We start from the raw sequence: 140,911 nt of genomic DNA, 5'->3' as shown, positions 1-140,911 counted from the left end.
AGTAACCCTTAAAGTATAAGGTGTTTCATGATAAACCTTGAATATGATGGAAATTGTTATGACAATTCTTTCTTTCAATTAGTTATGTATATTTAATATTTTTGTTGTTAATTATGTATACAATTGTCATATTTATTTTTATTTGAAAATTTATAAATAATAATATAGTTATTTTGTTTTTTTTAATTATCAATTTTTAATTATAAAATTTTAATTATAATTTTTAATTATAAATAATAATATAATTATTTTTGGCAACTAACCTAAGGAAGATAATCACAATTTAACTGAAATAAGTTTTCCCTTAAAGATAAGCAAACATGTCTATCAAGATAATCCACAAAAAACAAACACACACAAATGACAATAGTTGTACCGAGGGAAAAATAAGTTTTACTAAGTTCTCCAAATAAGAAACTAAGTCCGAGAACCCTCACTATCAAACCAGCTCCTACTCGAATTTTTCTTCTTCTTCCTGCGTCCTTGTTCTCCGGCTGATGGAATCCTTTTTGTTGGTTTTCTTCCTCTTTTTGTGACATAAAAATTAGGAAGAACAATCTTAGCACGTACATCGTCACGGACCATCCACATAGACATGATAGGAACTGGATATATCGTCCTCGAATACCCCAATGCCCACTGCTTCATCCAATGGGGTGCCTCTCCTTTTTCTCCTCATTGTACTTGTATCTGACCTCAAGCACGTATGCGTCTTGACATTAAGTGAACAACCTACAGTTCCTCGACTTTGCTCATCCCCCTGATTTATTTCAATATCATTCACGACTTCCACATGCAAAACCAAAACTTGGAATTGATCTGGATTCATTTCCAAATAACACATCAGATCATCATCATCACGTATGTGTATCGGTCTCTTAGGATGCACTAATTCGGGAACGTAACTCAATTTTAGCTCAGTCATAGTTTCATCAACCTTTGCCTTTCTGCATATTTTCTGAACCAATGCAGAATAACTGACATCTTCAATAGATGTCTCCATTCTAAGAGATTGATGAACTTTTTCTCTTGAAATCCATCTTAGTTCATTTTCCCTTGTTGCATAATATCCCCCGTAATCAGAAACGATGATTATCCGACGATTATTATTCATTGTGCCTGAAATAAAATAAAAAACTCACATTGGAACCTCTGTCGTGTAAATAGTATTACCAAGTTGTACCAAACTTGTGCTAGTTGTACCCGTCTAAGTTGTACCAAACTATTACGAGTTGTACCAAATACTAGCTAGCGATTGTACCCGTATCAGTTATACCTAGTCTACCAGTTGTACTACATCGACTCCACAAAATCACTATTTATTTCGGAATATTTTTACGATTCAGTTCGAATGAAGTGTTAGAATCCACTTAGTATGCGACCCATTTCGACACTAATACAAATGAGAATAAATTGAATGAGCATTCAAGGTATATACCCTAATTGCTTTAGGATGAACCTCAACAACACAAGAACCCTAATTGCATTGGTAAATAAATGTAAGAATATCACATGAATCTTTTGCTTTGCTTTGTTGTTTGCTTCAATCCCAATCTTTTGCTTTCGTTTGGAATCAAATCGATTTCTATGGACTGGATTTGTATCGATTGGAAGGGGGAGAGGAGCAACAGTGGGGGGAGCAAGGACGAAATCGGGAGAGAGAGAGGAGAGAGAGGGGAGAGAGAAGGAACTTGATTGGTGGAGAAAAATTGATGGGGTCCACATGTTTTTCTTTTTAAAATTTTTTGATTTATTAAATAAAAATGGATTAGGGTTAAGGGTAAAAATGAGATATATTGGTCAACCCTTTGTCAAAAGGTATTTAGACCACAAAAAGGTATTGATGAATAAACTTTTGATTGCAAGGGTATTCTAGAGTTTGGTCCAAAAAATATTCAAATGATTTTTGTCCACAACCAAAGAAGAAGATGTCTGAAAGGGTACAAAAGAGAGCTAAAAAAAAGCTACTGGAAGAAGGCTGGAGGAGTCTCATCAAACATATCAGAACATTTCGTATGGATTTGGAGCGACAAAACCGAGCTCATTTCCCCAACCGGTGTTTTCCAGATTCCGGAATCTCTGAGGTCTTCATTGGAGCTGTTGTTGTTAACAAGAGGAGGAGAAGATGATGATGATGCATTGCAAGATAGTTGTCGTGAGAGAGACATTAACTGAGACTGAGATCTTGAGCTTCCCTTGCTTCTCTGGATACAACCTCGGTTTGATGATGCCTTTGTCATCTTCAGTCCGGGTTTGTTTCTTGGCAATGGAGGGAAATGGATTGAAGCTGATGTGTTTTCTGCACCTTTGATGATTCCTGGTTTCACTTTTGATGGTTCTGCTCGATGTTGCTTCCATGCTAGAAATGATCTTTCTAGTCCCGATTGTACCTGCCAAGTTTGTATATATTAATACTTACTTCTTCTAATCGAGACAAACCGAATTTATTATGCTAAAAAATAAGAGAAGGAGTATTACCGCGGGAAAGAGGGTACATGAAGCAAAAGACAATGAGGATGAAGAAAAAGGAGAATTCCTTCTTCCCTTGTCTGCAGATCCAAAACTTGATGGCCCAAGATCATTATCATCATCATCATCATCGTCGTCTTCATCATCATCTTCTCCGCCTTCACCATCATCCTCATCATCTTTGTATTTCTCTTCCGGTTTCTTCTCTTGTCTCTTCTCTTTGGCAGTGACAACTTTCTCTTCTTTTTGAACCGGGACAAAATCATCATCTTCATCCTCTTCAGTCAAACCCATTTCAGTTTTTTTCTCCTCTTCTTGTTCTTTCTGCTTCAATTCTTCATCCATATCCTCTATAGCTTCCTCTAAGCAAATCTCAGCCTCTACTAACTCAAGCTCCTTCTGTATCATCTCCTTTCTCTCTTCATTTGCTTTCTTTTTCTCTTCTGTCCATTTCTCTAACCCGTCAAGCATCGGCTTCACCGATTTCTCGATTCCAAGTATGAATCTTTTTATCGGGTGCTCCTTTTTCACTGCCACTTCTTTCCCATAGAACTCGTCGAAACCAAGTGGCAAAAACTCAACTTTTGAAGGATCCACTTCTTCCCCTTCCTCCACAGTAGGTTGCCAAAATAGTCGAATGCCATGCTCTTCATCCTCGACATAGTTGATTATCCGACCTGTTGGCGTATGCAAAATAATAGGGTCCTCCTTTTGAACAAGTTTCGAAGGATCTTCAGGATCAGGTTCAGGTTCTTTGTTCAGTAAGACAAACTCCGGTGTCACCTCCACTGATCAAGAAAAATAAAACACACAGATATATTCAGTAGAACATCTAAATAGTCAATCATGTAAGACCAAAATCTGTATGAGTCATTACCATTTTTCCACCAATGTTCGAGCTCAGCGGGCATTGGTAGCCTCAAAGGAGCTTTGTAAAAAGAGTTCAACCACATTTCCCTTTCTTGATCCACCTCATCTACGTAGGTTTCCCAATACTCAGGGACCTACCAAAAAAACGACAGATTCTTATGTCAACTTTGTGGTCAGAGAACTAACTCAAAAGCTTGATAAGAAAATGACTCACTTCATAAAATTGGTTAATGAAACCTGGCGCCATCCAAACATCCTCTTCTTCATAAAAATATGGATGTTGAGGATCACCATATGGGCCCCTCTCTTCCCTAATCACTGCATACATAAAAACAAAAACACTTTGAGCTCCCAACTAAATTAACAAAGTACTGTAGAATGAACAGTTTTCTTCCACTTTTCTCATAAGCTGGACATTGCTTGAAATAAAGGCCAAACACATATATTTGAAACAGAATATGATTACTAAAGAGGGTCCTGCACTGATCTAAAGGAATCAAACATGCCCTTAAATATGCCTTGGCTTATATAAAATACACAGAACAAACAGAAGTAGCAATAAGGAAGAGGGGCAATACTTCCGTCAGGTTTGTTTACGAACATTCGAGCCTTAGCTGCGGCCACCTCCGCCAAACCAGAATGCAGCTGAAAATGATTTCACATCAGTATATTTATCATTCCTTCCTCTTTCGTTGCTGAAAGTTATATGTGTATCACAGAGAACAGAAAAATGGGTAACTACCGCACAAATATCTACGGTACAGCCATGCTCCTCCTCCAAAAGCTCCCCAAAGTAGAATCTACCCTGCAATACCATTAAGATGTGAACTAGTTTCAGAACTATGAATATCCATTAGAGAAAATGCTTCATGGAGGAACAATTTTTAGCCAAACCACTAAAGAAAATGCTATTTTTGGATTACAAAAAATTATGATGTAAACGACCAATTTTTCTTACTACTCACATATAGGATGCGTTCATTAACTTCATAGACACCACACCCATGCATTCGACTGTGCTTCCATTGACCAGCATAGCGATATCGACCTTTCTCCCTGGTATGAAAACCATATAATACACAATGTATTAATAAGGAAAGAGAGGGAAACAACAATAATGACATTTTTCAGCTCGTTATTTTAGTTCAAGTTATTGCCTAGTCCACCAATATATCTAATGAGGTCAATAAACCAAATTCTTAAACCAAACCACTCAAATCAGTGTTGGGAAGTAAGCCATCTAGTAATGAACTTATTATTGCGGACTTACGGTTTCTCGCCAAACTGCGTGACCCACTCTTCGTTTTCATAGAAAGGAACTTGGAAATTCCCATCAGTAAGTGCAACACTGTCCTCAACATCCATTTCCAACCACTTTCTGTCTTCTGGACTCATATAATCTCTCTTGATAATCCTTCCTTCTGCACGCATCTTAGCTTCAAGCCTACATAAACAGAAAGAACAGTATCTTATTCAAACGACCAAGTCCATAGAATCCTTTGGGAAGATTAATAGGAACAGTAATCGTACTTGGAACCTGGCATGGGCTCAATATCAGGAATATCAACTTCGACAACCCCATGACCATCCATGTCATTCTGAAGCCATTCACCCTCATACCTAAAGATTCAATTACAGAGCCAAAACCAAAAAAAAAACATATGTTCGGTCATTGAAAACTAATGTAAAACATTTACAAGGGAAACAAAACAAAAAACAAGGAAATCTACAAAACAAAAGTAGCACCTCACAAGCCCATCTTCAGCAATATAAACACCTTTGCCTTGAGCCAAGTCATCCCAGACTGTACCTTCGTACCTTTTAGCCAAAAAAAAAAAAAAAAAACACAGAGAGAAGATAGTGAGATACGAAGCTTCTCAATCAAGATAAAGGTACATACATCACAAAAGCTACCCCAAACAGATGAAGATGATGTTTAAACTTAGTAGCAAGAAAGCTTCTAATGCCTTATCATTCAACCTGCATTGCCATTTCCTTCAATTTCCAGAATTCAAACTCTACTTTCGAGTAAAAAAAAAGATTCAAACCAAACATCATGAACATTCAATCCGCAGCTTATACAACACAACAAACTAAGAAAGTCACTAACTTTAGAGATTGCTTACAGCTGAATTGAAGAAATAAACACCAAATGAATCAAAACATATAAACCCTAAACCCCAAAAAAAATCAAAGCTTTAAACACCAAGTTCACATAAACAAGGAACAGTCAAAGAGAGAGAGAGAGAGAGAGAGAGAGAGAGAACAAAAAGGGGTATTACGAGCTTCCATCAGGGAAAATATAGCTGACCCATTGAAGAAACTCTTCAATCCTATCAAGCTCCTCAACAACACCTTTAGCATTCTCAATATCAAAATGGTTATCCGGAATCGCTGGATAAGGTTTCCTATAAGGAACATAAAAAGGTTGAATCCCAGGATCTCGACCTTCTTCAATCTCATCGTTAACAACATCCCAATCATCTTCATCAGCCCAAACAGGATCCCAACCAGGTTTAGTCATATCCAAAGGACCATCAGCCCAAATCTCCCTAAGATCTTCTTCCTTCCACCGTTCTGGGTCTCTAGGGAAATCGAATAGATCTTCGTAGAATGTGTACTTGTCTTCTTCCTCTTCCTGCATACGCTTCACTCGCTTCCCGTCGAGCACGCGATTGAACCGGCGGATGTTGGTTTCCGGGTCTGCGTTTGGGTCGGGTGGTATGTCGCTTGGTCTAACGTAGTTGAGGATGCTGTTGTCTTCTTCTTCTTCTTCTTCTCCTTTTGCTTCGTTCTCGGACTCGGAGATGTAGAAGTCGTCGCCGGAGGATTGGGATGATGAGTCTGAGTCGGAGTCTGAGCCATTTGCTTCATTCGCATTGGGTGATTGTTGACTCGGGTCTTCTTGTTGTTGTTGCTTTGTCTCGGTGAGTTCTTCTTTAGCCATGAGGGGAGAGAGGAGAGGAAGTGGATAGGTGAAGTGTGTTGTTGAGCAGATAAGTGTGTGAGAAAGGGTGAGGCTTTGGGGTTTTTTGTGTAAACGAGCACTCAGACAAAAACATTCGCAGATTATTTATATTTCTCCCCTAAGCTTTTGTTTTTTTTTCAATTTCGGCACTGTAGTTTTGCTTTATTTTCTACTAAATGTACATTGATCTTTCAAGTTTTTTTTTCCTTGTTGGAATGTGTAAAACAAAAAAAAGGAAAAAAAAAAGGGTAATGAATTACAATGGTAGTAGAGTTTGAGTGCTTAATTTTAAAATTGAGAGCCAAAATTAGAGAGAAATTCAAAAAATGAGTGAAAATAACTTGCACATTGTATAATTTATCCACTACGTTTTGGTTCCCTAAATTTTAAATGATAAAGATGCATCTAGTAATTTATGTATGGATGCGGATAAATCCATTGTTTTTTTAAGTTACCTTGTCAATAGCATGCGCAAAACATTTTGGAATTGTATGTAAAGAAAAGCATCAAGAGGACAGATTTTGAAGAATGTTGAATCTATTTGAAGTATCACTTATCGTATATGTGAGACTAGAGATTGAAATTTGAACTTTATCATTGGTCCATATTTTGAGTTTTTTTTTTTTTTGTCAAACATACACTCCATTAACTTAAGTGACAAGGTTCTTGGTACTCCTCTCTAAGAGGAGGATAATACAACCAACTAACTTATACAGGAGGAAAAAAAGTCATAGTGTGTTACTTAAATAGAAGCACAATACCCGAAACAAGCTACAACAAATGGTAAAACAAACTTGCGAGCAACTACAATAGAGAAAAAAAAACGTACAATAAATATTGAAACTAGGATAAAGAGGTCTTAAGACCCTATAGATAATGAGAACCACCAAAAAGATAGGCCACATGAAGTGACAGTAAACTGCCCAAGATCAATTCATTGACCGCGAAACGACGATATGCCATAGTGGAATGCTGAGATTCCGACAGATTTTTATAAACCTAGCTCGCACTAAAGATGATAAGTCTTTGAGTTATATGGGCCGAACATTACTTCAGAGAACATTGGACTGTTTCAAGTCGATAAACTTAACTTCTGTTAAAATGCATTTTACACTGATACACATTACGTCCAGTATTTACGTTAAAAGTCGCCAACTACATTGAGAGCTCAATATCTAAAAAACACACAGACACATACACAATTAATTCAATATCAGTGTGTTTTAGAATGTGTAAATCTTTTCTTTAATTATATTTACCTTGAGCTGATTGGGTTAATTAATTGGCCAATCCCCATATTATATATATGCCACAGATGACCTATCATGAATACGTTCGAGAATTCTCAAGTGGAGTGGAAAATGCTGTTTGAAAACAACAACACAAAGACCATAAGGAGAACATATTTTTATCATTTTATTTTTGGAACGAGCTATTTCACGTTAAATCATAGCTCATCACATGATTTACGTGTATATAATTTTATGCAGTAGTTAGATAAGCTAGATCTTAAGAGAAATACAGACTTAAGCCAAATATATCTTCAACGATCCCTTTGATTTCAAGTTGCCAACTGAAACTAGTTTCACAGTGAGAAAATTCTACTCCTTAAAAATTGATTGAGGTAGGTTTCTATGATGTCGTCTTCACATAATGTTGATTGCCCTTAAAACACACATAAAAACAAATCGAGACTTCGTTACAACTTATGTCATTTTCTTGGACCACAAATATAATTTATATAACATAAAGTTATTGTTCAATCACTAATCAAGAACATATGTAACTTAAACCGGACCCAAAACCAACAAAAAGCTTAACCGGAGTCTAACGAAGTCGGCAAATCCTAAGTACTGTACAAGGCTCCCCCACACTCACCAACTACCACAGTGTGCTCGATCTCTCTTTCTTCCACCTACCACCCCACTCCTGATTTCGCCATTTCTCTTAATCAACCCTATTTTAATTATTAATATCAGTAATATGATAATGGAAGTGTTTTAATCATCTTTGTCTGCTGTGATCATGACCAAGGATTAAACATTAATGAAGTTGGTTTCAAATATTATGACGATGGAACTTTTTCATTTACTTTTCGAGTAAGTAATAACTGAAAAAGACGACAAAAAAATGCTGTTTATTATATAGTACTAAGAAACTAATTCCTCCATTTTGTTTATATAAGTTCGAGTTGTGAATAAGAAATGATAATTCAAGTTTTGTTTTTCCTATAAGTTCGAGTTGTGTTTGAGAAATGATAATTCAAGCTTAACATATATATATATATATATACACAATGTATCAACCCTAAATACTATACTTAGAACAAAAGACAAAAACAAAATTCTAATCAAACCCCAAAAATAAATACAAGACGAGAGGTTCGACTGATATGTTTCCCGACCACTTCTCTCTCCCACCAAACCCCTTACGGTCAATTGACATAATTGTACCGTCATAATATTTGTCCCACATGAAATATAAATTTAATTGCATTACAAATAAATATATCATTAGTGTTTATGAGTATAATAAAATGGGCCATGACATGATTCAGATCATCTCGATAACCGTCATGTTCGTGATCGTGATTTTTGTGCTTATGATCAAGGCAAGACTATACTACTCTCTTTTGAATTAATTATTGGTTACTTTTTAGTAGGCAATTTTGTCTTCGCATTAACAAGTTAAACATTTTTTTAATTAGTATATGGTGGCCGTTCTTTATAAATGTACGATATTATAGGACACAACTGTGCCAAAAACAACAAATCATTACTTGTGATTTATTCATATCGCGATTTTGAATATCAAGGGAAAATTCATGGAAGTTGGCATAGTACACGACCAGATGGATGATTATCCTTTTGTTTCAAAGCAAGAAACATCAAATCGAACCTGTGTTCACACGGTATGTTTTACTTCTGTACTTTAATTAACTTGTTTTAATTGACTTGTTATCACTTAAAAAATGTTAAAAGAATCTGAAAGTCTTTCTTGTTTCGTTGGTTAACGCGGACGGGTGTTTTATAAGAAGATAGCTTCAAATATTATTTAAAGACAAATTCCTTTAAATACCACTAAAAATGTTTTTTTTTTTTAAAATACCATATTTTAGTTTTTTTTCTAAAATACCATTTAATTTTAGGGTATAGTTTTTAGGGATAGAGTTTAGTATTTGGAATTTAGGAATTAGTTTTTAGTATTAGAAATTTAATTCAATTATGTGGTATTTTTGGAAAAAAAAAATACATTTTAGTGGTATTTTTGGAAAAAAAAAACTAAATTATGGTATTTTTGGAATAAAAACATATTTTAGTGGTATTTATGATAATTGTATTATTTTAAGTTGATTCTGCTACATTTTTATTAGCAACTACATTTATAAATGTAATGATCAAGACACTCAATGTTTTTTGGGAAGATGGTGAAATAGAATGGGAGAGATGATTTACATGTACGTATAGTATTATCAAATGATCAATGCATGATGGTATTGGACTTGGAAATGTTATATTGTACTGCGAGACTTCTTAGTATGTTATTTGTTATAATGTACTTGACTTACTCTTTTTACACATTTGGTTCTCTAATATGTATGTGCTTAATGAATAACGATGTATACTAGACACAATAAGTCAATTAAAAAAAGAAGCTGTGCTAGCTTAGCTTAAGAAAATATCTTCAATTGTAATCTTCGAAACCAAACTACAAACCGATCTTGTTCCAACAGAGTAGAGGATACATATACAACACACAAAATATTTGGTTTGTGATATTATAGGAGAGAAATAAAATTAATATTATTCTCCCACTATCACATTCAAAACGAGTTCTACAAATTCTAATTTTAATCCCCAAGTATACATATATAAATTGTGATAATTTTATCATAATGTTATTATAAAATTATACATAGGAATATTGTCATACGTCTTGGCTAGGTGGTGGTAACGTGGACCATGGCGTCATATCCATTGGGTAACTTCCCAGCACCCTGAGGAATGACGTGTACTCCTGCACCTCCGATAACGCGTTTTGCGCACGCGCCTCCGCCATACTCGCTTCAAAATCCACGTAGAACGTGTACTCGAAATGCTTCGAGGTCCCGACGTTCTCGTCGCCGACGACTCTGACCGGGCAGTTATGATGCGGCCGCGACTCGATTTTCGTGAGGCTGATGTTTCGAAACGCGAACGCGGAAAGCACTTTGAAGAGAACGCTAGTTCCTTTGTGTTCCTGAGCCGCGAAAACGATGCTCGTTTTGAACGGACGATCAGTACGGGGGATGATCGGGTCACGCGCCAGCATAAGGAAGCGCGTGACGTTCCCTGCGTCGTCTTGGATCCCGTCGGCGAGAATATTGAGTCCGTATAGCTCAGCCGCTCTTGCGCTCGCTACAGCCGCCGTGTCGTGGAGGTCGTTCGCCGCGATGTATTCCGCCGCCGCGGCTGTGTCGTGAAACGCTTCGATCGCGGCTCTTGGGGTGAGTTTGTTGAGCGATCCTTCCGTCTGAGCCAGAGCTTGAGGATGAGAAATCACTCTCGTGATGCAATCCGTGCGGACTCCGGGGAGAGCGAGGAGACAGTGGTGAACCGGGATCTGAACTTCTCCGACAATGTGGAGACGGTGACGGAGGAGGAGATCGTAATTTCTATGAATCGAACCACCGAGAGAGTTCTCAACAGGTAGAACAGCACGATCGGCGATCCAAAGCTCCACCGCCTGAAACGCGACGTCGAACTGATCACACGGGATAGCTTCAGAGTTCGGGTAAGCTTTTCCGGCGGCCGCTTCGGAATACGCGCCGGGAACTCCTTGATACGCTACACGGAGAGTAGATCCGTGAGACGGCGCCGGAGACAGATCCGTAATCGTTAACGGCTGAACCAATCCAGGCTTCCCGTTTTTCGACGGAACGATGCTTAGATCGACGGAGCCGTTAATGTGTCCGTTAACGACGGCGACTTGATCGGCGATGGAGCTTGAATTCTCAGCCGAGACTACTTTGCTGGCTAAGATGGCGCATGAGCTTTGCCAATCAGCTCGACTCGAGCCAACACCGTTAGGGAAGCTAAACGACTCAGACCTGTAACCGCAACGAACAGACACGCGCTTTCCATGTACGTGAGAGAAACGCGCGTTCTTAGCCGTTAGATTCGGTTGAATAACGGATTTGAGATCGCACGAGAACACAGGCGAAATGGTTTGCATGATTACAGTTTGTTTTATGGTAGGTAAAGAGGAAAAAATATATAAAACGGCGGCGTATTTAAAAGAGTACAGTACAAAGCTTGTAGTTCAATATCTGAGAGAGAACTTGCAAGCTGAGAGATAATGGTAGACAAGATAAGGATTATATACTAAGTATTTGAGGGTAAATCCGTCAAATCCTTCACCTACCACATTTTATTTGTTTTTATTTTTATAATTAGAAAGTTGCTTTTCTTAATTTGAATATGTTAAAAGCTTTTGCTTTGTTAGGGAAAAAAAAAATGGTGAATTGCTTGGTACGTGTTAACCAGTGGAGGCCTATAAAGATTTGTTGCTGCTAATTATGAGTAAAGATCATTGACTAAAAATAATGCGATTAGCAAATGACATGTGGCGGCTTTGGACTTTGTAGTAACAAAATCAAAATGCCAACGTTCCTTGGAGATTTTGTTATGTTTTCAAGTTTCTATTTTCAGTTCCAAAGTTTTATCCTTTAAATCAAGATTACTAAATAAAGTAAGTAAATGAATATTTTAAGAGATATCGTTTGTATGATGAATATGTGGATTCGTATCAACCAACCATGTGGTGTGTGATCTATTGCTTAAGTTTTTTTTTTCTTCTTCTGGTCGAAGGAAGATAAAGATCGAGTTTTATCGCATTTGGAATTATTGATCCCATTTTTGTTTCTATATCTCGCCATTTGTATATGAGTACATAATAAAATTCATGGCATATGAGTTTAGAATTAATATAGTAAACATTTTAATATACGTAGTAACCCAACAAACTATAAATAGATTTTTCAAATGATATTTAGTTTATGATATAAAAAATTGTGGGTGAATTTGTGTGATAACCAAAATAAAAAAAAGGTATGTACAAAATAACCAACTAAATTAGAAAATTAGGTGAGTAACAATTGGTCAATAAATAATTACTAAAATGACAGTTTTAGTGGTGACGGATTAGTGGTGGCTAGTGGCCAAAGGAGGTGGCCAGCGACTGAAGGCGGTGGCCGGAGTAGGTGATTGGAGGTGATGGCGGTGGTCCGCCTGCCAGAAATAGTGGCGATGGTGGTTCAGTTGTGGTTTTCCGGTAGAAGTAACCTGATAGTAGTAGTCTGGCGGCGGTGATGATTGATAGGAGATAGAGGGATTCGTGTTAGTGTTGAATGAAAGGATAAAATTATATATATCGTAGATTATATAGTATGTATAATAATTTTATGGTTAAAATAGTTAAATATTTAATTGTTATTTTTTCTTAGTTTTGCTAATTTCCCTAAATTTTTAAAAGTTTGAAAGAAAACAAAGTATAGGTGCATAGATCATCCATGGTCCATTTCGTTCTTTTTTTCTGTCATCAATGGCCCATTTCATTTATCTTCCTAAATTTGGGTATATTTACGTTTTTATATTTTCTTTTATCTTAGGATACAATTTGGATATATGAATCTCAATCATATAAAATAATTAGTAGAGCATATGGATTTTCTTTATGAACATCATTGAGTGGACAAGAGATAATCATACCTATTCACAGTCTTATACATACAATGCAGGATAGTACAATGTTGGCTGGAATTTAAGGTGTCAAAATGGACAGTTAACCACTTAATTAAAGATATTATATAAAATACTTAATATAAATTGATAAGTTAATTATTTTAAATAAATATTGGATTTGTTCGTTTGGTTGACGCAGGTACCTGCGGCTATGGCAGACGCAGGTATGTTTGTTCGTTTGCTTGTCGCAGGTACCTGCGTCAAGACGTTGCGGCAAACGCAGCGTCTTGAAAAGGTACCCGCAGACGCAACCGCCGGCGTCAACCAAACGAACAAGCCCATTATTGAAAAAAACATATTTTTATTTTTAAAATGTCACTGAGTAATACTTTAAACCTTGAAAGAATTTCACTCACACTTTAAACTACCAAAATAATTTTACTAACATTTTAAACTCTAAAAGTAGTTTCATGTTTGCATCCTCATAAAAATGACGGAGCATTTACGTCCGTCAATGCGAAATAGTTAAATTATGTTAGTTTGATTTATATATTCAGTTAATTAAATTTTAATTAATTTATTACGATTAATAAAAATTAAAAAAAACTTCATTTTATTCGTCTATTCACCATCCGACCATAAAACTCTCGTCAAAATCTATTCACAGCTGCATCATGGTTACTTACACCATTGTATTAGAGTTCAAATTAGTTAATTATTTATTTAAATAGTAAGTCATGGATTACCTGATGTGATCTTTCATTTTGGAGATTTAGTTTTATGCTGATGCGGATGCAAACTTTCAATATTTTTGATTTGAGTATTTTAGAACTAAAAGATTATACACATAATCAAATGGTTACAACACCACCTCTGCCACCGATCCCACCGGAGTTCAACTCTATTAAATCGTGTTACCCTGTATAGAAGGAATTGGTTATGGATCGAACTTTGTCAATTCAATGATGAACAAAAATAATTATACACATAAGACTATGAATAATATCCTTAATATCTTCATCTTTATGCACTAATCACTTTAGTTTTGGCATAGCTAATAATCGCTCTAACAACAAAATTCATAAATGTGTGGCTTAAAAACATAAAAGGGTGTTTCCTTATAAAGCTAGAATACAAGCTTCAGAAACCAACGAAGGAAACTTAGGACACCGGCCCAACCCGAACAACCATAGACACACAAAGAACTGGAGAGACATATCTGTAGGTATTTATTTATCTAATTTAGTGTTTTCTCATATGAAAACACATAGACATGCAAAAAATTTAGTGAGACATATTGGTGGATGTAGATTATCCTAGGATTATAGATTATCTTTATCCCTAACTCTAATAGAAATGTATATTGATTGCACACCCTACTTCTTTACCAATTGATTAAGCCATTTACCAATTGTACGTCCCTTATTAATGAGAGAGAGAGAAAAAAAGATATTTTCATGTGATTCTAACAAAAGTTTATGTACTAAATTATACCCAGAAATTATGATACTAACAAAAAGATCATGTACTAAATATACCAAAATAGTTTATGTATAATAAATTATTAGAATGCCAGGATATAAAAAGGACCACAACAACTTAACAAGTAACAACAGCTCCAATATGCTACGATTATGTAATACTTGTGTCATATTTGTTTCTTCTCTTAGTTAAAGTTAAAGATAGGTGTGACCTCAGGTTTCAAAAGTGATGCCCAGCTTCTAATAAATATATATAATTCTGGTTTGTTTTTCTTCGTTTTGAAGAAAGAAACACACATATTCATGGTATACAAAAACTAATATTGGTTTAATATATAACATAATATAACAATCAACAAGCGATCGTTGGCCGTAAAAATATTTATCGATGGGGTTGTTGAAACCTTTTTAAATTCATATATTTGTAAAGGTTTAATATGGCAAAGTTGGTGAAACCCCAAGTGGCACTATCTAACATTGTTTTACCTAAGCATGTTGAATTGATTCTTTCTACATTTCTTTTCATCTCTCTTCACTCTTGATTAACGTTTGAAAATTAACTTTGTTTTCAAATATGATTGGCGACTTTTTTATTACCTTTTTTAATAGGACCTAAACCTCGTTCTAAATTCTAATTCCCACCAACTAGTGTAATTATTAATCAGCAACATGGTAGGAATATGCGAAAATACATAACTAAACAGTGAAATTTTATTTTTACCTTTTCCTAAAATATAAAAAAAGAGAATAAATAGTTTTCAACCAATCAAATTTACTGGTTCTAAAACATTTACATACAATATATAGTAATCTTAATAATTCGTTGGTTTTTCGACTGTAATCATCTATAGATTAAAAACTGTCGATAATTCCGTCAATTCTTCTCTTGCTTTTTCTTTAGTAGTGTATGTTAATATAGCACGATGATCTTAGAGAGCGTAAACTAGAGTTGGTGGGAATCTAGCTAACTTGATCAATGGATATGAAGAATCCAGCTTTACAAAATAAATATTATAAAAATTAAGCATATAATTAATGTAAATGTGAATAGATCTTAGGACTTTGATTTTAATTTTACAGTAATGCGTTTCTCATACCATTAGGTTTAGGGTCACTTTGGTTTCAAACCAAACAACTTATTTTTTCTTTCAACATTTTATTTTGAAAAGAGTTTTACATCTCTCGACATTTCTTTTTCCAAAGTCATCTCTATAGTTAATATTTTTTTCGCCACATACCAAACCAAAGAGAACCAAAGTAAGAAAATAAAATTTTGAAAACCATTTTTTCTAAAAAAAGTAATTGTTAATTACTTGAATTGGTAAGAGTTTTTCCAAACCTAAACAAATCAAACCGAGACGAGACCAAACCAATTATTTGTACAATTGACTTTCTTTTTTTCTGTTGACAAAATTGACTTCATATTTACTAGAAGGTGCACGTGTTAAATGTTCACGTACGTACGCTAGTATTGAACAGGCCTGGTATTGAAGGTTCTACGACTTTGCATTATGAATAAAGTAACAAAGTCCCACTAATACGACACGTGAACCTAATTCAATTGTTTCGTTTGCTTCTCTTTTGGATACTCGAGGAGTCTTCTCTGATGGTATAAGCTTTGTTTCGTAATATGTGGACCGGTAAACTTGTCTACGTACGTATACCATTATTGCTACTGACCAGAAAATTGTTGTATTTTTTATGGTTGGTCAAGGGGAATTGTGGTTTTTATGTTTTCGTTATTCGTCCTCACCACAAGTGACAAACTCTTTGTTAGGACTAAGTTAGTGAAAAATGATAATAGACCTGTTCGTTTTCATCGACCACAGATTGACAGATAATTTATTTGGGTGTCCATCAATGCAAACAATGACCAATTTTTTTTTTCTTTGTTCACCAAACCATCTAAAATTTGGCAACACAATAATTGCGTTTGATAAATTAATCATATTCACAAAAATGTGATCTTACCTCAAATTCATGAAACTAAATTAAACTTGCAAATTTTACAATAAAAAAAAAAGAAGAATACCCTGATCTTTAAGACTTTAACAAGTCTTCATGAGTTTGATTTAAATATTTTATGCGAGATATCCCAGTTGTTCTAACATACTTTTCTTTCTTTATTAATGATTTTACTTTATTTTTAACATTTTTGGATTTATAAGTGTTAGTTATTATGGTTTTTTTGCTACATTTCCAAATTATTATAAACATTATTTAGGAATAATTCCAGTGAGAAAATTCAAATAAAAAAGAAAAAAAAAACTTACATGCCTTAAACAAAATAAATTTCGTGTTCTGCAGAATTGTGCTGTATTTATAATTAAAGAACATATCATTGGGTAATGTAGTATATAAATAGCATATTATTTGTTAAAATCCATGTATATTTCTTAAAACATTTTGACAGCGATCCTAGGTTATTTACCTAATTAAAAATTAATAATGTTTATTTATTTTTTGTAATTTATGTAAACAATAGGGGTATTTGTTCAAATTAAACTCATTAGATAGGCTTGCTTAAATAAGCATGAAAGACAAAAATCGGTGATATTGGGCCGACCCTTGAAGGCCCAAATACTACAAAAAAAAAAAAAAAAAGCATGATAAAAAATCGAACTTCCCGCTAAATAGAGAAAATCAACTGAAAAAAATCATATTCTTATTTTCTCGAAATTAAAAATAAATAAAGAAATTAAAATGATTTCTCTGCCACTCACTAGTCCGATTTCACCCAATCGGAGTCTCCTCCACCAAACCCGCCGGCCAAATTCGACTCGCCGCCGCTTCTGGATTCGATCATCATCGAGCTTACAAGACCAAGACACCGCGAAGACGCCGCCGAAGCGAGTGGTTCTCGTGAGACATGGACAGAGCACGTGGAACGAAGAAGGGAGGATTCAAGGAAGCTCCGATTTCTCCGTTTTGACGAATAAAGGCGAGTCTCAGGCCGATATCTCTCGCCAGATGCTCGCAGGAGACTCCTTCGATGTCTGCTTCACCAGGTTCTGTATTTTCCCTATTGAATCGGTTTTGAAATCTAAGTCACTTGGGATTTCGGAATCTATAGATCGAATTGATGTGTTTGGATCGATTAAATTCGTAAACTCTTAGATGATTCAGATTGATTTTGTTAGAATTAGTATCCACTGCATTGTTGTGTTCTTGTTCTTAGTATTGGAGATTTTTGTTGTTGTTAAAGCAAATTGGCTGAATTTGTTGTACATTTGTGTGTTCAGTCCATTGAAGAGATCAAAGAAAACAGCTGAAATCATATGGGGAAGTCGAGAGAGTGAGATGATTTTCAACTACGAACTCAGAGAAATTGATCTTTACTCTTTTCAAGTAAGTTTAAGCTGTGTGATGTGATGATGGGGGACATATATAGGTTTTTTCATAGATCAGTCATTGTACTTGTTCTTAACTCTTTTTCTAGGGTCTACTTAAGAAAGAAGGGAAAGAAAAGTTCGGTGAAGCTTTTAGGGAATGGCAAGAAGATCCTGCAAACTTTAGCATTGATGGCCATTATCCAGTAAGAGAGCTATGGTCACGTGCTAGAAGCTGTTGGCCTGGTATTCTTGCTCATGATAGCAAGTCTGTTCTTGTTGTTGCTCATAATGCTATTAATCAGGCTCTTGTCGCAACTGCAATTGGTACTTGTTCCTTTTTTTTCTTCTTCGTTCAGCACATAGCCGAGTTTTCATTTCTCTACTGAGTTTTTTTTTAAGTCTGCAGTCTTTGGTTGATGTGACAGGACTGGGAACAGAATATTTTAGGAGTTTGTTGCAGAGTAATTGCGGTGTAAGCGTACTGGACTTCATACCAAGAGCTGATGGTGGATCGCCTCACGTATGTCTTAATCGACTAAATCAGGTAAACTGAGGAAGGCAAGCTTAGCTTACCCTTTGTTTTTTTATGGAACATGGAAGCTCTTCTTTAATTAATAGATATGTCTGGCTTTCACTCATAAGTCTTAATCATCTTAGTTATCTGAAGTTTTTTTTTTGTTGTTGCAAGATTCTTGAGTTGGGTTTAAATTTTAAAATATTAGAGGTAGTCAAAATTCTGCTAACTGTTTTTGTAGTAATAATGCAGACACCTAATTCCCCTCTATCTGGTGGAAGTTCTGGTGGCCGGAAAGCTAGTAAGCGGATCATACTTGTCTGCCATGGTCAGGGGGATAATGAGGTATAGCTCTATGAGTTCCGTACGTAATTCTCTTAATTTATCTTTATTATCAGAATTAAAACTCCATGGATGCGTGAGGAAGGTGTTTGGCTCTTTACACTAATTCCTGAGATTAGAAAAGTTGGGAGACTTTGTCAAATTTTATCTAATTTCTTCGTTTTTCAACTTTCAGGATTCTGCAGTTATTAACCAAGAAGCCACTAATGATCAGCCAATGAACATGCTTGGTGTGATACAGGTAACATACACATGAGTTATGTGAAGGAAAATTGTAAATTAGTTTTCAAATTCTGCATCTAGTTACTCTTCAAAAATGCTTACTTGTTGTTATTGCAGTCACAGAAAATCGCAGAGCATCTTCTTGATCTGAGGGTAAGTTCAATAATTTGCAGTCCTGATACAGCCTCCATTGAGACTGCTGGAGCAATATCCCGGGTAAGTTTTATAAAATCTCTATCCACCTAGCTTCAAATTTCTTAACAAAGTAAAGACTTGAAGAAATATATTTCTTCGGAATCTTGTTTATTTTCTATTTAACAGTTTGAAGAGTTGATAGGTGCAAGAAGCTGCGGGTTGTTTGGGTGTAGATAGTGTGCCTCGCTACGTGACAACGAAACAAATCAATGAGCTCAATGTTGAGATTGTTCTTGACAAATCCAATAAGGCAAGATTACTTATCCTGATGCAGTAGTAAAGTGAACACTGATTTGATCGTTTTGACCCCTCAATTCTGCAGGATAACGATGTGATTGCATCGATCCAACCTGGTTGGCTAAGTCAATTAGACGAAGACGCAGTTTCAGCTCTATGGAACAGATCCGGGAAAGCATGGGAATCACTCTTAGACGAACTGTCGGACGCGGAGTCAAATTCAGGAGACACCATGGTGGTGGTTGGTCCTCCAATAGCTCACATATCGCTCATAGCACAATGCCTTAACCTCACTAAAGAAGGGCTCGGGTTGTTCCACCTAGACGCAGGTAGCATCAGCGTCATAGATTTTCCGGATGGTCCTAGCAGAAAAGGAGTAATCCGTTGCACAAACTACACCGCTCATCTTGGAAGGTGGTGCATCCCCATCACAAGACCCGCCTGAAGAAGCTTGTCTTTAAACCCGATAAAATCACAGTAATGTTATTTTTAGCTAAAAAAATTGCATGAAATATAGTTTGGAATCCTATAACATCATCTGACAGCTGTGTCCAGAGTATTTGCAAATACATCATTATAGAATTCAACAAAATCAAAATCCAATTCCAATCATAGATAGAGCCACCTAAAAGTCTTTATAACCGTCAACAACATATACGATTTGACAGTTAGACGGCCTTGGCAATGCAAGGAGATCTCTTAAGTAAACCAAACTTGGTTTTTGCATGGAATCGCTCAAGTGTACAACAAGTTTCTGAAGAACTACCGAGTTTTTACAAAGTACCTTGCCACATTAGTTTCAGCCGTCCTTCCCCTGAATCTGCTTTTTATCTCTACAAACTCGAGGGATGACAACAAACACTGAGGCACGGATTAATAAATTAAAAGATGAGTTTAATTTAACACATTTCTTATTAAGTTAAAACTCAAGGTTAGTGCAAGTTATCACCAAGACGATGGATGTTAGATTCGGACAGCTTTCAAGAAAGGTTGACAGAATTCTCAAACAGGACAGGTTGTGAGAAAACTCTGCTTCCAAACAGGACAGGTTGCAAAACTGGGGCATTGGTTGTACTTGCAAGTAGGCAGAGATTAACTACTTGCATAAAAAAGAAGGAAAAAGGGAAAAGAGAAGGCTATGGGGTTAGCTAAATTTCGTGAGACAGACTGGTGTAAATTAAATAAATATATTATAGACACATACCTCCATAATTCTCTTAGAGAAGATCATGATATCCCTAGCTTTGGAGATACCAGTGAAAAAATTACGGACAACTTGTTGCTTTGATAAGTCGAACCAATCAGAAGGATACGAACCTCTACTACAGGAGTCAACAAAACTGCCCTTAACTAAGGAACCCGTATTGCTTATGGTTTTACTCTTTGATATTTCATTTTCGAAATACAGATACTTGAGTCTAGGGGCATCAATCCAAAGCCCTGTTTCTTCTTTAGAATAACTATGCACTGCTACAACATTCTCACCAATAAAAAAGCCTACACTGAGACGGGTTAGTGTTTGAGAGTGAACTCGTAAAACTTTTACATTATCATGTACCCTTCTAACAATGCTCAAATCTTCAAGAACAGGGCAAGATAAGATAAACGACTCTAGAACCTCCTCATTGGCATATGTATTTTGTTCTAAACGCATAGTTCTGAGACGAGGTAATGAAATAGACTCAAACCTACCAAATGATACCCGATGAAGCCGTAGGTTAAGAAGTGTCTCACATATATAAAGGCTTAAGGGCATCACTTCAAACTTAGGCTCCATAAGAAGACATTCAACATCAAGATGCTTAAGTTTACGCCTTGACACAAAGTTTATCCAACGTGTGACGCAAGACCGATCAGGCTCACCCTTGTGAATCCTTAGCTTGAGCTTGTGCATGCATGACTTGTGTTCCCTAGAAAAATTTAGGAACTTGTCGGGAGATACAAGAGTATCTGAGTTATCAAAGCGTCGGGTAATTTGCTTATCAAATCCTCTCTTGGACAAGAGAAACCCTGGGGTTGTTTTACGGATCTTCTTTTCGCTTTTCTTTCCTCCATCAAAACTGCATCTGGATTTAGTTAGCAATGAAAAGTGAAATCAAATCACTATTATGGGTTTAAAGGTTATGAGTTACGTGCGCATCTCTCAGAAAGAAAGAAAAAAAAACAAATGAGAGAGTGCTATTATTAGGGTTTATGCCAATTTGATTGAAAATTTTCGATCTTTTTATTTGGGCCTAGCAACTCGATTGCTGTATTAATTAGGTTGGTTACTCTTGTGATCATGTTTACTTGCTGATTACTTCACTCAAACAAAACCCTAATAATATATATTTTTTTTTGTTTGGGCCAGAGGCCCTTTTGACTTCTCTGGTTTGAAGTCAACAAATTGTCCGTTAGTAAAAATTAAAAAAAAAATTGATATTTCCAATTAAACTGGACATACACAGTATTTTGTATATTTTGTGAAATAACAAAATATCTGTTCACGGTTTTTTTCCAAAATTTTTGCAGTGTAAAGTTTTGTATCTTCTATTTATTTATTCTAATAACTTATTAAAAAGCAAAAAGAAACAGATTAATACTCACATGAAAACATAACTAGCATTAATTTTTTTACTTAATACGCACTTATTGAAGAAATCATGAACTTGAAGAAACCGAAGATCTGTACGAGTTACAAGCTATCGCAGAATGTACCTAAAGGACTTCAGACGAAGCGGGAAAGTGTCAAGGTTTCTTTGCCAGCACAACACCTTGAAGACAGTGCGGTGCATCGAGCGTGGAGATGCTGAGCATGGCGAAAAAGGTGTCATCCTAAAAGGTGTCCGTTGGAAGCTACAAGCATGTGGAGTGTTGAAGTCAACATAATGATGAGGGTTCTCCTATGACTCATTGGACAAAGAGAGGTTCTTGAAGGACATGGTGCATAGGATAACTTGCTGGATAAAGAAGAGTATGTGAAGATTGTTGCTGCATATAAAAGAGAAGCAACTCACATCCTTGTTCGGTTACCACTTTTATAGAGAGAAAAGTGTGTGTGTTTAGATCTAAGCAAGAAAAACAATATTGCTTGAGGGTTTCATTGGTGAGTGAATAAAGAGAGAGCATAGCTGTTGCTGTGCAGGTAAGGTTGGGTAGATTATGATTGTGTCAGTGGCAAACCAGCTGCTGTGGTGTTGCATAAAACTGATCAAACAAGCTTGTAATATAGTTGTTTGAGAAAGTCTTAATAAAGCTCAGTTTACTGTTTTCCTGGTGTTCTTGTAGTAGTATTCACGGTTCTAGTTATTTCAATTGGTATCAGAGCGGGAAACCGATCTGAGACTGTCGTCTCTACACAGGTTAGATCCTAAGTTATGGAACCAAATACTGATGGTACAGGTACAAGTAAGAACATCATGCTGGATACTAAGAGATATGGATATTGGAAAGTTCGAATGACACAACTCATCAGAGGCCAAGGAGAAGATGCATGGACAACTGTTGAAGAAGGATGGGAACCTCCGTTTGATACGACATAAGATGGAGTTAAAATTCCAAAACCTAAGGCCAGATGGACGATTGACGAGAAGAATCTGTCAAAATTCAATGCAAGAGCCATGAATGCCATTTTCTCTGGTGTGGATGAAGATGAGTTCAAACTCATTCAAGGATGCAAGTCTGCAAAACAAGCCTAGGATATTCTCCAACAATCTCATGAAGGAACGTCAAGTGTTAAGAGAACGAGACTTGATATGTTAGCTACTCAGTTTGAGTGTCTGAAGATGGCTCTAGATGAAACAATAGTGAAGTTTAGCTCAAAGCTCAGTGCCATAGCGAATGAAGCTGAAGTGCTTGGAAAGACCTACAAGGATCAAAAACTGGTGAAGAAACTGTTGAGGTGTCTTCCAGCCAAATTTGCTGCTCACAAGGCTGTAATGAGGGTAGCTGAGAACACTGAGTCAATGAATTTTGCTGAACTGGTCGGGTTACTAAAATCTGAAGAAATGAAAGCTGATAAAGACAAAGTCAAACCATCTAAAAGCATTGTTTTTCAGGCCGATCAAAAACCTGATCAGTTTCAAGAAACCAAAGATAGCATGTCCTTGTTGGCCAGAAATTTTGGTAAAGCCTTAAAAAAGGTTGAGAGAAACAACAACAGAGACACACGGCGTTGGAGTAATACAGAAGGAGACAAACCAGGTGGTAGAGCATCAAAATCAGATGCTGACTATTCTGGTAAGAGAAAGGAGATTCAGTGCTATGAATGTGGAGGCTATGGTCATATCAAACCTGAATGTCCTATAACCAAACAGAATGAGTTGAAGTGCTTTGAGTGCAAAAGCATGGGACACACAAAGTTTAAATGTCCTAACAAAACCAAGTCAAAGGAGAAATCCTTGTTGAGCTTCAGTGACTCTGAGTCTGATGAGGAAGGGGAAGAACTGCTCAACTTTGTTGCCTTCACAGTCAGTGGAGATAATGTTCAAACAGGTGATGGGTCTGATTCAGAGAGTGACGAAGAAATCAATCCCAAGGAGGAATACAAAATTCTGTATGACAGTTGGGTACAACTAAGCAAGAATAAGCTTAAGCTTATTCAAGAAAAGCTTACTCTGGAATCTAAACTTGAATCAGCCTATGAAGATGCAACAGAAAAGGTTAATCATATTCCACTCAAGGCTGATGATCAAACAACGGAAGCACTTCTTCAGAAACTGAGCAACCTTCAAGAAGAGTATTACAAAGAAAAAGGAAGAGCCTTAGTACTTAAAAAGGATTTGAATGAGAAACACAAGCAGATCAGGATGCTGAACAGTGGAACTAAGGATCTAGACAAGATTTTGTCCATGGGAAGAATAGATGCCACACACAGAGGTCTAGGGTATCAAGGAAATACTGGAACCTCAAGTGATCTGACAGTCCAACCTGTGAACTTTGTGAGTGCCAGTCACCTAGAAAAGGAAGCAGATATATCTACTAACTTGAAGAAAGAAATGTCGGTGATAACGAGATCAGAGAAAAGTCAGAATCATTCTTTGAAGGATCATAACAAGGGGGTCATAAGGAGAAGAACTTATGGGTGTGATCACTGTGGTGGCAATCATCAAAGAGAACACTGTTACAGTTTCAAGAAGAAGATCAATATGTTGTGGAATCTCAATAAGTGCTACTTGGAACCAACGAAGTTCTGCTATGTGTGGATCTCGAAGAAAGACTTGTACAGTGATCTGTTTACAGAAAGATCAAATTTCAACCTAATGAAGATGTATGAAGAGGATAATGAGATCTACACAAGATGCAATATCAAGACTTTCATTGTTGTTTCTGGAGAAGACACAACCGAGAATATCAGCTTAAGCTGTAATCTAAGCTTGATAGAACTTGAAGAGGATGACGAAGAAGCCAATGTAGCATACACATCTACAGATTCATCTGAAGTCAACTCTTGGTATTTTGATAGTGGTTGCTCAAGACATATGACAAGAGATCAATCAGCATTGGACGAATTTACACCTATTCTAGGTGGAAAAGTCACTTTTGGTGATGGAAGAAAAGGTCAAATCAAAGGCAAAGGGATGATTGATAGAACCAACTAACCTCAACTGGCAAATGTGTATTTTGTCGATGGACTTCGTGCAAATCTAATCAGCATAAGCCAGTTATGTGATGATGGACTTAAAGTCACATTCACCAAAACGGAATGCGGTGCATATGATGAAAATGGAAACAAAGTTCTAGCTGGAGTTCGTTCTAGAAAACAACTGTTATATGTGGAAAGAGTCAGAGATGTGTCTATCCGCTACAGTCTCTAAACTTGATCTATGGTATCGAAGGCTTGGTCACGTCAACACTCAGAGTTTAGTCAAGATAGTTAAGGCTAACGTTGTCAGAGGTATACCAAAGCTCGATGGGAAATCTGATGCAGTCCGCGATGCTTGCAGTAAAGGAAAACAAATCAAGGTACAACACAAGAAAGTTGCTGATATTGGTTCAAAAAGGATTTTGGAGTTGATACACATGGATCTTATGGGGCCAGTACAAACTGAGAGCTTGAATGGAAAACGGTACACCTTTGTACTTGTTGATGATTTTTCTAGATTCACGTGGGTCAGATTTTTAAGAGAGAAATCAGAAGCTGTTGAGAGCTTCAAGATATTGGCTCTACAACTTCAGACTGAAAAGGGACCTATAGTTCAAATCAGAAGTGACCACGGTGGTGAGTTCCAAAATGAAGAATTTGAGAAATTCTGCAACTCCCAAGGGATACGACATCAATACTCTGCACCAAGGAATCCACAACAAAATGGGATTGTTGAAAGAAAGAACAGAACTCTCCAAGAAATGGCAAGAGCCATGATTCATGGCAACAATGTGTCACCAAGGTTTTGGGCTGAAGCAATAAACACTGCTTGTTACATCATAAATCGTGTCTATGTGAGACCGAACACCAACACCACTCCTTATGAAATTTGGAAAGGGAAAACTCCGAATTTGTGCTACTTCCACACGTTTGGGTGTATCTGCTACATCTTGAATGATAAAGATCACCTAGGTAAGTTTGACTCAAGGAGTGATGAAGGTATTTTTCTGGGATATGCTACAAATAGTATGGCTTACAGGGTATACAACAAACGTCTCAAGAGAGTGGAAGAATCTGTTAATGTTGTATTTGATGATAGATCACCTACTCAAGAATTCCATGTAGCTCCGGATGATGAAGATCTGCCAATCCTTGATCTAGAGAAAGTCGAAAAGGATCAAGAAGAAGAAACAAAGGGTTACTCAAGGACCAGCTGTGGATACAAGGTTAACACCTTTGCAAGTTCCTAAGAATCACTCAGAATCGGATGTGATTGGCAACCTAGAAGGTTAAAAAAAAACAAGAGGAGTTCAGATCAACTTCAGAGAAATGCTACAACATTCTTGTTTTGTCTCAACACTGGAACCATCTGACATCTTTGCAGCCTTAGAAGATGAGTTTTGGTTTGCTGCGTGTCATGAAGAGATCAATCAGTTTGTTAGGCATGATGTGTGGGAACTTGTTCCGAGACCTCTGCAAGTTAATGTTGTTGGTACTAAGTGGATTTTCAAGAACAAGATTGATGAGGATGGAAATGTTACACGAAATCGAGCAAGGTTGGTTGCTTAAGGTTACTCTTAAGTTGAAGGAGTTGACTTTGATGAAACCTTCGCTCCTGTAGCACGTCTTGAATCCATACGTTTACTTCTGGGGATGGCATGTCTTCTGAACATCAAGATGCTTCAAATGGATGTGAAAAGTGCATTTCTAAATGGGATCATTCAAGAAGAAGTTTATGTCACTCAGCCAAAGGGTTTTGAAGACCCACAATTTCCGAATCATGTGTACAAACTTAAGAAGGTTCTATATGGATTGAAGCAAGCACCACGAGCATGGTATGAACGTCTCACTCTGTTCCTTCTTGAGAATGGGTTTAAAAGAGGCAGTGTAGACAAGACTCTGTTTATCTATGAAGAAGGTTCAAACATCCTCATTGTTCAGATCTATGTGGATGATATTGTGTTTGGAAGCACTAACCCAAAACTTGTGAAGACCTTTGTCACAGAAATGACTAAGGAATTTGAGATGAGCATGGTTGGCGTGATGAACTACTTTATGGGATTACAAATCAATCAAAGTGAAAGTGGAATTCACATCTCTCAATCAACATATGCAAAGAGCTTAATTCAGAGATTTGGAATGCAAACGAGCAAGTCAGCCAGAACCCCTATGAGCTCGACAACAAAACTTTCGAAGGACTCGACTGGTCAAAAGGTTGATGAAAAACTCTACAGAGCTATGATTGGCAGTCTCCTTTACCTCACTGCCACTCGACCAGATCTGTGCTTCAGTGTGGGTGTATGTGCTCGATATCAAGCTGATCCAAGGATATCTCATCTGAATGCTGTCAAGAGGATCATCAAATATGTCAAGGGAACAACTGATCGAGGTTTGTACTATTCTAAGCAAACTAATTCAAATCTTGCAGGTTTCTGTGACTCCGATTGGGCAGGAAGTCTTGATGATCGGCGAAGTACATCTGGAGGATGTTTCTTTCTTGGTAACAACCTCATCGCCTGGCATAGCAAGAAGCAAAGTTGTGTGACTATGTCTACTGCAGAGGCTGAATATATTGCCATGGGGAGCTGCTGCACCCAACTCATGTGGATGAAACAAATGTTGTCTGACTATGGTATTGTATCTTCAACCCTCTTAGTCTATTGTGATAATGAAAGTGCTATCAATATTTCGAAGAACCCTGTTCAACACTCTCGCACTAAGCACATAGACATTAGGCATCACTTTATCCGTGAACTTGTTGGGAACAAGGTAATTGAGATCTCTCATGTGTCCTCAGATAAACAACTTGCTGATATTTTTACCAAGCTTTTGGATTTAAACACCTTTTCACATCTTCAAACTTCAATTGGGTTGTGTGATCACTAATGTGTTTCTATGACTGAGACTCATTCTGTAGGTTTCCTGTACAAGTTTGCACAGCTGCTTGTTCTTTTTACCTATGTATAATTAAAACCTCTGTTTTGGCAAGTCTTTTCAGAAAAACAGCTGCTTATCATGCTCTCCCTACAACATCTCCAAAAAAGGATGAATGAAGTAAAAAAAAAAAAAAAAAAAACTCAAAAGAGTATGAGTCGGCAGGAAAGGGGTTGATGTTCTTTCTCTCTTCTTGTTTGATTTCTATTTAAAAAAAACAGAACAATCATGTATATCAGTCTCCTAGTCTATTCTTTATTACACCTTTCCATCAACCCCCCTCGCTATGAATTTGGCTTCACATCATGAGGAGTAGTTCTGGTTGAGTATGATGAGTGTAGCCTAGTCTATTAAGATCATTGAGTATGTTATTGAAATCTCTTTGAGCTAAACAGCTGCTATTTTCCTCCACTAATTTCGAAGACAGCTGTGTGACCCTCTACTTGGGAATCTGTCTCTCTGACCTCAGACATAGTACTCAGCCGTGGTATCCTCATCCTCTTGTACATATGTGGTATTTTTTTTCTTTTTGGATTTCAGAAGTTTATCATATCTATGCATATATATAATCTCAATAAAAAAAAAACAAAAAAAAAAACTTGTTTTGTCTGAGGATACTTTGATGAGCTTTCACATTCCTTGTTATCACAATTCTTCATGTTAAACACTGATAGGAAAAAATGTGGTTCTTTTTCATTAAAGGTTGTGTATAAGCACTTGTTCTTTGTTGGGTTTCGGTGTGCTGTCTAGGCCGCACCTGTCGGTTTGTCTTGAAATTTTTTTTAGGCCCATGAATGAATCTCACCTGTATGTTAAGTGTCGCAAGTCACTATATATATTGGAGAATGCCCTAACCCTAATTCATTTCTCCTTGTGCCGCTCTTGTCTCTTTGCAATCCACATCTCACGTTTGGTCTTAAAACCTTCTTCACACCCAGATCTCGCCTTTAATTGACTATGGACCACTACAATCCTTCCACGGATCTCGGTGCTGAAGATCTCACTCCGTCTGCTGACAATTCATCTGCTGCTCCTGTTCCTCGTTCAGCAGATTCGGTCGTTCCAAAAACCGAACCTGGAGTCTCTCGTTCTAAGAAGACCAAATGTCAACCTCCTACTCTTCCTCCATCCAAACGCTCATGCTCACGTGCCTCCGGTTCCAAGGGGAAGACTAAACCTCCGTCAGCTCCCACTCGTCGTTTGCCTCATCGTGGTTCCACTCGCCCATCTCTTCGTAATGATCTTGAAGATGTCACTGATGTTTCGACGTAACCCAAGTCTAATTTTACTACAGAGGATGTTCCTGAAGTTCCTCTACCGACGTTTCTCTCTCGTTATGTTGCCAACCGTCGCCTCACTGCCACTCGTGATCGCAACTACCCTGAATTGAAACTCCCATCCTCCAACTCCTAATCATCTTAGTTCATCTCTGAAGTCTCGATGCGTCGCTTTCAGACAATCTCGGATCGCTTATTCAATGAAATGGGGTTTCTTGCTCCGGATGCTCCACACGGTGGTGACGCTTACAAAATCTTGTCTGATTTTGGTCTCCTGCCCACGGTTACTGAAGTTGACTCGTTCGTTGGTAATATTGTGAAGGAGTTCTATGCGAATCTGGCTGAAGCTGAAATAGAAGGGATTGACACTCTCAAGGTCTTTGTTCGTGGATCCATATCCAAGTTCCTGACAGCCTTGATGACATTGTCACTCTCCTCGCTGATGGTCGGATTCGTGCTTGGGATCTTCGCAGCAAAAACGAGATGGGAGATACTGTGGCCATGCTTCAGAAGATTTGCTGTCAGAACTGGATACCAACCAAGAACCCAAGCTCTATGTCCGCTGAACGGTCTACACTTCTGTTCATGATTCTCAAAGGTCATAAGTTTTACTTTGGGAAGTTGATCTTTGATGAAATCTGTGCTTGTAGCTCTGTCGTTGTGAATGCCTCTTCCAATGTTCGTCTCATCCTTCCCAATCTCATCGATCAGCTTCTGCGTTTCCAACGAATTGTTCCTGCTCTCCCTGGTGATGTTACCTCTGCTGCACCGGCTAAGTTCAAGATTGAACCAAAGGAGCTTATGTCCTCTCAGGCCCCACTCACACTTCTGTCGGACATTCGTCACCTGCATGACTTCACCAAACTCGTGATGGAGCGTCTTGCAGGTAAGTCTCTCTTCTCATCTACTCTCCTTGCTGATTTCTCCTTAGTTTTTATATGAGTCTGTGCACTCAAGCAGGGGGAGATTACCTTGATATCGCATATTCTGAGGGTGAGGGTGATCCAGAAGATGAGGAAGACTGTGATGAGACCGAGAGTGGCTGAAGAAGTTAGTGTATGCTCGTATGTAGGGGGAGTAATATAAGTAGGAGTTTGACTTAGTGATTGTTTTTAGTCTGAAACTCTATAACGGTTATGTATTGCATCTACAATTGCAGAACGTTTCTCTTTTTAGTTCTACTCGCCTATGTACTGAATCTTTGAACCTTTTGTTGCTCTGAAGTATTTCCATTATCTTAATGCTTCTTGGTTTAGTTTTTCCTTTGTCTCTTTGTTCTGCACACTAACTTATTACAGGAAGCTTGAGGCACACACTCAGATAAAAAGGGGGAGATTGAAGAAACAAAGGATCTGTACGAGTTACAAGCTATCGCAGAATGTACCTGAAGGACTTCAGACGAAGCGGGAAAGTGTCAAGGTTTCTTTGCCAGCACAACACCTTGAAGACAGTGCGGTGCATCAAGCGTGGAGATGCTGAGCATGTGCGAAAAAGGTGTCAGCCTAAAAGGTGTCCGTTGGAAGCTACAAACATGTGGAGTGTTGAAGTCAACATAATGATGAGGGTTCTCCTATGACTCATTGGACAAAGAGAGGTTCTTGAAGGACACAGTGCATAGGATGACTTGCTGGATAAAGAAGAGTATGTGAAGATTGTTGCTGCATATAAAAGAGAAGCAGCTCACATCCTTGTTCGGTTACCACTTTTATAGAGAGAAAAGTGTGTGTGTTTAGATCTAAGCAAGAAGAACAATATTGCTTGAGGGTTTCATTGGTGAGTGAATAAAGAGAGAGCATAGCTGTTGCTGTGCAGGTAAGGTTGGGTAGATTAGGATTGTGTCAGTGGCAAACCAGCTGTTGTGCTGTTGCATAAAACTGATCAAACAAACTTGTAATATAGTTGTTTGAGAAAGTCTTAATAAAGCTCAGTTTACTGTTTTCTTGATGTTCTTGTAGTAGTATTCACGGTTCTAGTTATTTCAGAATTTCCCAAGTTCTATCCAAACCAGATGCTTTAACATCGCATATCGTAAACAAAACAAATCATACTGAAACATACATAACCCAAACAACTCAAACCTCGTTTACATTAAGAAACAACGTTCGATATGATCATCACAAGATTCACGGTGCTACAACAACGGAAGATTTGACGGCGGCCACCGGGAAATCCAAAAGCACGATCTTGTCGATGACGGCAGTGAAAGCGGCTGAGAATTCAACGTGAAGAGGATGGCTCGTGAATGCAACGTAACCATCTTTGTTTTCAAAGGTCATCGAGAATGCGTGTGTGAATCCTTGTCTAAGCATCTCGTGACTCTCTTTATCTTCTCCCCTAATTAATAATCAAATCGTACGGTTCATTACTTAACACAGAGATCCAAATAAATTATTGAAAAAATAAAAATTAAAACAAATGACGAACCATTCAAAAGATTTGACAGTATCGATCTGAGAGACAAGGTTCTCCAAGCCCTTCAAGATCTCATCAACCTTTGTATCTTCCTTAAACTTCACAACCACCAAATGCTTAAACCCTGAAATTGCCATTTCCTTACTTCGTTAATTACTTTTATTACTTTAGCTTCACTTACTTATGTTGAAGCATTTCTTATATAGAGGTGGAGATTCCTATGTATGTGCTCACATGTGAAGATGTACGTGTGTGAATGCACACGTGTGTGTGTCTGTACACATGTGTGTGAACAATAATGCTTTTTTTGCTGTGCTTGATTTCAATGTACAATTTTCTGTCTGCTTCTGACATTACCTATATGACTCTTTGTCTCTGAATTTAAACATATTTTTCTTTGTATGGCTTTCGTTTGTTTTTGACAACTTGCATGTTTTGTCAGGTTATAATTTGTATTTCGAATTTCTAGTCCGAATTTTTAGGTTCTGAGTAGTTTTTGACGTTAAGTAGGTTTGGATGTGTGTGTTCTCATTCACCGAAAGATAATAACTTGTATAGCTGTGTGATGCATAGTCGCATTAGCTAGCTAGGGCGTACCACGCGAACTCAAGTACGATATATGAATTTTTTTTAATGCAAATATATATATATATGTATTGATAAAATAGTAGTGGTATATATAAGGGAGATTTTCAAAAATAACACCAAAATAAGTTTTTTTTTCCAAATTTAGCACAATATCTCTAAAATTCCAAAATAGCACCAATTAATCTTTTAAAATTAAATTTTAAATTCAAAATACTAAATCCTACCCTTCAAAACTATAACGTAAATGTGAAATTGAGAACCCATACCAAAAAAACAAAATTTTAAAAATTTATTTTAAATATTTTAATGTGTTAAATAGTGCTATTTTTGGAAATTTATGGAATATATGCTATAATTGTCCATAAAACTTGTTATAGTGTTATTTTAGGATATTTCTCTATATATATCTATATATAACTTCCACCTTTTCTTTTGGTTTTGAGACCATCTTGGTATAGTTAATTATGTTACATTCTATAAGTTCAATTGGTATTGTTAACGCCGTTAAAAGTATCATAAAAAATATCACGAACGATAATGTTCAAATATATAAATAAATCGTATCACTAGAGTCTAATTATAGTTGAAATTTAATATTTATCATAAATAAAAATAATACAAATGTTTTGTATAATTTATCCAGCTATTTCAATTACTTTATTCTTTATATATTTTCATATTAATATATTACTCTCTCCGTTTTAAAATATAGAATGTTTTAGTTTTTTCTTTTGTCAACGGATGTTTTAGTTAAAACACATATTAAGAAATAGTTTTTTTTAAGAAAATTTTAATAAGTTTAACCAAAATAAAACTGTATAATATAAATATAAAATTAATCTAAAAAAAAATTGGAAATATCTTATATTATAAAACAAAATTACTTCTCTAAATATCTTATATATCCTATCTATACCAAATTGGCATGCCAATTGGAAATGCATTAATCGTAGTCACACATGACATATTCTTGGATTTATTCGGTAGTACTTTGAGTTTCACAGTGACGTGCGACAATATATATTTTTTTTCACAGAAGCAACTTATTTTTTTTTTGGTGTGAACAAGGAGGCAAGCCTCCTAGATTTTATTGAAATAGAAACTCAAAGTTACAAACGAACAGAATGAGGAACGCAATCCCACTAACATCCTCTATACAAATCGAAACAACAGAAGATGGACAACCTCCAATAATTGCAGCCCTAACGGCTGAGAGAAAGCATAGTTCGCCAAACCTTCAGCAAGCCGATTAGCCTCCCTATACACATGAGAAACTCGGACTGTCTAGTCCTTCGAAAGTAAGCCATAGCACAAATGCACTAGGAATGACAAGGGATGTGTATCACAAATCCATGTCTTGAGAAAACCGACCACCAATTCCGAATCCACCTCCAGTTCCAACCGAGTAACTCTGCGTTCCCAAGCAATAACCAACCCGTAATATATGCCCATAACTCCGCCAATGAAGCAGAACAAACACCAATATTAAAGACGAATCCTCCAATCCAACCCCCGTCCTTATCTCTCAAGACCCCCAGCTGTAGCGAAGCCAAGATTACCCCGAGAGGCACCATCAGTATTGAGTTTGACCCAGTCACCTTGCGGACATGTCCAAGCAATGTTCTGCACCACCCGATCTCCAGGATGTCTCCCCAGCCTCGCTAAAGACTGAGCGTGAACCACTTCCTTAGCTACATCCTTAACAAAACGAACCTGATCCCGACACTTTCTGGTCTCCCCAAATACATTCTGACATCGCCATTTCCACCCCCACCTCGTTGCCATCCCAAAAACAGTAGCCCAGGGCACTGCAAAATGTACTGATATGTCGCCAAAATTTGTGTAGATCCACTCCAATAAGGTTTGGTGAAAGAACAGAGCACACCTCTCAGGTACTACAATTCGTCTCCACAAACCCAACATCGCCGGAAAATCTCTTAGCACATGAAGAATGGTCTCCTCCCCACCCTTACACACTTGAAAAATCCCAGAGTCGCTCAGATGCCGCATGAATCTTTCAGCATTAGTCATAAGGACCTGATTTGCAACCAACCAGAAGAAAACCTTAACCCTCTCTGGGATAACTGCTCTCCACAACCGACCAAAGAAGCACTCCATACTTAAGTGAGGGTCCTGACTGCGAGTTAAAAAGAAATAAGTTGAGCTTACAGTGAAACGTCCGTCCTGACTCGCACTCCAGGCCACTCTATCTTTCGCTCCAGTGACAGAATCAACCACCACTGCAGCCAGGCGTAGCACATCTATCGGGGGAACAAAAGGTGCGATCCTAGCCAAGTCCCATCGGACACCCTCCATCCAATAATCCTTCACCAGTAAATCCTCCCAATCGGCTGGTAAGTCTCGGGAAGCCACACTCAACAGTGGCTCTGTATCCAACCAGCAATCCTTCCAAAATTTTATACTACTACCGTCTCCCATCACCCATCTTAGACCCGGAAACACAACATCCCGCAGACCCGTTCCTACACTTCTCCACGTAGAAGACCATGTACTTTTCACCCAAGTCCAAGAATTATCTCTAAACTCCCCAACCTTATACTTACTCCGCAACACACGTGACCACAAACTGACTGAATCATGTAACATCCGTCATCCAATCTTAGCTATCAGCGCTTTATTCATCACTTTAAAAGACTTAATCCCCAACCCGCCTTTGTTCTTACGTAAACAAAGGCGTTGCCAAGCCACCAAATATTGTTTCTTCTTCTCAGCGGTACTCCCCCAAATAAACCGCTCGTGAGGCCTTATCCAACCTTTCGAGAAGCAACTTATTTTATTAACACTAATATTCGTTAGCGAGGTTAGTTTCTCGTTTGAGGTTACCAAGGAATCGTATTTTTCCTTTTATTAAAAAAACTTTTGATTTTCCCAACCGAATAATCTCCCATTAGTAAGAAATTAAAATGATACAGTCTGTATACCGTTAATAACCACTTAACGTCTCTCATCGATAATGACAAAAAAATTAGCGCGTGAATAGGTTGGTTCAATCGTTCTCTATGGCCATGTATTGTTATTTTTATTTGGAAACATATTAAAGATTTAATGGCGACATAAATATTGGTCACGGAGGTGTTTTGATTTATTTTATGGTGATGTCGAGAAATGATTCCGTCAAGTACCCTTAAGTCTTAATTTTTAAGTCTCATTTGAGATGTCCTACAACAAGCCGTACCCACGAAAACTAAAAATAACCACACATATATTTTTTCTTTTCTTTTGTAATATTGCATGTATTCGATCAAACTCTAGAATATATCAGTTTTTTAAAAAAGGAAGGTATTCATAATGGCAAGCCGACCGATATGGTTATAGAAAAAAACAATAATAATTAAGAACATGCGTCAATTTTGGCCCGTGGGATTCATAAGAAGAAGAAAAAGATGCGTAAATTTGATTTCAACCAAGACCGATGTTGTTGATAAAAAAAAAATTGCCGAAACCAACTTTAAAAGTGGATTCAGTTGACTTTGGTAATTTCTCTTATTCCAATTTCCATATATATAAAGGATTTGAATATGATAATCACCCAAACTTAATAAAGGTATAAATATCTTTTATTTTTTTGGAACAAGATCTGAGAAAAATCGGAAACCTAATAGAAAGAGAAACATGGTGCATGGATTTGTGTCAGCTCAGCATCTTTTAGGCATCTCTTTTACAATAAAGTTTGATTCACCCATACCATTCCATTTTTTTTTTTTTTTGCTGGGATCATTCTTGCGGACTTTCTTCTATAAGCTAAATATGTACATAAGATATCTCCTCTTCACTGTGATTTCTAATTCCCTGTGATTACGTATTTTGTATCATTAGTCTTTATTGCTATTAGGTTTAGTAGGCTTCACCTCCACTACTTTGTATATATATATAGTCTTACATGTCTTAATAAAATTATCACCTTCAACATTTATATAGTATCAGAGCTCTCGCTCCTACAAACAAAAACATTTTTTTTTTTTTTTTCTCTTTAACGTTTATCTTCTTCCTTGTTTGTTTTTCTCTCCTCTTCATCAACGGCTGCTGTCAATCCTGAAACTGTTCCTCTCAATACCGAATCAGTTCTCAACATTAACATGTCTCATGTTATTCGTCTTACCAGCTCCAACTACCTCATGTGGAGCCTTCAAGTCCATTCGTTTCTTGACGGTCATGGCCTCTCCGGTCACCTTGATGCTGCTGCTACTGTCCCTGCTGCTACCACCGCTGGACAGCCAAATCCTACCTTCGTCAAATGGAGTCGTCAGGACAATCTCATCTACAGTGCCTTGATTGGCACAATTACGGTCACCCTTCAACCCCTTGTCTCCCGCACCACCACCGCGTCCCAGATCTGGACCAAGCTTGCCTCCACCTATGCGAAGCCCAGTCGTGGGCACATCAAACAACTGAAGACTCAACTCAAAAACTTTCCCAAGGGGCCAAAATCCATTGATGAATATGTTCAGGGCATCACCAACCGCCTTGATCAACTTGCGATTCTTGGTAAGTCGTACGATCATGAAGATGCCATCGAACTCATCCTTGATGGTCTCCCGGAAGACTACAAAACGGTGGTCGATCAAATTGAAGGGAAAGACACACCTCCCTCTCTGACTGAAGTTCATGAACGCCTCCTCAATCAAGAAGCCAAGTTACTCAGTGTTGTCTCCACCACGGCCCAACACTCTGTTTCTCCGATCTCCGCCAACAACATTCAACAACGCAACAATAAGTCATCCTTTGCCAACAACTCCTATGGCAACACAAAAACAGGCTCTCGCTCATCGTTTGGTTCTCGTCGTGATGGTACCAACTGGCCTCCCCAACAGTCTCCTGGTCTCGCTCATCGTTTGGCACTCTCGATTGGGTCATCCGTCTACTGCTATCTTAAATTCCATTGTTTCTGCTTTTTCTATTCCAGTTTCAGCTTCAAATAAAGAACAAGTTTCTTGTTCTGACTGTTTTCTTAATAAAAGTCATAAGCTTCCTTTCACAAATTCCTCAATAATCTCTACCAGACCTCTTGAATATGTCTTTACTGATGTATGGACATCACCCATCTTATCCATTGATAACTACAAATATTACATTGTCTTGGTTGATCATTTTACCCGTTATACATGGCTGTTTCCTTTAAAACGAAAATCTGATGTCAAACACACTTTCATAACATTCAAATCTCTTGCAGAAAATCTATTTCAAACTCGTATTGGTACTCTATTTTCAGATAACGGTGGAGAGTTCTTAGTGCTTCGTGACTTCCTTGCAGCCAGTGGTATTTCTCATCTCACCTCACCACCACACACTCCTGAGCATAATGGTCTCTCTGAAAGGAAACATCGACACATTGTCGAAACGGGTCTCATGCTTCTGACCACAGCCTCGGTTCCGAAAAGTTACTGGCCCTATGCCATTGCAACAGCTGTATACTTGATCAATCGAATGCCAACGACAGTCCTCTCAATGTTCTCTCCGTTCCAGAAACTCTTCGGTCACCAACCCAACTATCAGAAACTTCGTGTTTTTGGATGTTTGTGTTTTCCATGGTTGCGACCATACGCGACTCACAAGTTAGATGATCGCTCCCTCTGTTGTGTCTTCCTTGGCTATTCATCGACACAAAGTGCCTATCATTGCCTTCATATACCCACTGGGCGAATCTACACATCTAGGCACATTCAATTTGACGAGACCCGATACCCCTTTCAAGCGGTTGCGCCGACGACTCCTATCGATGATATGAATCCTTCACTGCCGCCTTCTGTAACATCCATTCCACTTCAACATTCTAGTTCGGCACCTCTCTCAAGACCCCCAAGCTCGGTTCTTCACCCTCCTTCGATCTCTGCAACTACACAAGTATTGTCTTCTTCGTCTCTTAATCCATCGATTTCTTCTATTCCTCAACAATCTGAGCCCACTGCTCTTTTAGAAAATGAGTCAAGGCCCGTGACTCAGACAAGCCCAATAACATCTGAGCCCACTGCTCAAGTCCAAAATCGGTTGCAACCCACAACTGAGACAGAGTCACTATCGCACAACCCTAATCCACACCAAGCTCGTTCTTCAACCTCCGTTACAAACCACCAGACCGAAACTCAACCAGCCGAACAACCAATTTTACCACCGAACCAGAATGTCCACAAAATGCAAACCAGGGCCAAAAACAACATCCGTAAACCAAAAGAAAAACAATCATTCTCTGTTTCAGGTCCTACGTCCCCCGTTCGCGAGCCCTCGACGATTACACAGGCGATGAAGGACGAGAATTGGCGGCGAGCTTGCTCAACTGAATATAATGCTCAAATCGCCAATCACACTTGGGATTTAGTTCCACCGGAACAACATCAGAATTTAGTTGGGTGTCGCTGGATTTTCACAACAAAATATCTCTCCAATGGGGTCCTTGATCGATATAAGGCACGCTTGGTTGCAAAAGGCTACACACAGCAATATGGGCTTGATTATGCAGAAACCTTTAGTCCTGTCATCAAGACAACGACAATCCGCCTTGTTTTGGATATTGCCACAAAGAAGTCTTGGCCAATTAAGCAACTTGACGTAAATAATGCGTTTCTACAAGGAGATTTGACAGAGGTAATTTACATGGCCCAACCTCAAGGGTTTGTTGATCAAGACCGTCCACACTTTGTATGTCGCCTGCGCAAGCCTATCTATGGCTTGAAACAAGCCCCCCGCGCCTGGTATACATCTCTCAAACACTATCTCCTTCACCTTGGTTTTGTTTCCTCTCTCGCTGATACTTCGCTGTTCATTTATCACATGGGCGATACTATCACTTATGTTCTGGTGTATGTTGATGATATCATTGTTACTGGAAATAACAATGATTCTGTTGCTCAGTTCTTGCATTGTCTGGCCGAGAGATTCTCCATTAAAGATCCCACTGATTTGCATTTTTTCCTTGGCGTCGAAGTCACTCGTTCACCAATGGGTATTCATCTTATGCAAAGGAAAAATATAATGGATATGCTTCACAAGTATAACATGACAGATTGCAAACCGGTCTTGACTCCAATGCAAACCAGTCCCAAGCTTACTCGTCATGGTATTCCCTTGGCCGAACCAGCTACATACCGCTCCCTAGTTGGAAGTCTACAATACTTAGCTTTCACCCGTCCAGACTTAACCTTTGCGGTTAATCGGCTGTCTCAGTTCATGCACAAGCCTACTAAGGAACACTGGATAGCTGCGAAAAGGGTCTTACGCTATCTTGCGGGTACAACAACGCATGACATTACTCTTTATAAGAACTCTCCTCTTGTCCTCCATGCTTTCTCTGATGCTGACTGGGCTGGTGATACTGATGATTATGTTTCAACTAATGGCTATATTACTTATCTTGGAAAAAATCCAATCAGTTGGTCCTCAAAGAAGCAACATGGGGTTGCTCGCTCCTCTACAGAAGCGGAGTACCGTGCTGTTGCAAACACTGCTGCCGAAGTTCGATGGTTGTGTTCTCTCCTCACTGAACTTAAGGTTGATCTCCACTTGACTCCTGTCATTTATTGTGATATGTCTATATTTTGTCTCTCCTTAGCCTATTTTTATCATGCATTTAGCTAGGATAACTCATTGGTTCGCATCGTTTTCTAGTTTTTTCTATACACTTTGCACGTCTAGGTAGCTCTTGCATCATCCTTGCATACATTGTGCATTTTGGAGTATTTCAGGTATTTAGGAAACGCTGGAAGCTATTCTCGTCCGAGCCATGGTCACCATCTTCATTCTCGTCCGAGCCATGGTCACCATCTTCATTCTCGTCCGAGCCATGGTCACCATCTTCGTTTCGTCCGAGCCATGGTCACCATCTTCATTCTCGTCCGAGCCATGGTCACCATCTTTGTTTCGTCCGAGCCATGGTCACCATCTTCATTCTCGTCCGAGCCATGGTCACCATCTTCATTCTCGTCCGAGCCATGGTCACCATCTTCGTTTCGTCCAAGCCATGGTCACCATCTTCATTCTCGTCCGAGCCATGGTCACCATCTCCGTCTCGTCCGAGCCATTGTCACCATCTCCGTTCCGTCCGAGCTATCCGTCCAAGTCATGCTCCTCAGCCTTCCATCCGAGCTATGATGACATTGGATTCCATTCGACGCACATGGACTTGATCGCACATGTCGGGAAGAAAGACGTTTGGTTTCACATGCTTCAGGAGATTACCGAACCGACGCTTTACCTTGTCGTTTTAAGTTTTAGGGCTTTCCATGTTGGACTACTATATATACATTTTGTTAAGTCTTTGCGGAGACATCTTATCTTTTAATCTCGTTTTCGTTCCCAGAAGGTTTTTAACCTAGCATCCAAAACACGTTCTCAGACTTGTATTCCGATATCGTTGAGATTTATTGAGATTTTCCATTTGATTCCTTCTACAAAGTTGTTAATCTTATTTTTATCTATCTTATTATGCTTGATTCAATGATTTCTGTGTTTGCATCCTTGACTATGATTTTCGGATCTGAGTAGTGTGGTAGTTCCTGAGGATGGGATAGATTAGGTGGAGGATCTTAGGATGTAGAGTGTTTAAGCTTTGATTGTAAAATTCCCTTCTGGACTAGAGTTAGAATTACTTGTTTCTCTCTGATCAATTGGAACTAGGTTCGAGACATTTCCGCACCCAAAAGGTGTTTGATGAAATGTCTGACCAACTAGTGCCAGAGACTTACGTTCCTAGCCTAAGAGATTAGTTGTCTAGGATGTTTGTTGACACGAATGAACTTGTCTGTCATGCCTGCTCGACCACGTTTCTCTAGCGAGAGCTAGGTATGGAAGTGGTTGCGTCTGAGTAGCTTTTGCCAAGAGATTGGATTAGCTAAGTTGTGATGTTCATTGTTTAGGGATACTTTGCTTATGGTATGTTAAACACTCCTTAGACTAGAATACTCCACCGACATCAATTACCCCATCCTTAGGACTTCTTTCTTTCTGATTTTATTACATTCTTGGAACTGTTTCGTTTGTTCATGCTTAGAATCGTTTGCGTTTTTATTCACTTTCGCTTCTTGTCATGCATTCTTGTTTCTTGTTCTGTGACTCATTTCCATTTCGCATTTTGATCATTCTAGGACTCTTAGATAAAAACACTCTTTGAATTGGCTTAACTTGTGATTCCTTGATTGCATCTTGAGTGATAGTAAACATTCCCAACTGGATTGACACCTTAAGTACTACAACTACATAAGGTTAATTGAACCTACTAGGAGACATAAAAAATCTTAGTATCAATTTGGCGCCGTTGCCATTTGGGAATCGTTTTGCTACATTTAAGATTTCAAGTTTTGCAAGATTAAGTTCTGTTACACTTATCATTCTGAGTACTGACTTGCTTTGGTTTTTTGCTTGTTTGTCTTGCACCTCAGGTACCTGTTGATTGCAACCTTGCATGCACACCAGATCAAGAGGGCATCAGAATCTCCTTCCTGTTATCGACGAAATCAATCGGTTGCAACGCCCACGACAAGCTCGTATTTCCACCGATCATCCCGTACCAGTCCCTATGGAACAACAGCATGAACCACATCAGGGACCGCGAAACATTGGTGCTGGGAATGCACCGAACACTCACACTCAACGTGCTGGAATCGTCCCTCCCGCCGTGCCGAACAACAACTTCGAGATCAAAAGTGGTCTGATTACCATGATCCAAGGAAACAAGTTTCACGGGTTGCCTATGGAGGATCCACTCGACCACTTGGACGAGTTCGACCGTCTTTGTGGTCTCACCAAGATCAACGGCGTGAGTGAGGATGGTTACAAGTTGCGCCTCTTCCCTTTCTCCCTGGGAGACAAGGCTCATCAATGGGAGAAAAACCTTCCCAAGGGATCAATCACCACCTGGGATGGCTGCAAGAAGGCATTCTTGGCCAAGTTTTTCTCTAACTCCAGAACAGCACGTCTCAGGAATGAGATTTCCAGCTTCACTCAGAAGAGCTCAGAATCATTCTGTGAAGCCTGGGAGCGTTTCAAGGGTTACCACAGCCAGTGTCCACACCATGGTTTCAGCAACGAGTCACTGCTGAGCACTCTATACCGTGGTGTACTTCCAAAAATCCGCATGCTGCTTGACACTGCTTCTAACGGTAATTTCTTGAACAAAGACGTTGAGGAAGGATGGCAACTGGTTGAGAATCTCGCTCAGTCTGACGGCAACTACAATGAGGATTATGACCACACAGTTCGCGGCGACGCTGGGTCTGAGGAGAAGTACAAGAGGGACCTTAAGAATGTCAATGACAAGCTTGACCGCCTCTTGCTAAGTCAGCAGCAGACTGTCCATTTTGTATCTGAGGATGACCCTTTTCAAGTTCAGGATGGGAAGGGTGAGCAGTCTGAAGCAATCAACTACGTACAGAATCAAGGTGGATACAACAAGGGTTATAACCCCTACAAGATGAACCCCAATTTGTCTTACCGGAGCACCAATGTTGCAAATCCACAAGATCAGGTGTACCCTCCTCAGCAGCAACAACAAGGTATGCAAAAGCCTTTTGTTCCTTACAATCAAGGATTCATGCCTAAGCAACAGTTCCAGCAAAGTTCTCACGCTCCTCCCGGACCACCACCTGGATTTTCACCACAACAAGTTCAACCTACTCAAGCTCCAGATCAAGAAATGAAGCACATGCTGCAACAACTTCTTCAAGGTCAAGCTAGTGGTTCTCTGGATACTGCTAAGAAGTTTGCTGAACTCAGTCAGCGGATGGAATTCTCTTACAATGATCTGAATGTCAAGTTTGAAGCTCTTAACTCCAAGATGAAGTATATGGAAGGCAAGACTGTTTCTACTTCTACCCCAACAACTGGCCAACTACCTGGAAAAGCAGTTCAAAACCCCAAGGACTATGCTACTATGCATGCCATCACCACCCAAGCTGTAGATGTACGGCTCACTGAGGACACTGAGAGTTTAGATGGGGAGGATTTTCTTCAATATGAAGTTGAGATAAAGGATCCTGTCGAGGTGCTCAAGGATCCAATTGAGTCAGCCAAACAATCTGATCCTGAAGCTACTAAAGAACCCACTACTCCCAAGGATAAACCTGTGAGATTCATTCCTCCACCATACAAGCCACCTCTACCATTTCCAGTGAGGTTTAAGAAGCAGCTTACTGAGAAGTACAAAGCTCTGTTCGAAAACCAAGTCAAGGAGATTGAACTTAGGATGCCTTTGCTTGATGCATTTGCACTTGTGCCTCAATATCAACAGTTTTTAACTGACTTGGTAACCGAAAAGACCAAAGAGAAGGAGGAGATAGCTAAAGGAGCTCAAGCTAAGGCTCTGGAAGATGAGAGGGTAGGGCATGACATAGGTGGGGTTATTCATGAATGCAAGGCTGTCGTTCAGAAGATGATTATCCCAAAGAAGCTAGAGGACCCTGGTTCTTTCACCTTGCGTTGTTCTCTAGGTCCATTGACCTTCAAAAAGTGCCTATGTGACCTTGGTGCTTCAGTAAGCCTCATGCCACTCTCTGTAGCTCAGAGGCTAGGATTCAACGAATACAAGTCATGCAACCTCCGCTTAATATTGGCTGATAGGACTACTAGATTGCCTCATGGTCTATTAGAGAACCTGTCCATCAAAATTGGACAAGCTGAGATTCCTACTGACTTTGTTGTGCTGGAAATGGATGAAGAGCCTAAAGATCCACTAATCCTGGGAAGGCCTTTCTTAGCTACAGCTGGAGCAGTCATTGATGTAAAGAAGGGGATGATTGATCTCAATCTGGGTAACAGCTTCAAGATGAAGTTTGATATCAAGGATTCTAAGAAGAAACCAACTATTGATGGACAGACCTTCGTGATTGAAGAGAAAGATCAGAAATCTGGGTTTGGCATCTTTGAGGATGTGAATGAGGCAGAAGCAGAGGTTTTGGTAACCAAAGAGAAAACTCAAAGTGTCACTCGAACATTCTCCAACTCGAGTGCAGTCGTTACCCTCCCTACGCGTCGAGACATACTTCCTAATCACCAACCGAAAGAGACAAGTCCTCCCGCGCTTGACAGTTTATCTGAACCCCAAACAACCAAGATTTTAAGGGATACAGTGGCGGAGTTAACAGCCACGTTGGAGGAGATGAGAGGGCAAATCATGCAGCTCCAAGATAAAGTTAAAATCTCTTCTCCAAGAAAAGCAAGACAGAGGTTGGGGATAATGAAGAAGAGAAGATCTTTTCTTCTTGAACCTGGGCAGAATGCTAAAGAGTATATGGTTAGACAAGACATTCTAGAGGGGTCTACAAAACTCGACTCGACCGACACCGGCACATCACGCTCGCGACTCGACCTTCCCGACTGCCTCACTCGAGCTGCTGTTCTCGCTGTTCCGAACCGACAAATTGAGCCGACATTCCCAACAGCCTCAATCGAGCCACATTCCGACTTCCTCTCTCGAGCCACTCACGACACCCGCTCGAGCCCACATCTGGGCATGCACGGAGTTGAGCAGCAGATCAAACATCAAAGGGATTATCAGCCTGCAGAGGTGGTTGTGCTAGTATCAGATCATGGCGAGTCCAGAGTCGACGACATGCAGTGTGACGAGCAGCCGAACATGTATCAGAACACGCAAGCGGTTGAGCAGCACGTCGACCAAACCACTGAGGACACCCCTGCGGATCCAGAACAAGGTGAAGGACAAAGTCAATATAACGCTCCTCCTTGGGCGAGTTCAGACTCCTTTTTCTACTACTGAGGTACTTCGACCTTCCCTTTGTACATACCATTTCATTCCTGCATTGTTTCTGTTGTGATTCTTAAATCCTCCTCCAAATTTTTCTTACACAGGAGACTGCGTAATTTAAGTTTGAGGGAGGGTTTGAGATGATGTATTTAATGTTGTGTTCTGTGATTCTTATTTTAATTTTTGCATCATATCATATTTGAGTTTGCATCCATCTATTGCATTAAAAAAAAAAAGAAAAAAAAAATGAAAATTTCCACAAAAACAGAGTGTTCATGTAGTTTTGCACTTGCATACTAGGATTGAGTCTATGTTTATTCATATAGGGTTGTTGCATTTAGCATAGGGGTTTATGATGATTGTAACCTTGTTAGCATGCTGGATTCAATAGGATAGGATCAAGGCCCTTGTTCTTAGTTCTTTGATGCTTGTTGATTGAACCTGAAAAGTTAAGATTGAAGCATGTTTTGAATTGATATCATTCCCTATCTACTTGAACCTAATCCTGACTTGCAATTATCCTGTTATGCATTGAAGTTGAACTCATGGATACCATATACATACTTGGATTGTCTTTCACATTTTTACCACCCTTGTCAATCCAAGTAGCTGATTCCCATCTTTGGAACAGTTCCCCGCACCCTTAACCAACCGTTCTTCCAAGCCAATTGTATTTTTGAGTGTCAGGTCTTTTTCCGAGTTGAGCTTGTTAGAAAGTGTTAGGTTCTAACCGACAAGAGTAGGATCCTGTGTAGTTCTAGTTCGCGTTATCCGGACTAGTAGGACTAGGTGAGAACTCGATTTTGGGTATTGGGTATAGATTTGTGCAGAAGAGTGAAGTGTAAAAAGAAAGTAAAAGGGAGAAAGTCTTTAGGAGGGGGATGTGTTTTCAAGGTTTACAAGTCTAGTAAAGGATTTGGGTTGAGCAAAACAATGAGTTATTGGTTCTGGGCATAAAACGAAAAGATTAGACAAAGGAAAGAAAGTAAAAATGCTTATGATGTCTAGAGTCCTTAGAAGAAAAGAAAAAGAACCATAGTGATAATAAAGATTTCCCAATCTGCTAGAATGATAATAAGTGAACTTCCCCTAAGACCAAGTATAAAGAGTGAAAGAATGGGTTTGAGATGATGTTTCTGATGAAGGGTAGAGATAGGACCAACTTCGGTTTGGAATGTTCTTTGGGTAGACAGGACGCTGCTCTTGTATGTATCAGTTGGTTTCAACCTTTAGCCTTCTCTTAAGCTCAACTCATTTTTGTGAGAGAACCTTGTCATGTATTGATGAAACCACTCGAGAAGGAGACCATCTAAGTCTCCAACCCTTCACCCTAGCCAAATGAGTTCAACGACATTGCTTAGCTTGATTCACGGTTCTCTGTTAATGAATGTTAAAGGGAATGATTGATAGGATTGCATGTGTAAAAAAAAATATAGAGTTCTTTCACCATGCATCATAGAACTAAAAACAAGGACCTTGATTCTAACTATTTTATTTAGCATGTTTTAGGTTCTGAGACCCCATCTTCACACCTCTTCTCCATACTCTATTCTTGATTGTTTGCTTGAGGGCAAGCAAAGAGTAAGCTTGGGGGAGTTGATATGTCTATATTTTGTCTCTCCTTAGCCTATTTTTATCATGCATTTAGCTAGGATAACTCATTGGTTCGCATCGTTTTCTAGTTTTTTCTATACACTTTGCACGTCTAGGTAGCTCTTGCATCATCCTTGCATACATTGTGCATTTTGGAGTATTTCAGGTATTTAGGAAACGCTGGAAGCTATTCTCGTCCGAGCCATGGTCACCATCTTCATTCTCGTCCGAGCCATGGTCACCATCTTCATTCTCGTCCGAGCCATGGTCACCATCTTCGTTTCGTCCGAGCCATGGTCACCATCTTCATTCTCGTCCGAGCCATGGTCACCATCTTTGTTTCGTCCGAGCCATGGTCACCATCTTCATTCTCGTCCGAGCCATGGTCACCATCTTCATTCTCGTCCGAGCCATGGTCACCATCTTCGTTTCGTCCAAGCCATGGTCACCATCTTCATTCTCGTCCGAGCCATGGTCACCATCTCCGTCTCGTCCGAGCCATTGTCACCATCTCCGTTCCGTCCGAGCTATCCGTCCAAGTCATGCTCCTCAGCCTTCCATCCGAGCTATGATGACATTGGATTCCATTCGACGCACATGGACTTGATCGCACATGTCGGGAAGAAAGACGTTTGGTTTCACATGCTTCAGGAGATTACCGAACCGACGCTTTACCTTGTCGTTTTAAGTTTTAGGGCTTTCCATGTTGGACTACTATATATACATTTTGTTAAGTCTTTGCGGAGACATCTTATCTTTTAATCTCGTTTTCGTTCCCAGAAGGTTTTTAACCTAGCATCCAAAACACGTTCTCAGACTTGTATTCCGATATCGTTGAGATTTATTGAGATTTTCCATTTGATTCCTTCTACAAAGTTGTTAATCTTATTTTTATCTATCTTATTATGCTTGATTCAATGATTTCTGTGTTTGCATCCTTGACTATGATTTTCGGATCTGAGTAGTGTGGTAGTTCCTGAGGATGGGATAGATTAGGTGGAGGATCTTAGGATGTAGAGTGTTTAAGCTTTGATTGTAAAATTCCCTTCTGGACTAGAGTTAGAATTACTTGTTTCTCTCTGATCAATTGGAACTAGGTTCGAGACATTTCCGCACCCAAAAGGTGTTTGATGAAATGTCTGACCAACTAGTGCCAGAGACTTACGTTCCTAGCCTAAGAGATTAGTTGTCTAGGATGTTTGTTGACACGAATGAACTTGTCTGTCATGCCTGCTCGACCACGTTTCTCTAGCGAGAGCTAGGTATGGAAGTGGTTGCGTCTGAGTAGCTTTTGCCAAGAGATTGGATTAGCTAAGTTGTGATGTTCATTGTTTAGGGATACTTTGCTTATGGTATGTTAAACACTCCTTAGACTAGAATACTCCACCGACATCAATTACCCCATCCTTAGGACTTCTTTCTTTCTGATTTTATTACATTCTTGGAACTGTTTCGTTTGTTCATGCTTAGAATCGTTTGCGTTTTTATTCACTTTCGCTTCTTGTCATGCATTCTTGTTTCTTGTTCTGTGACTCATTTCCATTTCGCATTTTGATCATTCTAGGACTCTTAGATAAAAACACTCTTTGAATTGGCTTAACTTGTGATTCCTTGATTGCATCTTGATTGCTAGCAACATCCCATTTGGATTGACACCTTAAATACTACAACACTTAAGGTTAATTGAACCTGCTAGGAGACACAAAAATCTTAGTATCATATTGTGATAATGTTGGTGCCACTTATTTATGTGCCAACCCGGTTTTCCATTCACGCATGAAGCATATTGCTTTAGATTATCACTTTGTTCGAAATCAGGTTCAGTCGGGTATGTTGCGTGTTGCACATGTTTCAACTCATGATCAGCTCGCCGATACAATTACCAAACCACTCTCCCGATCACGTTTTCATCATGACTGCTCCAAGATTGGTGTCTCCAAGAATCCTCCATCTTGAGGAGGCATATAAGCTAAATATGTACATAAGATATCTCCTCTTAACTGTGATTACTAATTCCCTGTAATTACGTATTTTGTATCATTAGTCTTTATTGCTATTAAGTTTAGTAGGCTTCACCTCCACTACTTTGTATATATATTGAGTCTTACATGTCTTAATAAAATTATCACCTTCAACATTTATATCTTCTTCTAATCTCAATTCTCAAGTCACATGAAACTTGGACCCATCAATTTTATTTTCTTCATTATTTCACTCTTAAAAAGATATGATTATAGTAGCATGTGGCCATGCTCTTAAATCAATTCCCACTGAAAATGACATCATATCGACCCCTTGCCTAACATTATTGGTACTTTTTCGAGAAAGGAGGTTTCAAATGGAATGTCTGACTAGAAATTTTATCCTTGTTAAAATACATTTTTATGATTGAGATTTGTCACATTTATTTTATCCCAAAATCTCGTCCACTCTGTTATTTAGTTTACCTACGTGTAGCCTGTAGGTTTTTTACCTCACGAAAAGTGCTTAGGATAGGGTTGTGAAATGTCAACAAAGGAATTTGGAAAGATCCTTCATTATGTGAAGAGACGATTGTTACATCAAGATGGAATAGTCAAAGGATTAGAAGAGAAACTATCAAGAGGTAATTCAAACTGGGTCAGATTATTGGAAGTGATCGGTCGAAACAGTTGATTCACAAATCAAAAATAAGATAAAAACACTATATCGGAATGGACTGATCAGAGTGTTCGATGCCTATGTCTTCTTTGACAAAGTATGTATACTACGAGTTATTATTCTTTGTTATAAAAACAAAACAATGACCAACTCTTATCTTCGGTTGGGCTTTTACTTATTTCCATGTGTAATGTGACACCTATCCTTTCCAGCCCATATAAGAAAAATCATTATGTTAATATGTCTTGCTACTTTGGTTTATGGAGCTGGCAATTCCCACATTTGGCATGGAACTCTTTTTTCTTGATTACCAAAAAGTTGGAGGACTTTGACCTATAATTCCCCAAGGATCTAGTCAAAACTACTGTAATTTATAGGCCAATCCGTCCCATCACAATTGTTTCAACGTCATCAAAATAAATTTAAAAACTAAAATACTCAACCGAGAAAAAAGAACAAATATCCAATATCATATTCATATCACTGCGAAAGATAACAAATTTTTTTTCGTAGTGATGTATCTTTAACTTACATTATTTGCTGCTGTCAAGAAAAAAAAACTAGAATTATTTGTTAAATTTTGAATAGATTAGATAACTAGTATATTCCTCTTTTATGCTTTGATAAAAATCATATCCGGTTCCAAATCCGTATTATTAAATCCATTATGATTGCCAAAATGAGAATACCCGTGTGCCTAGTTCCATTTTGGCTAATAGGAAAATAAAAATATCTCGAAACTTAGGCCTTTTATGATGCATTTTTTTTGTAAAACAGTAGTGTTGTTTTTTTGGGTTAAATGTAATTGTTTTACATTCTTTCAAAAAAATAAAAATGATATCTGATTTTTTTTTTTTAATTTTTCCCTTAAGTATTTTGATTATGAAACCGTATTTTTTTAATATGACAGCCGAGTTTTTTTTTTCTAACGTAAAGGTTATGTAATATTTGAACACATTATGACTTAAGTTTTAAATCATCAGATTCTAACTAAATTGACTAAATAGAACTATACTTTTTAGTTTGGAAATATTCAGACGCCAGCTTGATAAATGAAGTTTTGTTTCTTGTAGAAGATAGTTTATAAGAAAACATCCAAATTAGGTGGTTGAAAAAGGCAACTCGATCGTGTGGTTTTTCTACAAGTCTATTGAAAGGTTGTTCAAGTAAACCGTAGTCCACTAATTTTCCCTAGTTTAGGGTTCAATCAACCTGAGTTTTGCATTTGCCAAAATTGACTATCAATAACGACTGGTGCACGATAACAAAACTCAAGCAGTTTATAATCCCTTTTATCTACTTTATATTCGTAACTATACAATCAAAAAGCGATAGATTGTGTATCTTGTCTTGAAGTTGTTGCTAATATGTTTTTTCTTTTCTCTCTATATAGAACGTCCTTAAAGCAATAAAGATTGTCTTATACTCCCATATAAATGTGTTTAATAAAACTAACTTGGGGTTGGTAATCTATTAGGTTTAGTAGATAAGCCTTAATTATTGTGTTAGCAATGAATGTATGAGCTGGCTACCCAAATATGTAAAATCGGGAGCAAGCACCAATGCACGATGGATGTTTTTTTTTTGTCCTTACTAGGAAATATACGTACGTCAAAAAAATATCAATTTGATGAAAAGCTGGAAGCAAGAATCCAAAGATCAATATCTTGAATTTAAAAGTCCATAAGAAGTTAATATAAGGATAAGTTCTGTTGGATTATTCAAAATGGGTAAATTTGGTTGAAGTCGTCGTGAGAATAAAGAAGACATGGAAGCTACGTTCCAACTACTTGTTCATTTAATTAGCTAATAAATACTACTATAACTATATAAAATGTTCTCTCCATTATTGTCATGGAAGTCATGCTCACATTCACATCTACTCAATACATAAAATAATGTGACTTGACCCATAGCTTAGCTTAACTTATACATATGTGACCCCTTTCTCAATATAGTATACCTAAACAATTTCCAACAAAACAAATTGCTAATAACAAGAACAAAATACATGTGGGCAACGAGTTTCACAGATCAGATCAAAGTCACATGCCGTTATTCCAAAGTTAATAAACATAATTCTTTCATGGAGATGTCAGTTGACATTATTCAACCGGAGAAGAAGATAGGGTTGTAATTGATGGGCAAAAGAACTTACCATTCTAAAACTTCGTGATTCATTGGACGTACAGTCATTGTTTGATCCGGTAAGTTTTTACCATGGATGAATAATTGAATACAGCAGTCTAATAAGGAAATTTTGTATAAAATTCAAGTTTTACTATATCTCAATTATTAAATAACCGAGTAGCCAAACAAATTAATCTCATAGCATAGTTGACTAGTTGCTGTTAGTATATAAATATATATAAGCATTGGTGTTTGTTCTCACGTCAGTCTGCTGAAATCATCTCCTTCAATAAAACTACGTCATGCGGATGACGTCGATGTATCCGACGAAACTAATGCCGTTTCCATTGGTGTATTTAGTCGCCATTCGCCAGCTACATCTCAATTATTTCTATCTTTAAACGTTGAAAAATTCTTCAGATCTTACTTTTCCAATATGAATCTAGCACCTAATAACTTTGCTTTTGTCTGGTCTAAACATAAAAAATCTATTTATAATTTGAACCAAAACTCACTAGAAACTTTAGATTTTACCATTAAAGACATCCACGAACGATCAACATTTTAGTGGAGTGTTTTCACTTCAAAACAAGTAAAATGATCATATTTAAGTTTTGAAACTTGTTACGTTAAGCAATACAAACAAAAACTATTTTGGTACGATTTATCTTTATGAATTTAAGAGCATTCGTTTTGGGGTTTAGCTCACAAATCTCTCTAATCTATCTGACTTTTTGTAGGAACACATTTTTCTGTTAGATTCCTCCTGTCTTATATGCACAAGGAAAATTGTTAAGTATTCTAATAGACTTAGTTAAAAAGAAAAATTATGTGATAATTAAGACAACCGCGTAGATTGATTAGTGTAATAGAAAACAGATAATTTCTGCAATAATTAAAAATAGATTCAATATAATTAAGCGAGCCGCGGGAAAAGGTATATAAAATGAATTATTTCTATACATGACAGATCATATGCTAAGGTCAACACCTAATCTATCTTTCCTATATACACCCATAGGTGAAGCCGAGCGCACATGTCCTAAATCGAAATTATAGTTTTTCATTTTCTTGTTAATATAACCCTAGTGTATGTATAAATATATTTGATAAACTCAAATTGGTGAAGTCATTTGCTAACGTGTATGTACAACTTGTTCCTATAAATTCTGATCTCCCTATCCGTGCAAAATTAATAGCAGAGAGAAGATACTTGAGAAGAAGAAAAAAAAAGAAGAGAAAAGAAGAGAAAAGAGAGAAGAAAGACACACACAAGTTCACTCTACTCAATGGAAATGAACTCCCCACACGATAAGGCGGTGCAAGCTATCCTTTATGGCCATAGCTGCGCCATGCGGTTGAAGATGCGGCTCGACCATTTCAAAATGGTTGAGAGCGGACCGGTTTCTAGTTATGATCTTGCTAAATCGATCGTCGATTGCTTTTCCAATGCCATTTCAATCTTATCTGTTAAACCAAAATCCGAAGATGAACAGTTTTCTGATTTATCTTCAAGGGATTCTTCTCCTCCACCACCACAGGGCAGCCCGTCCAAGAAAAGGTATGATTTATTTTTTTTTAAGTTTGTTTTTAGTGCTTTCTTTTGTTTTTTCTCCTAAAGAATCAAACATGATTTATATTTTCAATAAATATTTAATATATATATTTTGTTAATTAGAAATGAAATTACAACATTATATGTTGATTTTATGCTAATATTTTCATAATACTCATGCTTACAGGAAGATCGAAAGTACAAATTCAAGTGCAAATTGGAGGGACGACTCACTGGATCCGATTTACTATGATGGGTATCTTTGGAGGAAATATGGCCAAAAGTGTATTAAAAAATCTGCTCACCAAAGGTAATACTAGATATAATACTCTAGCTATATATATTTTTTGTTCTTGTGTCCACCAATACAGTACTAATTAATTTGGTGTATGATGATGTTACAGGAGCTACTATAGATGTTCTTACAACATAGATCATAACTGTGGAGCAAGAAAGCATGAACAAAAGATCAAAGACAATCCTCCCGTTTACCGAACCACTTACTTTGGCCAACACACTTGCAATACTAATCATAATCTGGATGCTATTTTTACTGCCGTTCAAGGACCCCTAGATGATTCGAAAAGTGCCAAAATGATCCGGTTCGGAAAAGATCTCGATCAGGAGAAGGAACACCACTCAAGTGGTTTCTCTTTGTCAGTTGAACATGAAGAAGAAGAGAGCATCAGAGAGCAAACCATGGATCAGTACCATGAGATAGCCAGTAATAACCAAGATTGTCAACACGTGATTAAAGAAGATCTATCGTCACCATCAGGTTCTTATCCTCCTCCATTGTCATCTGGCAGTGAAAGTGCTGAGTTTGATTCAGATTTGTTATTTGACAACCCAGATTGGGATCTATTTGATCAGTTTTACTTTTGATTGTGCTTAAGATTTTTCAGCTAATTAACTATTTTATACATGTTTGTCTTTTTTTTATGAGAATCTGTATTTGAAAGTTGTGGCTATTTATGTTATTGAATAGTTCTGTCTAGCAGAGGTAGATTATGTAAAACCGGATTTTGTCAGATCGATTAATTGTCTACCAAATTTTAGTATTATGTACAAACGAACACTATTTTCTTTAATTGGCATCAAATTAGAAACAAAATATTATGAAACATTTCGATCATAATATTTTGTTTGACCATTTTTATGTATATATATATATATATATATATTTGTAAATGTTTTCTAATGATAAATTTCACTGATTTAAGTTAATAACAAAATATCGGACCTAAGCCAACAAGTTAGATTAATCATTTTCTCGTCGCCGATGGACAATCTTGACTTTTTTCATGTAGATGGTCAAGTGATACGTCTATTGACCTACCGACACCATATACCGTTTTGTGATTTATTTCCTTATTTGAACACTTCTCAGCGTAGAACGGTAGAAGTAGTCTTGTATGTTTGATTTATTTTATACGCATTGGTAAAAAACGAGATGAAAGGTTGGATTACGTATTTAGGTTAACAATGTATATTTTAGTATATATTGTTTATTTAATCATTTCTTGATGTTTTTTTTCTTGTGGCAAAAAAAAAAAAAAAAGAAGGCTAAAGGAACTAGATTTTGCAACTTTAAGAGTAGGTGACCCATTGTGAAAGTAGTCTTCCACGGCCTTTGTGGAAGGGCTAGAAGGATATTTCGGATGCTTCTATGAATCTGATGGAATAAAAGACATAACCATGTGATGACTCACTCCTTTCTTTTCATTATAAGAAAATCGTAGTTTGCATCATAGTAAGAAGTTTCAATTTTTGTGGAAGCTCTTGGAGTTTTTGACAATAACCATGTGCTGAGTGTTGACCAATCTGCAAACATGCAAGGAGACTGATAACTTCGCCTGGTCCTGGGAGATAAAACTTTAGCTTTATTTACAAATAAAAAAACATTATACAGTAAACAGTAGTTACTAATGCACCAAATACCATATACTATTAAAATATGCTTTTGTTGAGTGGAAGTATTTCTGCAAGTCTGTTTTAATTAATCATATTCAGATATGCATATAATGCATTGAACGTGTATAAAATTCACTATAAATTCTAGTGCTTATACATTCATGAAAGGCCAAGTGCAAACTCTGAAGTGTTACTGTTGAAACTTGAAACTAACGACAGTCGTATGTCGCTTCTTGGTTAGATCAGATGTATACTAGTTTGTTTGAATTATTCTCTACGAGTCACGTCTGATTGCACATGGACCTGAATGCTACAATATTTGTTTGTTCCCTTAGCCAAAGAAATCATACTGACTACTGTCATATACAACTCTGTGATAGATCGAGGCTCTATACTCACGTGGTTCTGAAATGATGAACTATTTTGATGTGCATGATGCCACACCTATTGATGACGTCGATATTCTACGTAACCTAACGCAGGTTCCATGCCCTTATCCTTTTTGTTCACATTATATATTATTTGCTAAATATAATTTATATTACCAGTTGTCTTTGGCATCTTATTATAAGAAAAGCAAAATTGACATATTGTTTCCGAAGTAATTGTACTGGTCGATCTGGATGAACTACTAGCTAGATTAAGTTGAAAGTATATAAATATAAATCGTTTGCTGTATATAAATAATGCCAGTTCAAAAGTAAAAGTCAACTACTGTCTATGTTTTTATCTAATTTTTTATTAGCGAGATGGAGCACATGTCGTAATTTTTGTTTGTCGGATTCTTAATCCTTATCACAAACCATTATGTTATTATGCTTATGTAAGAAACATAAGTTAATGTTTAATATAATTGATATGAATATGTAGTTAATTGAAAATTGGCACACTTGTTTTAAAATGCGTAATTAACAAAAATAATTAAAAAGGTTTGCAATCACACACATTTCGTTTAAGATAATAATATAGTTACTTTTATATTCTAAGAAAATCATAATTTAAAATAATCTGTTCATTATATAATTCTTTTAGTATCAAAAGAATATTAAAAATTTAATAGAGCATAATTAATAAAAACTGAAGAAAACGAAACTGTAACCATTGTTAGTTTAAAAAAATTTCTAGCATTTAACAAAAAAATAAAAATAATATTTTGTTGCACTTTGCAAAGTGTCCACAGTCCACAAATAAATATCTCACAAGTTCCATAACCAACCGTACCCAGTGGATCCAATTATCCCAAATTTACTAATTTTGATGATACCTTCCGGGCCCTATATTTGTTAACATGGCTTGCATGCTTGTCTTGTCAAAAACATTTTTAGGTCTGTAGTTCATGGTCAGAATAATTCCTTTATATTCGTTTCAAGTCTTTAACTAAACCTTTTGACATATCTATGTGTCCAGAACTAGTTAGCCATGAATACTTCTAGGGTTCTAGTTGTATCATACAAAGGTCCTGTTCTTTTTCCAATTGCTCATCAACCAATAAATGGGTAGAAATTCAGATAAATTTGTAGAGAGGATGAAAAAAATCGTGAAAGAAGGAGCCGCTCGATTCTAACAGTGACAAATATTGTATCATCGGAAATAACAACAACTCAAGTTTTTCACTATTGATGTCACCGACGATTATAATTAGGGACAATTGTGGTGTCTCTGTTATAATTTTTGCCTGCATCTTAGTCGCTATCGCTAAAGTAGCGACTACTAAACGAACATGCCCAAATAGATAATTATGCTACACTGTCAATAAGGAATGATCTTTTTTGTAAATGAGAACAATTGTTTTTAATAAAACGAAAATTAGAGAATTTACTACTGAAAATGTATTGCACTTGATAAGATCCATATGTATAAAATAAAATAACACATGAACGCGACGACATGCTCATCACGACTGCGATGAACTTCATTGTTTTCCCCTAGCAGATTTAGAAGGACATTTGAGATGATGGCGTCACTATTGATGATGTTTATTTTCTACGTAATATATAATCCCATTTTCATGTCACTATCTTTTAGGAGTGGGCCGTGGGCGTTCGGGTACCCATTCGGGTTTCGGGTCGAGTATTTCGAGTTTTCGGGTTTAGAAACTTAAGATCCAATCATATATTTTTAGATTTCGGGTTGAGTTCGGGTAATCACCCATCGGGTTTAGGTATTTTTGGATTTCACGCAAAGCCTATATTTCGGGTTCGGATCAGATTTCTAATTTTTTAATCCAAACCAAAGTAAAAGAGCCTGAAATCAATCTAAATTAAAAAAAAATTGAAATTAATCCAAATTCATTAAAAATGATTTTAATCATAAATATAAAAAACCAAAGTTATCAACCAAATTGAATTCATGAAAAGAAAAGAACAATTATAAATAACAAAATACCAAGTTTACAAGCCGATAATTTTTGACTTTTTAAAACATCAAATGACATCAAATTCAAAGTTAGAACTATCAAAATAAAATGATGACACATGACACTTATTTCTCACAACATGAGTAACATCACCAAACTCAAGCCTATCAACTTCATCACCTGGCGTCTTCAGATTTGCTCTCTTCTTGAGGAACATGAATTTCACTGCTTCATTGCTGATGAAGACAATACACTGCCATAAACAATCATCACTACTACTGGTGTCAATCAAGCAAACCCGAACTTTGCCGCCTGAAAACGTCAAGACAAGCTTCTATTCAAAGCCTTGCTTGGATTTCTTTCTCTTCAGGTTTAGTCCATCATTGCTCGTACCTCTACTACCCGTAACATATGGGAAATCCTTTCCAACACCTATGGGAAGTCATCTTGTGGCCGCATTCGTTAGATCCGAGACCAACTCAAGGAGAGTAACAAAGGCACCAAATTTGTCAATGAGTTTATGCGCGACATCATGGAAAAATCGGATCAACTTGCCTTCCTTGATGATCCTCTTCCACATGAAGATCTCCTTGACTACATCACCAGCGGTCTCAATGACAACTACAGAGCGATTTTGGAGATGGTTCAAGGACGTGACACACCGATTCCAATTGATGAGCTCCATGAAAAACATATCAACCGAGAAAACGCTTTGAAGGCTGCAGGTGAAACTAATGTCTCTGTTCGTGCAACTACTATTGTGACACATCCCTCTCGTCATACACATTGTGGTGGTTTCAATTCCTCTCGTGGTGGATTCCGTCCGCCTAGACTGTATCTTGGCCGGTATCAAATTTGCGGAGTTCACGGTCATGATGCTAAACATTGTCTGCAATATCTTCAGTAGTCACCACACTTTTCATACCCTGCTCCATAATTCTCTTACTCTGCTCCACCGTTCTCTCAGTTTCGTGGGTCTACTCCTTCTATGGCTCCTCATCTACCGCTTCCGGCTCCACAATGGCGTCCTCAGGCTCATCAAACCACCAATGGTTGCCAACCTGATCTCACTCCCTGTCTTCTTGATTGTGCTTCCCCCCATCACATTACCAGTGATCTCAGCAATCTCTCTCTGCAAACGCCTTAATACGGCAACAACAATGTGATGATTAGTAATGGTGCAAGGCTGCCCATTACTCACACTGGTTTATTCTCCTTTCCCTCGCACTTCAAACCTATTCAACTTCAGCATGTTTTATATGTTCCTGAAATGCGAAAGAATCTCATTCCGGTTAACAAGTTATGCAAAATGAATAACGTTATGGTCCAACTCTGTCAAGTGAATGATCTTCACATGGGAACAACACTTCTCAAAGGCAAGGCCAATGAAGGAGTGTATGAGTGGCCACTTTCCTCTTCAAAGCCTTTTGCTTCAGCTTATTCTGCAATAAATTCATCCTCTTTGGAATGGCATTCTCGTTTAGGACATCCAAACACTCAAACACTTCGTACTATGATAGTAAAATTTTCTTTACCAAGTTCTTCCTCTATATCTCCTACCTTAATTTGTAACTCATGTGTTATTAATAAGAGTCATAAACTTCCCTTCTTTACTTCCACTCTCACTTCTACTCGTCCGTTAGACCTACTTTTCTCTGATGTCTGGACATCTCCAGTCATGTCGGTTGATGGTTAAAAGTGTTATGTCATCTTTGTTGATCACTATACTCGTTATACATGGCTTTATCCTCTTTAAACAAAGTCTCAAGTTGCTCAAATCTTTCCCATCTTCAAATCTCTTATCGAATTCAACAACAAAATATATAGTCTCCTTATTCTATGACAATGGTGGTGAGTATCTTGCCATAAGACAATTTCTTGGTACTCACGACATCTCACATCTTACTAGTCCTCCACACACACGCGAACACAATGGTATGGCCGAAAGGAAACACCATCACATCGTCGAGACGGGTTTATCTCTCCTTGGTTGGTTGGAGTGTTTTTGTGGTACTTGAGACTTTGTGAGACTTCTGTGTGGCCCTGGTTTGAGTTTCATGCGTTTGGGAAAGGAGATCTGACTTAGAGCTTCAAGGAAAATGATGCTCGACAGCTGCGACGATCGACGCAAGGAGCGTGTCGGTCGATTCAAATGCGAGGACGGCGCGAGAAATCTAATGAGCATCGCTCGACGCATGTGGATTTTGGTTTTAGCAAATTAGAGATTTCAGGAAATGTCGAGCTGGCATCGATCGACACAAGAAGTCTGTCGGTCGACACCAGGTGACTACATCGATCAAAACAAGAAGTGTGTCGGTCGACACAACCTTTGCCAGGTGTCAGTCGACACAACATTTGCCAGGTGTCGGTCGACACCGTCTTTCAGAAGCAGCTGAGCTATGTTTGTTGCCTGGTTTTTTGTGTTATTTGTTGTTTGTTGATTGGAGATTTCAATTGCTTGTGCGTATAGCCCAATAGATGGGAGGATTGCCTCACAAAATATTTATAATAATATTCACGCATCTCATTTGTGTTTGTGATGCAGGTAAATGCAAAGTGTGATCGTGGAATCAAGGCGATGAAGAAGAGAATTTTCTAGTAGCTCGATTGGTTGTTGTTTGACTTTTGTTAGGTTGCTAGAGTTGAGTCATTAGAATGTTGCCTAGAATTGATGGTTCCTTGGTTCATGTTATTTATTTGGAATTGTTGGATAATTTCTTATAGATGGATTAATCTTGGATTATTGTTGTTGGTTATTTAATCTATTAGATTATTGTTGGTTAATGCTGGTTGATGTTGTTGGTTATTTCCGTTGTTGAATTGATTGGGGTTAGGTTGTTAATGAGTATTAATCACTAGTTTAATATTGTATTTAAAAAAAAAAGGTCAAATCGTTTCAATTTATGTCATCATAGTTACACGGTTAGCACGAATATACAAAATAGATATATAGTTAGCAAAACTAATAAGGAATAGTGACTCCCTATTAAGTATCCTAATTCAAATATATCAAGTAATACAAAAATTTAATTATCTTTCTGGTTAACCAAAAAGAAAATAAGAATAAGATTCAAAATTGTAACGTTCCACCGCACCTTGTTTAGTAGACCCCATGTCCAATCACTAGGTCCGTGAGTGCATTTCTATCCGACGGTCGGTTTGTTACGTCCAAGAGGTTTTAAAGACTTGTTTACTGTCCCTAAAAATCATCACATGATCTTTCTGTGTGTTTTGTCTTCACTCGCTTAGTTCCGACAACCACTTCCCAGAAAGTTACCCATCCTGAAAGTACTCTAGGTCAAGTACGCTTAACTCTGGAGTACTCTCATGACCCTTGACCGAAAAAATAATTGCACTTTGGTGACATAGGTGGCAAAATTGAGTTTTTTAAACCTATCCTCATGTCTCCTCGTTGCGCACCAAGACCATCACCCTCGACTATGTGAGTCCACTCGACTCCACACTCTTCTGGGTTCCGCTCTGATACCACTTGTAATGTCCCGACCGCTACCTCTCAGTGGCCCCATATCCACTTACAGTCCTAGGCCTACTCGCTTAGTGGGCCTCACGTGCTCTCACTAGGCCCATGAGTCCACCCATAACTGATGACCGGTTTGCTACATCCATGAGCCTTTAAAGACTTGTTTACAGACCCTACAAATCACCACATGATCTTTTCCTCCGTGTTTTCTTTACTCTCACAGTTCCGACAATTATTTCCTGAAAGGTCACCCATCGAGAAACTAGTCTACCATAAACACGCTTAACTTTGGAATTCTCTCGTGGCTTTTTACTAATTGCACTTTAATGATGTATATCAATTCTTATAAACATCTCTCCATGTTTGTGAAACCGGAATATCACAAAAACTATCCTTAGTCTGAATTAGATTGCCAATAAGATAAGGTTTGGTCCACGGAGCGTGTACACACAAAGTCTACAAAGAATGTGATGATAAGTGTATCAAACGAAGTTTGTGGCTGCTAAATGTAGACAAACTAGTATTTAAACGAACCTAGTTTCATCACCATTTCAGCAATACAAGCTTATACACTCTTCAAATATACATTTTGCAATCAAACAACAGATCAATCGAATGATGGAAGGCAAAACTTTGATTCTAAGTGTGTAAAATATTTAGTGGTCTCTAGAATATTTAGTACTCTAATATTATCAGTTAACTCTAACACACTTAAATGGATGAAATTTGTTTCAAATATTTTAGCACACCACTCAAATTATTTGGCAACAAGCATTTATTTGGTCCCAACAAATAATTCAAAACTCCAGTTCAAAACAAAAGAGTTGGCTAAAAAACAAGAATCACAAAACACGTTCTAACAAATTATTTGGATTTTTCTCACTCCAAATTAATAGAACGTACATGATAATTACACTGTTAGCAGAACCAATACAAAATAGTGAATATTAAGTATCCAATTTCAAAGAAGAAGATGATATAAATTTATCCTTAGTCTAAATCAGATTGCCATTAACATAAGGTTGGTCCACACGCAGCAAGTACAGACAGACTCTATAGAGAGCATGTGATAAACATATCATACGAAGTTTCTGGTTGCCAGTTGTAGACCCAACTAGTTTATATAAGTGTAATAGAAGAGAATAGAAGGTAATCTGTTGTGTATTCCAATGAAGATATACAAAGAGTTGCCTAAAAGTGATATAAGCCCGTATCAGAGTAAATCTAGGAATATAGAATATTAACATATATCCTAATCTAATAATAAGCGAGCCTTGTTTCATCACAATTTCATCAACACAAGCTTATAACTCTCCACATATACATTTGGCAATCAAACATACGGTTAAAGATGCATATATCGATTGGCTAGCTTAAAGCTTATTCGCAGTTTGATACACTTTCAGATTCCTCTACAAAAATTATGGATAAAATATATATTGCTTTACAAAAATTATGTATTTTACATCTCAGCTAGGAACCACAATCATTTGCACCATTTGAACAAACGACAAGAGCCACGGATCACTTTGTTGAGTAGAAATAAATATACGTTTGTTACTTTGTTTGGTGTCATATCAGAAGTTGCGGTGGCTCAATTGATATTGAATGTGATGCAGTTATGTCTATAAGGATTGCAACTTATTTTTTTTTGTAATGCAACTTAGTATATTGTGCCAATGCAAAATCATATCAATAGACAACAGATTTTCTGCTGACAAACTCACACTAAAAGTGTAATATGCAGAAATATTATTTTTCAGAAATGTTATATTTCTGAAAGTCCGTATGTACACACTTAATTTCCTATAGTATGCATGAATAAACCAATCCATATTTTAAAATGAAGATTCAATGAAAATTGAAAATAATCAAATAATGGCAACAAGCATTAATTTGGTCCTAAAGTAGTATTCAAAAAAAAAAACAGTCGGTAAAAACAAAAACAAACACAAAACACGTTGTAACAAACGATTTGGATATTTGGTTATAACTTATAACTAGAAGAGATTTGGCAGAAGCTCTGACAACCACGAAAGAGTTGGTTAAAAAAAAAATTAAGAAACACAAATTAAAACACGTTGTAACAAACTATGTTCTTATCTTTCTCTTTACAAGAGAAGTGATACAAACTTTATAGACATAATAAAGTAATAAACAAAATTATAAGATATTACATAATAATTACACGGTTAGCAGGATTATATAAAATATAACCCGCTGAACCAATACGAGATATGTGAATATAAAGTATCCTAATTCAAATATTAAGTTAACCAAAACGAAAAAAGAAGAAGATGATTTAAAGTATCCTTAGTCTGAATCAGATGCCTTTAAGATAAGGTTGCCCACGCAGCATGTACAGACAAGTCTATAGAGAGCATGTGTGATAAACATATCAAACAAAGTTTTACCATTATGGAGGATTTGTTTGGAAAGGTCATTTTTTTTGTCTCGTTTGTAGACTGTCCAAGATTGATAATTATTTGTGGAGTAGTAGAATTTGCACCCACGGGATGTTGTTATTCTCTTTTACCAAAAGACTGAGAACAAGCTGAAATTCTACTTCTACTTTCAAGATTAAAGTTTATGCCCAGAGGAGTTTGTTGATACGATTTGCCCGTCCTTGATAAGTGTCCAAGACATACGTGTTCCATTTATGATTGCTAAGTTTCTGTTTTATATACCACATTTATCGTGTGGGGGAGTATTGGTGTATGGACGGACAGTCTATGTTGAGTTTTATTGATGTCGGTTATTATAAACTCTAATATTGTTGTAAAGTGCTATATTTAAATTTGTATCATTGATTAAAAAACAACAAAATAATAAATAGTTTCCTTCGAAACTCTTCTCTAGTTTCTTCAGCATGAACAAACAACCAATCAATATTTTTAAAAAAATCATTTTATTCACAGAAAATAAACAAATCATGGCCACAAACATTCATTTGGTCCCGCGAAAAACAAACAAAAGATTAAACACCAATATATTGCCGAACAATCTATTCTTTTTACAGTAAACCCGAAATATATATATAGAGAGATATTATTCTTTTGGTTAAAGTTTACGTGTGTGACACCACACGGAAGCATGTAAAATATTTACTACTATAGTATTATCAGTTAACTCTAAGGCACTTACCCAAGCATTTATTTGGTCCCAACATATAATTCAAAACTCCAATACAAAGAAAAAAAAGAGTTGGTTAAAACAAAAAGAAACACAAAACACGTTGTAACAAACTATTTGGATTTTTGTCTCGTATTTTAATTTGCCATCAGCTAGGCAGAAGCTCTGACAACCACGAAAGAGTTGGTTAAAAATAAATTAAGAAACTCAAAACACGTTGTAAAAAACTATGTTCTTATCTTTCTCTTTACAAGAGAAGTGATACAAACTTTATAGACATAATAAAGTTATAAACCAAATTATAAGATATTCTATTATATTAATTGAGAAGTACAAATATGAAACTAACTTTAAAATGTGTAAAAATTACATTTAATTGCCATTAGAAAAACATAATTAAGTTTAGTTAATTAATTAAATAAAGATAATTAATTAAAAAATAAAAAAAGCTGATAGATCAAATATAAAAAAAACTAGAAAATAAAAAATATATTTTCTCTCCCTAATAAATTATGGACGAAAATTACTAAATATTTTTTAAAAAAATATAAACCACAGAATTTCAAAAATTAAGATTTTATATCCAAATACACAATAAATTTATTTTTAATAACTAAATTTTGAAAATTTTGTTAAGATTTCAAATTCTGATCCTCCTATCATCTTTATTTTCTTTTATTTACAAATTGTTTTGAATTTTCATATAATACTTATGATTAATAAAATACAAAAAATTTTCTGCATATGTTATATGAATTTTTTAAAAACGAATATATATTACTCAATCTATAAAAAATGTGTGTTTTAATTTCCACATTGGCGGGTTACTAAAATTAAATTTATATAGGTGATAAATTAATAATTTTTATTTGTTCACAATTATAATATTAAAATTACTACTTCATATTTCACAAAATAATGATGCAAATGCAACAAACAAACAATATAAAACTGTTATATACGTCAAAAATAAAATACTATAATATTTTAAAATAATTAATATTCAAAAAAACTAATAGATTTATAGAACAATTAAAAATAAATATTATATCAAAAAAGTAACTTTAAAAACATATAACAATAATTTTTATTATTATATTAGAATTTTTTTTTAAATGTTGACTGTGCTATCTCCTAGTGACATAATAATTACACGGTTAGCAGGAATATATACAATATAACCCGCTGAACCAATACAAAATATGTGAATATTAAGTATCCTAATTCCAAATTAAGTTAACCAAAACGAAAAAGAAGAAGACGATTTGGATTTTTGTCTCATATTTTAATTTGCCATCAGCTAGACATAACTAGAAAATATTTGTTTCTAACTTATAACTAAAAATTTGAAATTGCTATAACCACAATAAATAAATTAAATAAAGAACACGCAAAACTTTATTGACAGAATGGTCATAATAAAAACTCTCTACTCATACGTATGTTATAAAGCTAATTATAAACGTCATCATAATTACACAGTTAGCACGAACATACAAAATATATATAGCCAATATAACTAATAGTGACTCCCTATTAAGTATCCTGATTCAAATATATCAAAGTAACACAAAACTTTAATAGATTTGTTTTTCTTTTTTCTAGTTAATCAAAAATAAAAAAGAAGAATAGATTAAAACTATATATCCTTAGATTGCCATTAAGATAAGGTTTGGTCCACACAAAGTCTACAATGTATCAAACGAAGTTTGTAGTTACTAATGTAGACCAACTAGTATTTAAAAGAGCCTTGTTTCATCACCATCTCATCAATACAAGCTTATAACTCTCCACATATACATTTTGCAATCAAACAACTGATCAATTGAGAGATGGAAGGCAAAACTTTGATTCTAAGTGTGCTCGTAATAAGTCTTGTGATGGCGCAGATCCAAGTCGAGGCAAAGAGTTGTTGCCCGAACACAACTGCTAGAAATTGTTACAATGTATGCCGTCTTCCTGGAACTGGTAGGGAAACTTGTGCAAAACTTTGTGGATGCAAAATTATTAAGGGAACAAAATGTCCTCCCGGATATACACATGACATTCTTGGAAACTCTGGTAATTTCATCTTTTTTTTTTCTTTGTTGTTTCATTAAGTTATAGATTTTACATGTTAGACTAAGATTTTTATGCAAGTTCCAAGAATTTTTTATTTTTATTTTATTTAAGGTGATGTTGTTAACGAATACTGCAAGTTGGGTTGTGCATCCTCTGTGTGTGATACCTTAACCACTCTCCAGAACTCCGGTAACGCAAAAACTCATTAATATTATAATAATTATTTTTATTATTAGATTTTTGGACCAAGTGAAAAATGAATTAATCCTAATATTGTTTATGTGAATTAGATGCAAGTGAAATTGTGAATGGAGCAGTTGTACAATGCACCGACGCATGTTCTGAGTTCTGTACCAAGGGCTCATCCAATGCAGTTGAAACTGCCTAATAAGCATATCCACCAACTATGTGTTGTTTTTTCCCTGTTTTCAATAATTGTCGTGTATTTGACAAAAAATATGCTAGTCTTGAGCTAGCATCTACTATTTCCTGGTTTTCTATGTGACGTAGAAGAAGGTCATTGATCCGTAGATTGTTTACCCCTTCTACTTGTTGTCATCCAAATAAAAAATAATATTGTGTCTTTATCTTCTATGATCAAAACAAACTCTCGATTTAACGTAATTTTCTTACAATCAGTTCATATATATATCTTCACAATCACAACATCCAATACCAACTTAGCAAAACAGTTAAGACTTACAAATCTCAAATTATAATACCGTGTATAAACCATTCAGAATGCAATCCGATAGGTTGACGTAATGGAAAACTTATAGTTCTAGTCATGATTGTTAGAGTAGTAACCCAACAGACCTTTCGTTTTGATGAAACCGTAAGACAACTTGTGACTCTTGATCAAGTAACTAACTTATGTAAATGTGACATTAGTTATATGAGATTTGATTATACTGCAACAATGTGGAATGATAACGCCAGTCTTGAACCAACAATTTTGTATCCGAGTTCTTGTTATCAGTCGTAGGTTTCTTATCCGGGCATAGTATCTTAGAAAGTAAAGAACATGAACTGCCAATGATACAAAGAATCGATTATGCTTACAGTTCTCCAGTGAAGACATTAGCTAGACTGGTCCTGTTGTTTGCAATATTTGATTGAATTGCAGAGCTCAGACACAATCTGTAGAAGATGATTCTTATTATTATACAAAGGTCTTTACACACACACACACATATATATATAGATACTCGTATAGAGGATACTCTAGGTTATAGCCATAAACATAATGTTCTGTAAATGACATGATATGAAATATTGAGGTATTGAATAATGTATCATATCGTCTCCGTAACACTCCCCTTCAAGAAGGAGGGGCTGATGACACTCCAATCTTGTTTCTCAACTGAAGGAAACGTGTTCTTGGGAATTGTTTTATCAGAGCATCCACCAGCTGATCTTTGGTATTGACATGACAAACGCGTAGGAGGCCTTGTTTTATCTGCTCTCATAAAAAGTGGTAGTCTAGAGCAATGTGCTTCATTTGTGAGTGGGAAATCGGATTGGCACAGAGGAAGGTTTCTCTGACATTATCACAATAGATAACAGGCACAACACGAATAAGGATTCCAAGCTCAGTTAACAGGTTGCAGATCCATCGTAGCTCAGCAAAGGTGTTGGCAATGGCTCAGTATTCAACTTCGGTTGAGGAGCGAGCAACACTCTTTTGCTTCTTTGATGTCCACGAGATAGCATGAGTGTCCATATAAACAATGTATGCATTTGTGGAGACATAGTCATGAGTATCACGTGCCCAATCAGCATCATAAAAGGCTTTGAAAGGTGAGAATATTTTTGTGGCAGAGAAAAATATCCAATGAGTTGTTGTTCCTGCCAAATAACACAAGATACATTTTGATGCTTGCAAGTGTTCTTGGGTAGGACGGTGTAGTGACACGTACAAAGGGGTAAAAGGCCAAATAAATATCTTCGGAAACACGAGCCAGAAAGAACTCAGAAAGAAGGAGAAGTTGAAATAAATAGGAACTGTCGAATGATGTCCAAAGAAATATCAAGTACAGTGGCGGACGCACGTTGACCATGGGTGTGGCACATGCTCCACTCTATTTTTTTATTTTCCTTGAATAAATAGTATAATATTTATTTATATACCCTCTAATTTAATTATTAATCTTATTAGTGCTCCATACTAAATATTTGTCTGTATCCGCCCCTGATCAAGTAGTCGGCAAATTGATCAGATGGCTAATGCAGGATTTATGAGCCTACGTACCAAGAGGCTAGCGTATCTGGCCGAGAGACAAACGTTCGCAGTACCACAGACCGTCCGACCATCCGGCGGTGACCGTACCATTAATAGAATATTTGTGTTAGTAGGAAAGGAAACCCACTAAATATTATTTTATTTGAGCTATTTATAATAGCGAGAAGGGAATTCACTACCTAATATTTTATTAAATCGAATCACACTAAGTGGAAAAGAATCGACGAAGTGTTTTTATGTTTTTAAAAGTGGACAAGTGTTGGGCAAAATAAAGAATTGTGCCACTTATGAGTAAGAGTCCAGCGAGTGACACATCACTTGTAAAGGTGTCATCACACACTCGCCAAGTGTTAGCTGGAAGAATGTGGTGGCGACACTTCACCCCTACGTGTGTTAAAGGCAAGCTCGCCCCAAACCTTTTATATATAGCCATTACTCTCTTCATTTTTGGAGAAGGAAATAAAGAAGAAGATGCCCAAAGGCTGTTCGAAGCAAGAAAAATAGCCAAGAGTAATCAAGCTATGAGATAGTCTTCCAAGCTATTTCTAAGGTTTGATTGTGAGTTAAACTTGAAGATGGAAAGCTGATCGAGAAGTTATCCAGATTTTTCAATCGAAGATCCGCGAACTAGTTTCTCGTCTTGAGAACTATGTTCAAGAGTAAAAAATCCGGTTTATATCAAAGCAAGGGAGGTTATGTTGTGAGAAGAGTAAGAAGGAAGGTTATGTTCAATTTGGGCCGAAGCCTGTCAAGATCGATGTATAACTCACGACTCATCAATCCTAAGTCAAAGGATCCAGAAACTCAAGGCCACTATTCTTGAACAAATTATATTAGAGTCCGGCTTTCCTTTCTCATTATTACGGGTATGAAATGAAAATAACGAAAAGTTGGATTCTATTGTCAACTATTCCTATCGAAAATAGGATTGACTACTGATTCGAGCCATAGCACATGGTTTCATAAAACCGTACGATTCTCCCGATTTAAATCAAACTGGTTTTACATAAAGAAGATTTGACTCATCATGTTCTATTCGATACGAGTAGGAGAAACGATATTCTTTGCTTAAATTTTTAAAAATAGAAAAATAAAAACTAAATCAAGATGATATGAATTAATCATTTATTCTTGCGCCAAAGATTTTCCTATTTCCAAACACTAGGGACGACTGTGATGAACTGTTTAATGCTTTTCCCGCCTCGTACCACACTCTCAATCACCTCGTACATCCGAGTGAGATCATGGCGTCACTATTGATGACTTCAATATTCTACGTAAAGTAATCCCATTTCCATGTTATTATCACCTTGGCCGCCTTAGTTGATTGATTAGCATTACATATTATTATAATATATTTTCTTTTGCTAATATATAATAAGATAACACATGTCTTTCACATTTTATTATACGATTATATAAAATCGAAGTTGTTGAATCAGGGAAAACGGCAAAAAATATTTTCGAAGAACTTACGATGTATAAGGTGCCATTCATCTCACGCGAAATCGCGAAAATATAACCTTCCAAGTACATATAACTGTATATTTAAGGAAACAAACGACATGATGACAAAAAAAAAACAAACAAACGACACGCATAATTTAACTTAGCTGGGTGCATATTTCATTTAAATATATATTAACATTTTTGAAGTACATTTGTTGTTTTATTCTTAAAATTATATTTATTAAAAAACTTATTTATAAATTTAATTTTTAAAAATTTTCAAAAATAATATTTACTTCAAATTTTGTTTTTTTAAATATTTTACGTTTCATTCCAACTAAAGAAAACAGCTATCAATATTACATTGAAACAGAAATTATGATATATTAACCACATTTTCTATTGTTTTTAAGATATTCTATATCTGAATCATTTGCAAACAAAGAAACCAACAATTTGATTTTATGTTGTTTTCCAAATTCCGTGAGTTTTGATTCTTAACATAAAAAAACTTAGATTCTCATTTATTTACATATTATAATCAATATATAAACATAATGAATTTTCAAAATATGCAAAATTAAAAAGTTTAAAATATTATATAATATGGTTATATAGTAAATGAGTTATAAGAAGGACATGTTGGAATCATAAAATATTATTAAATTATACGATTTAATATATAAAATCAAATTGATTTAATTACGATTGTGTAAAATAATGAAATGATTAGGAAAAATATGACTTAATAACAGCTTATAAATTAATTATTATGTATTTAGATCTCTTATTTTATATTCTAATAATTAAAAATCCAAATAGAATCTTAAACACTAAACAAAATAAACTAAATATAACAAACAAATGTCATGCAGTACTACGAGTTATAAATTAATAAAAAAATTTAGCCAGGCAAACGGTCAAAAAATTTAATTATTTATCTATTTACAAAACATCTGATATTTAACAGATAAATACAACCTAAAATATAAAAATTTATATATCTTTGGTATACTACCAGTTAAAATCTAGTTGGTTAAACTGTATTTTAGAGGTTGATATCACATGATTAATGGAATTCTTGGATTTTGTATTGGTGGACTTTCAAATACATATAACAACAACACTAGGCGAATTTATAATTGTAAAAATATGTGGACAAAATTATTTAGATGATAACGTGACTTTTTTCATGATAAGAAATGTTATACCTTTATGTTAATATTTTAGTTTTAACATGACTTGCGTGCTAGCTGTCTTATCGATAAACTATAGAAGTCTTTACATAATGGTCTTTTAATAATCATTTTATTTTTCTTTAAATGTGAACTAAACCTTTTCATATTTCCTCGTCAGCAAAAGAAAGACAAAAAGAACTATAGAGAGCCATGAATCCTCCCAACCAAGCCACTAGAGGTAGCATGACTATCTCAGTGGCAGAAAAAGATACCTCTTGTTGCATCATACAAATTGAGAAACCCGTGAAACATCTCAAGGAATCAGCGGGTGGTCAATCTTGTTGCATCTTCAGAATCCCTCACACTCTCGTTGAGGCCAATGAAACAGCTTACAAACCGAAGATTTTGTCTATAGGCCCATACCACCATTTGGATGGTAAAGATGGTGGAAATCATCTTCAGATGATCCAGGAGCACAAACAACGATATCTTAATATTTTTTTATCCAAGACAAAACAAAAAGAAGTGTATTTGACCCACTTGCGCGAAGTGGTCCTGGGGCTAGAAGACAAGATCAGAGGTTCCTACTCTGAGGAACTGAACTTTAGTTCAGAAGAGTTGGTCGATATGATGGTTCTTGACGGTTGTTTCATCCTCACGTTGTTCCTGGTGATTTCAAACAAGAGTTGGCGTGAGGATTACCCTGATGACCCGATTTTCATGTTCCGGTGGATTCTACCAACTCTTCGAAGTGATCTCCTCCTCCTTGAAAACCAGGTCCCCCTATTCCTTCTTCAAGCTCTCTTTTCGACATCGAACTTGTTTCCTTCCACTTCCACTACTAGCTTAAACACTATCATCTTTAGATTCTTTGGTTATCGAATAATAAGGTCAAACCAGTTTTGGAGGGACAGAAAGGATCTTGATGCAAAGCATCTTCTAGATCTCATTCGTAAAACTTTCATACCCAAGAAATCTCAAGAACCGAAACAAAGCTGGACCAATATATTTAACGTTTTTACATTCCTCAATATAATAAGTCATTCCAAAACTAAAGTTCAAAAAGAGACAAAACCAACAACAAGACCAACAGAAACACTACCACCACCACCACAACCACCAACACCCCCACCAACACTAGCAAAACCACCACCAAAACTAAATCGACCAAAGCCTCGCCCTTTTCTCAAGCTGGTTGTCTCAGCAAAAAAACTTCGACTCCGAGGAATAAAATTCATGCCAAAGGAGAGTGAGACACCGCTTGACATAACTCTCGACGAGAGTGGTGTACTTGAAATACCGCTACTAACATTTGATGACTTTTTCAGCTCTCTTTTAATCAACTGCGTGGCCTTTGAGCAGTTCAATTTATATTGCACAACCGAAATGACAAGCTATGTTACTTTCATGGGCTGTCTCATAAACACTGCTGAAGATGCAACGTTCTTAAGCGAGAAAGGGATAATAGAGAACTATTTTGGAACTGGAGAAGAAGTATCTTTGTTCTTCAAGAACACAGGCAAAGACATTGCGTTTTCCATATCCAGTAGTTACTTGTCAGATGTGTTTGAGGGAATCAACGACTATACTGCACGAGGTTACCATGTACATTGGGCAGGAATCAAGTACACATATTTCAAAAGTCCGTGGACATTTCTATCATCTCTTGCTGCTTTGGTACTTCTTCTGCTTACCATTTTCCAAGCTTTCTTCGCAGCCTACCCGTATTTTCATCCTCGGTAGTGATTACACCTATGGCTCTGGCTCTCACCAAATGTTGCACCTTTGGCTTCGTCTTCTACGTGAAGCGTTCATCTTACCTTTTCTGTTATAAATTATGACCAATTGTATTCGACTTCAGTACGTTTGCAATTTCATTTCTTTGTATTTTGTTGAAAAGGAATCAGGAAAAATAAAATGTTTTTTTCCGGAAATAAACTATGATAGGAAAAATACACGTTTTCAATTCATTATAGGAAATTAAATAATGAGAAGAGTCTTTGCAAACAATTATGTCTATTTGAATCTTTTAAACTCTATAATATATGTATGTTATTCTTTATACAGAGATTCTCAAAAATAGCACTAAAATAAGTTTTTTTTTTCTAAACTTAGCACAATATTTCTAAAAAATTCCAAAAATAGCACTAATTAATTTATTAAAATTAAATTTTAAATTCAAAATACTAAATTATACCCCTCATTCTATACCTTAAATGTGAAATTGAGAACTCAAACCTAAAAAAACAAAATTCTAAAAATTAATTTTAAATACTTTAAAAGAAATACCCTAAAATATCATTAAAACAAGTTTTATGGACAACTATAGCACACATTCCATAAATTTCTAAAAATAACACTATTTAACACATTAAAATATTTAAAATTAATTTTTAGAATTTTGTTTTTTAGGTTTGGGTTCTCAATTTCACATTTAGGGTATATTTTTAAGGCGTAGGTTTTAGTATTTTGAATTCAGGATTTAATTTTAAAAGATTAATTGGTGCTATTTTTGGAATTTTAGAGATGTTGTGCTAAGTTTGAAAAAAAAATTATTTTTGTGCTATTTTTGAGATTCTCCCATATTTTAACATGTTAAATAGTGCTATTTTTGGAAATTTATTGGATGTGTGCTATAATTATCCATAAAACTTGTTTTAGTGCTATTTTAGGGTATTTGTTTAATGGGATTAATAAAAATAATTTAAAATTCAATATTAATTAATGTACATCAAAACTCCATTATTTTTTTAAATCTAACTTAACAGTTTTGGAATAACTCTAATAATGTAAAAATTTTAGTCAAATTTAAATATAAAATTCTAATGAAAAACAACAATTTGTCCAACAGCTTTGGATGGATTATATAATGAGTTTTTTTATCCAACAATTTTAAATGGTAATAGTAATGATTTCAATGTAGGTTGCATACAACTTCATTTAGATGTTGTGTTAGCATTACTATAAAGTTTTAAAATTAAAAGATGATGTCGAATAATTTTTTTTTTTATGATTCCGTCTTTCGGTTATACCTCTTCATAATTATTTTTGATTTACATTACTAAAATATTTTTTTTGGGGCATTAATCAAAGATAAATTAAAAAACTACTAAACAAAACAAATATTTACTAAGTATTTGACATTTTTCATCTAAATGTGTTACATTTTTAATGAATCCAAACCAACATTTTCTCAAGTATTTAAATTTTTTTCTCTGAAAAATTATTATATATTTGATGAAATTATTATAATTATTGTTTCAAAAGATTTTTGCAAAAAATAAATAGTTTTCTAAAAAAAATCTTAGTGTGGCGTCTCTTTATCGTAACTATCGTCTTCTAATCTTAGTGTGGCGTCTCTTTATCGTAACTATATATATATGTGCTTTCAGTTATAACTTATATATTTATAAAGCTTATTTACTTTTATGTTTGTACAAAGTTTTGTTTTCATTTATACATATTAATTTTTCAATATATTCAATTTTAATAACTAAATATGATGGTATTTCAAAAATGACTTATTTTTTTTAAAGATTGAAAAACTTTTAAAATCATTAATTTAACGCAAAAGTCTTTTTTTAATTATAACTTTATAACTTCTTTAAATATATTTGGACTCTCGCATATCTTTACTAATCTCTAGAATTTTTTTACAATATAATATAAAATAATGGTATAATTACAAAAAATTGATACATACAAACATGTAATAAAATATTACTATAATTTTTTTTTTGTGAAATTACTTTTTAATACTAAGTCAGCTCATAAACCTAGTACCTTTTAATATATATAAGACAGCTCATAAACCTAGTAGTACTTTTTTTAATAGAATACAGCTTCCATTTGCGCCACTACATCAGGTCTTTTTTTATTAGTTTAGTTGTTGTGTTATCATCTAGGTATCAACATGCAACTTGTGTGTTGTGACAGAACTCTGTTGCAGTTTAGAAACCGTTAAATGTTCTTTCAAATTGGCTCAAATCTTAGCTAACTAATATATGCATGTGATCATATAATAAGTTGAAATTCTTTGTGTTGTAACTAAACTAGCTAGTGTTTACTACATTATTGTTATATTATTAGACACGAGATAGTTAGTTACAACACTCTATTGATTAGCACATGATCAGATGTATTGTATTGTTTAGACACTATGGTTATAAGTTATGATCACTATGTGATCTGCATTTCTGTATATAATTTTTTTATGTTAGTTGGATTATATTATGACATTTTAAAACATATTAACTTTAAACGTGAGAATAGCTTTTAAATTTTTACATAAATATACAAACGCAGAAATTGCCGTTGGAAACAATTGCACGTTATTTGGGATACCACCAACTTTATCCAAAAAACTTGTATTAACTATCCGTATTAGTATAATTTTATCAATAGTAGTATGTAATCGTCATTAATTAACATGCAGCTCCTCTCCACCTTCTTTATCTATCATATACTCTATAATGCTTTTATTTGTAATTTGATTAATTAAGAGATAAGGCCCAGTCTCAATAAGATAACAGTGATACAGTACATGTTATAAGTAATGATATTTAATTAAGACCGTGGATTAATTGATTAAATATTCAATATTGACTCAGTTTCATAAAACTCATTAAAGTTGACTTAGATCCAACTCTATTTATATAAAGAGTGTCCCATGGGATATAGCCGGAACTCATCAAATAGAACAAGCAAAAAAAGTAACCAAAAAAAAATAGATGTTAGGCTTGGTGTTAGGAACCATTTTTGTCGGAACAGTTCCCATGATCATTTACAGACGCCGTGCAAACGAGCCCATACAGAAACATAAACGAGGTTAGTACCACGACTGCCTTATAATCCGAATAAGACAAGATATATATATATATATATATATGGAAAATTTCTTTCAATCTTTTCTAGTGTTCTTTTGGTATAATATGGAATAATACATATTTTATCACGACAAATTGAAGTGTTAATGAAAGTTGATCTGGATTTTGTGGTACCAGGTGGAGGAAGCAGTATCCTCGCAGTGTGTCTAATCCTACTTTTGTTCCTGACCCAAGCACTTGGAGGTATATATATCTTCTACCGAATTAAAACTCTCTTTATGAGTAGATCTTAGAAGAGCCTCTTTATGATCGAAACTGATAAACATAAATTAAAAAAGTACAAGAATCTTAAGTTTTTTTATAAAGTTGATAATTATATATATGGTTTATCTGTAAAGGAAAATGTTGAAGAAACTGAGCAGATATTAAAATATACATACTGTCTGTCCTACTTGTAGAAAATAAATTATGATCGTAAACCTCCCTAATGTTTTCATAGGTTAAGTCATAATATAACTCATATATATAATGTTTTTCTGAAATATAAGCAAATCTATGCAACAATGCTGGGGGAATCTGTAAACCTGGAGGAGCACGAAACAAGATCCATGCTGGAGAAGAATTCGACCCCAGGCGCGAAGATGTCCGTGATGATCAGGATGATTATGATCAGTTTGATGAGTTATGATTGGCGGAAGATATGCTGCAATCCCATGAATTTTCTTCTCATATTTTAATAGCCAATAATGAAATGAAAAATGTGTGTTTCCCTTTCAATACTACAGTTTATTTTATTCCAAGGAAAGTGAAACGTTTTGTCCTTTTCTATTACTTTTATACAAGTTGCGTTATATTATTATTAATCTCTCTCAAATCATTCATATGCAAGTTGGCGTTATAATATTCTTATTAATATATACTACAAGGAATTGATCATTGACTCTTGTTTGGGAGGCCGGGTTATTACAGTTCCAGTGTGATATACTCATGAGTAACATATATAATTTGTATTTTGATACAATGGAGCATGTTGCACAAACTGTGAGTGAAATCAGTTAAGAAACTAGTGGCTAGATTTTAATTAAAGAGCAATTCAGAGAGCATTTATATTAAATTTGCTGAAAAACAGAGAGACAAAAATAATCAGTTTATATGAATTCTAATCTGAATCGCTATCTTTTGGTCCTCTCAACTTAAAGTGAGGTCCATTGTACATTAGAGGTCTTGTTGGAAGATAACTCGTTATTGTGTCTGCGCTCGGGCAGGCGGCTTCTTCAATACCTATGCAGAAATCAGCCTTTCCCTTTTGTTTTGACTTTTGTCTTTTTACTCATAATCTTGTTTTGACTTTTGTGTGAAGTGTGAACGGCTTGATCTGTAAAATGTTTAAACTAAAAACATGTGGGAGAAACGTGATATTTGTATAATATAGCCAGAATAAAAAATTAATCACTTTAAATTTGGTTTAGATTGAAATCGATCTATCTAAAAACTCTTCAAAAAATTGCATCAAATCTAGAAGTGTATAAGATAGAGAAAATGAAGATTTTTTCCAAAGATATGGAAATAAGCCTTTTATTTGCACTCGATACCACGGCAATGTAAAGAATAGCTTAGACTAAACAAAATGAGAACTTTTTACACATTCAAAACTCCTAGACTTAAATTTACTATCTGAAATCCTAATTTGCAATCCACACGAGTTAGGTACTTTTTGAAATGTTCTTGATCAATAAGAAATTTGTTTTTTCACTAATATTTTTTAAAAAGTTTCAGTTAAATTTTACTGTTTGAGTTACAAAATATAGATTGAGGTAATTCACACAGATTTAAAAATTATATTTAGAAAACAAAATTGAAACATATTTTGGCAAAGAAAAAACATTGAAACATTATTCATTGTTTATCTTTTTATAATGCAACCAATAATAAAAGTAACATACTATCTCCAACGATACCTCATCATACCTTTCGACAATATGTATATGTTCACCATATCTTAAGTCGATGGTGTCGCTATTTTCTTAGCAACGTATTTAGGCGACGCTTGGAAGACCGAGTTTTATTGTTTGAATTTGAAATATAAATTTCGACAGATATATATAGATGACTCCTTTTACTAAGGCCTTTCTTTTTCTTTTAAAGTTGTACTAAGGACAAAAGAAATTAACACTGATTCTTTGTTTTAATATATTGTCGATTGATTTCGTATTTAATACTGTTTTTTTTTTTTTTTGATCAACTGGAATTGTATTGAATAGATAGTTTTGTTTATAGATATTACACAAACTGTTTTTTGATCAACTGGAATTATATTGAATAGATAGTTTTTTGATACTGTTTTTTCTTTTATAACAAGAAAACTGAAGGCCGAGTCTCGTAGTTTCTTTGGACTGATTAACAAGAGCAGAGTTATTGAGTTAATATAGTCCAGTCTCGAACTACTTTTGAATCGGGGAGACAGGAACTATCAATCTTTCGGAACGGACTGCTGTCTGTACCTACTACTACTACTAGTAGCCCAAATTTTGTATTTTTTTCCTGGTCGACTTATTTTATGTCGATTGATAGTTCCTGTCTAGATTGATAGTTCCTGTCTCCCCTATTAACGGATCCAATCTATTTTACATAATAAATCACCAAAAACAAAAAAGAGTCAAAATAAGATTATCACTAGTGATGCCATGTGTGTGATGTGTGAATAGGTCTGGGCATATTACCCATACCGGATAACCGAATCCGAACCCGATGGCAAGTATCCAATTCTATCACAGATGGCTCGTGATCTGTTTGCTATGCAAGTGTCAAGTGTTGCTTCTGAAAGTGCATTTAGCACTAGTGGAAGAATAATAGACCCATATAGAAGTTGTCTAACTCATTATATGGTTGAAGTTTTGATGTGTACAGAGCAATAGATGAAACAAGACATCAAATGTGTATCAAAGGTGCTCACAAATGCACAAATACTTGCAGAAGTTGAATTTGAAGATGAGCTTGAAAAAAGTACACTTACTGATTTGGTTTAGTTTCTTATTTGTTGATTACAAAGTACTTAATCTGTTTTGTATTAATCTTTTTCAGAGTTTGACTTTGAAAACCAATTCAAGAACACAATCTGATTTGAGATAGTAGGCGGCTTAAATAAAAGGTGATTTTTGCGTTTATGTTTTCTGATTTCACTTTTCACATTTTTTGTTTCTTGCTTTTGAATATTGATATAATTCACATTACATTTCTCAGTTCCAGTTGGCGTTTTCTCTTCAAAAATCTTCAAGATGTTTTAGTTTCAATCTCTTTGTCACATTCTCTCTTCTCTTTTACTCTTTATCATCCTCTTTGGTTTTGGACCTTCTGTTCAATTGGTTTTACTTTTTTCTCTTTAATTTTATGGCATTCTACTCTACAACTCTTTCTAAGGTAATTGGATTAATGTCACAGAACTCCTTTTAAGTATATTGGATTTAGATTTCTATCTCTTTTACTCTTTCTTCTCAATGTTTTTGTGTTTTTATTTTGTAATGGTGTGTATTGAGAGTGCAAATGTTTACAGGTACATCGAGTTTTGACTGCAGTTCTGGCTTTCTATGCCAATTCGGTTTAAAATAACCGAACATGATTGGTTATCCGATCTTCTTTTCGGTTTCGGGTGCAACAGGAACTTAACCGAACCCGACACTAACCGATCCGAACCCGACCCGATAATAGAGAATATCCGATCGGTTTTCATATTTATAAATCCGAATACCTGAAAACCCGAACTACCGAACCCGAACCCGAATGCCCAGGCCTATGTGTGAACGACTTGATCTGAGAAAGGCTTAAACTAATAATAATATGTGGGAGAAACGTGATATTTTGTATAATATAGCTAGAAGAAAAATTATATCATTTTAAAATCGGTTTATTTTGGTTTTACATTAATCGTTAAGTTTTTTTGTTTAGATGTTCAACAAAACCATTTGAAAGGAAAAAAAAAAGACTCATAGCAAGAGAGCCATGGATCCTCCCAGCCAAACCAATGGAGAGAAGAAAGCCACATACCGGGAAGAAATAGATGAAGAAGACGAAGAGGAAGCTTATTTGCTCTTAGATAAAGTGATCCCACCAATCCATCTGAAGGAGTCCGCAGGTGGTAGATCTTGTTGCATCTATAGAATCCCTCACACTCTTGAGCGAGTCAACGACAAAGCTTATGCACCCAAGATCGTTTCAATAGGGCCTTATCACCACTCAAATGATAAAAAAACATCTCAAGATGATAGAGGAGCATAAAAAACTTTATCTCAAGATGTTCGTGTCAAAGACTAAGGACAATGGCGTCAACCTAAGTCACTTAGTCGACGTAGTCTCAGAATTGGAACAGAAGATAAGAGACTTCTACTCCGAGAATCTTGAGTTTAGTCGACAAAAGCTGATCAAGGTGATGATTCTTGATAGTTGTTTCATTCTTATGTTGTTCCTTATAGTGTCAGAAAAGATTGAATACACAAACTTCAAAGACCCAATCTTCATGCTGCGATGGATATTTCCAACTCTTCGAAGCGATCTTCTACTTCTTGAAAACCAGGTTCCTCTCTTTCTTCTTAAATTTCTTTTAGAGACATCAAAGTTAGCTCCATCTACTACCTTAAACATGCTGGCCTTCACATTCTTTAACTACTCGATAGAAAAACCAGTTAAGTTCTAGGAGAAACACAACGATCTTAGAGCAAAACATCTCCTTGATCTCATTCATAAGACTTTCGTACCCGTCTCGCCTCCACCAACCACCCCAAGGCAATGTTGTATCAATATCTTGAGTGGTACTGAACATGGGGAAAATTCAAGAACAGAGACCTCCCAAAACACTTTTCTCGGTAAGATAAGTTGTTTAAAGAAGAGAAGTGAAGCACAAACATCATCCCCTCCTCGGCGCCCCTTTCTTGGACTAATTATCTCAGCTAAAAAACTTCGACTTCGGGGAATAAAATTCAAGAAGAGGGAGAATGTTAAGACACCTTTACGTTGGATATGGGCTTCGCCCCCCCAACATCTAAAGAGGCCCATGAAAGAAGTCCACAAGATTTTAGGGCCTGAAGTCATAGATTTGGCCCATCTAGCCATAGGGGCCAAGTCGTCATTCGCGGAGGTGACAGAAGGAGCCCTAGGTTGATGACCCACTATAAATACCATATGTCATTGTCAGGGTTCTGGATCCGAAATCTTGGCAATCAGAGAGAAAAGAGCATTTATATTCGTATTAATTGCGCTTAGAACTTTGATTGCATTTTCTGTAAACCTTTCTCTAGAATTCTACGTTAATAAAAGGACCAGTTCCGATTTATCCCCAATAATATTCGTATTATTAGTATTGTCGATTTCATACATCAATAATTTGGCGCCCACCGTGGGGCGCAATGAAGAATGGAAATAACAACTCGCGTACGAAGGCGTCGCAGAGCCCGTACTCGCCCCAATGAAGCGTGAATCGGCATATCCAGAATAGAAACCAGTCTAGACGTCGCACGACTTTAGATCTAGGCAGAGACACGAAGATCATCTTCACATCATGGCTTCGCGTCTATGCGCAACTACGGAGATCATCTTCACGCCACGACTTCCTCGAATGCTCCTAGCCACGTCAAGCTAAGTCATCTCATTGTTTCGTACGCACAACTCGACGCCACAATAACGTACTCGCAACAACCACTCAAATTGCGGACTTCCACGACTAGTGCGTAACCTTCAGGCTCTTACACGCCACCGTGTCGAACGCGCTTCTACGATCTCCTCGCCATGACCAGCGCACCAACAATTTGGGCGGAACACGCCCTAGCGTCAATACACACATGCATCTTCACTCGAAGAACTGCGCGCCTCTCAAACCATCGCCCCAAAGGCCAGCACACAATCGAACAAGCCGACGCGCCGATAGGTACCAAGCCACTCCACACCTCGTGTCAAGTAGTTATGCACCCCCTATCAAGCAGTTATGCGCCTCATATCAAGCAGCTTTGCGCCTCGTATCAAGTCGCCTTACGCCGCGTATCAAGTCGCTTCATGCCGCGTATCAAGTCGCTTCATGCCGCGTATCAAGTCGCTACATGCCCCTTATAAACATCCATGCCTCGTTCCAAGCCGCTCCATCGCGCCAAAGCCTTGAATATTTCACAACTCTCCAAATCAACAAGCCATCGCGCAACGACCATCATCACGACGAGACGTTTGTACCTTTAACCATCTTCACATGTGACCGTGGAGCCACGGGATCCGATCGAACACGGCTACCCATAGAACCCTCAAAACTCTTGTTCAAAATCCACCACACCTAGAAAAACGTGCGCAACACACTATTCATCCCAGAACTCTCCGGATGTCTCGAAAAACGTGTGCAACGCACTATTCTTCCTGGAACTTTATGGACGGTTACAAAGCTCCTAAAATCTTCTGTTCCTTTCACAAGATGGACTCAGAGACGTAAAATCGTACCCGACGAGCTCAAGCAAGCCATCGCTCATCAGACTAGGGGGAACCATTGTTGGATATGGGCTTCGCCCCCAACATCTAAAGAGGCCCATGAAAGAATTCCACAAGATTTTAGGGCATGAAGTCATAGATTTGGCCCATCTGGCCGTAGGGACAAAGTCGTCATTCGCGGAGGTGACAGAAGAAGCCCTAGGTTATGACCCGCTATAAATACCAGATGTCATTGTGAGGGTTCTGGATCCGAAATCTTGGCAATCAGTGAGAAAAGAGCATTTATGTTCGTATTAATTGCACTTAGAACTTTGATTGCATTTTCTATAAACCTTTCTCTTGAATTCTACGTTAATAAAAGGATCAGTTCCGATTTATCCTTAATAATATTCGTATTATTAGTATTGTCGATTTCATACATCAACACTTTAGACATAAGTTTCAAGAATGGTCTGGTTGAAATACCACTACTTGTCTTTGATGACTTTATCAGCTCTCTTTTGATCAACTGCGTTGCCTTTGAGCAGTTTAATATGAATTGCTCCACTGAGATTACAGGCTATGTAACTTTCATGGGTTGCTTGATAAACACAGAAGATGATGCGACCTTCTTAGTCGAGAAAGGTATTATAGAGAACTATTTCGGAACAGGTGAAGATGTTTCTTTATTCTTCAAAAACATCGGAAAAGACATCTCATTCAGCATATATGATAGTTTCATGTCAGATGTGTTCGAGGGGGTGAACGAGTACACTTCAAAAGGTTGCCACATGCAATGGGCAGGGTTCAAGTACACGCATTTCAACACTCCATGGACATTTCTTTCATCTTGTGCGGCTTTGATGCTTCTTCTCCTTACCATTTTCCAAGCTTTCTTTGCAGCTTATCCTTACTTTCATCCTCCGAAAAACAATTGAATGTAAGTGCCTACTTTACCTGTTTAAGCAGTACTTATGGTGTATTGGAACAAAAAGTAATATCAAATTTCAAATTATTATTTAATACATTTTTTTTCTAGAAAAAAAAAAGTGTGTTCCTGTTGCAACAAGGCAGAGCACAAGATAGCAAAATCAAAATATAGAGAAGGTGCTTGCCGTTGATGCGTTCGAAACACTTTAATTTTGTTCTAAATCTTAAAACATCTTTAACAAAGTCTGACATAGCTTACATCTCGCATAGGTAAAAGTAGAGGCCAGTGGCTCGATACAAGATTATAAATTTATAACCTGAGAAAGAAAGCAATCTAGAGCTTGTGAATTTAACCATGATGACCATTACATCTCAATACTCAAGTCCCATCCTGTTCCTTAGTTCTCCTTTGTTTTTTTCACTCCTCGTAAATCAAAGCTCTTCACTTTGTTGAAATCATTTTTCAAGGATGAAGAAGAATCACCTTCCCCAAGTTTTCCATAAGTAATATAGCTACTATACATATATTCAGATTTTCTGTATCCGGGTGATCCCATGACGTTTGTCTTCTTGTCCAGGGTTTCTTCTTCACCATCTTTGACTCCTACTGGCTTAACCACATCCTCTGTTTTCACAGAATTGTGTTGTTGCTTCTTACTCTGCTCCTTCTTCTTTTGCTTCTTCCTCGTCAAACATATGATGTTGAGACAACTTAAACATCCTCTAGACATTTTCAAGATTTTTTCAACCTATTAATGCTTGTTGATTGTAATCAAAGTTATACATAGACAAAAGATCTGGTTTTTGATGTATATATATATATATATATATATCTCAGTTCTTGTAGATTACTACTGTAAGCGTGTTCTGTGGCTTTTTGAAAGTTGACTTAAAAAGTAAATGGAGAGTTGTCCAAATTTTAGTAAAAACTACAAAGAAAAAAACCAAACGTGGGGAGACAAAAAGAAGTTAAAGAAGAAAAGTCTTTAGGTTTCCATCATAAAAACAATACTTTTGTTCCTCTGCCGACCTAACGTGTAGACTTGTCAACATTTTTGCTAGTGCAAAATTTCGCTCCTCCTTCCAAATCCATATATATATATAAAAGTATTTCAAGTTTTCCAACTGACCAGAAGACAACCTAAGGTGGTTTTGAAGGTTTGAATGGATGGATCCGACAACAACAGTCGTGGACATATATCGGTTGGTTTCAGAAGATATTGGTCCAAAGCTTCTGAGAGAATCAGCTGGTTCAGAATCATGTTGCATCATGAGAATTCCACAGAGCCTTGCAAGAATCAACCTCAAAGCTTACGAACCAAAGATCGTCTCCATTGGTCCTTACCATCACGGTAAAGATTATCTCCAGATGACACAGCAGCATAAACGCCGGTTCTTGAAGTTCTTCGTGGCTAAAATGGAAGAGAAAGGAATCGATCCTCAAGAACTGGTCAAAGCTGTAACGAGTTTGGAAGGAGTTATAAGAGGTTCTTACTCCGAGGATCTTGGTTTTGATTCTGAAAAATTGGTTGAGATGATGGTTCTTGATGGTTGCTTTATCCTCACGTTGTTCTTTGTTGTTTCCGGGAAAGTTGTTTACACAAATCTTGATGATCCTATTTTCAGAATGCCATGGATTTTGCCGTCGATTCGAGCCGATCTTCTTCTTTTGGAAAACCAGTTTCCTTATCTTCTTCTTCAAACTCTCTTCGAAACATCGAAGTTAGTTACTTGAAATGTTAAACCGGAGCATGCGTTTGGATTTGGTTTAAAGGAATAATCATGGATTATTTAATGGATTGTTATTATCTTAAACCGCTGCAGATTGAGAACTGTTGTTGAACCGGATTTTCGTTGTTGCAAGTGCTAAACCGAGACTTCGATTTGTGTGGCCAAGGTGAGGACTAGTTAGTGTTTTTTTCATATGTCGATACGTTTAGATAGTTACTTAGTTTAAGGTTAAGCCAAGTATACCTATGGATTATATATAAATAATCTTAGTTGATTGTTGAATGTATAATAATATATATATATAATATATATTTACTAAATAAAAGGTAAGGAAAAAGAATTAGTAATAGGATTTGAGAATTAAAAGAAAGATATTTAAAATGGATTGTGTGGTGTGTGAAATGCATGTTTTTGTGATAAAATAAATTGTTTGACTGTGAGGATAAAATGTGCCAAGAGGCACGAAGAAGCGGGAGAACCGCAGAGAGTCCTACAAGGATTTTTCCTTGTAGTTGTGTGGTGGTCTACAGGCGCGGAATGCGGGTAGATCAAGATTGGCTGACGAGCCAACGCGTGGTTGTGCGTGGAAGAAGTGCGAAAGCATGAGGAATCCGGATACGCAAGTGGAAATGTGCAGGAAGAAGTGCGAAAGCATGAGGAATCCGGTAATGCACGACGATGGTTATGGGACGTAGTCTCATTTGTGTGATGTGTGTGTGTCATTGACACGTGATTGATTGCTTGTCTTAGGTTTAGACTTTGTGACAGTCTAAGCATGTTTGTGTATGAAGACTTCGTGAGCCCTAAGGCTTGCCCTCGCTGAGTAATCTTAGATTACTCACCCCTCTCTTCCTCTTGCAGGTAACCATGAGGAGTAGTTGATAGAGTTGGCGTCGGTGTTAGGAGCTGGAGATTATTCTTTTATTTTCTATTGTTGGATTTATCGAACCGGTTGTTGGTTTCGGTTTAACGTTTAAAGGATGGTTTGAAAGACGTTTAAGTTGAATTAATGGGTTTTTCAGTTATTTTCGGTTAAGTATGGTTTACTTGTGGTATAAGTTAACCTGTGACGTGCCATGAAAATTGGGTGTTACACGATACAAAAACCAGAGCTGTTGTGGGCAAAACACTACGGTCTTGAAGCAAAACATCTTCTTGATTTGATAAGACTTTTGTTCCTGTTACGTCTCAAAGAAGCATCAACGATCATAACTATCTCACAATCCTATGTTGTTCCGAGGGGAAACAAGGAGAAACTAGAAGTAAACCAGATCATGAATATCTCGGATTCGTTCTCTCAGCCAAGAAGCTTCATCTTCGGGGAATCAAATTCGAAGCAAGGAAGAACACAGACTCAATCTTAGACATAAGGTATAGTAACAGAGTGCTTCATATTCTTCCGGTAGTCATGGATGATTTTACCGCCTCGGTCTTCTTAAACTGTGTCGCATTTAATCAGTTATATGCTGATGCATCGAACCACATAACGAGCTACGTAGCTTTCATGGCTTGTCTTATAAACGAAGAGAGCGATGCAGCGTTCCTTGGTGAAAGAAGAATCCTTGAGAACTATTTTGGAACAGAGGATGAAGTGTCTAGGTTTTATAAAAGCATTGGTAAAGACATTGCCCTTGACTTAGAGAAGAGTTACTTAGCCAAGGTTTTTGAAGGAGTTAACAAGTATACTTCGAAAGGGTTCCATGTTCATTGCGCTGAGTTTGTTCATACGCATTTCGATAGTCCATGGACATTTGCATCGTCATTTGCAGCATTGTTGCTTCTTATGTTTGCGGCTTTGCAAGTCTTCTTTGCAGCTTATAGTTATTTCCGTCCTCCTAAAGGAAAGTGAAAGATGCTTTGTACTCATTGAAGTTTTTTAAAGGTAAGTAAGTCAAGTGTTCTGTAGAAACTGGATTTCCACAATGAATTTGTTTATGGGGGAAATAAATTCAGTAAAGAAGACTCTCTTAGAAAACTAATCTAGGCTTTGATATTAGAAGAATTAGGGTTTTTATTGCTGAGAACAAGAAGAGAACTCAATAGTTGTATTCAATAATCGATACCTTACAATGGAGAAGTCCTTCCCCCTTTATACATATTCATGAATCGTACAATATATTAATTTTCCTTATCGGACGAACTGAAATAAGGAAAGTTACTCTATCTCTTAGATCGGCCGCCGGGCGAAGTGGAAGTCGGTTCTTCATTCTCGAGGTTGGACTTCTTCTATCCGAAGTGGGCTTAAATGACCTAACTGAGCACTTAACCGGATCCCCAGTTAAATAACCAAATTGTCTTTCTGGTTTAGTTCGGTATGTAGGGGTGCTAAATCCCGCACCAACATGTTCTGATTCTTGATTCGATAATTTGATTTTGTTCTTTTTTTTAACCTTCAAACTGCAATGATAAACAACCAGATACATGAAAGAAAAAATCAGTGGCTCAAGAAAATACAAGATAACATTAACCAAGAGAGCCGTACAATTTCATGTAGAAATATTCTCTCTTAAGTTAACATGTGATGAACGACGCATCTCTAACCACTTTCTCTTATTCACTTGGCCGTGGGGGTGGCTACTTTGACTCCTCGTATATCAAAGGTCTTCACTTTGTTGAATTCATTATTCATTGATGAAGAAGATGCATCTGTTTCTGTGTAGTGATCTCCATAATATTCGTTCACTTTTGGTTCAACATCGCTGCTGCCTACAAGTGAGCAGTAGGACCATCTTGATCCTGGTTCGGGTCTGAATATGTCTTCCTCGTTCTTCTTCTTGTACGCGCTACACTTTACATCTGTTTCTTTTTTTTCAACTGGCTTTGGCATTGGCAATCTCTCTGCATTCAGAAATGTGTATTGTTGTATAACTTCTCTTTCTTCAACATCTTCTTTTTCTCCAACTGGTAGCTCTGGCAACCTCTCTGTTTTCACGGGTTTGTCTTTTTTCTTGCTCTGCTTCTTCTTGAAGCAGCTTAGACATCCCGTAGACATTTTTCTAGGGGTGGGTAAATGAGTTTTTAACAAACAATATGTGCTTCTTTGTCGAACTTATAGAAGGTATATACCAGAGACAAAGACCTTGAAAATGTTTAGATCTTTCAGTATGAGAGAAAGAGACCTGTGTTTTGGCTTAATTATTATTACTTAGTCGTATTTCTTTGACTTGAGAAAACGGAGAAGCTTCCTTTATTCCACAACTCACTTTCTAGGAAATTAACATTTAGTTTTTAAAAAGTGATACGAATGAAGAAAGTGAGTTTAAACAAGAGGTCATATATACCCGTGACTTTTACACATCATATACGTATGTAGTCCAATCCAAATATCTACACAAACACTGAAAATAATAGATGCGCAGATGAAAGGATATTGTTAACATGAGGTGAATACAATTTTGTGAAGGCAAGAGATCTTATTGGCAGCTACGATTCCCTTTTTTTACTTGCGCCAGTTAAGCCAAAACAAAAATGACAATGAAACACAAAAACAAAAAAAATAATAATAAAATAGTCCCTAGTGTCACACCAGGCTTCACATTTTCCATAAAGCATCCTGGAAGCTCCATGTTTTCCAAAGTTTTATAACTTAAACAGCAGCAGTCTTGTTCCTATGATAATTGAACCCTTTAAAACACAACACCCCAAATTGCGTAACCCAACCTATAAGGCTCTAATTGCTGGTAAGCTTTCTAAACATAAAGATCTTTTTTTGACCATATATTCAGATGTTGTTGGACATGCAGACTCGATCAGCAAGATACGCTTCTTTCCATTATAAAAACTCAAGAACGGTTGTAAACAGATAAATATATTCCATTAGGTCTTCGTCTTCATCGTCTACATGATCATCATCATCAGCTGTAATCGCTAGAGTTAAGCAAATAATCCTGGTACGTGGGACTCCAACATCAGCCATATTGAGAATAGGGTTAGGCTGCATCAACCTGGTACGTGGTAACAAGGCGAGAGATATGGCCACGAGAAAGTAAATGACGACAATTCAAGAAGAAGGGAAGAACTTGGGAATAAAAGTCCAAAGTTCTTTTTGTTTTTAACGTCTGATTATTTTATTAGATATCAATCAAACAGAACAAAACAGAGTACTACAGATTATAACAATGCAAGAAAGCTTCTAAGAAACAGAAACTGCCTTACGAATAAAGAGAATTAGCCCAAAAAAAAAAACCTTCCACTCTTTTTTTTTTCAATACGCGTATGTGATGCAAGTCAAAGTTAAAACGTTAGTGAACCTGAAACATTGATTTTTTGATATATGGAAGAGTAATTTTAGGGAGTAAAATGTGCAATAAAATTTACTGAAATGGACTATGATTGGAAATATAAATATTGATATCTGTTTTTGATACAGAAATTACTTTCACTGTCACTACTGTCTGAAAAAACTCTGCCAAAGAGAAAATAAAGGAGAAAACAAATTGGGTAACAGTAGCCATACCTCTGTCAATCACTCCCTCTTCAGGGTAATACACACAGACGTATACCTCTACATATATCGTGATATCGTATATAGGAGAAAAAGATAACAATAATTCCACACTTGCAAATCTTTATAAGCCGCAATTCTTTTAATTTAACTTCACCGGTGGCCCATATGTAATTATCAGAAACCAACACAAGAATTACTAGAAACTTATTTACATCAAGAAAATTTTGGTTTATGATATGCGGTTGGCTCAGGTATGCTTTGGTTCGCCACTAGTAAAGGAAGTCAAATAGATTTCTTTAGAACTTAGAATAAGATCTCTGGTAAATGTGTAGAAGTAGAATAAATGTAATATGATCCACGAATGCATCTTTAGACGAGGTTAATTATCGAAAAATTATATATTGCTTGGCTTTAATCTAGTTTGGGTCAATCTAGTTTGGGTTAATCTAGTTTGGGTCAATCTAGTTTTTCTCACTAATTAAAATGATATTATGAAACTGTTTGGAACTATTTTGATGCACGGTGAAGCCTTCAAGAGGCACATTGGTCCAGCAATTTTGATTTCCTGCCTCGATATTTTTTTCCAAAAAAAGGTCCGGGTTGAGAAAATTGAAAAGTAAAATATATGGTCCTAATTAGTCTCTGAAATCTTGGAGTTTTTCAACTGACAAAACGATTGTGAATCTACTGATCTATTTTTTTTGGCATGCATGAACCCATAATATGTAGCCTAAAGGCACCATCACACCAGGGATCGAGTCCCGCTCCCTTCGAATATATGGATTAGGCTAATGGGTCGGCCTGTTGTGGCCCAATGGTTGACAAAAAAATATATATATATATATATATATGTGTGTATATGAATAATATATCTCATGAACGGGTACCATTAGTTTGGAAAATCGGAATTGGTAAAAAAGTTTTTTCAACTACCGTTTCAAGTAACAACAAAAAGTGTCAAGATTAGTTTTTACAGGCAAAGAAAAAAAGAAAGCGATTGTCATCATCTCACTTAACATACCGGATAAGTTGTCCAATACAGCCAAACCTTCATTTAAAAATCAACTGTTATGATGTTATCAGTTCTGCTTTTGCCTAGCAATTTAACATCTTTTTTGGGGGGATTAAGATGAATACTGTGTAACTGGAGGTTTGGGCGTAATATTATTGGAGTAAGTAAAGTAAACAGAAACTAATGGAGTATTTGCTTTCTAATGACACCCTTAGTGTGTGAAAGTGAAATTAGAAAAAAGGGCCGTATTGAATTATATAGTACATTGACAATGAAAGGAGGGAGAGATAATAGAGAGAGAGGCAGAGTTGAATTTGAAAGAAACCTCGAATTTGGACTATTTATGATTTTATATCCCCACGGTATAGCTTGCAGACACATTTTCACCATACCTCTCCCTCTCTCATACTCTGGTGTTGTCATAATCTCAATCTCTTTAGTAGTACAACAACTTTTTTGGTGAAATGCATAACTATTACTACAATTCTGCATGCATTGATAGAGAAAATAAAAACTAGATAAATACTAGCCAAGTCAAAATAACAACTGAAGGTTTTCTCATAATTAACACCATCAGGTCTTATTACCTGCCATCCCAACGTGAGAATGGTCAATATGCTTAGACAGTTGCTTCACATCAGTTGATGAAGGCTTCGAAACTAACAGGCTCTGTCAATATCCATGTTACAAGCAAAGGTGAAAAGACAAACATACACTTTTAGACAAAAATCAGGACGAGTATAGGAAACATATCATAACTCTAACAATCTTTACTACTGAGACAGGATAACTTTACACACCATTTCTCTGTCTATCAATCTTAATTGTATAACACAAAATCCAGACACATGCAAGAAAAAGGAACAAAGGTTAGGCAACAAAACAAAAATGGTAAGACAAGATATTCTGTATTAGAATCCAAGATTTGTAATCAAGACCTTCTTGTGATTTGGCGCAGATAATATGAATCCATATGTTCAGGCATATTAGACATAATGCTTGATTGCCACCAAAAGTTGACAGCAATAGTCAGGTCATCACTCTCCACCTGATGGAACCTGCATAAGTGAAATTATACTTAAATCTGAAGTACATCAACCTGCCTACTGAATGTTCAAAACAAGTGTCACTTTGATTAGCATGATTCAAGTTAGCTAGCTAACCAAATTGACATTTCAAACATCTTTGTTTGTGTCTAGTTAAAACCTACAGGACTTCCATGTCAAGAAGCGTCTGGATCAGAGGCAGAAGTAAGCACATGCATACTATATGACATAAGGTATCTCATATACAAACCCACAGACTAAACAGAGACATGATAACTACAAGTGATTACGAAAAACAGTTGATAAGAAAAGAACCTTCTTTTATTATCTGAATAAGCATAAAAGAACTTTGAATGGTGTGCATTTCAATGCAGTATGATAAGAAGAGTTATACCATAGTTCTGCCCATGTCAAATACTGGTGCCATGTCTTAGGATGTGTAGACGCAAAACTAGGGTTGGGCATTCGGATAACCCGTTCGGGTTCGGGTATTACCCATTCGGGTTCGGGTAAATGGGTTTAGAAAAATAGAACCCATTGGGTATTTTTAGATATATGGGTTCGGTTCGGTTTGGGTACTATCGGGTTCGGGTCGGTTTGGGTTACAAATTTTAGAACCCGATTAGTATCCGAACTACCGGGTACCCAAAAAAATATAATTAAATTTAAATAAATTTAGTTAAATTTTGACTTACATAACAAAATATTTTAGATATTTTGATTATTTTTGATATTTAGGTATAAAACTAAATGAAATATTCAAAATTATAATCATAATTTTGGGGTAATTGCATTATATTAATGATAAATATTATAAATATGTTTATATGTTCGGGTTTAATGGGTACCCAAATGGGTACCGGGTATTACCCGACCCTAACCCGAACCCACGGATATTAGAAAATGAACCCAATAGAGTTTTATAGGCAAACCCGTACCCAACCCGAACCCGGTTTTCGGGTCGGGTTCCGGGTTGGGTATTCGGGTACGGTTTTTATGCCTAGACCTGCGCAAAACATCTTAAGTAAGTCTCCAAACATCGGTTCAATACCTCTGTTTGTCCATCGGTTTGAGGGTGGAATTCGGTGCTATATTTGAGCTTAGTACCAGATAACTTGAAACAATCTTTCCAAAAGGCACTGATAAAAGTGTTTCCTCTGTCTGATACTATAGATGCTGGAAAACCGTGTAGTCTCACCACCTCTTTAATGAATAACTTTGCCACCTCAAAAGCCGAGAATGGATGTTTAAGGCTCAAAAAGTGACTATACTTGCTCAATCTGTCAACTACTACCAAGATAACATCCTTGCCTTGAGAACGGGGAAGTTCTTCCACAAAATCCATGGAGATATCCTCCCAAACTTGTTTAGGAAGCGGTAGGGGTTGTAACAATCCTGCTGGGGACAGTGTAGAATATTTTTGTCTCTGGCAAACATCACACTCGGACACAAATTTCTGCACATCTTTCATCAACCCTTCCCAGTGAAAAGATTGCTGAATTCGTTTAGCTGTTTTAAGCACCCCCGAGTGGCCTCCTAACATACCGGTATGATATTCCTCCAATATCAAAGGGATGGACTTAGATGTCTTAGGTAAGACTAACCTGTTCTTGAACCATAATCTCCCATTCCTCACGGTGTAGCCATTGTTTTCAGTTTGGTCTGCTTGATACGCTTGTATCACTTCCTGCAGATCCTTATCTTTGTCAATCTCTTCGTATATATCATGTAGTTGTAATGCAGTAGGAACTGTTAATTCAAGCAAAACAGGCGATGGTATTATCCCTTGAGGTTGCGTCATACGAGATAGCCCATCAGCTGCAGAATTTTCCACTCCAGGTTTGTATATGATATCAAAATCATAGTTCAACAATTTAATCAGCCACTTTTGATAGTCCATCGTCACTTCTCTCTGATCTAGCAAAAATTTCAGACTTTTCTGGTCTGTATGAACCACAAAATGTCTCCCAAACAGATAATGTTTCCATTTTTGTATTGATAGTACTATAGCCATTAACTCTCTTTCATACACCGGTTTCAACTGTTCCTTGACAGACAACCCATGACTAAAATATGCAATCAGTCTCTTGCCTTGCATCAGTACTGCTCCCAAACCATACCCAGATGCATCAACTTCCACCGTAAACACTTCAGTAAAGTCGGGTAAAGCCAGGACAGGTCCTGTAGACATTGCTTTCTTTAAAGTGTCAAAAGCTAGTTGTGCTTCTTTACTCCACTCGAAACTATCTTTCTTCAATAGTTCTGTCAAAGGTCTTGCGAGCACTCCACTCGGTTTAGATCAACTGCTGATTACACAACTCCACATCTACTCCCTTGTTGTTGACTTTAAACCCACTCGACAACGATTTCAAGGACATCTTCGAATTCTCCAAGTCAGATTTTCCTCTGAGATATACTGTTTTGCCATTGTAAATAAATGACATCTCATTCTTCTCCCAATTAACTCTACAATCTCCCAAAGTTCTTAGCCAGTAGACTCCCAAGATGATATCAATTTGACCCAATTCAAGGATAATGAAATCTGTGGTAAATTCCAGATTTTGAGTCGAAAAAGTCACCTTCTCACATACTCCTAAACCATTCACCATGATGCATGTTCCCAGCTTAATATTCAAATTTGGATCCTCCTTGCATTTTAGTCTCAGTTTCTTCACAGCAGCTGGTGATATAAAATTGTGAGATGCACCACTGTCTAACATTATCACGATATCCTCTCTGCCCACTGATCCTCTTACTTTTGTAGTTGTTGGACCTGAAATACCTCTGAATGATGCAAACGATAAAGCCATACACTCACTTATAGGCTCCTCTATTAGCTCTGCTTCATTGTTCACATCCAATACTTCTACCTCATAGCCATTGAGCACTGTCATGATTCACAATTCCTTGTTTGGACATTTGTGTTCCTTCGACCAGGGACCATCACACTTAAAACATATCCCTTTTCTTCTTTTTTTCGTCTAGTTCAGCACTCGTATTGTTTCTTCTCGGTCTGGACTCTACTCGGCTGACTGGTTTCTCCAAACTCTGTATGATTTCAGTCCCAATGGATTTTGTCTTCCAACTATTAGAGTTGTAGTGAGAATTCCCTTTGTATTCAGAGTTAAAATTCTCCTTATTCTCCTTACTAGCTATCATCAGTTCCTTCCGCACAACACTACGCATAATGCTTGATTCCATGGCTCTTGCTTCTGCCACCATCTCAGGTAAGTTGCGTGGTTTCTGCATGTGTAAGAGTTCTTGCATTTCCTGTGATAAACCATTAAGAAATATCCCTTCCAGCTTTTGTTCATCTAGACCTGATACTTTTGATGAAAGGTCCTCAAATCTTTGTATGTAGTCAGCTATTGTTCCCGTTTGTTTGATGCAAAATAAGCTTTGACTTGGACCACGCATCTTCAAATTCCCAAATCTCAGCATCAAGCTAGACTTAAATTGCAACCAACTCTCAAATTGTCTTGTATTAACCACCCAGTTGTACCAGCTCAAAGCTTCTCCACTTAAACTCACTGATACCAATGCCAGCTTCTCCGCATCATTGTATCCACCAATACGAAAAAATCGCTCCACTCGAGCAACCCAAGCATAAACCCCAATACCATCAAAGACTGCCATTTCTACATTCATGTTCAAGTTTTCTCTAAGACCAGGCCTAATGTTGCTATGGCAAGGTTCCGAGACTGGGAAACGTACCTGATTGCGACAATCTTGTGATTGTGGTGGCGCAGAATGGCTTGAAGCACCCACTTCACAGACCGTTTCAATTCTGGGTAAAGAACTGAGGACCAGATCCAGCTTCCTTCCAAGATCCTCCAATTTCTGATCGCGAATGTTCATATCGTTGGCTAACGACTCAATCTTGGAGCTCATTTGAGAACCCAATGAATCGATTCTTGTCTCCATCTTCGCTCTTGAACTGCGCATCTCGCTCAATTGATCGTAAACATCGGCTAGTGATGCTTCTTGTTGTTCCGTTGCTGACAATTCGCGAACAGGTGATAACCCTAACTCCATAACCATCTTCATGATAAGCTCCTTCATTCGTTGCGGAAGAAACAAAAATTTCCCAATTGCTCGAACCCTAACTTCACTGCGTAGCGATTGCTTCAATCCGAGCTCACGACGGCGCCAATTGATAAGAAAAGAACCTTCTTTTATTATCTGAATAGGCGCAGCTAGACATATCTCTCCCCCTCTCAGATGACACATGTGTTTAACTCTTTACTCTGCACGTGATGTCTTTTCCCTTCTCACATACACCCGATGCAGCTTATCAACAGTTTGATACAGATGATGCAGGATATCTTATAATATTCACCTTATTCTGAAATGCAAACCTATGAGCTACTAAGAGAGCTTTTCTGAGAAAATATGAGTATACTCACCAGCTTCAGGAATGAATACTGCATCACCAGCGTCGAGAGTAACCTCCTGTGACTGCTTCAGGGAATGCTCTGCTCTTGGACAATCAGATAAATTTGGATTATCTAGACCAACCGAACTACATGAACAACAAATATAATAGGCCATGAAAAATGATGTAAACAAACATTAGCACAGGAAAATCACTGACAAGTTTTGCAATAGTTGCTAAGGTCCAGAAATTGATAAGTTTCCCTACGATGTAACCACAAAGAAAAGTACACAGAAAGTCCAAGAATAATGATACCTATGGTTTGACGCTTCTCCATATATAGGCATCGGATAGAGTGAGGGACTGGCGAAAGGAGGCCACAAGACAACTGTAATATGAAGGAATTTAGATGTAAGAAAGCATAAAACATATAGTCAAATGATGACTGAATATGCCAATATTTCAAATGAGCCTTAAACTGACTTCAAACGAGGTGATTTGGCATTCTAGAAACCACATGTCCTTGATTTCTGTGAAGTAATTTTGTTTATAGTAGGACCATAACATTACCAATTTTTTATTCCACTAAAGACAGAAATAACATGAACCAACTTCCTGACACTTTGACGTGAAGGAAAACAATGGGCTAACCTTTTTTACGCCCTGAGACTATGCATAAAAGGTTATGATGAGGATCATAGTGAGTAGTTGATCGAGCTTGTGAAGAATTCATCCAAAAATTGATAGAAGACAGTGACTTTCCCACTAAAGGTGTGGGCTGCATCAATCCAGATAGTTGATGTCAAGTTAAGCAGCAACGTAGAAACACGAGTTGACAAGAACTACGCCTACCGTCTGGAAGTCTTGTCTCAGAATCTTGAGTTGAACCTTCTCTTCTCTCTCATCATTCAGAATTGGAAACTGGAAAAAAAAAACATACACATACATGAAAGTTCAACCCCAAGGGCGAAAAATATACATAGACCAAAAGCACAAAGACGAAAACTAGAAAGCATCTGAACCTGTGCTAGGTATATGGTCCTCAGCTATAGATAGTAGTAAAATCTGCAGACATAGCATTAACACAGACAGGAACCATTCTCTTTGCTTATCGTATGCTGCTTGCAGAATCTGATAAACTCCGAGAACGGCAATGATACCTACAAAGGACAAAGCAAAGCATCCGGCTACTATAATACTGTGATTTTAGAGACACTAACAGTATGTTTAAGAACCGAGGAGGGGATACCCTCTCATGGCTTCTGATATCACCATTGAAAATAGGAGCAGTCCTCGAAAGCATAGCCTCCACTTCAACGGAACCTGCACGTTCCTTCATATAAATCCAATTAACGCATAAGATTACACAATCGTCAATTCCCAGAAGAAGAAGAAAAAGGAAACGAAATCGAAATCAAAACACCTCAAGATAATCAAGGCCACAGTTGAATGGATTCCACTTAGAACAGGCATCCCAGTTACTAACACATCTTCTGAAAACCTTTAGGAGAACCGAGGAAGCATAAACGGAATCAGACGATTATCAGATTCAAAAGGAGAGAAAGACACAGAGAGATTCATGTGAATTACGGCTGGAAAGTTGGTGAGCTCGACGGCGGACTCAAATTCGGCGGCAGAAAGACCACTCTCCAAGGTTTGAATCTTCGAGAAGTCGCATCCCGTCGCCATATTTTTTTTTACTCTGTTACGGGCTGCGTAAGGGATTCGTCTCGTCTCAGTTACCACCGAATTAAAAGTGCGTTGAAAATTATTTAAAATTTTAGAAATTGTTAATCAATTTTAGAAAGGATATATTTTCTTCTTTTTTTTTTTGACAACAGAGAAAGGATATATTTTCAAATAACTAAAAACATTAAAATTAATTTAGTGAATGCAATAATTCATACACTTTTCTATTAATTATTTTCACTAAAATATACTAATTTTTTTTAAAAAAAACCTAAAATATAATTAAAGATTGACTTGACAACACATGAGTCTTTCTTATCGGGTATTCAAAAACCAACTATAAAAGACACTTCCTTTATCCAAGACAGTAAAGAGCATTTGGTCAAGCTGCAATTACTGTATGTTGTCTTAAGTGTTTGTACTTCTGTTCCACATTGAACAATCTCCAGCTTTCTCCAAAGTCTTTAGACAAAACCAGCTTCAGAGCATCCACCCCTTCTGCTAAAGCTTTATCCATCTTTTTCCAGAAACATAGAGCACACAAGGGAGACATAAATCTATCTCTTTATGGTGATCTAAGCCACAATGTTTTCAATGTCGATTAAATGCTCATAGGCTTACCCGTTCTCGAGCTGCCATGCTGAACTTCTGCAACAAGAAAGCCTTTGGATCCATTTGTCCCGTAGGCTTTCCTATTCCTACAATCATAATAATATCTTGATTTAGAACCAATGATCTTCATGAGGGAGAGAAAATGGTAAGTCAAACGGAGGTTGAAACTGACCGATTCGTAGCCTAGCAAATTCCCTGTTGCCTCGAAAATGGTTCATTACACTTTTTTAACCTGAGAAGACCACGAGAATCATAACTACCATATAAACTAATGTCAGTCAAACCCCAAACAAGTATAAACGTAAGAGTTTTCGATATCATGATGGTAGATACTACAGTCTGAAACATGTGACAGAAATGGTCTTACGATAACCAGGGAAAAGTTGAACTCGATCTGTTTTACAAATGACCGCATCCTAGTGAGAAAAATGAGATACCATACCCGTTGTGGCATCCATGGCCTCCTTTTTCTTGAAGGCGAAGAACACCACATGGCAATTGCATGTCATCATGCACCTACATCACCAAATTCCAGAGTAACAATGAAATCAAGTGTCTTCTGGTGAAACAAATCGTAAAACATTGTTAGGCCTTAAGCCAAAAACGGTAATAGGATTACCACAAGCACTCGATTGAGAGGTAAGTTGTAATAAGCAGCGAGAGGTCCACTCTGACCAGTTTCAAGAGAGGCACAGTAACTAACACAATCAACCAAAGCTAAGTAGCTACATTATGCAAAAAAAAATAGGTAAATACAGCAAATTCAATTGCAATCATAGACACTTGGCAAGCAATAGATTTTGATGACCATATATTTTCTTCAAAAGTATGATACTGTCATGGTTGAAACCGTTAAATCATAAAGCTTCTCGTCAGGCCCCTTACAAGCAGATAAAACCTAACCTTGATTTAAATAGCAATGGATGAAGTATGTAGATGATGTTCAAGAATCTTATTGGTAAAAGAAACCAGTCATTAAGCCTCATGAATCATTCATATTTCAGATACATATACACACAGCCAAGATCTAACAAATTTAATATGCCATTATCAACACAAATTTTGAAAGACTTATACTAAGAATAGGAGAAGAAGATTACTGATTCACCGCTCAAGTTCATGTAGGTTTGCGGCTTTGCCAGGATAACAGGAAGATCGTCCACGAAGCCTGAGAGGGGACAACACAAAATCGGAAGCCCTTAACTCAACATCAAACTCACACACTTTTCGTTCATTCAAGAGAAAGAAAAAAACTCAATGTACCTTGTCCCATTATAGCCTTGAAATTGACCAGGTTCATCTGAATTCCCACTGTCTCAGCAAAAGCTCAACATCAAACTCCAGTTTTTACACCTTATCTACCCTAATAACATCCCAAAACCACTTGCATCCTTCAAAAGAGAAAAATGAAGACTATGGGGTTTCACCATGAGAAAACAGCATCTAGCTTCAACAAGTGGTGGCAAAGACGGTCAAAATGGCCCCGCGGTTAGCTACCATCTTTCCATCATGTCTAACATGGTGGATGTAATGATATAGCAACTAGGACAGGGAGGTAAAGAAAATTTATGAGAACAGCTTTCTCTGTCCCATGCCAAGTTATATATTCAATAAAATCTCAGACTTGTGAAAAATATCACGACACTAAAACCACTTAAAAAGAAATTTCTACTTTTCCTTCACTGTATCCTCCGGAGTTAGCTAGTTACCTGGGGTCAGTCCCCCCTAAAAACTTTTTAAAAAATGAATTAAAGCCTCAGATAGAGGAGACCAAGAACCTTATATTTCCAGTGAGAGTCTTGATTCTAAAGTACAGTATGACTTTGAAAACTCTGGACTTCTCAAAAGTTCACAAAATTAGGCACCCAAGAGTACTTAAAATTGTCACTAGAGAGATACTATCAATGTTCTAGAACACAATGAAGACACACAGAATAAACATGGAAATAATATTAAAAGAATGAGAAGAAGCAGAGCTGCATAAATAAACAAATATCACCTGTTGTCATCCTCAGTTCACGGAATACCCTTTCGTGCTCCTGACCGGACTTTGTTTTTACCTCCTTGGTTAGAGACTCCCGCATGACTGTTACCTCCTTTCTTACTACTTCCTCCTTCATCACCAACATCACCATGTTTGATCCAACAGGCTGCTGATATACACTGCCAAGGAGACTTGGGGAGAGTGTCTCAAAATCACCTTGTGCACTTCAACCATTCCAGAATGTATAACCAGATCCACGAGCTATTTTGGCAATGGTAGGCCACCCTGAACTGGAATCAGCAGAGATGAGAGTATCTCGAAATCAGAGCACTTAAAAAAACCAATCTTCATGACAGGTAATAACGTAGGCTTGAATGAAAAAGTTTGCAATCTTCTACAGGAGAAGGAGCCACTAAAAAAACCTAAGTATAACATGTGTGCTAATCTTGAAACTTTGGGGACTCTGTAGACACCATTGCTTGAAACCGAGAGTCAGAGACTATGAACACTTGAGGAATAAACAGTAAGGAAGGAGGATGGAAACGAAAATAAGCAGTCAGTTTACTCGCTAGTGAGGGGAGAAGGTGGGGAAAGATTGAGCTTGTGATGAAGATTTCAAAGAAGTTGATTAATCATTGGAATACTTTTTACAAATTGACTGTACAACAGTACCAAGTTCACCAAAATCACCTGCCTTTTCAGGATGTGTAATCCGAAAGGATCATTCCATTCTGCAAATGTTAATGCTGCCAATAAGTGAATAAAAATGTCAAGGAAGATTGGGGATTCAACAAGGGGACTGTGGTGCAATGCAAAAGATAGAAAAAAAAAGCAGATAATATTCAATAGGGAGCCAGATATAAGGAAAGAGAGCAAGCTTAATGCAGAGAAAATGAACACAAGGGAAAGAAGTGACTGAAATACATGTAAGATGATAAATTATCCGCAAATGAATGTATTAGCAGAAGAAACAAGAAGAAGGTTCGTTCTTGATGATACAACAGTAATGATTTCACAAGCCGATGTAAAACCTTAAATAAAATAAAAGAAAATAAAATAAAAAAAAAAAAGAAAAAAAGAAGAGAAACTAATTCAAACATGGACAGAAACAGAGTAGGACACCTGGAAGCCAGGGAGGGGGGCAGTGGAGAAGACAGCATCGGACCAGAGGACGTTCCCCCAAATGTCGCCTTCCCACATCTGCACCGAAATCTCAGCACACCAAATCTCCAGTGTCGCATCCCCAACGAGCAGGTCCCAGAAGACGAGAATGTTGCCACGAGAAGAGGTGAGGAGTTTGTTGTCCGGCATGAGGCTAAGGAGGCCGTTTTTGTGACCATGATTGAGCAAATAGCACTCCCACACATCCGCCAAGTCCCCACGGAAATTGATCGAACTGGAACGGGGATAAATGGATAAAGCATTTTTTAAACCATACACATTCCTCCAAACCATGGCGCCTTGCCTTACCCCGCTCAGAGGGTCACACCACATTATAGACCCGTCTTCGTAATTCACACAGTATAACAATCTATCTGTTGCACAAAAATTAAAATCATTCCACAAACCTTGTACCCTCGGAAAGTTGCAGGACACAGTAATAGTCTCCCTCCCCCGCACCACCTTGCTAACTGTAAAGCAGAACAACACTGCTTTTGTTGTTTCGGTCCAACAAGGTAAGAAAATGGGCTTTGTGAATGATGTCCAGCCCATTACGATCATGAGTCGAGAAACACTCTGCAAAGAAAACAGAGCCATGTGCACCTTGCCGTACAGTCAAACCAGTGAAGACAGCTCACTCTACAGCTCACACAACGCTCCAAACCATGAATAGATTTGTTCCTTTAGGCTCTTCAATCCTCTGCAGATGATGACATGTGTCAGGGATCAACCTAGTCTTTTGTAAACCTAGTCTCTACTATAAATAGACTATGCAATGTAATGAGAGACAATAAGATGGAATAATACTTTTGAGCCACCATCTCTTCTCGTTTACGAGGGTTTAGAACTCTTGCTTTCATGGTATCAGAGCTCCGGTAATACGATCTATGGCTCAAGAAGACTCTTTTTCTTCTTCTCTTTCTATTTCTCAAGTTGTGACTCTGAAACTGTCAGAGTCCAACTATCTCTTATCGAAGACTCAATTTGAGTCCTTTCTCTCACCACAAATGTTACTTGGTTACGTCAATGGTTCGATAACGTGTCCTTCTGCTACTCGACCCGTAACTACTCGTCCTGTAAATGCTGTTGAAGGTCCTTCTGAAGAGCCTAACCCAGACTTTGTGAAGTGGATTCGTAATGATCAACTGGTCATGGCCTGGATCTTCGGCTCACTAACGGAACCAGCTCTGAGAGCGGTGTACGGTATGCAATCTGCACATGAGGTATGGAATGCTCTAGCTAAAAAGTTCAATAGGGTGTCTACCACTAGAAAGTTTGAGTTGCAGAATCGTTTGCGGGGTTGTCTTAAGATAGGAAGAACAATGGAAGAGTATCTTAGTGAACTGAAACAGATCTATGATCAGCTTGATTCTATTGGATTTCCTATGACTGATTTAGAAAAGATTCATGGTTTGCTGACTGGTCTTGGTAAGGAGTATGAATCAGTCACCACTGTTATTGAACATTCTATGGATTCAGTTCCTGGTCCCTGTTATGAAGATGTTGTGTTTAAAGTCATCTCTTTTGATGATAAGCTGAAAACGTACAACACTGCTCCTGCTGTTTCGCCTCATTTAGCCTTTCAAACTGAGAAAGGTTACTTTGATAGAGGCGGCTCAAACACCAGAGGAGGTCGTTCAGGATCTGGTGGTGGCTACAGAGGCAGGGGAAACTATTCTACATGAGGCCGTGGTTTTCAGCAACATAGCAGTGGTCAGAACACTCAATCAAATACCTCCAGACCAACTTGTCAGATATGTCGGAAGTATGGACACAATGCATTCAGGTGTTACAATCGGTACAATAAGTCTTTTCCGGAGCTAGAGCTGCCTTCTGCATTAGCTGCTATGCGTGTGTCTGATGGAAATCAACACACTGGCACAGAGTGGTTACCAGATAGTGGGTCTACGGCTCACATCACCAACTCTGCATCTAATCTGCAACAAGCTCAAACCTATCAAGGTAATGATTCGGTGATGGTTGGTAATGGTGAATTCTTACCCATTACTCATATTGGTTCGGTTCCTCTGCAGACTGTATCAGGTACTTTTCTTCCTCTTAACGATGTGTTAGTGTGTCCAAACATTACCAAATCTCTGTTATCAGTCTCCAAGCTCTGTGATGATTATCCTTGCTCTATTAAATTTGATTCTGATGGTGTACGTGTAAAGGACAAGCATACCAAGCTGCTCCTCACGACCAGAAACCGGAGTAAAGATCATTATGTTCTGGCTAACCCTGCGTTTGGTGCTTTCTACTCTACTCGACAATTGGCTGCTAGTGATGAAGTTTGGCACAAACGGTTGGGGCATCCAAGTGCAAAAGTCCTACAACTCCTATCTAATACTGAAGCGATTTCAATAAATAAACGCACCAACAAGTTGTGTGAATCTTGCAGACTTGGAAAGAGTGCTCAACTTCCTTTTTCTTCCTCTACTTTTGTAGCCAGTAAACCTCTTGATAGGATACATTGTGATTTGTGGGGACCTGCTCCAATCACTTCTGTTCAAGGGTTTAGATACTATGTTATCTTTATTGACAATTACTCTCGTTTTTGTTGGTTCTATCCACTGAAGAATAAATCGGAGTTCTACTCAGTTTTTGTGTTGTTTCAAAAGTTTGTTGAGAACCAGCTTAATCAGAAAATCATGATGTTTCAGTGTGATGGTGGTGGTGAATTTGTTAGTTCACAGTTTATCACTCATCTTGCAAATTGTGGAATCAAACAACTTATCTCTTGTCCTCATACCCCTCAACAAAATGGTTTAGCAGAAAGAAAACATAGACACTTGACAGAGTTGGGTTTAAGTATGATGTTTCGGAGCAAAGTCCCACAACAGTACTGGGTTGAAGGTTTCTTCACTGCCAACTATCTGAGCAACCTACTACCTTCTTCAGTACTTGCAGATTCAAAGAGTCCATATGAAGTCCTCTTTACACAGAAACCAGACTACTCTGCATTACGAGTTTTTGGCAGTGTGTGTTACCCAACTCTTCGTGCTTATGGGCACAACAAATTTGACCCCAAATCCTTGAAATGTGTTTTTCTCGGCTACAATGAGAAATACAAAGGATATAGGTGCATTCATCCTCCCATTGGTCGAGTCTATATTAGTAGACATGTTCTTTTTGATGAACATGTTTATCCTTTCGTTGATGAGTATGCGGCTCTAATTCCTGCAGCAACAACACCGCTCTTGTCAGCTTGGCACCGTGGTACTCTGCCTCCTCCAACACCGTAGTCTGATGTGTCTCCCTTAGCTCATGAGGAGATTGAAGGGCCACACTTGGTTACTCCAGAGTTTCCTCAACCTACATCTGAGCAGAACAACACTGCTCTTGTTGAAGATCCAGCTCCTGTTCCAGACAATGTTTCACATGAAACCACTGAATCAGACTCTGATAATGAGTCTCACCATGATGGTCCTCCTTTATTCTCAGAAGCAGACTTTCCTCCACTTGTTGCTCCAACAATCAATGAACACTGTATGAGAACGAGGGGGAAAGATGGTGTAAGAAAACCTAATCCAAAATATGCTCTCACTATCACTCAAACACCGGTTAGAGAGCCTAAGACAGTAGCATCAGCACTCAAACATCCAAGGTGGACAGGAGCAATGGGAGAAGAAGTAGAAACCTTTGTGGAGACCAACACTTTTGATTTGGTTCCACATGAAGAAGAAATGAATGTTCTAGGCTGCATGTGGGTTTTTAAAACAAAGATCAATGCAGACGGCAGCTTGGATAAGCTTAGAGCCCGTCTTGTGGCAAAAGGTTACGATCAGGAAGAGGGGGTTGATTTTCTGGAAACATACAGTCCGGTTGTAAGAACTGCTACAGTGCGTCTCATCCTCCATGCTGCAACAGTTCACAAATGGCCTTTGAAGCAACTTGATGTCAAGAACGCGTTCTTGCATGGGGACTTAACAGAAACAGTCTACATGAGACAACCTCCTGGTTTTGAAGATAAGGAGAGTCCATCACATGTGTGGAAACTGAACAAAGCAGTCTACGGACTAAAACAAGCTCCACGAGCCTGGTTTGACAAGTTCAGCACATTTCTCCTAAAGTTTGGTTTTACATGCAGCTTGAAAGATCCATCACTCTTCGTGTATGATAGAAGTAATGATATCATTGTGCTGCTTCTCTACGTTGATGATATGGTCTTAACAGGAAGTAATCCGGAGCTGATCAACAAGCTTCTCCAGAATCTAAGTGAAGAGTTTCGCATGAAAGATTTGGGCAAAATGAGTTACTTTCTTGGCATCCAGTGTCACTATCATCATGATGGATTGTTTCTCAATCAACACAAATATGCAGAAGATCTTCTCATTGCTGCAGGAATGACTGATTGTGCTCCAGCAGCAACACCTCTACCCTTGGAGCTACAAAAGGTTAAAGGGCAAGGGGACATGTTAGACAACCCAACTTTTTTCAGAAGTCTGGCCGGCAAACTACAATATCTAACTTTGACTAGACCAGATATTCAATTCGCAGTTAACTTGGTGTGTCAACGAATGCACTCGCCTACGGTAGCAGCCTTCAATCTACTCAAAAGGATTATTCGATACATCAAAGGAACCATTGATCATGGTCTCACTTTCACTCAGAATACTGATTCTACATTACGAGCATACAGTGACAGTGATTGGGGTGGCTGTCAAACTACTAGTCGGTCCACATGAGGGTTCTGCACTTTTCTTGGCACCAACATCATTTCTTGGTCAGCTAAACGCCAGCCATCGGTCTCACGAAGCTCAACAGAAGCAGAGTATCGATGTCTGTCTGACACTGCAGCTGAAGTTAACTGGATAAGAGATCTACTAGACAACATTGGCATGCCTCCAACTCAAACTCCGGAGCTGTATTGTGACAACTTGTCTACTGTGTATCTTTCTACAAATCCTACACTGCACAAACAGTCTAAGCATTTCAAGACACACTATCACTATGTCAGGGAACAAGTTGCAGAAGGCTCACTAACAGTTTATCACATTCCGTCGGCTTATCAACTGGCAGATATCTTCACCAAGTCTTTGCCAATTCATGTGTTTAACGATCTCAAGTTCAAACTTGGTGTAGTCTCACCGCCCACACAAAGTTTGAGGGGGGATGTAAAGCAGAACAACACTGCTCTTGTTGTTTCGGTCCAACAAGGTAAGAAAATGGGCTTTGTGAATGATGTCCAGCCCATTACGATCATGAGTCGAGAAACACTCTGCAAAGGAAACGGTAACAAAACAGAGCCATGTGCACCTTGCCGTACAGTCAAACCAGTGAAGACAGCTCACTCTACAGCTCACACAACGCTCCAAACCATGAATAGATTTGTTCCTTTAGGCTCTTCAATCCTCTGCAGATGATGACATGTGTCAGGGATCAACCTAGTCTTTTGTAAACCTAGTCTCTACTATAAATAGACTATGCAATGTAATGAGAGACAATAAGATGGAATAATACTTTTGAGCCACCATCTCTTCTCGTTTACGAGGGTTTAGAACTCTTGCTTTCACTAACCTCTGTCGCATTCTCCATCAGCAGCTGGTCCGGGATAACAACTCTACTCCAAGTTTGCAACTTTGGGTCGAATACCTCTGCCCAGATTGAGGGATCCTCCTCGCAGTCGCAGCCTCCAAACACGTATATCTTGCCGTCTAAGACGCCAGCACGGGGCGCCAGCGCGAGCAACACTCATGGAAGGGAGGTAGCTCCACGTGTGAGTCCGACAATCCAGGTACGAGACAATCGCCGTTTTCGAGCAGCCTTTCCATCCGCCAATTACATAGATCCCACACCCCAGGGAAACCACGGTCGCTGATTCCGGAGTTGGGAACGACGGGATCGGGATCAGCCGATTCCGATTATTATTTACAGAGCGGAGGATGAACCAGCGCTGCTTTGCCTTATAATAAGAGTCAATGAATACATACACGCACTCCTCCGTGCAACCCATCCGGGATCGTGTCTCGTACAACTCAGGCGAAACCACCAGTGAGTGGTAGCTCTTTAAGGCCATTGATATGGCCGCGTGATCTACTCTTGACACGCGGGCAAAGCAATCTATAGCAATCTCATCTGGCAAACACCATAACCCACACGACGGAGTTCTTAGCCAAAAAAAATAGAAAAATAATGAATAATGGTTTAGAACACTTTTTTTTGTTCTTGATGTAGAACTGATTTTGGCTCAGTTCTAAGGTGACGTGGCAAGCTGTGAATGAATACAATTTTTTGCAAATATTTTTTTACAAATTAAAAAAGGATCTGATTGAGAATATATAGAATAAATTTGGACATTAAACTATATATTAATTAAATAAAATGTTTGTGTGATTTAATTAAGTAATATGTTTTTTTTATCTTTAATGTTTTTGTTGTTTCATAAAAATTTGGTATTGTATTTTGAATTTTAGTAAAAGTTTTATAAGTTTGCAATTAAATGTTATTTTATAAGTTTTTATAATTATAATATGTAAGAATATTATATTATTAAATTTTATGATCTTAAACATGTTCTCCCAATAATTAGCTTCTTAACAAAATTCTTAACTACTGATCTTACATTATTTTCACAATATTTATATTCTAAAAACACTCTAAACTGTTCTCTCTATAAAGATACCCTTACGCGATTGCTCTACCGCGGCGGACATCGTCTTTGCAGACTCGGTGGAGGAGCTTTAATTAATACTTACTACAGTAATTGAATTCGATTACTTAGAAGACACCGGTCTTACGCAGTAGTAGCAGCTCAAACCTCTTAATTTTCTCTTTTCTAATCCTCTCTTTTTTCTCTCTCTTATTCAAATCTCTTTAACACCTATTTATAGAGTTTTGATTTTAAACACACAAATTGCTAATTTACTACATAATAATGTTTTCCATTTTTTCCTGTTTACATATTTTTTGTGTTTACACAAATAGTAAATTGCTAATTTACATTCTGCCGGCCAAAACAAGAGCAAAATAATTGCTAATTGTGTGTTTTAGTCTCCATTGACAAATTTCATTAATATCATACTTTATTTGATAAGATCAAAAAAAAATTGTGATTTATTTGAAAAAGCAATAAAAATTAAAGATTTTTTTCACTACTTTTGATAAACTGATGATTTTTTTTTGACATTTTTCCCCTTAAATAATTGTTTTGTTTGATTTATATTAATATTTGTTTGTATATTCACCGATTAAGTGGGCCGAACTAGTCTACTTTGTTACGATTTCAACAATTAAAAGAATGCACATTAGCGAGTAAATACAGTTGTTTCTTTTCTTTTTATAATACGCAGGCATTGAGTAGAGGACATTGATTTGTAGGTGTTAGTCAAATCAGAGCCAAATAACACTCAATCATGCAGATGGTTCATAATGCATACCCACTGTGTAGTAAAGGGATACAAACTACTTAGCATGTATTGGAAATTACACAAGAAGGATGAGAAACAAACAAGCATTCACCGGACAGTTAATTCATATCATTCCACAACCATATAAAAGTCCCCTTGTTCAGTAACTATTCGCTATTATGACAGTATATATTTTCCTTGCCTATTCTTCATATTATGTACATAAAAGACGGATGGTTAACAAAAAAGAGCACTTCTGTCCTCCCAGTTACAATATAAAATGTAAGTCCCAAAGTAACACTTTTAGTGATCACCAGATTATGGAAAACTTGAAAAGTGTCACAAATCCAAAGTTAATATGCCTTTTTTTTATGAAAGTATTAGTGAGCCAAGCGAATACCTAAACAACTGGGTGTTGTGGCTAACTATAGCACTTTTAGGGTTGTGCTTGATGTTTCCCATTGGGCTTAACCACATGAGTTTTCCCAAACTCAATGATATCTGTGCACACAAAGAAATTGTTAAGCTCCATGTTAACACACTTTTCTTTTAATGAAAAACCTCAGCTGATTTTGAAATGAATTGTAGAGGATAACACTTTCAAGATCTTGGTAAACAAACCAGCACTAGTATAGGAAGTAGTTAAACATTCGTATGCACAGATCACATAATTCAATATTGGGTGCAAAATATTCTGTATGGGGAAAAATAAAAGATAAAGATAATAATAGAATGGTCACCTGCGTGTTGTCCTCGGGATTCTTCACAATGGCATCAATCACCTGAAGCATTGGAGTAATACCACTTCCACTAGCAATCTTCAAGTTTTTTTTCCAATACAAAATCACAGGTTAGAAATTTATCTTTCATTACAAAAGACTTAAGATTATGACTAAATTTTTTTTTAAACTAGCCGTGTATCAAGTGAAGTTTGTATCAATCAAGACTGTGATGAACAATGTCAAAATTAACCCTCGGCATATAATCCAAAACCAAACAAACCGATGCGAACCGATCCGAATAAACCGATTTGGATCGATTTCGGTTTTGATTGGAAATCGGATTTCGGTTTTAAACCGATCCGAACCGAAATCCGATCGGTTATCCGCTAAACCGAATACATATTTAATTTCTGTACATTTGGGTTATGAATTGATATTAGTTTCGGGCTTTGTTAAAAGCCCATTAACCATTAATGGATCTTTTATAAAAATTTAAGCTTAAATCACCAGGATGAGGTTGTGAACAATGTCAAAATTAGTCCTGGGCATATAATCTAAAACCGAACAATCCGATCTGAACCGATCCGAATAAACCGATTTGGATCGGTTTCGGTATTGATTGGAAATTGGATTTCGGTTATTTAATTTTTATACATTTGGGTTATGAATTGATATTATTTTCTTTGTTAAAAGCCCATTAACTATTAATGGATCTTTTATAAAAATTTAAGCTTAAATCACTAGGATGAGGATTCGAACCTCACACCTTGAAGGTTAATGGACACGCTCTAGCCACCTGAGCTTTCCAAACCTTTTGATTTTACTCTCCAAATGATATATATATAAGAGATTCGGTTTAAGTTTGGAATTTTGAAAAAATTGAAATCCGATCCGAATCTGAACCAATCTGATCCAAAAAACATTCGGATTCTAAATGGATTCTATATATCCTAATCCAAAATCCGAGAAAACCGATCTGATCTGAACCGAATATCCGAACGCCCAGGACTAGTCAAAATTTGAACACTAAAATAAGTTACATTCATTACCTTTAGCCAACGTCCCCAAGCCCATGTAACCAGACAATAGCTGCTTGATGTTTCTCTTTGGGCTTAACCACATGAGTTTTCCCAAACTCAACTGTTCTTCTAATATTTCTTCCTGAGATGATGTTGCAATTAAGAGTTCTTTTCATATATTTTTTTTCTATTGAAACTCGCTCAAAAACAAAGATATGCTAAAACGTTAAAGATATAAAATCTTAGATTATAGAACGTTAATACGTTAAAGATATGTTTAAAATGTAATTGGGGAGATAATAATCTCCTATATATTAATAGAGAAGCATACTCTTGAAAAAGCTGATGTGTCGCCGCCAGAGAGCTATGTGCACCTTTTAACAAAATACCATTAAATTTTCTACTTAATTTCATTAACATGTCATTAGATTTTTTAAAAAACAATTAACTGAATAATATTTAAATATGTCATCATTTTTCACACAAATTTGAATATCATTTTTCACACAAATTTGAATATCATTTTTCACACAAATAATTAAATAATTATATATTATTATAAGGTAAAATTTTACTAAAATTTACTTACAAATATACAAGTCAAAGTTATATTGATTTTTTAAAATCAATATAAGTAAAATATTTTAAAAAGACTATAAAAACATATAAATTAATATAAAACATTGTTCTACAACTCAGGCGTATAGTCCATTTAGGCGCCGCCAATACTCCACTAGCTAGATAAGATCTAAAACGTCTTACACTTGTAACACTTTCAGCAATGTTTTTTGAAATCAAATTCGCCTTTGGTGCTGAGAGCTTAAATATTATTTTTTGAAAACCTGGTAGTATAACAATGAATCTTATATGAACGATAACGAGGCCAGTTAAGAGAATCAATCACCGCATCAACAGCAGGAGAACAATCAGACCAAATCTCAACGTTGTCCAACCGAAGATCTCGAAGACTTTGTAAAACCCAAAGGATACACCGTAATTCTGCAGCTACTCGATTCGAAAGGGGTAAAAAAGCCTCCCTAGCATGAAAAACCGCATCACCGTTGTGATCACGCGCAATCCATACTCCACCACACATGTGAGATTCATTAACCCATGAAGCATGAACATTGCATTTCATTACCTCAAATGGAGGTTTTGACCATCTACCTTCGCATCTAGCATAACCAAAAGTTGAAACTGTTAATGCAGATGAGGCAATAATAAAGTGCAAAAAAATAAACGAGACAAGAACTTTGTTAACGCGGTTTGGTTTTTCCTACTGGTCGGTACCACATCTAGATTTCGATTTCACTAGAACTAGAAAGCAAATACAACCTCTTGCAAACGCGTAAAGCAAGCACAACCCTCTTCACTGCTACGTTCTATAACATGAAATCTTAAGGATAAAACAACCCTTAACTAAACTCACACAACGTCTAGATTTAAACTAAGATAATCTAAAATTGGGCTAAACTCCCCCTAAGCCTAGCCTTCAGTTCTACAAGTCTCTGGAACAACCTTCTCACACACGTCACAATGATGAACAAAGAAGCTTGATCACACAAGCACCAAACCGCGAAGCTAAGCCGCACACTATGAGAAAAATCTTTAGGGTCTTTATCCGTTATGCATCAGCTCTCTTACTTCTCTAGGACGTGCCCAACACGTCCTTATATAACCAACAAAACTTCATAATCACCATAGGAAAAGATTTCCAAATTCCATAAGAAAAATATTTATTCCTTTTTGCTATTTTCTTTTTTCTTCTAAAACTTCAACCAAATAAATATTCGTTTTCCTCTTCAATTCATCCTCAAACCGTCCTTCAATATTGCCTTCTCAAACCTTCAAGAAACTTCTCGGGCACATAAAACAACAACAATCCAGTATCACACAGACACTACTTCAGACAAACCAATACATCTTCAGAAACAACAAGAATTGTCTGTACCTCCATTAATCTATGTCATGTCTCGTCTTCTTCAAGTGCATGATCAACAAGAACAGCTAAACTTGTATTTTTTAGGATTTACTAGGATATTAATATTTATGAGATTGTAGGAGATTTTAGTAGTAAACTTTTGGTGATTTTAAAATATTTTATAACACAAAAAAAAAATCTATACAATCCTTATTTGTGTTGGCACCTAATTAGTATCCCAGTTAGGTACCAACTTGATGCCTCTTGTGAGACTAAGGATCAGTTTGCTGGTATGGGGTTTGTTTTGTTGAGTCCTTTAATCTCTTACGGCCTGAAATGTACGAAGAGACACTTCTCGGTTCTTCATTCTGAGTTGGAGGCTTTACTCTGGGCAGTGGAATCAGCGTTACAACAAGGATTGACATCAGTACACTTTGAGAATGATTGTGCAACCATTATCAAAGTCATAGAGGAGAATCAGGAGATTGATGGGTGGCTTTGTTTTTCCACGAAGTTAGATACTTTTTCTGATCTAAGAGCTAAGCTTTTGGTTTTTTCCATTTCTCATATTTCTATAACGATAAATGTCCGTGCCGATTTCCTTGCAAAAAGTGCATGAGCAAGAGGTTCTCGTTTTCCTCATGTAGACTTGAAGAATCCGGAGTGGTTGGCTTTAGGAACCAACCTTTTCAAACTTAGATTAATAAAATATGGTGTTTTTTTAGATCAAAAAAACCAAAAGAGATTCCAAGTTAATTTGGGTTGCGAATGAATTGATGAACTTACCATGTTCATATTAACCCAACCCAACGTTGAGTTTCCTATGAGATCGGAGAAAGAAAGAAATAAGTAATATTACATATAAGTTGGAGAAACATAGATGGGTGATAAAAATCAAACAAATTTATTAAACAAAATTGAACAAAGCTATTAAACAAAGCTTGTGAATATAGTAGTGTTGATGGCCTTTGTGAAGAAATTAAACATTACTATATTCACAGCTAGAGATCATTATCAATTTCAATATTGGATTAAACAAAAGATTCAATCTTAGGATTAAACAAAGCTATAAAAAGAAATTGCTACCCAAACTATACTGAACTAATAATAAGACAGAGAGAGGTTCCTCCTTCTATTTTGGATTAAACAAAGCTATAAAATTCTTTGCAACCCAAATTATACTGAACTAAAAAAAAATCCCCAAATTGGAGGATTTGGATAATCTAGGGATTGGAGGATTGTACAGAGGACCGGGAAAATGTACATTGATGATTCTTTAGGGAAGATTACTATTGGCCATAATCGTACGGATTCGATCGATTGTAGGAGGAGAAGTTGGTTTTGAGAGTGAAAAATAAGAAGCTTTAGGTTTACGGGTGGAAAAGGTGGTTGGTGATTGGCGGGGATTAGAGTTATCGCATCGATCGAGGAGTTTATCTCTGTTTGTTGTATTGACTGTTATTTTTTTATGAAATCCTTAAAAAAAATTACCTCATAAGGAATGATTTGTTACTCATATTTTTCAACTAAAAAAACAAATAAAAGTCTTGTAGAATCAGTCAAATTAGCATTTATAAAAAAATTGTGATATTTTATACAACAATATATTTTAAGTTTTGTAAATCATTGATTGAATAACAAAAAATTGTAAATGATTTCAAATGATTTTACATAGAATCTCATAGAATCATATTTCATTTTCTTTTTTAGAAAAATATAAAAACTCTAATCTGCTAAAACACAGTCAAATCTTCTAAAAGTCTCCTAAATCTTTTAATATTTAAAATATTAAAATCCTACCAAATCTTTAAAATATCATGTTGAATACCTTCCTCTCTAAAACACAATCATATCTCCTAAAAGTATCCAAATCCTTAAAATATCAAGTTAAATACTCCTCTCTAAACCAATCATCAACCCCATCTATCTTTTCATGTCTCTTATATATACCTATTTACCTACATAAAGTGTTTTCAAAACAAACCAATACTTCATAGGTCCTGTTAAGATGATGAATATATCTACGTTTCTCTTTGGCGTGTTCCTTTTTTCAGGTATTCATTTGAAAATTTGTATTTTATAACAGTTGTAGATGTTCATATATTCTTACAAAACGAGAATACCATGCCATATTCTAGCAAATGGTTAATTCAAAATAAGAGGTTCTAAGAATTGAATGACCACTCACCTCATTCAACTCATTCAATCAAACTTTTTGAAAATAAACAAATTATAAAGAAAAATTGTTCAACATATTCATCTACTATTTCGCAGAGAAATTAGTTGAATAATGTTCAACGTTTTTTTTGTTCAACTCAATTTTTTCTAATCATTCAACTACATGCAGCTTTTTGAACGCGTAATATAATCTGAAAAATATAACTTATTTTTGAAAAATTATCATCAAATAGGGATTGTATTAAATGAAATAGCAAATGCGGATGTGTGTGACACTCCACTAGGAGGATCGTGTGCAGACTGTGCTGCAAGGTGTTCATCATCGATTAAAAGTTCAACTGGAAGTTATTGTGGTAAGGAAGGTTCATGCATTTGCCACTACCATTGTGAGAAATGTCGCAAATCGTTCCAGTTGTTCACACTAGAATGTACAGAACAACAATGTCAAGCGATTTGCAATGAAAAGCTAGATCACCGAGCTGTGGATATCCATGGTTCTTGTAAGAGTCACCTGGGGGCATATACCACTTGCATGTGTGAATATAAAAGTACACATTGTTAGAAAACTTGAAAGAGAGAACTCAAAATGTCCAAATGATGTATCTTTATGTTAACAATAAATTCAATAATAATATTGCAAAATATAAATAGATATGTTATTCAAAAAAATCAAAGTATTTGACATTAATTTTTCCAATTTTCACAATTTAAACATTGTTTATTTTTGTAACAACACAACTATTATTACTATTTTGAATGTTTCACACTAACCAAAACCGTCGTGTCATGGGACCAACCAAACTTAGCCAAAATCAGTTCACCACACAAAAAGTGCCATAGAGGAGGATCAGGCTTTGATCGGACATGGACTAGTCAGTTTTAACCCGTTAAAACCAATAGAACTAGAATAATACTGGAATGATACCCAAAGATACTATTCTACTATTAAAAAAGAAATTTTAAGTATTATGTATTCAAAATTTTGAAGTATAGTACTAAGTCTTAATTATATATATATATATGTTTCATTCATCCCCCAATCTAGCCAATGATGCATCATCCACATTCCCATACTCTAAAAAAACCTGCAGTTACGTATATCATTAGAAGCTATACATAGTTGCTAGATAACCAAAACTAATTAAAACTAGTAAAAAAAAAAGAACTGACATACCGAACCTTTCCAACTACTGGTGTGGGATCATGATTCGGGTTTGGTCGTCCGATCACAATATTCACCAAGTTACCTGCACATCAAACAATTCATTAGTAATTTTAAAATATTCTTATATAAGCGTAATTAAGCGCTAATGACATAAGCAAAATAAATATTTACCATAGTTTCCACCTTCTTTTCTCAAATCCTCCATTAGGTGTTGGTCTTCATGCATTTACGACTACAATTGAGAAATGTCGCGCGCAAACCATTTTGGTACCGACCAACAATGTCAACTGACTTGTAATGACAAGCTCCAATCTACATGACCTAGCTGTCTACACATCCATGTATCTTTAACTGGTTTTGAGAACGAGAATAAAAATAAGCATAACTAAGAAATAGTAATATTATATAGCAAAAATTAAAGAGATATGTTATAGTCCAAACTGTGGATTTAAAGCTTGCTTGGAGTTCATGACTTAATAAAGGGTAATTCAAAGATTAAGGAGGAGATTGTTAGATAAGTTTTGAAGCTTAGAGTCCAAATTATCTTTACAATGGAGAAATAAGGATAAGAGAGAGACTCGAGACAATCTCAATTAGAATTACGAGTTATCTAGTTCTAGTCCTAATAGGAATATAAATAAAAAAGCCTTTATATATATCAAGTGTTGAGTTGTAACATTGATATGAGATTAAGAGAGAGTTCCAGAGGTGTTTAGTTTTGAGAGAGAAATTTTCTAAACATAAACAAAGAGAGTTATTCTTTATAAACAAAGTTCTTGTTTATCTATTATTTGTTTGTTAAAAAGGTACTCAAATTAAAAGAGAGAAAGAATGAAGCATACTAATAGGTAAACAAGAACTTTGTTTATAAATAATAACTCTCTTTATGCTTCATGCTTTATTGCTCTATGCCTCTATAAAACTTCCAAAAGTTTTTATCGGTTCTAGCAAGTAGCAACCTAAAGCTAACATAATGGGACTACCCGAATCTTATTTGAGAAAAAAAAATTAATGTCAAATCTGAAAATTTTTAAGCAGGTAAATCTCAACAATGAATATTCTTTCATTTGTAATTTTAGCATTAATTGCTGTTAATTACCATTGTGTACATTTAACAAAATTTATTTTATATATCAATACCATACCAATTCCCACAACAAAACAAAACTTATTTGTAAATACTTTGCTTATTTTGAGAGTTTCACAAATCTAGAATTCTGGAGTCAAACTTTAAATGTTTTTGGTTATGTTAAGCTTTTGATGATATAGTCCATAAAGAATGGCTTTAAATATTTTAAAGTCACATCCATAATTCTAAAATCTCTACACTAAATTTAAAAGGTAAAAGTCTACAGTTACCAACATATTCAACCGATCATCAATACCATATATCTTTTCATGTCTCTTATATATACCTAGTTACCTATATAAAGTTTTTTTCAAAACAAACCAATCCTTTATAGGTCCTATTAGGATGATAAATATCTCTACATTTCTCTTTAGCTTGTTCCTTTTTTCAGGTATTCATTTTAATATTTTCTATTTTATAAAAGTTGTAGATTTTCCTATATTCTTATAAAAGGAGAAAACCATGCTATATTTTAGCACATGGTTGACTCAAAATAAGAGTTTGAAAGAGTTGAATTACTAATCATCTCATCCTCATTATTTTCCATTGGAGATGAATAAGTTGCAAAACTATTCAACTCATTCAATCAAAAAATTTGAGAAATGAACAAATTACAAAGAAAAATTGTTCAACATATTCATCTATTATTTCGCAGAGGAATGATATTCAAATTTTTTTTGTTAAAACTCAAATTTTTCTAATCAATTAACTACATGGAACTTTTTGCACGGTAATATTATTTAAAAATATAACTTATGTTTCAAAAAATTATCACCAATTAGGGATTTTATTAAACGAAATAGCAAATGCGGATGTGTGTGACACTCCACTAGGAGGATCCTGTGCAGACTGTGCTGCAAGGTGTGCATCGTCGGTTAAAGGTTCCATTGGAAGTTACTGTGATGAGGAAGGTTCATGCATTTGCCACTACCATTGTGAGCAATGTCGCAAACCGTTCGGGTTCATCAGATTAAGGTGTACGGACCAAAAATGTCAAGCGATTTGCGATGAAATGCTATATGACTGAGCTGTGGATATCCATGGTTATTGTAACAAGCACCTCAGAACAGAGACCACTTGCATGTGTGAATATAAAAGTACAGATTGTTAGAAAACTTGAAAGAGAAGAACTCAAAGTGTCTAAATAATGTATCTTTATGTTAACAATAATAATATTGCAAAATTTAAAGAGACATGTTATTAAAAGATCAAAGTATTTGACATTAATTTGTGTAATTCTTTTATATGTATATTTTCGTTTTCCAATTTAAACATTGCTTATTTTTGCAACAACAACAACAACAACAACAACAACCGTTATTACTATTTTGAATGTTTCACACTAACCAAACTTAGCCAAAATCAATCCATCAAACACAAAGCACCATAGAGGCAGGCTTCGATCGGATTGGGTGTAGTCTGTTTTAATCCGTTAAAAACAATAAAAATAGATAAAGACAAAAAAATATTTCATTCATCCCCAATCTAGCCATTGATGCATCATCCACATTTGCATACTCGAAGAAAATTACCTGCAGTTACGCACATCATTAGAAGCTATACATAGGACTTAGTTGCTAGATAGCCAAAACTGATTAAAAACTATTAAAAAAAAAAGTGAATTCATATACGAACCTTTCCAACTCCTGGTGTGGGATCATTATTTGGATTAGGTCGTGGGATAACAATATTCACCAAGTTACCTGCACGTCAAACAATTCATTAGTAATCTTGAAATATGCTTATATAAGCGTAATTAAGTGCTAATGACAAGCAAAATAAATACTTGCAATATTTTCCACCTTCGTTTCTCAAAGCCTCCATTAGTTCTTCGTATTCATGCATCTACGACTACCAGTGAGAAATGTCACAAACCGTTCTGGTGCTTCAGATTAGAGTGTACCCATCAACAATGTCAACTGACTTGTAATGACAAGCAATATGACTGAGCTATGGACACATCCATGTATCTTTAACTGGTTTTGAGAATGAGAATAAATAAATATATATATATATATATATATATAAAGTTAACTTTTTTCTGTTCTCCTTCCTCCACATCATCATCCACCTAATCAATATTTTTTTTGTTTTTGCATTAAAAAATACTGTTTTAAATAATCATTAATTGCTTATTTATTATTTATAATTAATAATACTTAAAAATAAATAAAAACGAATTAAATAAAATTATTTAAATTTTAAAATAGTATAAACAATAACATAAAATTTTTAGTAAATAATAAAAATTATAAATATATAAAAATGAATTAAGTAAAATAAATACAAAATTTTAAAATATTAAAAATAATACTATGAATTTGTTATAGTAATAGTGTTATTATTCAAATTATAACCAAAAAATGATCATATTCCAAAATTTATAATGGGTAAATGAGTTGTAGAATGGAAGCAAGATTTTAATGCATGGTGAAGTAAAAAAACAATTTATGTAATTGTATTTATAAAAATCTAAACAGAAAAATAAAATTGAAGTGGAACATTAGTTTCTAAGAAACATATACTACAAAGATTTATTATTAAATTTCACTTATAAAAAATAAAAAATTAGGGAAATATTTTTAGTCAAGTGGTTACAGCACCACTTCTACGATCGAACCCACCAGAGTTCGACTCCACTAAGTTGTGTTACCCTGCATAGTAGAGATTGGTCTTGTCGATTCAATGATGACAAAAAAAATTAATTACTTAACTCAATTTAAAAGTTTTAATCTAAAACAAAGATATTGCAAGGGTCACATTTTTTTGGGGGAAAACTATGAAAAATGATTTGGAAAAGATAATCCATCTAAAACAACAAAATCAATTGGTCAGAAAATATAGAAAAATGAACATCTTAAAAAAAAATCAAATTTTAGTGTGAACATGTTTTTTAGTGAACGGATATTCATTGTCAGGTTTAAACGTTTCCCATTTAGACATTCTTGACTTGGTCGAAATTCTATTATGGCAGATGATGCACTTGGACAACCACATTGTAGCGACATAGCACTAATTAAAATTGTTCATCAAACTTTGTATATTTGCATTTAATGTAGGATAACAATATGTTAAATAGTCTCTATAATTAGGTCAACAATCGACATTCGACGTTAGAACTTTTAAAAATATGTATTCATGGGATATGATTATAGAATGAACTTTTCTAAAGATAAAAGGTCAGAAGATTGTCGACAATATTGTTTACTTTTCAAGTGAGGTTATTAAGTCATTTTTTGTTATCACTTGATATATTGTTGATTTGTCATAAAAACATTATTTCAACACTAGACAATATATGACATATATATAGATTAGTAAAATAAGTAGAGTCTTTATACAGATTTATCTTTTAATCTAGAAATAATTGTATTTATATTCAATGATTCTTATTGATAAAAAATTTAATAAAATCTCACTCAAATAGATATAACAAATAAATATTATCTTCAACAATATATATATATATATATATCACTTAGTAAAGTAAGTTAACGTTTATATAGATTTATACTCAAAAGTTTGAATAATTATATTTGAGCTCAATACTTATACTGATTAAAAAAAATTAAAATCCCGCGCGTGCGCGGATCTAAATTCTAGTAATAATCATATAACTAACATATTAAGAAAAAATAATAATATATAGCAAAACTTAAAGATATATGTGAACTAATATTTTTGGTGAAAAGAGGGAGACTGTTTTTCTTACAATAAAATAATAAAAAACTTACAATTCACTTTGGTCATACGGTTGATGTGGACAAAAAAATAAAGCTCTACATGGTTTTTGGGATAACAAATTTGGGCGAAATAGGTTCATATCTAGGTTAACCTGAGAGTTTGGATGGGTCTAAGACGAAGGTGTTTTCATTTGTTCGGGATAGGCTGCAGGGTCGGACAAATGGTTGGTCGGCAAAACTGTTATCGAAAGAGGGGAAAAAGGTGATGATTAAGTCAGTAGCAACTACTGTCCCAACGTTTTTGATGTCCTGTTTTCGGCCACCGAAAACAATTACATCCAAATTTACTAGTGCAGTGAAGAATTTTTGGTGGCATACCAATGATCGGTCGGGGTATGCATTGGCTAGCCTGGGAGAGTTCATGTTGTAGTAAACAGTTAGGCGGCTTGGGTTTTTGGAATGTGGATGATTTTAATTCGGCATTGTTGGCTAAACAACTACGACGACTAATTGGGCCTCGGACTCTCTATTTGCCAAAGTCTTTAAAGGTAGGTATTATAGGAATTCCAATCCAATAGAACCAATTCGGTCATATTCTCCCTCGTATGAGTGGCAGAGTATTGTTTCAGCTCGCTCTCTGATTAACAAAGGGCTTATTGAAAGAGTTGGATTCGGGAAATCCGTTTTTATATGGACTGATCCCTAGATATCGGCTCAATTCCTGAGACCAGCTATAAGTAAGGGTCCGTTTAAGGACCCTGACCTTCAAATTTCTCACTTAGATGATCGTGGAACCAATTCATGGCAGATGGATTTGCTCAACGAGTATTTTGATCATTTAGATGTTGCATTAATATGGGCTATACCTTTAGGGAGTTGTCGTAAGACGGACTCTCTCGGTTGGCATTTTACAAAAAATGGAAAGTATATGGTTAAGTCAAGATATCATACGACACATATGGAGGTATCTAAGACTTTTCAGCCTCTTGGTTACGGGCCGGAGATTACTCCTCTCCTAGCTAGCGTTTGGCATTCGATGTCCACCAAAACTTCAACATTTTATGTCGCAGGTATTGTTAGGGTGCATTTCGGTTTCGGCAAATTTGCACAAGCATGGTCTGGCCTGCGATTTGGGATGTGCACGGTGTGGTGCTGATGAGGAAACAATGAATCATGCGCTTTTTATCTGCCCACCGTCTCATCAGGTTTGGACTTTTCCTTGGATCTTGTGGTATATATGGAAAAGCAAGGAATGCACGAGTTTTGAGAATGAAGATGAGCGACTTGAATAGATTATTCGGGTGGCGGAAGGCGATGCGACGACATGGCAGCAGGCCCAAGAGGAGGGTGAGGATGAGGATTTTTCTACCCACCACTTTTGCTCTAACCCAAGGTTGCGGACGACTGCATGTTCTCTTTCTTAGTTATCCAGACTACTGTTGTTTCATTGATGGTTGGAAGGCGGGTGATTTGCAGGCTCATGATGGATTTGTACCCAGCTTCAGGATCCGATGCCAACCATGGGAGCTAAAAACTTTAGACGGGGCATTTCCCTCTTGCATGCCGAATCCGAAACTTTCATGTGGGCTATGCGGTGTATGATCAGGTATGGTTTTTGTGATGTGGCTTTCTACACAATTGTTCTGACTTGATGAAGATGGTGTCTTCTCCTTATGACTGGCCAGTTTTTTCGACATATCTGGACGATATCAAGAGTGACAGGGAGGAATTTTCTTCTTTCTCTGTATCTTTTGTTTCTAGAAATGCAAATGTAAACTCATATTATCTGGCACGTTAAGCGCGTTCTTGCAGGCATAATGTTTTGTTTATAAATAGTTTTTCATCTCATTGACTTTTTTTATTTAATTTTTTGTTGACAAAAAAGAAAATAATAAATAAATAAATAATTGACACCCCAACATATCGTGGACGTGTCGCTCTACAATAAGTCCAAAAACCAATCGCGTCTTTATTTATATTTGACTCTTTGATTCGGGTGGATCCGATTATAATATCATGAATTTTAGACGGACAGGATATAACCGGATATAGTAAAATATTAGAGAATTAATTACCCACTAATCGCCACCTACCTATTGACTTGTTGTCACTAATATGCTTCTCTAGAGAAAAGTGTGGTTGATTCCTTGCTCTTAAAATTATTAAAGTGGATCGTTGCCTTGGAGCCAATAATTTGAAGAAAGTAGAACGATGGTAGACAAAGATGAGAAAGCTTCTTTGCTCTTAAAAAACGTGATCCGACCAAGTCTTCTAAAGGGATCATCAGGTAAACCTGCTTGTTCCATCTACCGCCCACTCTGTCACACAGAACAATGACACAACCTATGCACCCAATATCTTCTCAATCGGCCCTTATCACCATTGCACTGATAAAAAACATCGCCAAATGATTGAGGAGCACAAGCAAGTATATTTGGAGTTCTTTGTTTCAAAAACTCGGAATATAGGCGCTGGTCTAAGTGATTTGGTCAATATTGTCCGGGCGTTGGAAGACGAGATCAGAGATTCTTATTCAGAAACTCTTCAATACCACTGATCTCATGGTTCTCGATGGTTGTTTCATTCTTATGTTGTTCCTTGTGGTTTCACATAAGATTGGATACAATACGGTTGAAGATCCCATTTTCAAACTGAGATGGGTATTGCCGACTCTAAGAAGAGATCTTCTCCTTATCAAAAACCAGGTTCCTCTATTTCTTCTTACCCATCTTCTAGAGACATCAAAGTTAGCTCCATCCATTAGCTTAAACAAGCTAGCCTTCAATTTCTTCGACTATTCCGTTAGAAAACCAAAAGGGTTTTGGGCACAACACCATAATCTTGGAGCGAAACATCTTCTTGATCTCTTTCGTAAGACTTTCATACCCGGCCGGTCTTCACCAACCCCTCCAACGCAATGTTGCGATAATATGTTTAGTGGTCTTCGAGGAAATAATTCAAGAACAAAGACATCCAACACAACTTGTTTCGGTAAGATATGTTGTTTAAAGGCTAGAACTAGAGCGGAAACATTACCAAGGAGTACTTCTCTTACTCCTCTTCGTCGTCCTCCTCCTCCTCCACCTCTTCCTCCTCGCCCTTTTCTTGGTTTGATTGTATCGGCCAAAAAGCTTCGAACCCGAGGGATAAATGTTAAGCTTTGAGATCCCAAACTATATGAACAGTAGCTTAACGTTATGAATGTAATCAATATCCTTTTATTTAAGGTTCAATAACTGATTACAAAAACACTCTCTCACTCAAATAGGTTCCTCAGATTACAAAGATAAATATTGATAATATGAAAGATGAGATCAGAATCTTCAACATACTCTCAGATTCTTCTCTCCCCACATGTTAGACTCATGGTGTATCTAATCCCTCACCATAATCAACATGCTCTTTTAATCCCTCATCCCTTTACTTATACCATTCTAACCTTAGCAACCCCAAAACCCTTCACACGTGCCTGCTGCATGACTCATCACTTCTTCATAAACGTCACCCTTCGCACGTGGGAGTGGCGATAATCTCCTGTGGTCTCTTCCTCACATACACCCTATGTAGCTTATCAATAAAATTCCAGCTGAGGAAGAATGTAGATACACCGTTGGACATATGTTTCAAGAACGGTTTGCTTGAAATACCACTACTAGTCTTTGATGATTTTATTAGCTCTCTTATATCCAACAGCGTTGCTTTTGAGCATTTTAATATGACATGTACCACGGAGATGACAAGCTACGTTACTTTCATGAGTTGCCTCACAGACAGAGAAGAGGATACACTGTTCTTATGCGCGAAAGGGATTATAGAGAACTATTTTGGAACCAGTGAGGAAGTTACTATGTTCTTCAAGAACATAGGAAAAGTCATTGCATTGTCTCTTTGTCAGAGTTACTTAGCAAATGTTTTCGACGGGGTGAACAAGTTCAAAATACACAAGACTCCATGGAGGACTCTATCATCTTCTGCAGCTATAATTCTTCTTCTTCTCACCATAGCCCAAACCTTCTTCGTAGCTTTTGATTATTTTAGTCCTCCCAAAAATTGATTTGGTGGCACAGTGGTAATTCTCTAGCTTCATCAAAACCTAATCATGTCGTGGCTCTAATTGATGTTGCACTTTCACCCAGTAGCGGAGGCAGCTTAGAGTTATAAAGGTCAATTGATCCAGGTGAATTTATAAAATTAGATGAAATATTAGGAAAAATAAATAAATTGACCCTGGTAAATTGACCCCTATAAAAGAATTTAATAACACAATTGATGCTTTGAAAATTTTTTTTGGTTCTAATAAACTAATTTCCTAGCTCTGCCACTGCTTTTACCCATGGCTCTGCCTCCAACTGGACCGTGCATATGTTAGCATTCATCATGCTATCTATCTTATATTATTCTTGTGGGTGTTTTCAATTTCATTTTGTTGTATTGTTGTTGTTTTTTTTTTTAATCTTCATTTCTTTGTTTTTGATTAGACATGTTTTTTTCGTAGATTGGATCAATACCTACATTCGTTGAATAAAAATCATTGTTAATATATCTATATAGTATATGTATGAACAATTGTGCTAAACATAACGGAGTTTATTACAACCGTTTTGAAGAATCACATAACGCCATATAATCGTCCAACGGTTGGATAAGTCATAGAACAATATCGACTGAGTCAAGTGGCCAACTCAACTCAGCCAAACTCAATCCACCAAACACATAGCGCCACACGATCAGGCTTGGATCGGACGGGTATAGACTATATAGAGGTCCTTTATAAACGAAGCAAGAATAAAAAAAAATAAAAAAAAAGTGTTTAGAGTTAAGAGACGTCGTCGTTTCACAAGGGTTTTTGGACCAGTCGTCACTTCACCGGATTTTTTTATTCTCTATTCCTCCTTTGTGGATATTTTTTTTTTGATAATATCTCTCTCCCACGGAAGCTGAATCTGGATCATCATCATCTAAGTAAGTCCCCTATCATTTGTTTAATCTCTTCGTATGGAATGCTTCAATCCCATTTTTACACTTCCTTGACTACATATGGCTTTTGTTTGTTCCTTTTTTTTGTTTGCAATCTCCGGTTCTGATGATTGAACACTGAAATTGGACTTGTTCTGTAGTGTTTTCTCTAAATATTTAAGCGAAATCTGGAAAAAAAAAAGTTTAGATTTTTGTATGATTCAATGATTTTATAAAGTTTGATTTTTTAGATTCAAGCTTTCTTTACTGGGTCAGATTGTTTCGACATTAGTATATATAAAGTTCGATTCTTTTCTTCTGGATTCTCTCATGTCTCTTCTTTTTATCAAATTGTTACAGGTATCATTGATTAAAGTTTGGTCATTTCCTCTAGCCATTCCTCAAAATGGCGGCTACAGAGACAGTTCTACGTGTTCCATTAGGATCTTTATCTCAATCTTGTTATCTTACTTCTTTCTTTGTCAACTCCACACCAAACCTCTCCTTTAAACCCGTTAGCAGAACTAAAAGGGTTTTAAGGTGTTCAAACTCGCATGAGTTTGCAAGAGTACCAAACTCCGGTGTGAGAGGAGAAGGTTCATTTCATAGTTCAGACTGTGCTTTGAAAGGTAAAAAGTTGGTTTGCAAATGCCAAAAACATGATGTTGAGGAGAACATTAGATCCACGTTACTTCCTCCTTCTGACGGTTTGGGTTGTGAGTTGAAAAGCGACTTGGATGAGAAGCCTCTGCCTGTTAATGGAAGTGTATCGTCTAATGGTAATGTACAGTCAGCTGGAACAAAATCTATTGAGGATGAAGCATGGGATCTATTGAGGCAGTCTGTTGTTTTCTATTGTGGCAATCCTATTGGAACTATTGCTGCTAATGATCCCAACTCTACTAGTGTTCTGAACTATGATCAGGTCTTCATTCGTGATTTCATACCCTCAGGGATTGCCTTTCTTCTTAAAGGAGAGTATGATATTGTTCGCAATTTCATCCTTTACACCCTCCAGTTACAGGTGATGGAATCTTTCTCTGTTTTTCTTACTTAATTGAATGCTCTTGTAAAAAAAGCAATTGATGCTCAATATGATTAGTATGTATAGAAGCATGATATTGTCAAATGGTTTTGTGGTTAAGGAGAAACGGTTGTAATTGCTGTAGCTGTTGGTAACATTTTCTGTGGCTACGTAGATTGTTTATGTTGAAGTTATTTGCGTTTGTTAGAGCTGACGTTATACTTGTTCCTGACCAGAGTTGGGAGAAAACCATGGATTGCCATAGCCCAGGTCAAGGTTTGATGCCTGCTAGTTTCAAGGTGAAAACTGTTCCTCTTGATGGTGATGATTCAGTGACTGAAGAAGTGTTAGATCCTGATTTTGGGGAGGCAGCTATTGGACGTGTTGCCCCAGTTGATTCTGGTAAGAGAAGGTTCAGATCTCTGTGTGAAAATGTTTTTTTGATTATGTTTTCTTTAAGAATAACTTGACTCACTTTTTCATTTTGTCTCAGGCTTGTGGTGGATTATATTGTTGAGAGCATATGGAAAATGCACGGGTGATCTTTCCGTGCAGGAAAGAGTTGATGTGCAGACCGGAATCAAAATGATCCTAAAGCTGTGTCTTGCTGATGGTTTCGATATGTTCCCTACTCTATTAGTCACTGATGGTTCCTGCATGATAGATCGTCGAATGGGAATCCATGGTCATCCCCTGGAGATTCAGGTAAGCTGATGTTCCTTCAATTTGAATTTGCACCAGAAGCTGTCTATGCAGTTACACAACTGTTTTTTTTTACTTTGCCAGGCACTGTTTTATTCAGCTTTGGTCTGTGCACGTGAGATGCTAACGCCAGAGGATGGATCAGATGATCTAATCCGAGCTCTCAACAATCGTCTTGTTGCGTTAAATTTCCATATCAGGGAATACTACTGGTTGGACCTGAAGAAAATCAATGAAATATACCGTTACCAGACAGAAGAATACTCTTACGACGCTGTTAACAAATTCAACATATATCCAGATCAGATCCCTTCATGGTTAGTGGACTTTATGCCCAACAGAGGAGGATATCTGATAGGAAACCTTCAACCGGCTCACATGGATTTCAGATTCTTTTCTCTTGGGAACCTTTGGTCTATAGTGGGTAGTTTGGCTTCAAATGAGCAGTCACATGCAATTCTTGATTTTATCGAAGCCAAATGGGCAGAACTTGTAGCTGACATGCCGTTCAAGATTTGTTACCCTGCCATGGAAGGTGAAGAATGGCGAATTATAACCGGAAGTGATCCAAAGAACACGTAATATCTCCCTCCCATATGATCTTCAATAGATGTTTTAAATTATCTTCTTAAGCAGCTTGATTTTGTTGCAGTCCTTGGTCTTATCACAATGGAGGTGCATGGCCAACTTTGTTATGGCAGGTCAGTTCAGATTTCTCTCTTTCCCTTTTCGTAGACCTCATAAACTGTGTATTCAGGTTTTTTTGGTTCTCTAGTTTCATTTTGGTTTTGAGATTTGTATACTGAACTAGACCTGATTTTGTTACATATTGGATTGCACACCGAGATAATTGGTTTGGTTTATCAATGAGAATTTCAAAGCCAACTTTTGTGTTCATATTTTAAATCCTGATCCCATCTTGCTTTTGTTTCAGCTGACAGTAGCAAGCATCAAAATGGGTAGACCAGAGATTGCAGAAAAGGCGGTTGAGTTAGCTGAGAGACGGATTGCTCTAGACAAGTGGCCCGAGTACTACGACACCAAAAGAGCAAGATTCATTGGTAAACAGGCACGGCTTTACCAGACTTGGTCCATTGCGGGTTACCTCGTGGCCAAGCTCCTCTTAGCAAATCCAGCTGCGGCAAAGTTCCTCACTAGTGAAGAGGATTCGGATTTGACAAATGCATTCTCATGCATGATCAGTGCTAACCCGAGAAGGACAAGAGGACCCAAAAAGACTCAACAACCATTTATTGTATGAGAAGCTCAGACTTTATTTTTTCAAAGTGAGCCATAGAGCCATGGAACCTTCAACAGAATGGTACAAAAACGTGGAATTGTTGTGTAAATAGTCTCTCTCTCTTAGAAACTTACATAAAAGGATAATGCTATTTTATTCCCTATATTAAAAGCGTTTTTGGCTCAAGTGGTGAGTACTACATTAATTTCGTTGGAGTGGTCCAACACGTTGAACTTAACCCAACCAGAAACAGTACCTAGTACCCATCCAAATTTGCTGTAGAACTAGAACCACTTGTGTTAGGTTCCTATCGAACTAAATTCAACCGACAAGACTATTATTTAGCCTCAATGACATTTAACTGGATCTGTCGGTAATTTTTGTTACTGTATTCATAGTAGATAGCCAAATCATGTGGCTCCTTTGTAGAAAATTGAAATAAAACATGAATACAAATATCAGGTTATTTTTTTTAATATGATATTTTGTTTTGTGGTTTGAGAAGAAATACATTTGGTGTAGTTTCAACATGCTTAGAGATGCCCTTACATTAATCCAACACAAACTGTATAATTTCTTTGACGTAGTTAATATTCGAATGAATTACGGAAAGTAGAACTCGATTATAGTGACATAATCGTTTTGTTTAACATATGTGGATATAAATAATGATATTATTAGACACGAGATTCACACTCATTACAATAATTTCCAATACAACATTACTCGTATTCAAACATATTAAATATATTACTAGTACAATTTATTGTTTAAGCACATAAGTGATGAGGCCAGGGATGTGTGTGTTTGAGATATACTCGTCCCAATCAATGGACTTGGGATTGAACTCAAACGATCCATCGAACTCTTTGATATTCTCCATCTTTTTCACTCGCAGTCTTTCGGTATTTATGTCATCAAATCTGCACAAACAAGGATATATAAATATTATGTCATGACTTACTTAATTAAGTTGTGATGACTGACTTAAATGTATGATAAGAACTCATGTCTAGTAACATTTAATGTTTTGTTCTCTCTATCCCTAGAGATAAAAGATGTTACTGTCTTAATTAATGTTTAAAGTTTGGTGGAAGTTTATGAGTGGTACATACATGCCCTTGAAGAGTAAGTAAGGTTGGTAAAGATCAACTAGGCGCATAGCTAGCTTAATTTTGCGGCTGAGGTCATTGTAGTTGTCTCCGTGGCTCCATGGGTAAAATATATTGATCAATCGAAGTATCTGAAATGAAAATTTAAATAAATGAGAAACAGAGGTTATACTAGCAGACATCTTTCACCAAAATTTTGGGTTCTTTGCAAGTTTAAAAGTTGGGGAATGAAATGAAAATATAAGATAAGGTAGGGACCTTTTTCGAAAACTCCAAAAAGAACAAATCATAGAGTTGATTGATGTTAAGGTACCTGTAGAGGAAGTTTGTAACGAAGGGTCATGTAGAGGCTGAATTGACCCATAGTAGACAAAATCGTTCCTTTGGTCACTATGATTGGTGAGCCGTTCCGACCAACCAGAGGACTTTTACTGAAGTAACGAGCCGTGAGATCGTGAAGTTGTCCAAACGTGACTGGATTCTTACAAGAAGAACCAACATGATATATTGCCTGAACCCCGGTATCTCCCGAATGAGCTGTCGCGGCTGCAACCATCGCATTTACCACCATGTCTGCTGGTATCTGCAAATGATATTATAATTGTCAAGGAATCGCATATGTAATTAGTTTAAACAAGTAACGCATATGTAATTAGGTGTTGACTTGTGTGGTACAAAGATGTTGATTGGACTTACAAGGTCAAAGACTGAGTTTGAATCCGCAAGAAAACATTTAAGCCTTCCTTTACCATATGCAACGATCACACTATCTAATGTTCTGCATATACAATGAAGAGAAATAAAATAAATGAAGTTAGAGCACGAGATAAATAAAAATATTAGATATAACGAGGATATAACATAAACCAATACTCACTTCAACCCTTCGATCCAACCGGGGAATGGTTCGGCAATAGTACTAGTGATCATTGTTGGACGTATGATAACAAGTGGTAAAGTTTCTTTATAGTATCCCATTAGCATCTCTCCCATTGCTTTCGTGAATACATATGTATTTGGCCATCCATGAAGCCTTGCCCTATATTAAGACCATTTTAATTCAATTATTAACGGATGATGGAAGTAAAGTCTAAGAACATATACGATGTGACTAGGCTGCTAATTACCTTGCCATTCCAAAATCTTTCATTGTTTGCGAGATCTCTTCTTCAGAACAATCTTGAAGCTCTTTCAGTTTCTGTTTCATTAGGTCGTGTTCTATATTGATGTCTAGTTTGCCATTTCCGCTGAGAGTCTCTCCCATCTTGAATGGTTTCTCCGGTAATAATCCCGATTTTTCTCCGCTAACGTATGCTAAAAGAATAATACATTTTTAGGTAAGCCTCGGTAAATATAATATGGTCGGCTGGTCGCTTAATCGCTTTTGTAAGATAAACATTAGAACTCACCGGTGGAGACATGGAGAAGCAATTGCCCTTTAACACACTTTTTGGCGAAGTTGAGAACATTAAGAGCTCCAAATGTATTGATGCCAAGACCAATATCATATCTTATAGGTTTTATCAAAAAAAGTAAATAAAAAATATTGTTAAGTTTCAATATTTTATACAAAGGAAAATATAAATATATAATTAATTATTTTCGTTTATACCTTTCGTCGAAATTTGTAGTGGCTGCGATGTTGATAATGGTATCAATCTCCCTCCACATACGTTGTATAAGATCGGAGTCTTTCACCCCCAAATTATCGATCGATATATCACCTGGAACCGGCACTATTTTGTCCCGCACCAAGGCATTCAATTTTTCTTCACCTAAATTGTTCCTCAACACCCTGAAGAGGTCTATCTCCAAGACCTGTTGTATCATTGTAAATAGGGGAAGAAAATATATTTTTATGGATGGATCGATCACCTCTATGTTTATGTAAAGATTGTTTTAATTAAAGGAATTAAATGTACTGTATACCATACCTCACTACGTAGGCGTTGCATGGCTGATTTAGTATCGCGAGCTCTCAAGAGAAGGTACATCTTCTTCACATTTGGTTGCAACCTCAATATTTTCTCTACCAGAACTATATAAGAAAATAAAATAATAATAAATAAGGAGCACAAATTTTATAGTTAATACCATTTGTTTAAAAAACGTTAAAAGTAAGATATGGATATGTGACGAAGTTATGCTTTTCCAAGAGTATTTGAACCCGGCCGTCTAGTTAACATAGATTAACTAAGGTAAATAAATGTAATCTAAAAGTCAAAAGTAGAAGATATTTCAATAAATTGTAGGACAAATTGGTTCATAATTGTGGGGAAATGTTTAGGTGGAAAAATTAATGCATATGCAACTATTGCAAAACTAAAAGATGAATTTGAAAAAGAAAAAAAAAAGATGAATTTGAAAAGTATTAAGTATTAAATGTTTCTTTTTATGGGTGAAATCATAATCATTACTATTACATAGTGATACTTGATCTAGAAAAGAAAAAAAAATACATATAAAGTCTTAAGTATTAATTTTTTATATATTTTGGAAAGGCACAATCTATATGAAGCATATTTCAACATCGCAACAAATATATACTATCATATGATATGACAAGTATATATGTTTCTCTAATAAAATCTAGATAGAACTCATTGAATATGTTGAAGATATATGTTTCATGTATGGGCCATAAATACCTATTGTGTGTGGCAATAAATGAAGTAATAATTCATAAATCTATTCATAATTCATCAGTGAATTTTCCAAAACTCATCACTAGCTTCTAATCTCATGTACTTATCAATTTAGACAAGGAAAGCATAATTAACGACCAATCAAATAAATATCTTTGGATTATAAGATCAACAAATTTTTTATATTGATCCCAATCATAACGAATTCAACACGGATGAAGAAAAATATCGTAAGAACCTATAACAACTACAAAGATAATAGTATATATGAATCATATGTACGATCGCTTTCTGAATCTTTTATTTCATTAGTAGAAATATTTGTATCAGAAACCAGTATAAAGTATGTACCTTTGGCAAGAAAACCAGGAGCTCCAGTGATGAGAATAGTCTTGTTTGCAAGAAACTGAACACAATTGGATTCCATTGAAATCAGATACACTCACACCCAACTTTAGAGAAACACAAATTAAAACTTGTTTATATTCGGTCTCACGTAAAGGCTTTGGAGTCAAGGTTTGTTTTTGGTTTGCTACTTTGGAGTTGAGGTTACTATATATATAGACACGCAAACATAGATCGGATCCCATCATCCATATGGTTGGCCATCATATTTACAATTACTTCATCTACCCACATTGATTACAGAAGATGTCAAATGAGAAATTTATTAAGTAAAATAAATATCGGAATAATAAATATCACCTCTCACCATTCAAGAAGCGTAACTACTTGTCGGCCCATCATCGGAGACTTCCAGTTGAAATCATTTATTACTTTTGGTGATGAGCATAGTTGTGTTATGACATAGGAACTACAATTAATATATCTCACTAAACAAATTAATGTGTTTTTTTCTCGGTCAACAAGCCACCTATATATCATGAGTGTGTTATATTACGTACGTTACTCAATATATCTATAATTTTCTTGTTAAAGGGTTTACGTTAATAATACACATAACAGTCCCACGAAAATAACGAATACTATAGTTAAGGTACTTCCTTTATGACCATGACCATGACTCATGAGACATATCACTAATAACGTAAGAGCTATACTAGTAAATAGACTTCATTTTAACATTATTTATATAGATCTTTACTAGCATTTGATCCGCGCGTAGTGCGTAAGTTAGATGAGGTTTTTTTTTATTTTGGTAGTTTTTCATTTGGTTATGTATTTTTCCTTTTTCCGTCTGGTTATGTTGTTCTTATCTTGTTCTTTGTGGTTTTGTTTGTTTATTTTTTTGGTGTATTTTTTTCAGTTTGTATAATGTAGTCTATTTTTAGAATTTTAAATTTATTTAAATCATCATGATCTTTTTTGTTTTCATAAAATATAGAATTAGAAGTTATGTTTTGTATAGCAATTGTTGTTGTCTTGCTTTAGTCGTTAGTTGTGGTTTTTTAAAAGTATTTCTCATTTTGTCGTTCCATTGTTATTTAGTTTTATTAGATGTGGTTGTAGGTAATGTTTTTATTATATATGTTTTTACTTAGTAACATGTGGGAGTAGTTTTTTTCTAAACGCTTTTGTGTTTGGAGTTATGAGTTTGTGGTTTTTGATGACAAATGTTTTAAAATCTCGATTACTTACAATTCAGTTTTTTTTTTGTTCATTACCATAACTATCTATCATGAACTTGTTGACTTGGTAATTTTGATGTAATTTTGTTTCTTAACTATTGGGCTTGTTTTTACAAAGCGTTAAAACGTAGGGTTCTATTGGGTTCCTTTCACTTCTATTATAGGTGACGGATTTTAAAAATATTACCCAACAAAGAATCGTCTCCCCCTCCTCTTCCACCCCTATGCCTCCCTCCAGCTGCATTTAAAGATACAAATAAGAATATGCACAAACCCTACGTCGATAAGTTGTATAAGAATTTCACCAAAGATATGCAAAGAAATATTGGTTTGAAGCAATGAATCATTATTTTACAAAAAAAAACTGTAGTCATATATAGTATAAAACAGAGCCTTATTCTGGACAAATGGTAAGAGCAATAGACCAGTAAACAATACATATCAACTTAACAAAACCTTAGGTATTCTTACTCATAACCAAAATAGAAAGTAAAAATATGAACATACAGTTATATCCGCCTATGTCGCGCTGGATAAGGTGACGCTACTGTTTGATTAAAATATGAAAACACATGGCCACATCACAAGACACTTACATTTTTGTTAGCACCAGAACGTGATCCACCAACAACAATGCATGATGTGCATTTGGCGCAGATGAACCCGGCATGCTCAAGATGATGCCAATCATATATAAATAGGACTCCTTTGTAAATATGCTTTACATGACCTTCATCAATGAGAAGGAAGTCGACGCCCATGAGTTGGCCTCGTTTTATGACGTTGTGGGCAGGCTAGTGACGGAGCATTCTTCTGACAATCTGTTGGTGAAGACGGTCAACTTTGAGGTCAGCGAATGAAACAACAGAGGAATTCATATTAGTTAGAAAAGAAGTGGAAGACAGAGTGAGCATCATGAAGTTGCAAGTGGTAGCTTTATACTCCCTCTGTCTCATAAAGATTGATGTTTTGTAAACTTCAAGAAGTAATCATTGAAAATATTTAAAATTTTGAATTGTTATTGGTTTAAAATTAAATAATATCTCTTTAGTCAAAAAAAAAAAATATTTAAACTCAGTAATCATTGTTTTCTTAAAATGTGTAAAAGCTTCTAAACATCAATCTTTCAGACTATTGAAACTTACCTCAATTGAAAAAATGAGTAGTGGGTTAAGGATTAGATAAGAGAGCTTTGAACGACACAAATTTTCCTTTTAAACAAATCTGTTACAATGGAAATGGAAGAGAGGGCAGACTATGAAAGGGTGTGGAGAAGTGGGAAACATTTAATTGATTTCTAACCATTGAAACTTGAGAATGTGAAACGTGAGGAACATATAACGAAGAAGGAGAGGGATGCTTGAAAGTCGTACAAACGGCAGCTAGGAGATATGTGGGTAGAGACTTGTTGTTATGGCAACTAAAACATTTGAGTTTAATATGGATCTTTCAAGTGTTATGAACAAATCGATTAGAAACTGCTGTAAGTGTTTAAGAATAGACCCAAAAAATTAAATAAGGAATTGCTGAAATGGCAATACCAGGAGTGAGTAAAGTGAACTTTATATATATATAGACATCTTCACCAGATTATGTTTGTTTTTTTAGTAAAGTTTGAAGTAATCTCTATTATATGAACCATATATATTGTCACACGTTTGAACATTTAAACCCTATGCTTTTAATTAGTTTTTTTTTTAAAGAGAGCAGTATTGGTTTCGTTTAAGTTTAGTCCAATGATTAATCTTCTCAAACGTGTGTTAGGACACGTAACATATAAGTACACAATTAGGAGGTAGGAAGCTGGAAGATGCCGTGATTTTTCTCTCTTTTTTCGCCGTCCATTTATAAGGGTTTGCAATAATCGGTGTACTTCCTAATTAATAGCTTATGAAGTACTTTGTCAATAAAGTTTGGTATAGAGACTAAAAACGGTATGTTTCTTATGTACCTCTATTTTTGTACTTGTTCTACAATGATATGATGATATATTCATGATCTTTGGATTTTTAGCTCAGTAACGTAGACTACATGTTGCTCCAAGCATTTAGGATAATATTAGCACTACGATTTGGTTTTTTCTTATTTATATAATATTTAATAACAATATTCGTTCAAATGGTTTGGCAATATGAAGAGAGATATAAAAACAAGTTGCGTGTCTTTGACATTTTGCATAGATAAGAGTCTGACATTTTTGAGCTGCGAGCCGTTCTCTTTCACATTAGAAATAGAAAGTGTTTTACCAAAAATAAATTATTTTTAAAAAATCGAAAATTGACAAATAATTACACTTTCATCTATATGGATAATATGTCTTTCATCCATTTGATAATACACCTATTAAATAAATTTTCATATAGTTGGGGTTGGATGGTCCACACTAGTCTTGACGACGGCTTGACATCCTGGATCGTTCTATATACAGATTGTTAAATATCGATGTACAGTTTACGTGACGAAAAAAATTAAAAACACCTTGAGTTTGCTGTTTTATGAAAAGCAGGTGTGGATCTAAATTTGTTCTAATTTTTTCTCAACAATATGCACATTAATTTATATTATTTTAAATAGAAAATGCATGTTGTTCCAGACATCGACCGCTCTTCTCACGCAGCTCCATTCATAAACGGATAAACCAAGTAGTGTGTGTGTTCCATGTGGGTAGGGTCATGCTTACTACTGTAAAAGAAATTGAGATGGAGGCCTCCGTCGTACATATAATTTTGAGGCCTTAGTTACATAATTATATTTGGTCAAAAAGATTATATTTAACCTTTATCTTAGTTTTGAATTCTACGAATACTCTTCTACAAAATTTTATGTGGGCTAATATTGTTTATTTGTTGTGTTTTTGTAGCTCATGCTTTCAAATTTTAAATACTTTCTCTCATTTCCTAACTTCGACTATTTTTCCACTAACATTTAGATATATATATATAATTTTCTTAACTCATTTGCTTTAATATTTTGGTATTATTATAAAATCCAATATTTTGGGATTATTGTAGATAATTTAAAAAATATTTATTCTATCATGATTAGAGGAATTCCTCAAAATACCGTACATGATTTTTTTTTGCAAAAATATCACTATTAAATAAAATACCACAAAAATTTTAATTTAGAATTTAGTTTTGAATGTTGAAAATTTAGTTTTAATTTTGTGATATTTTTAAGAAAACAAATTTTTGTAGAATATAAAATTAATAATAATATTTTTTAAAAAATACTCATTTTAGTGGTATTTATGAGAATTATCTTCATTTTTATTTTTATGTTGTAGAATGTTTCGTCATTACGCCTAAATATGTATAGCCAATATGAAATAAGATATTGATAGTATATATATATATATAATGGATATATTTGTTGCCAATATTAAACATGTAATTATAGAAAATTTACATTTTATAATAAGTTTAAATTAAATGGTCATAGTCAGTTATCGCCTTAGACTTTTTATAAAGTTAGGCACACAGCCTGCATGTGAGTGATTGATCCTCTCTACTGGTTGTTATATCTATAAGCTATTAAAGCATTTTTCAAATCAATTAACTGGAATCATAAAGGAACTCACTTTTATGGCCTATGGGAAACAAATCTCTTAAAACCAATTAATAGGAAAACAATGACAAAACTTTCACTAAAATCTTTTTCAGTACATATAACAGATTAGATTTTTTTGTTAGAAACATTTTTGTGAAATTTAAATTTGGATAGTACGTACCACATTAATAAAAACCACAATACTACATGTCTTTGTGATAACATATAAAGTGTTGGTGCAGGATTTAGCACCCCCGACATACCGAACTAAACTAGAAAGACAATTTGGTTATTTAATCGGGAATCCGGTTAAGAACTCAATTAGGTCATTTAAGCCCAATTCGGATGGAGGAAGCCCAGCTTCGAAGGAGAAGAACCGACTTCCACTTCGCCCGGCGGCCGACTCAAGAGATAAAGCAACTTTCCTTATTTCAGTTCGTCTCTTAAGGAAAGTTAATATATTATGCGATCTATGAATATGTATAAATAGGGAGAGACTTCTCCATGGTAAAGGAGGGAGGATGGAATACAATTATTCAGTTCTCTTCTTGTTCTTAGCAATCTAAACCCTAATTCTTCGAGATCAATTCTCTTTCTTCTAATTTCAAAGCTTAGATCGGTTTTCTAGAGAGATTACTTTACTGAATTTATTTTCTCCCATAAACAAATTCATTGTGGAAACCTAGTTTCTACAATTGCCGCCGTCTGTGGGGAACGCAAATCGTCTCTAAAAGTTACTCTCTAAGAAAATCTCATCCGAAAAAGTTCTTTGAAAAGCCTACGATAATGTCTTCACTCATCACCGAAGTCACCAGAGCGAACCGTACCACCTCCAGCACGCCCGATGTCACAGGCATCGCATCTGCTCAAGACAACGCTGCAACACAGAGCGGTGTATCAACCAGGCTGGCTACCGCCGTGTACGTTCGCCGCCCCATCAACGAGTCGACGAACTTGACCGATGCCCGCAAGGAACTCCCAGTTGAGGTCAGACCTGAAGGGGAGACCAGCCAGGAATCAGGACGAACTCGCGAAGAGCTAGTCAATCTCGACACGGAGTTCTCCGATGAACAACCCCCGGATGAGGAGGATGCACGCGCCACGGAGCAGCGGCTCCGCACACAAAATGGGAACCCCCTGTTCGCGCCACGACAGCGGTCCAAAATCCGCAGATCGTCTCCATGGAAGATTTCAAGATCATGTTCGGCACCATGACGAAAGAGATCTACCAGATGATCTCCGACACCAACCGCAGAGTCAATGCTGTCGTGACTCAGACAACCCCATCACAAATCTTTGCTGGACAGTCACCCGTACTCGGTATAAGCGGTCTCACTCGTCGTCTCGATTTTTCGGACGTACAATACGAGCGGAGGAATCCTCCCCCTCAAACAACGTCGAGTATTCGACCAACAAACCCAAACTCACGTGTGCACGAGAGTTCGGCCGCCTCGGTCGCCCGCTTCACGAACGCGGGACCTTGCCTCGAAATCGAAGAAATCAAGACGCAGATCAGCGGCATGAACACGCTTCTTCATCGGGCTATCAGCACAGCTCCAGAAATCGACATGATTGTCGAAGTGACTCGGCAATCCCCTTTTACTCAACGGATCTTGCGGGCCGCCATACCAAACGTCAAGCTGAAATCCCAACCTACCTGGGTGACAAAGACCCCGTCCAGTTCATGACGTCCTTCATGGCAACCATGACAAAGGCACGATTCACCGACGAACAGAGGGATGTTGGGTGTTGCCAGCTATTCGTCGATAGCCTCTCCGGTCCTGCCTTGGTGTGGTTCACAAGGCTCGAACCGAATTCGATTGATAGCTTCAACCAGTTGTCTACGGCTTTTCTTAAGCATTATCAAATCCTCATTGAACGAGGCGTGACAAGCTCGGACCTCTGGGAGATGGCCCAGGAACCCGGCCTTCCACATTCGTCTGGTCAACGAAGGACATGATCGGAATAAATCCCGATATTATCTGCCACAAGCTCAACATCGATCCCACCTTCAAACTAATCAGGATGAAGTCGGCCAATCCAGTCGTGGTCAAAAAGAAGAACGATAAATGGAGAGTATGCGTGGATTTCACCGATCTCAACAAAGCATTCCCCAAGGATAGCTTTCCTTTGCCACACATAGATCGTCTCGTCGAAGCCACAGCCGGAAACCAACTGCTCTCGTTCATGGATGCCTTCTCAGGTTACAACCAGATCGCCATGAGTTCGACTGACCGCGAAAAAACGGCATTCATTACTGATAGGGGACCTATTGTTATAAGGTAATGCCATTCGGACTAAAGAACGCTGGAGCAACCTACCAACGGCTAGTGAACATAATGTTCGCTAGTTTGCTTGGAAAAACCATGGAAGTCTACATCGACGATATGCTGGTCAAATCTTTGATCGCAGAGCAGCACGTCGAGCATCTCGCCGAATGTTTCGACATCTTGGATCATTTCCAGATGAAACTGAATCCAACGAAGTGTACATTCGGAGTTACTTCAGGAGAATTCTTGGGGTATATCGTCACTGAACGGGGGATAGAAGCAAACCCTAAACAGATCGAAGCCATACTGGGACTGCCATCGCCGACCAACAAGCGAGAAGTGCAACGTCTAACCGGCCGCATCGCAGCTCTAAATCACTTCATCGCTCGATCAACAGATAAATGCCTCCCTTTCTACCAACTCCTCCGTAGAAATAAGGATTTTCACTGGGACGAGGAATGCGAGATTGCCTTCCGGCAATTGAAGGAGTATTTGACTTGCCACCCAGTATTAGTCAAACCGGAAGACGGAGAAACACTGTACCTCTACGTCTCGGTCTCCAGTTCGGCTGTCAGCGGCGTGTTAGTTCGAGACGACCGCGGGGATCAAAAACCTGTCTTCTACACGAGTAAAGCACTCAACGACGCGGAATCACGATACCCCACACTGGAGAAGCTCGCACTCGCAGTGATCATCGCCGCACAGAAGCTTCGACCCTATTTCCAGTCACATTCCGTCGTCGTGTTTACCGATCAGCCACTCCGAACTGTCCTCCATAGCCCCCTCCAATCCGGACGCATGGCGAAATGGGCAGTCGAGCTAAGTGAGTATGACATCGAATACCGCTCTCGTCCAAGCTTGAAGTCGCAAGTCCTGGCCGACTTCATGACCGAGCTATCTCCTGACCTCGGCGACCCCACTCCTAAGGAAGAGCATTGGACAATGTTCGTCGATGGTTTGTCGACGAATGAAGGATCCGGAGTGGGACTCATTCTCCGGTCCCCCACCGGTGAAATTCTCGAGTAAGCATTAAAGCTCAACTTCAAAGTGTCAAATAACGAAACGGAGTACGAGGTCGTCCTTGCGGGGCTTCGGTTAGCTCGAGGACTCGGAGTGACATATTTGTAACTCTTCTGTGACTCCCAACTCGTAGTCAGCCAATTCAGCGGAGAGTTCGACACCAAAAATAAGCGAATGGGAGCGTATCGGCAGTTGATTCAAACATTGTCCGGGGAATTCACATCTTTTTCTCTGACGAAGGTCCCACGGAACGAAAACGCGTCAGCAGACGCCCTCGCAGCTTTGGCAAACCGCTCCGCCCTGATTTGCGGCGCACCATCCCGATCGAATGCATCGACGCTCCTAGCATCGATCCCGACAGTCAGATAGCTATAATCAACAACGACTCAGTTCCAATGGAGGTCAACGAGCCAGTAGAGGACCTGACAGACGTCACAAAGCCTCCGGACGACTAGCAAATTGAGATCAAACTCTATATCGCCGAAGGCGTCGTCCCACCAGACCGATGGGCAGCTCGACGCTTAAAGGCCCGAAGTGCCAGATACATCCTCTTGGACGGGGAATTATTTCGCCGAAGTGCGTCAGGAGTGTTTCTTACCAGCGTCACTTGGGACAAGGCTGAACAAATCATGATGGAGGTGCACGAAGGCGAAGGTGGCAACCATTCTGGCGGACGCGCACACACCCTCAAATACAAAAAGGATGGACACTATTGGCCTACCATGATGGCCGACTGCGAAGCCTTCGTGGCAAAATGCGAAGCCTGTCAGCGCCATGGACCAATGCGGCATGTCCCGCCCGAACTGCTGAATACCGTGACAGCTCCA

General features: G+C 36.6%; 13 protein-coding genes, 2 long non-coding RNA genes, 1 other non-coding gene and 5 pseudogenes across 19 annotated transcripts; 9 read left to right on the top strand and 12 right to left on the bottom strand.

Annotated features, from left to right (window-relative positions):
• Nucleotides 1-1,840: 1,840 nt before the first annotated feature.
• On the bottom strand, nt 1,841-6,383 carry LOC104736274 (protein TIC 100). The gene is made up of 11 exons (XM_010456227.3): nt 5,622-6,383; nt 5,086-5,157; nt 4,870-4,959; nt 4,610-4,783; nt 4,305-4,395; nt 4,082-4,144; nt 3,918-3,984; nt 3,554-3,657; nt 3,347-3,473; nt 2,479-3,257; nt 1,841-2,390 (listed from the first exon to the last, which is right to left on the bottom strand). Exons 1-11 carry the CDS (start codon nt 6,284-6,286, stop codon nt 1,965-1,967), a joined length of 2,658 nt encoding a protein of 885 aa, XP_010454529.2. The 5' UTR covers nt 6,287-6,383; the 3' UTR covers nt 1,841-1,964.
• Nucleotides 6,384-9,977: 3,594 nt separating this feature from the next.
• Nucleotides 9,978-12,021, bottom strand: LOC104736273 (arogenate dehydratase 5, chloroplastic). Its single transcript, XM_010456226.2, has one exon. It carries the CDS (start codon nt 11,519-11,521, stop codon nt 10,235-10,237), a length of 1,287 nt encoding a protein of 428 aa, XP_010454528.1. The 5' UTR covers nt 11,522-12,021; the 3' UTR covers nt 9,978-10,234.
• A 5,133-nt stretch (nt 12,022-17,154) lies between these two features.
• LOC104736271 (putative 2-carboxy-D-arabinitol-1-phosphatase) lies at nt 17,155-19,944 on the top strand. Of its 2 annotated transcripts, none has more exons than XR_015578371.1 (9): nt 17,155-17,518; nt 17,753-17,858; nt 17,950-18,166; nt 18,268-18,386; nt 18,609-18,701; nt 18,874-18,939; nt 19,038-19,136; nt 19,242-19,365; nt 19,438-19,944. XR_015578371.1 is itself a non-coding variant. In XM_010456225.2 (9 exons), the coding sequence occupies exons 1-9, from the start codon at nt 17,214-17,216 to the stop codon at nt 19,795-19,797; spliced, it is 1,473 nt and encodes a 490-aa protein (XP_010454527.2). In that variant the 5' UTR covers nt 17,155-17,213; the 3' UTR covers nt 19,798-19,944. The 2 variants fall into 2 exon arrangements, 1 of the variants encoding a protein (XP_010454527.2); XM_010456225.2 differs by having other exon boundaries at nt 19,258-19,365.
• A 33-nt stretch (nt 19,945-19,977) lies between these two features.
• On the bottom strand, nt 19,978-21,407 carry LOC104738105 (FBD-associated F-box protein At5g22730 pseudogene; annotated as a pseudogene).
• Nucleotides 21,408-31,102: 9,695 nt separating this feature from the next.
• LOC104736270 (stress-response A/B barrel domain-containing protein At5g22580) lies at nt 31,103-31,893 on the bottom strand. Its single transcript, XM_010456224.2, has 2 exons — nt 31,551-31,893; nt 31,103-31,460 (listed from the first exon to the last, which is right to left on the bottom strand). Exons 1-2 carry the CDS (start codon nt 31,673-31,675, stop codon nt 31,250-31,252), a joined length of 336 nt encoding a protein of 111 aa, XP_010454526.2. The 5' UTR covers nt 31,676-31,893; the 3' UTR covers nt 31,103-31,249.
• A 10,155-nt stretch (nt 31,894-42,048) lies between these two features.
• LOC147929343 (small nucleolar RNA R71) lies at nt 42,049-42,155 on the bottom strand. The gene has a single exon (XR_015579004.1). It is a non-coding gene; the product is annotated as a small nucleolar RNA R71 (small nucleolar RNA).
• Nucleotides 42,156-52,171: 10,016 nt separating this feature from the next.
• Nucleotides 52,172-53,825, top strand: LOC104736269 (putative WRKY transcription factor 38). The gene is made up of 3 exons (XM_010456223.3): nt 52,172-52,759; nt 52,941-53,063; nt 53,158-53,825. Exons 1-3 carry the CDS (start codon nt 52,488-52,490, stop codon nt 53,636-53,638), a joined length of 876 nt encoding a protein of 291 aa, XP_010454525.2. The 5' UTR covers nt 52,172-52,487; the 3' UTR covers nt 53,639-53,825.
• An 11,582-nt stretch (nt 53,826-65,407) lies between these two features.
• LOC104736268 (thionin) lies at nt 65,408-66,304 on the top strand. The gene is made up of 3 exons (XM_010456222.3): nt 65,408-65,697; nt 65,809-65,886; nt 65,988-66,304. The coding sequence occupies exons 1-3, from the start codon at nt 65,469-65,471 to the stop codon at nt 66,083-66,085; spliced, it is 405 nt and encodes a 134-aa protein (XP_010454524.1). The 5' UTR covers nt 65,408-65,468; the 3' UTR covers nt 66,086-66,304.
• Nucleotides 66,305-70,741: 4,437 nt separating this feature from the next.
• On the top strand, nt 70,742-72,504 carry LOC104736267 (UPF0481 protein At3g47200). The gene has a single exon (XM_010456221.3). The coding sequence runs from the start codon at nt 70,777-70,779 to the stop codon at nt 72,307-72,309; it is 1,533 nt and encodes a 510-aa protein (XP_010454523.1). The 5' UTR covers nt 70,742-70,776; the 3' UTR covers nt 72,310-72,504.
• A 2,749-nt stretch (nt 72,505-75,253) lies between these two features.
• On the top strand, nt 75,254-76,251 carry LOC104736266 (uncharacterized). The gene is made up of 3 exons (XM_010456220.2): nt 75,254-75,393; nt 75,570-75,635; nt 75,941-76,251. The coding sequence occupies exons 1-3, from the start codon at nt 75,297-75,299 to the stop codon at nt 76,078-76,080; spliced, it is 303 nt and encodes a 100-aa protein (XP_010454522.2). The 5' UTR covers nt 75,254-75,296; the 3' UTR covers nt 76,081-76,251.
• LOC147929342 (uncharacterized) lies at nt 75,424-76,116 on the bottom strand. The gene is made up of 2 exons (XR_015578370.1): nt 75,977-76,116; nt 75,424-75,707 (listed from the first exon to the last, which is right to left on the bottom strand). It is a non-coding gene; the product is annotated as an uncharacterized LOC147929342 (long non-coding RNA).
• A 3,137-nt stretch (nt 76,252-79,388) lies between the features above and the next one.
• Nucleotides 79,389-83,556, top strand: LOC104736265 (UPF0481 protein At3g47200-like; annotated as a pseudogene). Its single transcript, XR_015578369.1, has 3 exons — nt 79,389-79,720; nt 79,859-80,395; nt 82,281-83,556. The product of XR_015578369.1 is annotated as a UPF0481 protein At3g47200-like (transcript).
• LOC104736264 (uncharacterized) lies at nt 82,800-83,546 on the bottom strand. Its single transcript, XM_010456218.3, has one exon. The coding sequence runs from the start codon at nt 83,486-83,488 to the stop codon at nt 83,156-83,158; it is 333 nt and encodes a 110-aa protein (XP_010454520.2). The 5' UTR covers nt 83,489-83,546; the 3' UTR covers nt 82,800-83,155.
• Nucleotides 83,557-83,898: 342 nt separating the features above from the next.
• LOC104736261 (UPF0481 protein At3g47200-like) lies at nt 83,899-87,508 on the top strand (annotated as a pseudogene). Its single transcript, XR_015577465.1, has 2 exons — nt 83,899-84,523; nt 85,548-87,508. The product of XR_015577465.1 is annotated as a UPF0481 protein At3g47200-like (transcript).
• Nucleotides 86,514-87,601, bottom strand: LOC104736263 (uncharacterized). Its single transcript, XM_010456217.3, has one exon. The coding sequence runs from the start codon at nt 87,478-87,480 to the stop codon at nt 87,043-87,045; it is 438 nt and encodes a 145-aa protein (XP_010454519.2). The 5' UTR covers nt 87,481-87,601; the 3' UTR covers nt 86,514-87,042.
• A 9,628-nt stretch (nt 87,602-97,229) lies between these two features.
• Nucleotides 97,230-106,830, bottom strand: LOC104738101 (peptidyl-tRNA hydrolase, mitochondrial-like). Its single transcript, XM_019234752.2, has 11 exons — nt 106,328-106,830; nt 101,222-101,280; nt 100,776-101,049; nt 99,669-99,943; nt 98,933-98,980; nt 98,770-98,837; nt 98,289-98,339; nt 98,112-98,185; nt 97,842-97,901; nt 97,679-97,755; nt 97,230-97,574 (listed from the first exon to the last, which is right to left on the bottom strand). The coding sequence occupies exons 4-9, from the start codon at nt 99,802-99,804 to the stop codon at nt 97,853-97,855; spliced, it is 426 nt and encodes a 141-aa protein (XP_019090297.2). The 5' UTR covers nt 99,805-99,943; nt 100,776-101,049; nt 101,222-101,280; nt 106,328-106,830; the 3' UTR covers nt 97,230-97,574; nt 97,679-97,755; nt 97,842-97,852.
• On the bottom strand, nt 106,299-111,858 carry LOC147929341 (F-box/kelch-repeat protein At4g39560-like; annotated as a pseudogene).
• Nucleotides 111,859-117,580: 5,722 nt separating this feature from the next.
• Nucleotides 117,581-118,249, bottom strand: LOC147929340 (uncharacterized). The gene is made up of 3 exons (XR_015577784.1): nt 118,097-118,249; nt 117,930-117,997; nt 117,581-117,826 (listed from the first exon to the last, which is right to left on the bottom strand). It is a non-coding gene; the product is annotated as an uncharacterized LOC147929340 (long non-coding RNA).
• A 3,879-nt stretch (nt 118,250-122,128) lies between these two features.
• LOC104736259 (UPF0481 protein At3g47200-like) lies at nt 122,129-124,031 on the top strand (annotated as a pseudogene).
• A 602-nt stretch (nt 124,032-124,633) lies between these two features.
• On the top strand, nt 124,634-128,085 carry LOC104736258 (alkaline/neutral invertase E, chloroplastic). The gene is made up of 7 exons (XM_010456214.3): nt 124,634-124,939; nt 125,294-125,957; nt 126,194-126,359; nt 126,451-126,662; nt 126,744-127,237; nt 127,312-127,360; nt 127,594-128,085. The coding sequence occupies exons 2-7, from the start codon at nt 125,340-125,342 to the stop codon at nt 127,918-127,920; spliced, it is 1,866 nt and encodes a 621-aa protein (XP_010454516.2). The 5' UTR covers nt 124,634-124,939; nt 125,294-125,339; the 3' UTR covers nt 127,921-128,085.
• A 470-nt stretch (nt 128,086-128,555) lies between these two features.
• Nucleotides 128,556-132,520, bottom strand: LOC104736257 (fatty acyl-CoA reductase 1). Its single transcript, XM_010456212.3, has 11 exons — nt 132,369-132,520; nt 132,008-132,285; nt 130,946-131,049; nt 130,624-130,829; nt 130,421-130,521; nt 130,139-130,325; nt 129,889-130,050; nt 129,708-129,789; nt 129,325-129,594; nt 129,015-129,142; nt 128,556-128,822 (listed from the first exon to the last, which is right to left on the bottom strand). Exons 2-11 carry the CDS (start codon nt 132,081-132,083, stop codon nt 128,663-128,665), a joined length of 1,476 nt encoding a protein of 491 aa, XP_010454514.1. The 5' UTR covers nt 132,084-132,285; nt 132,369-132,520; the 3' UTR covers nt 128,556-128,662.
• Between the last annotated feature and the right edge of the window lie 8,391 nt (nt 132,521-140,911).

Source organism: Camelina sativa, chromosome 13 (assembly GCF_030686135.1).
Source record: "Camelina sativa cultivar CO46 ecotype springtype chromosome 13, ASM3068613v1".
In the NCBI taxonomy this organism is placed as follows: Eukaryota; Viridiplantae; Streptophyta; class Magnoliopsida; order Brassicales; family Brassicaceae; genus Camelina; species Camelina sativa.
The sequence above is the reverse complement of the archived record's forward strand: the minus strand, read 5'-3'. Positions and strand labels throughout refer to the sequence as shown.

Bases quoted from the DNA above. Each gene is read 5' to 3' on its own strand.
- LOC104736274 (XM_010456227.3), bottom strand. From the start codon at position 6,286: ATGGCTAAAGAAGAACTCACCGAGACAAAGCAACAACAACAAGAAGAC. The intron at 4,396-4,609 runs GTAAGTCCGCAA...TTTTCATACCAG, and splicing joins ACGCAGTTTGGCGAGAAACC to GGAGAAAGGTCGATATCGCT. The intron at 2,391-2,478 runs GTAATACTCCTT...CAAACTTGGCAG, and splicing joins CATGTACCCTCTTTCCCGCG to GTACAATCGGGACTAGAAAG.
- LOC104738101 (XM_019234752.2), bottom strand. From the start codon at position 99,804: ATGGTGATGTTGGTGATGAAGGAGGAAGTAGTAAGAAAGGAGGTAACA. The intron at 98,838-98,932 runs GTACATTGAGTT...GTCCCCTCTCAG, and splicing joins CAAGGCTATAATGGGACAAG to GCTTCGTGGACGATCTTCCT. The intron at 98,340-98,769 runs GTAATCTTCTTC...GAAACTGGTCAG, and splicing joins TGAACTTGAGCGGTGAATCA to AGTGGACCTCTCGCTGCTTA.
- LOC104736269 (XM_010456223.3), top strand. From the start codon at position 52,488: ATGGAAATGAACTCCCCACACGATAAGGCGGTGCAAGCTATCCTTTAT. The intron at 52,760-52,940 runs GTATGATTTATT...TCATGCTTACAG, and splicing joins GGCAGCCCGTCCAAGAAAAG to GAAGATCGAAAGTACAAATT. The intron at 53,064-53,157 runs GTAATACTAGAT...ATGATGTTACAG, and splicing joins AAAAAATCTGCTCACCAAAG to GAGCTACTATAGATGTTCTT.
- LOC104736273 (XM_010456226.2), bottom strand. From the start codon at position 11,521: ATGCAAACCATTTCGCCTGTGTTCTCGTGCGATCTCAAATCCGTTATT.
- LOC104736263 (XM_010456217.3), bottom strand. From the start codon at position 87,480: ATGTCTACGGGATGTCTAAGCTGCTTCAAGAAGAAGCAGAGCAAGAAA.
- LOC104736267 (XM_010456221.3), top strand. From the start codon at position 70,777: ATGAATCCTCCCAACCAAGCCACTAGAGGTAGCATGACTATCTCAGTG.
- LOC104736264 (XM_010456218.3), bottom strand. From the start codon at position 83,488: ATGTCTAGAGGATGTTTAAGTTGTCTCAACATCATATGTTTGACGAGG.
- LOC104736266 (XM_010456220.2), top strand. From the start codon at position 75,297: ATGTTAGGCTTGGTGTTAGGAACCATTTTTGTCGGAACAGTTCCCATG. The intron at 75,394-75,569 runs GTTAGTACCACG...TTGTGGTACCAG, and splicing joins CATACAGAAACATAAACGAG to GTGGAGGAAGCAGTATCCTC. The intron at 75,636-75,940 runs GTATATATATCT...CTGAAATATAAG, and splicing joins CCTGACCCAAGCACTTGGAG to CAAATCTATGCAACAATGCT.
- LOC104736268 (XM_010456222.3), top strand. From the start codon at position 65,469: ATGGAAGGCAAAACTTTGATTCTAAGTGTGCTCGTAATAAGTCTTGTG. The intron at 65,698-65,808 runs GTAATTTCATCT...ATTTTATTTAAG, and splicing joins TGACATTCTTGGAAACTCTG to GTGATGTTGTTAACGAATAC. The intron at 65,887-65,987 runs GTAACGCAAAAA...TATGTGAATTAG, and splicing joins AACCACTCTCCAGAACTCCG to ATGCAAGTGAAATTGTGAAT.
- LOC104736270 (XM_010456224.2), bottom strand. From the start codon at position 31,675: ATGGCAATTTCAGGGTTTAAGCATTTGGTGGTTGTGAAGTTTAAGGAA. The intron at 31,461-31,550 runs GTTCGTCATTTG...ATTATTAATTAG, and splicing joins ACTGTCAAATCTTTTGAATG to GGGAGAAGATAAAGAGAGTC.
- LOC104736271 (XM_010456225.2), top strand. From the start codon at position 17,214: ATGATTTCTCTGCCACTCACTAGTCCGATTTCACCCAATCGGAGTCTC. The intron at 18,387-18,608 runs GTAAACTGAGGA...GTAATAATGCAG, and splicing joins GTCTTAATCGACTAAATCAG to ACACCTAATTCCCCTCTATC. The intron at 19,137-19,257 runs GTAAGTTTTATA...AAGAGTTGATAG, and splicing joins CTGCTGGAGCAATATCCCGG to GTGCAAGAAGCTGCGGGTTG.
- LOC104736258 (XM_010456214.3), top strand. From the start codon at position 125,340: ATGGCGGCTACAGAGACAGTTCTACGTGTTCCATTAGGATCTTTATCT. The intron at 125,958-126,193 runs GTGATGGAATCT...GTTCCTGACCAG, and splicing joins TTTACACCCTCCAGTTACAG to AGTTGGGAGAAAACCATGGA. The intron at 127,361-127,593 runs GTCAGTTCAGAT...CTTTTGTTTCAG, and splicing joins GGCCAACTTTGTTATGGCAG to CTGACAGTAGCAAGCATCAA.
- LOC104736257 (XM_010456212.3), bottom strand. From the start codon at position 132,083: ATGGAATCCAATTGTGTTCAGTTTCTTGCAAACAAGACTATTCTCATC. The intron at 130,522-130,623 runs GTATAAACGAAA...AAAACCTATAAG, and splicing joins ACTACAAATTTCGACGAAAG to ATATGATATTGGTCTTGGCA. The intron at 128,823-129,014 runs GTATGTACCACT...TTGTTTGTGCAG, and splicing joins TACTTACTCTTCAAGGGCAT to ATTTGATGACATAAATACCG.